The sequence below is a fragment of the Balaenoptera musculus genome, chromosome 15, assembly GCF_009873245.2.
Source record: "Balaenoptera musculus isolate JJ_BM4_2016_0621 chromosome 15, mBalMus1.pri.v3, whole genome shotgun sequence".
Taxonomy (NCBI): Eukaryota; Metazoa; Chordata; class Mammalia; order Artiodactyla; family Balaenopteridae; genus Balaenoptera; species Balaenoptera musculus.
In genome coordinates this window covers 52,290,692-52,412,587 of record NC_045799.1, presented here as the reverse complement: position 1 = coordinate 52,412,587, position 121,896 = coordinate 52,290,692, and the positions used below count along the sequence as shown (strand labels likewise).

The 121,896-nt window shown below is 48.1% G+C and overlaps 3 protein-coding genes across 7 annotated transcripts; 2 read left to right on the top strand and 1 right to left on the bottom strand.

The window, feature by feature from the left end:
* Positions 1 to 643: 643 nt before the first annotated feature.
* Positions 644 to 55,764, top strand: TRAP1 (TNF receptor associated protein 1). Its single transcript, XM_036827197.1, has 18 exons — positions 644 to 765; positions 30,268 to 30,432; positions 31,330 to 31,412; positions 32,603 to 32,743; positions 37,301 to 37,372; positions 38,870 to 39,030; positions 39,844 to 39,953; positions 40,517 to 40,590; positions 41,391 to 41,546; positions 42,699 to 42,819; positions 43,267 to 43,336; positions 46,650 to 46,797; positions 49,351 to 49,536; positions 50,001 to 50,139; positions 50,540 to 50,625; positions 51,953 to 52,098; positions 55,189 to 55,261; positions 55,466 to 55,764. The coding sequence occupies exons 1-18, from the start codon at positions 690 to 692 to the stop codon at positions 55,565 to 55,567; spliced, it is 2,109 nt and encodes a 702-aa protein (XP_036683092.1). The 5' UTR covers positions 644 to 689; the 3' UTR covers positions 55,568 to 55,764.
* Positions 55,725 to 83,334, bottom strand: DNASE1 (deoxyribonuclease 1). Of its 5 annotated transcripts, XM_036827199.1 has the most exons (12): positions 83,228 to 83,332; positions 68,253 to 68,693; positions 65,897 to 66,049; positions 59,060 to 59,282; positions 58,454 to 58,601; positions 57,995 to 58,083; positions 57,727 to 57,810; positions 57,313 to 57,428; positions 57,002 to 57,114; positions 56,761 to 56,915; positions 56,294 to 56,390; positions 55,725 to 56,073 (listed from the first exon to the last, which is right to left on the bottom strand). In XM_036827199.1, the coding sequence occupies exons 5-12, from the start codon at positions 58,598 to 58,600 to the stop codon at positions 56,020 to 56,022; spliced, it is 855 nt and encodes a 284-aa protein (XP_036683094.1). In that variant the 5' UTR covers position 58,601; positions 59,060 to 59,282; positions 65,897 to 66,049; positions 68,253 to 68,693; positions 83,228 to 83,332; the 3' UTR covers positions 55,725 to 56,019. The 5 variants fall into 5 exon arrangements, with proteins under 5 accessions (XP_036683094.1, XP_036683095.1, XP_036683093.1 ...); XM_036827200.1 differs by lacking the exon at positions 59,060 to 59,282 and having other exon boundaries at positions 83,228 to 83,333; XM_036827198.1 differs by having other exon boundaries at positions 58,454 to 59,282.
* Positions 83,006 to 105,643, top strand: SLX4 (SLX4 structure-specific endonuclease subunit). Its single transcript, XM_036826761.1, has 16 exons — positions 83,006 to 83,126; positions 83,340 to 83,495; positions 85,733 to 86,218; positions 87,662 to 87,883; positions 89,725 to 89,914; positions 91,701 to 91,913; positions 93,971 to 94,179; positions 94,287 to 94,609; positions 95,131 to 95,371; positions 95,777 to 95,865; positions 96,780 to 96,926; positions 97,616 to 97,785; positions 98,739 to 101,002; positions 103,008 to 103,110; positions 103,668 to 104,084; positions 104,543 to 105,643. The coding sequence occupies exons 1-16, from the start codon at positions 83,006 to 83,008 to the stop codon at positions 104,937 to 104,939; spliced, it is 5,748 nt and encodes a 1,915-aa protein (XP_036682656.1). The 3' UTR covers positions 104,940 to 105,643.
* The last annotated feature ends 16,253 nt before the right edge of the window (positions 105,644 to 121,896 follow it).

Sequence of the window (121,896 nt, the reverse complement as noted above, 5' to 3'; positions counted from 1 at the left end):
AGCCTCACTTCAGGCGGTGCCGGAGAATCTGCATTTTACGTGGTTTGGAACTCTCTGTGAGAAAGGAAGTTGATAGTCCGAATCTCCAACCAGACTCTTACCTCCAGGAGGGCGAGAGAATTGGAATGATGAATAAGCCCAGTCTTGCTGGTGGGCGTTGGCTCCCAAGTTTTGGTGTAGACAAGTCAAGCCTGAAATTCTCCCTTTTATTCTTTTCAGCTATTTGGCTTGTCTTGGTTTGGAGAGACTGACTTCCAGCGGTCTGGACCGTTGGCCCGAGACTTATATAAAGACCCCGGAGATGTTAACTGCTTCTGCCCCGGCGCCGCCTTTTCACACGCTTCTAGGTGGATGTTAACATCTGCCCCATTTCTGGGATGCACAAACCGAGGCCCAGCTGGCGGCGGACGAGTGCCCCGGCGGCCCGGCGCGCACGGCCGTCGCCCTTGACAACGTGACACAAGGTCACGGAGGTCCCGCCCCCAGGTCCGACTGCCCCGGCGCGGCCGGACCGCGGCCGGACCGCGCCCGAGCCTGAGCCACAGAGGGCCCCGCCCACCCGCCGGAGCAGGCAGCGGGTCGGGCAGCCGGGCGCGCGCCGTGACGTCACCACGCTGCGCCCGAAGAAGGCCCCGCCCCGGCCTCGCCCCCGGCACTGTTGGCTTCTCTGGGCGCCCAGGAGGACACACATGGCTCGCGAGCTGCGGACGCTGCTGCTATGGGGCTGCCGCCTGCGGGCCCCGGCGCTGGCGGTCGCCCGGGGAGGTGAGGGCGGTCGGGCAGGACGGGTGGAAGGCGAGCGGGGACGGGAACGCGCGGAGCCCTCGGGGTCCCGAGCCCCTTTTCTCCGTGGGAGGCGCGGTGACGGCTCTTGCTCGGCGTGGGAGATTTTGTGAGGTTTACGCGTCCAAGGCGCCGCGAGCGGCGAACGCTGAGCTCTCGGTGCGTCCTGGTGTCACCTGGCTCGGCCCCGCGCCGGGCTGCCGGGTTTCCCCGGAGGTGACGGGGTTGAGCCCGGGCTCGCGTGACTGCAGCAGAGGCTTCTCTCCAACGAGCTCCTCGGGCCGGGTTGAGGCGGAGGGGTCACGGGCTCCTCGTTCCTGGAGCCGAAGGCACTTTCGGGGAGTTGGAATCGAAGGGCGCGTGTGCGCTGGGAAGGGGCTTCACCAGGGTGATTACTTCAGTCCCTTAGTTGTGTTTTTATTCTTCCCCTCCCCCAAGTTGATTTATACGCGAATAACGCATAAGCCACTTGGTCACTCGTTCATTCGACACACACCTGAGTGCCCACTCGGCCCGGCGCGCGGCAGCAAACCAGAGAACCGGCACGCTGGGCTCTCGTGCAGCCCGTGGACCCTGGGTTGTTGCCCGCCGTATCCCCAGGGCCTGGAATTGGTAGGTAGGTGCTCAAATCAATGTTGAAAAAAAAAGAATGACCGCAGTCTCTGCTCTCACTCCCCACTCGGAAGTAACCACGGGTGAACGTCTTGGCGTTGCTTCCAGGCTCTGTACGCTTAGTTACACACACATAAATGCACACGTCTATTTTTACGTAAAAAGGCCTAAACCGTATATACATTGTGCTACAGATTTTTTTTTTAAGCTCCAGAATGGCTTACATATGTTTTTCTGTCAGTATGCACGGGTTTACGGCTTTACAATGGACACATAGTATTCTGTGTTAGGACGTATCATCATTTACTTAACATTGCCCTATTAGCGGACGTAATAAAGATTATTTCCAGATTTTTTTTTTTTTTGGTTTTTTTTTGGGGGGGGGGGGTCATTACAGTGCTGTGTAGAATGGGCGAGTATTTAATCTTTGTGTCCATGTGTGGCATTTCTTTAGAATTACAGAATTAGAGTTTTAGAATTGATGGTTCAGAGCCTGTGCGTATTTGAAATGTTAGCTGATATTGCCCAATTGCTGTACAAAAAGGCTTTATCAGCTTATATTCTCATTAGCAGGGAATGAGACCACCTATGTCAAGGCATCTTCTCCAACACTGGGATTAGATCTTTTCCAAACCCATGTTTTATAACCTATATATGTCTTGTTTAACTTATATTTGCATGGATACCAGTGAGAATGTTTTCATTTGTTTAATGGCCATTTGTATATCTTGTGTGAATTTCCTCTTCATGTCTTTTACGGCTTTTTCTGTTACCTGAGTTTTAAATTTTGGTGTAGTCTCTTTTTAAACAATGATTTTTAAAAATATCATGCATTAGCAGATAAGACAACTGTAGGTTTTATTACTGTTTCTTTTTTTTTTTTTTTTTAATTATTTATTTATTTATTTGTTTATTTATGGCTGTGTTGGGTCTTCGTTTCTGTGCGAGGGCTTTCTCTAGTTGTGGCAAGCGGGGGCCACTCTTCATCGCGGTGCGCGGGCCTCTTACTATCGCGGCCTCTCTTGTTGCGGAGCACAGGCTCCAGATGCGCAGGCTCAGTAATTGTGGCTCACGGGCCTAGTTGCTCCGCGGCATGTGGGATCTTCCCAGACCAGGGCCCGAACCCGTGTCCCCTGCACTGGCAGGCAGATTCTCAACCACTGCGCCACCAGGGAAGCCCTTATTACTGTTTCTTGTATTCAACATCTTCCTTCCTTTTGGGATTTATTTCCTGTTTTAGCAGAGTATATATATACCCTTGTGTTTGTTTTGCAGAAAAAGTCAATGGGTTGTAAATTTTCTAAGCCCCACTGTGTCATACTTGTAAAGTAGTTTGGCTGGGTGTTGCATTCCAGGTCAAAATAATTTTCCTTCAGAGTGATATTGCTATGTTGTCTTACAGCAACTTCGTTAAAGGTGAGCAGTCATATCAGTTTGATTCTTGTGCTTTTTTGTAGCCAACTTGTTTTTTTCCCTGCTCTCTGCAGGTTAAGATTCTTTTCCCATGTTCTGAGATGTTCTGACCATGTGTGTTTGTAATTCATTCTTTGCACCATTCTTATTTTCACGGTTGGCGTTGCAAGAACGAGAGCATGAGGCAGCCACAGTAGGACTGGTTGGTGCTTAAGTTAACATCTTATGACTTTTCTGTTCTCTATAAGCTGGAGCCTTTGCTGGAATTTTCTGCCTTGGGGAGTTGTAAGGGGTGGGCAGTCTGCTCCAAGCACCAGAAAGGTCACAAGAGTGAGCTTTCTCTGTTGTAGGGCTAAATCATTGCAGGTTTGTGTCATTCTCCAAAACGAGCCCCACCTGAACCCTGTCAACTGCAAACGCCCATTTAGTACTTATTATTTTGCTTCCTCCCTCTGCTCTCACTGTGGGGCCCATACTATTTAATTTCTGCCCTTCCACCTCTTGTGCTGCAACCTTCACAAGAATTCAGGCAAATTTCTGGTGTTCCCGGGCTGTTTTTGGGATGGAAGGAGTAGCACTTGCTGGTCAGATTTCACTCTCTCAGTAAAGCAGCTGTGGGTGTTGCTAATTTAACATGAGGACAAAGGTTTCAATGGTTAACTGCTTAGACCCTGAATGGCAGTGCCGTCTATGTAAACCATGGTCCTGGGGCTTAGGGCTAGCACCAGAGAAGCATATGGACAGAGGAGGGATGTGTGGCCAGCTGTCCAGGAGGCAGTGGGACACTTGGTTAGGATGAGGGGCCTGAGTTATCTGTGCTGTCTGCAAAAGATCAACCCAAATGTAATAGGTTAGTAAAGACCTTATTAGTTACTGACTGAGTAATTGATCAGAACTAAGACAAAAGAAAGATCCCCAGGTGTTTTGCTCCCCTCTGGCAAGCAGCTTCAAGTGTGGAAGATGGGCGATGAGTAAACACTGAAGGAAAATGACAGTTCTCGCTCCCAGATGTCAAATACCAGGTTGTAACAGGACAAAGGAGACTATTACAGAGGCCAGTGGTGGTGTTTGCTTGTCTGTCTCAAACCAAAGTACTGACTCACGATCAATGAAAATGTATCCACTTCACTCTCAAGTGAGATACTTTAAGTTCAGAGCCAGAGGGTTTTCTTGGTTTGGGTTCTTGGTGCCTTCATTGCAGCAGCTAGAATTTTTCTTAAATACCATTCTGCTCAGCCTTGATACAGAACACTAGCCTTTTTTACTAGGAAGCTGCTGTTTGCTTCGTCTACACGGAGACTCACCTATAGTTCTGTAGCATTTAGTAAAGGTAGATTCCAGGATATTTCTGGAATGGCTGGTTATTTCTGCTGAAGCCACTAGGAATTACAGACGATGAAAGTTGTAGCTTGGAGAACCAGTGTCTACTTGGGGGCATTATTTCCATCTGCTTTTTGATGCCCAAAGTATAAGTAAGTTGAATACAGGTGTAGCTGAGTCATGGCTGTAACTAATTTTGAAAGAATGGCTGTTATTTAGCAGCTGTATAATCAAGAAATGTGATTAGAATATTAGAAATTTATTTTGAGATAGGCAAAATGAATGCCATATTTTAAAAGAACAATCTATATAGCAATACCGTTAAGAACAAAATAGAAGGGTACAAGTCTTCCTAAAGGACCGGGGCAGTGAGGGAACCGATGTGTGCTGTGAAGGAGGAGTGAGCAAAGCACTGAAGTTCATACATACCAATATTCCAGCATTTGCAGGAAATGGAGTGCCTAGAGGGATTTTCCCTGAAACTTACTTGCAAAGTAGTAAAACACTTCATTTCAACCATTATGATTAGAAGTCTTTCTAAAAGACTTAATCATCAGGTGAAACATGACAGAACCTTTCTTTGATGTTTTTCAGGGTCATTATGAATGTTAACTTATGGTCTTCTGTTGTAATACACAGGCCTCTGCAGGACCACCAGGATGTGACAGCTCCTTTGTCTATAAAATGTCCCAAACTGAAACTGCATCCTGAGTATTTCTGTGTTTTTAGCCTCTGTTACTCTCATTTTAACTTACCAGGCCTCTGACGCCAGGTTCCCTCCTCCTTTCTGTTTTTAGTTGAGGGTTGGGAAACTGGATCATAAAACTTGTTAGCAACTTTTTTTTAAAGAAGAGGAGAATTCTGGATGGGGAAAGAATATTCTTGTTTAACTGAAGCTTGGCATGTGGATTTTGTGTCCTGTATTTTGACTCTTCAGAGATGCCCCTCCCTTTTGGTTTTGCTGTGTTTCTCTGTATTTAGGGAGTTGATGTTTCTTGATAGAGTGTCAGTATTGCTTAGTAGAGAACGATTAAAACAGGCTGTGAAGGGACTTCCCAGGTGGCACACTGATTAAGAATCCACCTGCCAATGCAGGGCACACGGGTTCGAGCCGTGGTCTGGGAAGATCCCACATGCTGCGGAGCAACTAAGCCCGTGTGCCACAACTACTGAGCCTGTGCTCTAGAGCCTGCGAACCACAACTACTGAGCCCGCGAGCCGCAACTACTGAAGCCCACGTGCCTAGAGCCCTTGCTCTGCAACAAGAGAAGCCACTGCAATGAGAAGCCCATGTACCTCAACGAAGAGTAGCCCCCGCTCGGCACAACTAGAGAAAGCCCTTGTGCAGCAACAAAGACCAAGCACAGCGAAAAAAAAAAAAAAAAAAAAACAAAACAGGCTGTGAAACACAGTAAGGTTTAAGAAATAGTGAAAATGTTCAGGAATTCCAGAGGAACGCACGTAGAAAATTTTGAGGGAATACAGATCTTTTTTTTTTTATTTTAATATTTATTTATTTGGCTGAGCCTGGTCGTCTTTGCAGCATGTAGGATCTTTAGTTGTGGCATGCGAACTCTTAGTTGCGGCATGCGGGATCTAGTTCCCTGACCAGGGATCAAACCCAGGCCCCCTGCACTTGGAGTGCAGAGTCTTAGCCGCTGGACCACCAGAGAAGTCCCCAAATCTTTATTTGATGTATAAATAGAAAGTGAAGAACTTTCTGTCTAGAATATTGATATACTTAAATCTTACCTCAAATGATTACAGAACTTAAGAAACAAAATGTTTGGAGAAATTTCAGATGCGAATAGCTAACCTGTGGTATCTGGTGAAATTTGAGAGATAATGAAACCATCCGAGTTGACTTATACTGAAAAGCAGAGAATTTCATGCTTACAAGCATGAAACTATGGTAAAATAGTTGGAGGTGTTCTGGAAAAAAAGCTACAGGCTACATTCCAAAGAACTACAGTTTTTCCAGTATTGTATTTTCCCTTTTGGGGAAAGGCTTAATTCTCCTTTTCATTTATCTGAAAGTACCTTTACAGAATTTTAAACTTTATAAGTAAACATTAAAAATTTTACTTTTTATAGAACGTGAAGCTTTAACTTAGAAATGTTTAGGTTGATATTAGATGAGTGAATTTCAAGCATTTTTTTGTCATGTACTCCCGATAAGAAATGCATTCACATTGTGACCTGCTATACAAGTATGCGTATACTGTACAAATACGTGTACATACTTAGCTGAAAGAGTTTTGTAAATACTTACATGTATTATGCTATGTGTTGGTTGTTTTTTTTAGTATTTATTTATTTATTTAGTTGCACCAGGTCTTAGTTGTGGCAGGCGGGCTCCTTAGTTGCGGCTCACGGGCTCCTTAGTTGTGACATGTGAACTCTTAGTTGCAGTATGCATGTGGGATCTAGTTCCCTGACCAGGGATTGAACCGTGGCCCTCTGCATTGGGAGCACGGAGTCTTAACCACTGCGCCACCAGGGAAGTCACATGCTATGTGCATTCTTTTACTTTCCGTTTCATTAAAAAAAAAAAAAAAATTCTGACTTAGCTCACTGAATTGCTTTCATAACCAACAGTCTTGACCTGCATTCTGAGAAACACTGTGTCCTGTGGCTGTACGTTCTGAGAAAATGACCATGTGTTTATCAAGGGCCTGCTCCAACTCTAGGGTGATCGTGGGAAAAATAAAGACATGAGACGGTCAAGGCCACTGGAGCATCTGCTCCATAGTGTGGCAGCAGCAGTTCCTTAAACGAACATCTGCAGTGCCTGCTGTGGGATGAGACGGACAGGAGTCCTGGCCCTCTGTGGCTCTGACATGGAGTGGAGTCGATGCAGACAAGTACGTGCTGTATGGATGTTGTGTGAAGAAACCAAAGCAGAAAGAGGATCGCAGTAGAAGTGGGGCAGTCAGGGGAGGCCTCACGTGAAGGGTGGCGTTTAAGCAAAGCCTGGAAAGAGGTGAAGGTGTCCAAGGCAGGACATTTCAAGCAGAGGGAGTGGTAGGTGCCAGGGTCCTGAGGCAGGAACGGGCTGGCGTATTGGAAGGACAGCAAGGAGGCGGGGGCCGCGCTGGGGGCGCTCTTGAGTGGAGTCAGGTTAGAGTCGCGCTGCTTTCCTCTACGTGTGACTTCACGGGGAGATGTGGGCAGCTGGTGATAAGATGGGGAGTTAGAGTTAAAGCTAACTTCATAGGAGTTTCCTGAGAAAAATTATTTCTACATTTTTATTAGTGAGAGGGTAGTGGTGTTTTCCCGAACAGACTGGTACAGTGAAAAAATCTTCCACACTGTCTCAGCTCACTGCCCAGTGGCTCCGGAAAAAGCCTCTGCAGCGACGGGTGTCCACACCATCCTTCCCTTGGGAATGAAGAAGGGCTGCCCCGGTCATGGGCTGTGTGCAGTCTGCCCCTCACACTTTGCACGTGCTGTTATCTAGACGCCCAGAGCCCTGGAGCCACAGTGTGGTGCCCCTTCCTTCACTTAACCCTCTCCTGAGGGACCTTTAGGTCGTTTGCAGGCTTTGTTTTTTTTAAAATCACAGGCAGTGCCACCAACAGTTTTTTACACCTTCACCAGTGCTAGCATAACTATTTTATAAATGTTTGTCAGTCTGACAGTGAAAATGCTATCTTGTTTTAAAATGCAGTTCTCTAGCTATGAATGTGGTAATGCATCTTCTTCTATGATTCAAAGCCATTGATGTTTCTCTTTTTTGTGAATTGCCGTTTTCCTCTTGCACTGTTGGTCTTTTTCTTGTAGATCTGTGAGTGATCTTGCTGTATTGAGGAAACTAGCCCTCTGCCACATGTTTCAGACTTTTTTTTCTCCAGTGTGTTTGCCCATTGACTTTAATTTTTTTAAGTGTGGTTATTGCTCATTGTTTTTATTTTTTTTTAATAAATTTATTTTATTTTATTTTTGGCTGCATTGGGTCTTCGTTGCTGCGCGCGGGCTTTCTCTAGTTGGAGTAAGCGGGGGCTACTCTTCGTTGTGGTGTGTAGGCTTCTCATTGCGGTGGCTTCTCTTGGTGCGGAGCACGGGCTCTAGGCGTGCAGACTTCAGTAGCTGTGGCTCGCGGGCTGTAGAGTGCAGGCTCAGTAGTGGCGCACGGGCTTAGTTGCTCCGTGGCATGTGGGATCTTCCCGGACCAGGGATCAAACCCATGTTCCCTGCATTGGCAGGTGGATTCTTAACCACTGCGCCACCAGAGAAGTCCTGTTGTTTTTATTTTTATTTTTTTACCTTTTGTTTTGGTGTTTTTTGGCTGTGCCCTGTGACATGCGGGATCTTAGTTCCCTGACCAGGGATCGAACCTGTGCCCCCTGCAGTGGAGGCGTGGAGTCTTAACCACTGGACCACCAGGGAAGTCCCTCATTGTCTTTATTTATTCATTAAATTTTTTTAATTTTAATTTTTTATTCAGATATAATTGGCATATAACATTATCATAGTTTTAGCTGTACAACATAATGATTCAATATTTGTATAGCAAAATGATCACAATAAGTTTAGTTAACATCCATCACATCACATAGTTACAATTTTTTTGTTTGTTTAGGGGTCTACTTTATTGACTTTAATTTTTATGTGGTCCATAAATTTATGGTTCTTGGGCTACGTGTCTTGTTTGGGCAGAGTTCCCTTACTTTTAAGTCATTAAGGAAAAAGATCTCAAGTGATCAATATCATTAGACGTTAGGTAGGGAAATGCACATCAAAACCATGATGAGATAGCACTTCACACCCACCGGGGTGGCTATAATAAAAAAACATAGGCAATAACAAACATCGATGACAATGTGGAGAAATTGGAACCTTCACCCACTGCTGGCAGGAGTATAAAATGGTGCAGCACTTTGGAAAACAGTCTGGCAGTTCCTCAAATGGTACAGACTTTGGTATAGACAAATGGCATAGACTTACCATGTGACCCAGCAGTTCCACTCCTAGGTTTACGCCCAAGAGAATTTAAAACACAGAAACTTGTACAACAGTGTTTATAGCAGCATTATTCGTAATATTAACCAAAAAGCAGAAACAACCCAATTGTCCATCAACTGATAAGTGGATAAACATCATGTGGCCTATCCATATAATTGATATTATTCAGCCATAACAAGGAATGAGGTATGCTATGTGCTACAATGTGGATGAACCTTGAAAACATTACGTTAAGTGAAAGAAGCCATAGACAAAAGACCATGTGTAGTATGTCCAGAATAGGCAAATGTCCAGAATAGGCAAAGCTATAGAGACAGAAAGTGGTTACCAGGAGCTGGGGGCAGGGAGAATGGGGAGTGACTACTGATGGGTATGGAGTTTCTTTCTGGAGTGTTAAAAATATTCTCGGGCTTCCCTGGTGGCGCAGTGGTTGAGAATCTGCCTGCCCATGCAGGGGACACGGGTTCAAGCCCTGGTCTGGGAAGATCCCACATGCCGCAGAGCAACTGGGCCCGTGAGCCACAATTGCTGAGCCTGCGCGTCTGGAGCCTGTGCTCTGCAACAAGAGAGGCCGCGACAGTGAGAGGCCCGTGCACCGCGATGAAGAGTGGCCCCCACTCGCCGCAACTAGAGAAAGCCCTCGCACAGAAACGAAGACCCAACACAGCCATAAATAAATAAATAAATAAATAGATAGATAGATAGATAGATAGATAGAAGAGTAACTGGTCTTGACCCCTCCCTTTAAAAAAAAAATTCTCAATTAGATAATGAGGTTGGTTTTGTAAATATACTAAAAGCCATTGAATGGTACATTTTAACTGGGTGAATTATATCTCAAAGCTGTTTTTAAAATATCTCTTATAATTTCTTTTAGTACTTTTAAGCTTTTTTTGTTTTTTTTGTACTTTTAGCTTTTATTTTCATTTTTAGTCCATCTGGAATTTGTTTTGATTAAATGAGGGAAGAAATTAATTTTAATACTGTAGCTTTAAATTAATGTGCTTTAGTATTTTATAATAGTATTTCCTCATGTTTTTCAAAAATGTCTTGGCTATGTATGCACTTTTATTTTTCCATATGAATTTTAGAATTAGCTTGAATAGTGAAAAAAAAAATCCTGTTTGAATTTTCACTGGGATCATGTTAAAAATATAGACTAATTTAGAGAATTGGCACCTTTAAATATTTACTCTTACTATTCAAGGACATTTCCCCAGGCTTTTTATATCCCTTTGTAAATGTGTTTTATATGCCTAGTAAATTTTTTTAAATGTTTTTTGTAATTGGGTAATTTTTATTGTTATTTATTTATTTATTTTTAATTTGTTTATTCATTTATTTAATTTTTGGCTGCATTGGGTCTTCGCGGCTGCACGCGGGTTTTCTCTAGTTGCTGAGAGCGGGGGCTACTCTTTGTTGTGGTGCGCGGGCTTCTCATTGCGGTGGCTTCTCTTGTTGTGGAGCATGGGCTCTAGGCACTTGGGCTTCAGTAGTTGTGGCATGCGGGCTCAGTAATTGTGGCACGTGGGCTCAGTAGTTGTGGCACATGGGCTTCAGTAGTTGTGGCTCATGGGCTCTAGAGCGCAGGCTCAGTAGTTGTGGCGCACGGGCTTAGTTGCTCCGTGGCATGTGGGATCTTCCCGGACCAGGGCTCGAACCCGTGTCCCCTGCATTAGCAGGCAGATTCTTAGCCACTGTGCCACCAGGGAAGCCCTGGGTAATTTTTAGAAATAGTTTTGTAAATAAGTTATTGATACACATAGCACAATTCAAAAGATACAGAGATATGTGCAGTGAAAAGCACATCTCTTCAACTGCTACCCTCAACAACCAGTTCCCCTTCTGGGGGCAGCCCCCTTAGCCAGTTTCTTGGGTGTCCTCACAGAGATACGCTTGGCTTATGAGAATAAGCGCACACATATGTATGTGTATTTAAACACCACGATAACATACGCATACCACTGTTCTGGACCAGGTTTTTTCTTAATGTATCCTAGAGATAATTCAGCATCAGGACACTTTACACCCACAATTACCTCATTTTTCTGTTTCAGAGTATTCCATTACATATATATGTAATTTATTTACTAACCCTTTACTGATGGCCCTCAGCCTGGTCACTGGCCCCTGACTCCTGGGGGGACCCCTACACTGGAACCTCATCTGGTGTGTCTTTTATAGGCCTTCTCATGAACCTGACACTGACATTTGGTGGGAAGGAGCTAGCCCTTTTGTGACAGCCACATTTTTTTTAGAGTTTACTGTTTTGAGTAATTAAATATTTATTTGGTTAAAAAGGTATACATTGAGAAGTCTTGCTCTCAGCTTCGTCCCCCTCTCCACCGTTCCCCTCCCCGCCTTCATAGGTCATCACAATTATTAATTGTTTGTATATCCTGCCACTGTTTATATGCATACAGTATGTATAGATACACATCTTTCTTCTGCTGGGATATACACTTCTCTGTATTCTGTTATTCAATTAATAGATATTGGAGAGCTTTCTGTATCAGTACATAGAGACTTTTCTCATTCTTTTTTTCTTTTTTTTTTTTTTTTTTAAGTAGCCACATCATAGTAGTGGTCCCATGTCAGGAGGCACCATAGTTTATTTACTAGCCCTCTGTTGATGGACATTTAGGTGGTTTCCAAGCATTTGCTATAATGTATGGCCTTTCATCTCTGTCTTTATATTCAGGTTCAGCTGTATCCATAGAGTAAAGTCCCAAAATGGAATTGCCAGATTAGAAGGTATATGCATTTGTAATCCTGACCGATATGGCCAAATCACCTTACACTGGACTTAGGCCATTTTCTGCTGCCCTGAGTGCTTTCCCCACAGGGTTACCAGAAATACTGTATGAAAGTTGCTTCTGAAAGTAATACAGTGCAGCTCTGCTGACATCCCTCTCTTCATCTGAGCTGGTGAAGATTAACCGTGGTTTGAATTGGAGCAAAATGCCGAAGTGGGGGCTTTTGCTCAGGGAGTATTGACTGAGTTGTGCTAGGCCTGCCAGGCCCTGCCTGAGTCCCTTTTCCTGCAGCTGCCTTCACTTCAGACCTGCAGGCTGGGCTATATCTCAGGCTTATACGACCTTAGGTGGGCTTCAAGGAGACCCAGCCCCCCGGCTATGTTACGTCCCACAGACCACACTGCGGGGAGCTCCTCTGCTTAGTCAGGCCTGGTTCCCAGAGCCTCTGTGTACATCTCTCTGTTTGCAAGTTCAAGGTGACCCAGAGGGGTTGAAGCTGGCGGCTAGCCCCGCACCTCCCCCCGTCCCCCACCAAAGCTTGCCTCCCTCCCTCACTCCTTCTTTCCTTCTTTCCTTTCTCCCTTCCTCCCTCCCTCCTTCCTTCCTTGCTTCATTCTTCTTCTTTTAGTGAAATACATCCCATCCAGAAAGGAATGCATATAATACATATGTGCAGTTTCTAAAAGAAGCATAAAATGAATACCCATTGCCCAGTTTAAGAAATAGAAATGACCAGTCCCTCGAAGGCACTGTGTGCCCCTCCATGATGGGTCCCCTTCTGTCTCTCCGAGAGGTGACTACTGACTTGAATTTTCTGGTTTTTATTCCTTTGCTTTTCTTTTTATTGCTGCATGTGTGTGTATATGTATATACACATGTATGTATATGTATACACACAGTTTATTGAAATCATACTGTGTATATTCTGCTGTGACTTCGCTTTCTTGGGTCAACATTGTTTTCTTAGCTTTATCCATGGTAATGTTCATTAGTTGTCCCTGCTTATTCCATTGTGTTAATACGCCTTCATTTCTTTATGATGATTCCTGACATAGCCCTAAATATATGTACTGTTGGGTCGTTTGGTATGCTCCAACTTACTAAGTAATGCAAAATTATTTCCCAAGAAGAATTGTATTTCTCTATACGTACCCCACCAGCAGACAACGAAAGTCCCCTTAACTCCACACTCACATCCAGTGCTTGGTGTTCTCAGACTTTTTAATGTTTGCAAGTCTAGTGAGTGTTAAATGGTATCTTGTGTGTCTTTGATTATAAGATACACATCAGAGAGTACCTAAGCGACATGTTCAGTTAAGTGAAGCAGTATTATCTTAAGATTTACCCATGTCATTCATTGTTCTATAATATTCCATTGTGGGAATGTGCTGCAGCTTATTCCTCCATCCCAGGCACAGGCATCTGAGCTATTTCTAGTGCAGGGCTTTTATAGATGCGCTGGGCATCTCTTTGGGCAGGCATCTTGCCCACGGGGGCATGGATGCATTTTTATAGGGTATGTAACTGGTGTGGAGTTGCTGGGTTTAGGGTATGTGTTTTTATTCCAGAATTGACTTTTTCAGAGTGGGTCTGGATTTACATTCCACCAACTCTGTGAGAGTTGCCGCTGTGCTGTATCCTCACTGACACTTGGGATTTTTTTTTTTTTTTTTTTTTAAAGTGTTTTTTTTTTTTTTTTTTTTTTTTAATGGCTGTGTTGGGTCTTCGTTTCTGTGCGAGGGCTTTCTCCAGTTGTGGCAAGCGGGGGCCACTCTTCATTGCGGTGCGCGGGCCTCTCACTATCGCGGCCTCTCTTGTTGCGGAGCACAGGCTCCAGACGCACAGGCTCAGTAATTGTGGCTCACGGGCCCAGTTGCTCCGTGGCATGTGGGATCTTCCCAGACCAGGGCTCGAACCTGTGTCCCCTGCATTGGCAGGCAGATTCTCAACCACTGCGCCACCAGGGAAGCCCGACACTTGGGATTTTCAGACGTTTTTAAATGTTTGTCAGTTTGATGGTTACAAAATGATGTTTCAGTTGTGATTTTAATTGATTGCTGATAAAGTTTTTTCCATGGTTTATTGGCCATGTTTCTTTTTCTGTGAAATGCTATTTATGTTTTCTTTGCCCCAGTTTTTTCTTCTTGATTCATTGACCTTATTATGTATTCTTTTCTTTTTAAAATTTATTTATTTATTTATTTGTTTATTTAATTTTTGGCTGCGTTGGGTCTTCGTTGCTGCACGCGGGCTTCTCTAGTTCTGGTGAGCAGGGATTACTCTTCATTGTGGTGTGCGGGCTTCCCATTGTGGTTGCTTCTCTTGTTGCAGAGCACGGGCTCTAGGCGCACCGGCTCAGTAGTTGTGGCATGTGGGCTCAGTAGTTGTGGCTCACGGGCTCTAGAGCGCAGGCTCAGTAGTTGTGGCGCACGGGCTTAGTTGCTCCGCGGCATGTGGGATCTTCCCAGACTAGGGCTTGAACCTGTGTCCCCTGCATTGGCAGGCGGATTCTTAACCATTGCGCCACCAGGAAAGTCCCTTATTATGTACTTTTGTATGTATTTTTTATGGGTGCTAATCTTTCATCAGTTAATCCTTTGTCAATTAATTACTGCAAATCTGTTCTCCTAGTTTGTGGCTCACCATTTCACTCTCGGCTTGGTGTCTGTTTGGGGGGAGGGGTGAAGTGTTTTGTTTGTTTGTTTTGATGAACAGAAGTTCTTAATTTTAATTTCATCACATACCAGTCTTTTCCTTTGTGAATTACCTCAGGGTTCTGCAAACTTAAGACCCATGGGTCAAACCAGACTTACTGCCTTTTTTTTTTTTTTTGGCCGCACCACGCGGCTTGTGGGATCTTTAGTTCCCCAACCAGGAATTGAACCCGGGCCATTGGCAGTGAGAGCGCAGAGTCCTAACCACTGGACCGCCAGGGAATTCCCTCACTGCCTGTTTTTGTAAATAAAGTTTTATGGGAACATAGATATGCCCATTCTTTCATGTATTGTCTGTGATCACTTTCCTGCTGCAACAGCAGAGTTGAGCACCATGGCTCAAAAAACTGAAAATATTTACTGTCTGGCCGTTTACCCCAAGGTCATAAAGATCATCTACTTTTTCTATGAGAGTTGTTCCCTGACTCATTTCTACCAAATGAGAGTGGGAGCCTCTTCTTCGAAGCTTTCTCTCTTTGTTGGTGAACTTTCTCATGGGTTTCATTTTTCAGATTAGAAGAGAGTTGCAGACTGGCAGCCACAGACTAATTCCGGCTATAAAAAAATTTTGATTGGTCCAAACATATTTAAAAGTAATTGCAGGACTTCCCTGGCAGCGCAGTGGTTAAGAATCTGCATGCCAATGCAGGGAAAACGGGTTCGAGCCCTGGTCCGGGAAGATCCCACATGCCGCGGAGCAACTAAGCCCACGAGCCGCAACTACTGAGCCCACATGCCACAACTACTGAGCCCATGCCCCTAGAGCCCGTGCTCCGCAACAAGAGAAGCCAGCACAATGAGAAGCCCGCGCACCACAATGAAGAGTAGCCCCCGCTTGCCGCAACTAGAGAAAGCCTGCACACAGCAATGAAGACCCAATGCAGCCAAAAATAAACAAATAAATAAATTAAAAAAGAAAAAAGGGGGGACTTCCCTGGTGGTGCAGTGGTTAAGAATCTGCCTGCCAATGCAGGGGACATGGGTTTGAACCCTGGTCTGAGAAGATCCCACATGCTGCGGAGCAACTAAGCCCGTGCGCCACAACCACTGAGCCTACGTGCCACAACTACTGAAGCGTACGCGCTTAGAGACCATGCTCTGCAACAAGAGAAGCCACTGCAATGAGAAGCCTGTACACTGCAACAAAGAGTAGACCCCGCTCGCCACAACTAGAGAAAGCCATGCGCAGCAACGAAGACCCAATGCAGCAAAAAAAAAAAAAAAAGAGTAATTGCAAGCATTTGAAGTCAGATTTGACATAAATATTTGAGTTTCTTATTTCTTTTGAAAAATTAAAAGTTCTGAGAATCTTGGCCTGCATTCCACAGTGGTGACAATCTCTTAGAATATTGTAGCATCTGCTTCTTCCTCCTGCAGGTGGGCTGGCCCTCTACAGGTTGCTGTAGTACCCATGCTGTCAACTACTCCTTCATTCCAAGCCTGTTCGTACCATTTCTTTTGCTGCTGTTATTTTTTTGTACTGTATAGTTAATTATATTGATTGACTGTCTACAGGCCTACTTTACTTTATAGTGCTTTGCTTCATTGCACTTTGCAGATATTGCTTTTCTTTACAAATTGAAGGTTTGTGGCCACCCTGCCTTGAGCAAGCATATCAGCACCATTTTACCAGCAGCATCTGGTCACTTCCTGTCTCTGTGTCTCCCAGTATTTCAAACCTTTTCATTATTATTATATTTGTTATGGTGATCTTTGATCAGTGATCTTTGATGTTGCTCTTGTAATTGTTTTGGGGCACCATAAACCACACCCATATAAGGTGGCAGACTTATTTGATCAGTGTTGTGTGTTCCACCGACTGGCCATTCCCCCATCCCTCTCCCTCTTGGGCCTCCCTATTCCCTGAGACATAACAATATTGAAATTAGCCCAATTAATAAACCTGCAGTGACCTCTAAATGTTCAAGTGAAATGAAGAGTCGCATGTCTCTCACTTTAAATCAAAAGCTAGAAATGATTAAGCTTAGTGAGGAAAGCATGTCCAGAGCCGAGACAGGCCGAAAGCTAGGCCACTTGTGCCAGTTGGCCAAGTTGTGAATGCAAAGGAGAAGTTCTTGCGGGAAGTCAAAAGTGCTCTTCCAGTGAACACATGAGTGAAGAGGAAGCAAAACAGCCTGATTGCTGATATGGAGACAGTTTTAGTGGTCTGGATAGAAGATCTAACCAGCCACAACATTCCTGTAAGCCAAAGCCTAATCCAGAGGAAGACCCTACCTTTCTTCAGTTCTATGAAGGCTGAGAAGTGGGGAAGGAACAGAGGAAAAGTTTGAAGCTAGCAGAAGTTGATTCATGAGGTTGAAGGAAAGAAGCTGTCTCCATGACATCCAAGTGCAAGGTGAAGCAGCAGGTTACCCAGAAGATCTAGCCAAGATCGTTCATGAAGGTGGCCATACTAAACAACAGATTTTCAGTGTAAATGAAACAGCCTTCTATTGGAAGATGCCATCTGGGACTTTGATAGCTAGAGAGGAGAAGTCAATGCCTGGCTTCAAAATGTCAAAGGACAGGATGATTCTCTTGTTAGGGGCTAATGTAGCTGGTGACTTTAAAATGAAGCCAGTGCTCATTTACCATCCTAGGGCCCTTAAGAATTATGCTAAATCTGCTCTGCCTGTGCTATATAAATGGAACAACAAAGCCTGGATGGTAACACATCTGTTTACAGCATGGGTTTTTTTAATATATAAGTTTATTTTTTATTTATTTATTTTTGGGTGCGTTGGGTCTTTGTTGCTGCACGTGGGCTTTCTCTAGTTGCGGCGAGCAGGGGCTACTCTTCGTTGCAGCATGTGGGCTTCTCATTGCGGTGGCTTCTCGTTGCGGAGCATGGGCTCTAGGTGCATGGGCTTCAGTAGTTGTGGCACGCAGGCTCAGTAGTTGTGGCTCACAGGCTCTAGAGCTCAGGCTCAGTAGTTGTGGCACACGGGCTTAGTTGTTCCACGGCACGTGGGATCTTCCCAGACCAGGGATCAAACCCGTGTCCCCTGCATTGGCAGGCGGATTTTTAACCACTGCACCACCAGGGAAGTCCCAAGCATGGTTTACTGAATATTTTAAGCCTGCTGTTGAAACCTGCTTGGGGGAAAAAAAAGATTAAAAATATTACTGTTCATTGATAATGCACCTGGTCACCCAAGAGCTCTGATGGAGACCTACAGTGAGATTAATGTTTTTATGCCTGCTAACACACCATCCATTTGCAGCCCATGGATCAAGGAATAATTTTGACTTTCAAGTCTTTTAATTTAAGAAGTACATTTTGTAAGGCTGTAGCTGCCATAGATAGTGATTCCTCTGATGGATATGGGCAAAGTAAATTGAAAACCTTCTGGAAAGGATTCACCATTCTAGATGCCATTAAGAACATTGATGATTCATGGGAAGAGGTCAAAGTATCAACATTAACAGAAGTTTGGAGAAAGTTGATTCCAACCCTCATCAATGACTTTGAAGGGTTCAGGACTTCAGTGGAGAAAGTAATTGCAGATGTGGTAGAAATAGCAAGAAAACCAGAATTAGAATTGGAGCCTGAAGTTGTGACTGAATTGCCGAAATCTCATGATAAAACTTTTAACGGGGCTTTCCCCGTGGCGCAGTGGTTGCGAATCGCCTGCCAATGCAGGAGACACGGGTTCGAGCCCTGGTTCAGGAAGATCCCACATGCCGTGGAGCAACTAAGCCCGTGCGCCACAACTACTGAGCCTGCACTCTAGAGCCCACGAGCCACAACTACTGAGTCCGCGTGCCACAACTACTGAAGCCCACGTGCCTAGAGCCCATGCTCTGCAACAAGAGAAGCCACCGCAATGAGAAGCCCGTGCACCGCAACAAAGAGTAGCCCCCGCTCGCCGCAGCTAGAGAAAGCCCGTGCGCAGCAATGAAGACCCAACGCAGCCAAAAATAAATAAATTAAATAAATACATTTATTAAAAAAAAAAACAACTTTTAACGAATGAGGCGTTGCTTCTTATGGATGAGCAAAGAAAGTGGTGTTTTCAGATGGAATCTACCCTGGTGCAGATTGCTGAAATACAACAAAGAATTTAGAATATTACATAAACTCGGTTGATAAAGCAGTGGCTGGGTTTGAGAGAATTGACTCTTGTTTTGAAAGTTCTGCTGTGGGTAAAATGCTATCAAATAGCATTGCATGCTACAGAGAAACCTTTGTGAAAGGAAGAGATTGATGTTGCAGACTTCATCATTGTCTTATTTTAAGAAATTGCTGCAGGTACTCCAACTTTCAGAAACCACCACCTTTATCAGTCAGCAGCCACCAACATCAGGGCAAGACGCTCCACCAGCAAAGAGATTATGACTTGCTGAAGTCTCAGATAATGGTTAGCATTTTTTAGCAATAAAGTATTTTTGAATTAAGGTGTATACATTGTTTTTTTAGACATAATGCTGTTGCACACTTAATACACTATAGTATCGTGTAAACATAACTTTTATATGCACTGGGAAACCAAAAAATTTGTGTGACTTTATTATTGTGGTACTCGCTTTATTGTAGTGGTCTGGAACTGAACCTGCAAAATCTCCAAGGTCTGCCTAGTGCTAAACTAGCCTTACATCCTTCAGATAAACCTGCTTGGTTGTGATGTAGTATCATTTTTATATATTAATGGATTTTACTTGCTAATATTTTATTAAGGACCTCCATGTCTGTGTCCGTGATTGATATTGGTGTAGTATTTTTATTGTGTGTGCGTGATGTCTTTGTCAGCTTTTGATGTTAGGGTTGTGCTGTCATCATAAAACTTGAATGGAAATAATTCCTTCTTTTTCTATTTTCTGAAACTGTGTAAGATTGATGTTACTTCTTCCTCATGTGATTGATAGAATTCAGTAGAAATTCTGGGCCTGGAATTTTATTACAAAAATACTTTTGCAAATAAATTCAATTTCTTTATTACATATAAAGCAATCCAAACTTTCTGTTTCATCCGTCACTTTGGATAATTTTTTTCAAGGAATTTGTCCATTTCATATAAGTTGTCAAATTTCTTGGCATAAATTTGTTCATAATGTTTCCCTATTATTTATTTATTTTTGGCTGCGTTCGCTCTTCGTTGTGGCGCACAGCCTTTCTCTAGTTGCGGTGAGTGGGGGCCACTCTTCGTTGCAGTGCATGGGCTTCTCATTGCAGTGGCCTCTTGTTTCAGAGCACGGGCTGTAGGCGCGCGGGCTTCAGTAGTTGTGGCTCGTCGGCTCAGCAGTTGTGGCTCGCGGGCTCTAGAGTGCAGGCTCAGTAGTTGTGGCACACGGGCTTAGTTGCTCCTCAGCATGTGGGATCTTCCCGGGCCAGGGATTGAACCCATGTCCCCTGCATTGGCAGGCGGATTCTTAACCACTGTGCCACCAGGGAAGTCCTCTCTGGTAATACTTTTTATTTTGCAGTGTGCTTTGTCTGATCTAATCTTGTCCTGCCAGCCTTTTTATGTGGCATATCTTTTTCCATTCATTTACTTTCAGTGTATCTGTGCTTTTATATTTAAATTGATTGTTTTGTAGACAGCATATAATTAGGTCTTGCTTTATCAATTCTGACAGTCTTTGCCTTTATAATCAAAGTGTTTAGTCCATTGACCTAAAATGTAATTATTGATATAGTCAGATTTATCTCTACCGTTATGTTACTTGTCCCCTCTCATTTTTCCCTGTCTTCTAGCTTTCTTGTATTCTTTTGGATCAAGTAAACATTTTTTAGAATGCCATTTTAGTTTACTAATGCTTTTTTAGCTATACCTCTTTGCATCATTTTTTATTGGTTACTCTGGAGAGTGTAATGTTCATCCTTAACTTTTCATAGTCTGTTTAGAATTAGTATTGTAATATACCATGTAAACTGTAAAAGCCTTGCAACTATATAGGTGCATTTACTCCCTCCACCCCATCCTTTATGTTACATTTGTCATATGTATCGCCTGTACATATGTTGTAAACCCCACAAGATAATGTTTTAATTAATGGTTTAAATTGCTGTATATATTTTAAGGAAATTAAAGAAAAATTCTTTTGTGTTTACCTAGGTTATCATTTCTGATGCTCTGCATTCCTTTTTGAAGATCCAAGTTTCCATTTCATATCATTTACTCTCAGCCTGAAGAACTGTAGCATTTCTTTTAGTGCAGGTCTGCTGTTTAATACTTAAGATGTTGTGCCATTGTCTTTCAGCCTCCATTATTTCTAATGAAAAGTTAGCTGTCATTCAAGTTATTGTTCCCGCATGTAATGTGTTGTTTTTCTCTGGTTGCTTCCAAGATTTTCTCTTTTTATTTGGTTTTCAGCAGTTTGATTATGATGTGCCTAGGTGTTTTTCTTTGATATTATCTTGCTAGTGGTTCATCGAACTTTTGACTCTGTAAATATGTCTTTGACCAACTTTGGGGGAATTTTCCAGTTATTATTTCTTCAAATGTTTTTTCTGCCCTATTCTCTTTCTCCGCTCCTTCTGGAACTCCAATTACATGTATGTTAAACTTACTTCTGTTGTCCCACATATATCTGAGACCCTGTTCATTTGTTTTTAATCTGTTTCACATTGAATAATTTCTATCAATTTATTTTGAAGTCCATAGACTCCTCTGTTGTCTCCATTTGGTTTTTAAGCCTTCTAGTTAATTTGTTAGTTTCAGACATGGTTTTTTTTTTTTTAACATCTTTATTGGAGTATAATTGCTTTACAGTGGTGTGTTAGTTTCTGCTGTATAACTAAGTGAATCAGCTATATGTGTACATATACCCCAATATCTCCTCCCTCTTGCGTCTCCCTCCCACCCTCCCTATCCCACCCCTCTAGGTGGACACAAAGCACCAAGCTGATCTCCCGGTGCTATGTGGCTGCTTCCCACTAGCTATCTGTTTTACATTTGGTAGTGTATATATGTCCATGCCATTCTCTCACTTTGTCACAGCTTACCCTACCCCCTCCCCGTGTCCTCAAGTCCATTCTCTATGTCTGCGTCTTTATTCCTGTCCTGCCCATAGGTTCTTTGGAACCATTTTTTTTCTTTTTTTTTTAGATTCCATATATATGTGTTAGCATACAATATTTGTTTTTCTCTTTCTGACTTACTTCACTCTGTATGACAGTCTCTAGGTCCATCCACCTCACTACAAATAACTCAGTTTCATTTCTTTTTATGGCTGAGTAATATTCCATTGTATATATGTGCCACATCTTCTTTATCCATTCATCTGTCGATGGACACTTAGGTTGCTTCCATGTCTTGGCTATTGTAAATAGAGCTGCAATGAACATTGTGGTACATGACTCTTTTTGAATTACGGTTTTCTGAGGGTATATGCCCAGTACAGACATGATATTTTCTGTATCTAGGATTTCCACTTGGTTCTTCTATTATAGTTTATGTCTCTGAGATTTCTCATCTTTTATTTTGAGCATATTTTACTTTATGTCATATAGTATTGTTATAATGGCTGTTTGAAGACCCTTGTCTTCTGATACCAACATCTGGATCTTCTTGGCACCAGTCTCCATTGACTGACACTTCTCTTTAGCAGGGGTTGCATTTTCCTGATTCTCTGTATATTGAGTAACTTTTTATTGCATCCTGGACATTGTGGATGTTGCCTTGTGGAATCTCTGGATTCTGTTATATTCCTCTGAAGAGTAGTCATTGTTTTAAAGGTGGGTATTGACCTGGTTGGCCCCCAGCTGCAAACACTTTCTCTTAGGCAGCAGTTTGACTTTTTTCCTTAACTGGGCTGCTTGCAGTTTGCCCCACATATGCATGGTTCAGGAGGTCAGCCAGAGACTTAGAAGAATTTATTCCCCAAATTGGGGGCTCCCTATCTCTGACTCACCTTTCTGGGATTTCCTCCCTTCACTTTTCATTTTCTGTGGTTTTCCAAATCTCTCCTCTGGTTCTTCAGGCCAGAAAAGTGCACATTGTGTGTGTTTTCTCTTAGAGTTTTAGCCACCCCTCATTGAACCCACCCTCATTCTGTGCTGTTCCCTCTTCCAGATATCTTCTCTCCAGAATCTGCCTGCTTTTGTTGATTCTCCAGAGCCTTCAGGTAGTCTTTTTGTTGTTGTTCCTGTGTTCATGGTTGTTATCAGGTTTGGTTGGTAGGATGCACCTCAGCCATACAGCAAGTGGCACTCTGTGTAATAAAGACAAGAAGTGAAATCGCTGTTATCCATATCACACTTGAGAAAATGGGAGATTGTCCATTTGGAATATGTAATTCCAGAGAAACAATCAGCATATTTCTAATTGCTTAAAATAATGTGTCTGTAGCTAAGGTACATAACTTAGGATGCCATTATGAAGCAAAACCATAGTAAGAACTATGGCTAATATATAAGAAAGTTTTTTTTTTTTTCTTAAGAAAACAAAGCAAAAGAACCTACCCATTGTGTTCTGACTCATGTGCCTTCCTTAGCAGGCCCCTGTTGGCAGTTGCATTTTTAATTTATGCTTACTAGTTAAAATGGCCTTGTGGATCACTACTGCCATCTGTTGGCTGATTGAATGGGCTTCTGATTGAGTATAGCGATGTTTATGCTGATAAAAAGTTTCATGATTGTAAAAAAAAAAAAAAAAACTTCTGCATCAGATGCTTTGGCATACAGAGAAATATGTTTGTTCTTGCCTTCAGAGAGTTTTATGCTAAGAAATATAAGCTTGTTCCTGCCGTACTTTGGTGAGATGTTATATATTAAGAAAAATTAATAGTAGAAGAAATCCCACAAGCTGGCTTGTAACAGCAGTTTTAATTTAGTAGCATGGAAAACAAGTGCTCTGAATTCATAGTAGGGAGAGATTATTGTGTACTGTGGTGGGGGGTGGGAAGGCCTCGTGGAAGAGAGGGCCTTACGCTGGATCCTGAAGCAGTTCAGGTGGAAAGAAGTTGCAGGTAGAGGAAGCAGCATGAGCACTGGCAGATGTGTGTGTTGTCAAATTCAAACTATCAGTGCTTCCCATTCTGTGACCCCAAACCACCAAACAGATTAATACTAAGACATCGTAGCTTGACACTGAGGTTTGTGGTTTTTCCTTTAGGGTGTAGGGGGAACATGAGGACAGATACTGTGCAGATAGTGTGTTTGTATCTGGTTCAGGCAGACTTACTGCACTATTGGTTTATTCTTAAAATCACTGTAGAAAGTTCAGTTAACCTGAAATCAAATCTGCTCCTGATAGTGCTGTTGATTAATATAATCTTGGAATATAATGGAAAGTCTTAAAATTGTGGTTGAAAATATGGATTGCTTATTTTTTCCCTTTTCCCAACTCTGAGGACTTATATTATTTCCATCATAAACAACATATTAAATCCTTTCAAAAGTATTGTGAGTATTAAGTGGGGAAAAAAACAAAAGGAATAGGAAAAATAAGACATAGGAAAATTGTGTTTAATCTTGGAGCAAGGAAGTCCTTTACAAACAGAAGACTAATTTCCTTAATATAGAAAGAGTTCTTACAAATCAATAAGAAAAAAATTCAGTAGAAAATGATCAGAGGATATCAACAGTCCATTAACATAAAAGGAAATAGAAAATATTTTAAAATGTGGCTAGATGCTCCATCTTGCTTATAATAAGAGAAATATAAATGAAAACTACAGTAAAATTTTTACCTGACTGATAAGCTAAGATCCAAAAGTTTTATAACATTACCATCTTGGCAAGAGTGTGGGGTGATTCACACTCTCATAATATTGCTGGTGGGAATGTAAACTGATAAGTTTCTGGAGGGTGAGTTGGCAGCGTTGACCACAGTTTAAATTGGACATAAACTTTGACCTGATGATTCCACTTCTCGATGTGTACTCAAATGTATACTTGTGCATAAATGAAATGACACATGTATAGGAATATTCCTTAGAGTCCTATTTTTTTTTTGAAATACTTTTTACTTTACAGAGATGTTATAAAAATAGTACTCAGTCTTCCCTTCCTCTTTCCTTAATTTCCCCTAATATTACTATCTTTGTGGCCATGGTATAATTATTGAAAACTGAAATAACAGTGACACAGTACTACTCGGTAATATGCTGGTCTTACCTGACTTTAGCTGGGTTTCCCATCCATGTCCTTTGCTGGCCCAGGATCCTCCATCCTGTACTTGTGTCTCTTCAGTTTGTGTTTGTCTTTCAGGACCTTGACACTTTCGTGTATATATATATTTGGGTTTGTCTGGTGTTTTCTTATGATTAGATCGAGATGTGGTTTTGGCGAGAACACAACAGAAAACAGGCTGTGCCCTCTCACCCCACCAGGAGTTACAGGATGTGGACACATCTCATTCCTGATGATGGTGACTGCAGTCGCTTAGTTAAAGGTTATCTGCCACTTACTTCACTGTAAAGTACTGTTTCTCTCTTTGAAACCAAGAGGGGGGATTCTTCGTTCACCAGCTGACAGTCCCCCACTGTCATTATGTTGTTGCTCAGTTTGTCCTAGATTTTGCCACCGGGAGTGCCTTCCGCTCAGAGCCTGTGCCCTCTCGGTGCGTCCTGTCATCTGTGAGTCCTTCACTTTCTAGCACCACAGGTATTCTGGGCTCATCTGGTGTGTTCTCCAGTGGCCTCGATTCCTTTTATTGGAGAATGGTATTTACAAACCAAAGATCTGGGTGCCAGGGAGGGTGACCACACACCCCAGTTTGCCCAGGATGAAGGCGTTTCCTGGGATGTGGGACTTTGGAGTGGCAGGTCCAAGACGGGTGCTCTCCCTGGTGCCAGGTGTGCTCACTGCTGCTTGGGTGTCCCCGGACAGAGCCAGGAAGTATGCGTGTGTGTGCACTGTCACACACGTGTACGCACCTCGGTGTTTATTTCTACACTGACACTGATGCCTCCATTTGCAGCACAGCAGGGTTCACCCTGGCCTCCCCCTGCCCTTTCCTGACTCCTTTCTCCTGACTTGAGTCACAATGTACTCACTTGCTTGATCTTAGTATATACACAGAGCAGTTTGAGAATTGCTACCACTTCTGCTACAGTAACAGTATGCTGTCCTTTTTGAGCCCAGCTTTACAATATACAGTTGACCCTTGAACAGTACAGTCTGAACTGTGAGGGTCCACTTATTTGCAGATTTTTTTCACTAAGTAGGTACTGCAGTACTGCACAATTTGCAGTTGGTTGGAATCCACGGATGTGGATGTGCTTGTGTTGGAGGGCCAACTGCAGAGTTATACTTGGATTTTCAACTTCACAGGGGGCGGGGCGGAGGGTTCTGTGCCCCAACACCCCCGTTGTTCAAGGGTCACCTGTGCAAAGTACTGTTTTCTTTTTTTTTTTTTTTTCCCCAAATGCTGTTTTCTGAAGTCACTTAGGTTCTTTCAGGGCAGTTATGTTATTCATAATATAGTTGTGCACATTTGTTACTGTTTGTATTTAGTTTTATGTTCTCCACACACCCTGGTTGCTCTTAACTATTTACTTTTTGGGTATGTGAAACATTACCATGGTTCTAAGAGTCAGAGGGAAAAGGGATACTCAGAAATGCACGTTCTCCTCAGCTCTGCTACACCATTCCCAACCTTCTTTCTCCATTCTGTTCCCACACATCTGTTATGGGTTGAATCATGTGTCCCCCAAAAGATGCTGAAATTCTAACCCCCAGGACCTGTGAATGCAATCTTATTTGTAAATAGGGTCTTTGCAGAAGATCAAGTTAAGATGAGATCGTTAGGGTGGGCCCTAATCCAATATGACTGTGTCCTTATACAAAGGGGAAATCTGGACGCAGAGGCAGACACGAGCAGAGGGAAGACGATGTGAAGACACAGGGAGAAGGTGGTCATTTCTAAGCCAAAGAATGCCTGAGGCTCCCAAAGCTGGGAGAGAGGAATAGAACAGATTCTCCTTCACAGCCTCAGAAGGAACCAGCCCTGCCAACACTTTGATTTTACACTTCTAGCCTCCAAAACTGTGAGATGATAAGTTTCTGTTGTTAAAGCTACCCAGCCTGTGGTGCTTTGCCACAGCAGTCCCAGGAAATTAACAGCCCTTGTAACCAGTTTCTTATGGCTTAAATTGTGTGCCCCCAAAAGATACGTTCAAGCCCTCACCTGTGAATGTGACCTTATTTGGAAGTAGGGTCTTTGCAGGTATAATAAGATGAGGTCATATTGGATTAGAGTGAGCCCCAAATCCGGTATAACTGATGACCTTAAGAAGAGGGAAATTTGGACACAGAGGAGACACACATGGGGAAGAGAGAACCATGTGATGACAGAGGCAGAGACTGGAGTGAGGCAGCCCCAAGCCCAGGGCTGCTGGCAACACCAGAAGCCGGGAGAGAGGCGTGGACAGACTGTCCCTCAGAGCCTTCAGAAGGAATCAGCCCTGCCAACACCTCGGTTTTCCACTTCTGGCCCCCAGAACCGTGAGAGATTAAGTTTCTGTGTTGTAAACCACCTTGTATGTGGTACTTTGTTACGGCAGCCTTAGCAAACGAATATACAATCTCATTAGTTTCTCATTTATCCTTCCTGTTTCTTTTGCACAAAAGAGTATCTCCTTTCTTCCATGAAGGGTAAGCATGCAATCAATAGATAACTCTTTATCACTTTGGAGCATTATTTTTAACAGCACAGACTGGGAACAGTTTAAACATCCATCAGTTGAGCGCTAGTTAAATACTTATCCATTACAGTCGAATGTTATTTGTTCACTAGAAAGAATAAGCAGCTTTATATGTACTAAAACAGAGTGATCTCTGAGATGTGTGTTTTTGGTTTTTTTTTTTAATATTTATTATTTATTTGGCCGTGCCGGGTCTTAGTTGTGGCATGCAGTTTCTATTTTAGTTGCGGTATGAGGGATATAGTTCCCAGACCAGGGATCGAACCCAGGCCCCCTGCACTGGGAGTGTGGAGTCTTAACCGCTGGACTGCCAGGGAAGTCCCTAAGATGTGTTGTTGATTAAAATATTTATACACAGAAGACTGGAAATAAAAAAGTGTGCCAGCCATAATCCAGTAGCCCCTTCCCCCCATGTGAGAGCAGGTTTAGAACAGTTAGTTCAAGAAGTCTGAAAATGAGAGGAGCCCTTAGCCTCTGAATTGTTCTATTTTGTGTGATTTCTGGTTTCCTTTGGGGTAGGGATGGTTTACAGCTAACCATGAGGAAACGCAACCTGTTCTTTCCTGATGGCACTGAAAGGCAGATGGCGAGGAAAGGACCATGAGCAGAAGGGCAGGACAGGAAGTGGGGATAGGGGTCAGTTCAACAAATGTATGCAAGTGGAGCGGGTCAGGAGCCCTTCCTCCAGGGCATGGGACGTCAGCAGGCCTGCTGGACTGGGGAGGAAGGAGGTGAGGTTCCGAAGGTTTGGGGTGTTGCTTAGTGGAGGGCCTGGAAGACCAGCCTGAAGCATTTGGAATTGATGAGGTTGCGTTCAGGAATAAGTCCTCAGAAATCATAAATAACAAGATGGAATTGGTGTCAGAAGAATAACATGTTGACATTTAAGGGATGGGTTGCAGGGAACAGTGCTGCAGGCAGGAAGACCTGCTCAAAGGCCTTGGACCGGGAGAGCTGGGGGAGGTCTGGAGGGAGAAGGATAAGTGCTCCGTGCATATCACTGTTGGAAGAAGACTCAGTATGATCCCCTCCTCCCCACTGTGTCCTTTCCTGAGGTCACGTGATAGGGAGTGGTTGCCGATGCAACATGGTAAGAGGAGTATTAGATGTAAGAATTTCTAAAATGCTTTCAGCATCTTTGGGCTTATGTGGAGGCGTGGTCAGGAACACCACCAATCCGTGCTTACCGGGCTTTCTGCCCCTCTTCTTCTGGGGGACCTCCCCCATCACTCCGAATTCTGGTGGCCCGAACACTTTCACGTCCAGAGTAGTGCTCAATGGAGAACTAGAATCCAGAATCCGTCCCGAGGCCCAACCCGGGTCTTGCATCCGTCAAACATCTCTCCTTTATCCCAGTCTCACTGATTTCATCCTGAAGTTCTACCGTACTTTGAAGCAGAGGGTTCGCAGCTTTTGTGGGGAACCTGTTTATGTCTCCAAATGTGGCCAGGAGTGCTGTCCCTGGGAGGGGAGGCAGCGTGGGGTTGCCCACAGTACACTGGCATTGCTCGCCCTGCATCAGGGCACCAGCTGGGATCACAGCGACCCCAGCACCCCTGCCTGGCCTGGTGCAGACTGTTTGTTAAACCCTCTAACCAAATACCATTTAATTCCAGAAGAAATACTCCAGTTGTGGGTTTTTTGTTTTTGTTTTTGTTTTTAAGCTGTATGGATAAGGTGAACAATACAGTTAGGCCAGAGAATTAAATATCAATATTTAGATTGTTTGGAAATTGAATATTTTCTGAAATGGGGTAGTTTTAAAGGTATTCTGCATAGAGGTAAAGGCTAACATCGTGTTATTTATAAATCCAAGAATAAGCTTAAAGAAAAGGCAGATTTTTATACCTTGTAGGAATGTGGAAGTCAATATGTTGATTTTTAAACCTACAAGTTATTTCTGGACATTCTAAATCATTCCTTTCTGACTGTCACACGTATGTAGTTACATAACAGGCAGCTGCAGTTTGTTATGGCCTAGACTTTCACATGGAGTGTCTTGTATGTCTGACCTGTATCCTTGAAAACGTCGGGCCTTAAGTACCTACTGAACAATGCCAGTCCCCGGCGAGCGTCTTCAGGGACTGCTGGTGAGGACTGGCTCCATCCTGCCGGTTAGAGTGGAGGTATCTGCACGTGTTTCTTTTTTATTTTTTAATATTTATTTAAATTTATTTGGTTGCGCCGGGTTTTAGTTGTGGAAGGCGGCCTCCTTAGTTGTAGCATGTGAACTCTTAGTTGCAGCATTCATGTGGGATCTAGTTCCCTGAGCAGGGATCGAACCCTGGGCCCCCTGCATTGGGAGTGCAGAGTCTTAACCACTGCGCCACCAGGGACGTCCCTCTGCATGTGTTTCTGTAGCGTCTGTCAACCATACCAGGCTGGGGACAGCAGTGTCAAATGGAAGGGTTTTCCTTCTTCCCTTGCAGTGGTTTCTTGGTCCACTGTGCTGAACAGGAAGTTACAGAAAAGCAACTCAAGAGACATTGTGAATCCCCTTCCTGATTGCAAAGTAGAGGAGATCATTCCCTGGTTTGCAGTTTTTAAATACACTAATTTTAAAAACTCTGACAGTTTTGGACAAAAAAGGAAAGGAAAAGAATCAGTGAAGATTCTTTAGAAGATGATGAGACTGTTTGAGAACACCAACATTTTAAGATTTGTCTCCCTCTTAGGGGTATTTTTTCTCCCTTTTTCCATGTTAGTTACACCGTAAGAAGACCGGCCAGCCTGTCGTTATTTCCGGCTCCGGGAGGGGCTGTGAGCACTGAGGCATGTGTGGGTTTGGTGGGTTTGTGCACGATCTCACTGGGGGACGTAAGTGGGAAGTGGTGTCAAAAGGCCCCTGCCCATTCCCGTGGTTCTGCCCCAAGTTCTCGTATGTTCTTGGTATTTGCCACGTGTGAGGATATGTTACCAGAACTACCTGCCAAAATACCAGCTAGCTGCACAGCGTTTGTCACTTCTGATTTCTCCTGGGTGACACTGGGTCTTTCGAGCAACAGCCTGCCTTAAAGAATTCCACGTTAGCATCTGCCAGACGTGAACAAATTAGGATATTCTGTTTCTGAAGTCTTATTAACTCTCATTCTTTCTCACATTTGTCTTTTCAGGAAAACCAGTTCTGTGTCCTTGGAGGCCCCCAGCCCAGTTCTGGAGTCCCAGGCAAAGCCTGGCTTCAAGCTCCCACGTTGGACGGCCGTTCAGCTCCCAGGCTGCTGAGGACCGGAAGGAGGAGCCCCTGCACTCCATCATCAGCAGCTCGGAGACCGTGCAGGGTACTGTGTGTAGCTGCGTTTGGGTCCAGGAAGTCTTTGTTGGCTCGTTGCTGGCTCATGAGGGGAAGCTTTTGAGGCAGAAGCAATGATTGATAGAGCCACCCACTCGCTTCAGACGAAGGAAGGTCTTGGTTGGAGGGAGGGTTCCCCAGGGTTCCCCAAAACAACGCCTCCTGCGTTTCCGGCTTCTCAGGAACTTCTGATTTCCATCCTGGCGTATCTTGCCCCCTCTGGTGGTCACCCGTGAGTTCGCATGGGGCCCCTTTAAAGTGGTGATTCATGGCACATCTGCTAATAATCATGGAAGCAGGACGTAAACTCAGTGTTGGCCCCGCCGGTGACGGACTGCACTCTGGGTTGTCCTTCATTCCTGGCAAGTGTGGAAGGCAATCTCCAGAGCCAGTCCTGCAGTGGGTCCATTTCTGGCTTTCAAATGAGACGACAACAGAATATTTGATGTTTGGGTTAAGAGGAGAAGTGAGGTTTTCTTGTTATTTTGCTCCCTAAATGATCAATTTGGAAACCACTGTATTCAGGAATAGAATCCAGGGTCTTGTTGTTAGAGCCAGCTCGCCTCACGACTGGGTCAAGTGCCAGCCTCCACAGCCCCTGGAGGTAGCCCGACCTGAGGCCTGCGGGCTGCGGGGAGGGAGGCAGGTGAGGGCTTGTGCCCTTACGCCCCTTTCTGCGGGTAGAGGGAACCACTGGTTTGTTCCGCTCCCAAGACCTCCTGCCTGAGCCCCAGACACTTGGTTTCTTTCTTTCTTTTTTGTTCGCTGTTTTGAAACATGTTTAAATCTCCTTACCTTAAAGATTTTTTTGAATGTTTTACATAGCATATTCTTCCACGAAAAAAGACATTAAACTTTATTGGTTGTGTCTGCAATTCATTACTAGGTTCTGTTTCCAAACATGAGTTCCAGGCTGAGACAAAGAAGCTTCTGGACATCGTTGCCCGTTCCTTGTACTCAGGAAAAGAGGTGCGGTACCTGCTAATCACTCCCGGCGCTAGCAAGGTTTCTTTTGGCGAGACTGTTTCTGTGCTCTTCTAGGGAGGTGCCAGCTAGTACATTAGCTGTGAAAATGCATTACATTTGGACAGGTCCTGATCTTGGCTACCAGTGAGAGTATTTTTACCAAAATCTGTTGGGTTTTATGGATAACTATATGCAGGTGATTCTTTGAGCCGGATTGAACCTGGGAATTAATGAATTTTGCTGATAATTTAGAAGTCCCTCAGGTGTTGCCGTGGGGTCCTGCTGACGTCCATCTCTGTGGTGTTGTCGATGTGTGCTGAGGCCCTGGGTTCACGCCCCTCATCACCTGGCATCGCCACCTGTGGCCTGTGGGGGTGTCGGGGCTGGAGGAGGAAGACCCCGGCCCAGTGTGGAGTAGAGCAGGGAGGAGCTGCCAAGGACCTTTTTGAGGAGATGAAGCTCAAAATGATGAAGCTCAGGGGTGACAGGCCATGGTGAACCATCGTTTCCATGCTCATTTTTGCTAAAATGCAAAGAATTTGAGAAGGGTAAAGCACAGCTTTCCAAAATGAAAGGACTTTCCAGGGAATATTTCCAGGTCTCGTCCTGTTAAATTCTATATTCAAGTGTCCCCGTGACATCCAGCTTCTGTTCTCTTGGGGTCAGTCACACCTCCTTCCCTCTCCCCATGCGCTGCGTCTGACTGTAAGTGGAAGGTCTGTCGCAGGTAAAAGGCTTTAGGGACACGGGTTGGTAGTTGGGTCTGTGGCCCTTTTTTCTCCTGAACATGGTAGGTCTGGTTTGTGATTAGATTAAATGAAGTCAGTGAATCCTTCGTGGAGTAGAAAAAATATGTTTTGAGGATATTTTGACATCCCTGGGCAAGAGTTGAGAAAGAAGTTGTCTTACAGGGTCCTTGTTTGGAATTAACTTAACAGATCGACACCTAACTCCAGGTTTGATGTTGAGGAAGGAGCAGTAGAGTCAGAGTCGACATAAAGTTGGGTCACGGCAATGTGATCTAACTTCAATCATTCTGTGAGCTGCCCTGGAGAAACTGCCTTTGAGGAAAGCAGGACGTCTTTCTGGTTAAACAGTTCTGTGGCATTTCTCCGCCAGCCTGTACCAGTTGCTGCAGATGCTGCTAACCAAATAGGTCCTGCAGCGTCGGCATCTTCTTTCCATTTCCGTAGGTGTTCATACGGGAGCTGATCTCCAATGCTAGCGACGCCTTGGAAAAGCTGCGTCATAAGCTGGTGTCTGAAGGCCAGACGCTGCCAGAAATGGAGATTCACTTGCAGACTGACGCTGAGAAAGGCACCATCACGATCCAGGTACTTCATCCAAGTGTCCCGACGCGGGGCACGCCACCCTGCCTCCCGTGCTGGTGACCGCCGGGGCCTCTCCACCCACTGGGCTGGGTGACCGGCTGCCTTTTCGTCATGGCTCTAGGCTCCTAGTGACCTGCTGACCACCTTTACTGTTAATTTACTATAAAAACACTCATTCAATATAGAAAATTTAGAAAATACAGATAAGCAGAAGAGGAGACGCTTTATTTATTTATTGTTAAATTTTATTGAAGTATAGTTGATTTACAATGTGTTAATTTCTGCTGTACAATGAAGTGACTGTTATACATATATATTCTTTTTCATATTCTTTTCCATTCTGGTTTATCACAGGGTATTAAATACAGTTCCTGTGCTATACAGCAGGACCTTGTTGTTTATCCATCCTATATATAATAGTTTGCATCTGCTAATCCCAAACTCCCACTCCATCCCTCCCCCTAACCCGCCCCGCAACCACAGGTCTGTTCCCTATGGCCGTGATTCTGTTTCTGTTTTGTAGATAGGTTCATTTGTGTTGTATTTTACATTCCACATGTAAGTGATATCGTATAGTATTTGTCTTTCTCTTTCTGATTTAACTTCACTTAGTATGATAATCTCTAGGTCCATCCATGTTGCTACAGATGGCTTTATTTCATTATTTTTTTATGGCCGAGTAATATTCCATTGTATACTATATATATATATATACATACATATATATATATATATATACATACACCACATTTTTATCCATTCATCTGTCAATGGACATTTAGGTTGTCTCCATGTCTTGGCTATTGTAAATAGTGCTGCTGTGAACATAGGGGCGCATGTATCTTTTCGAATTATAGTTTTGTCTGGGTAAGTGCCCAGGAGTGGGTTTGATGGATCACATGGCAACTCTAGTTTTCTGAGGGACCCCCATACTGTTTTTCATAGTGGCTGCACCAGTTTACATTCCCACCAACAGTGTAAGAGGGTTCCCTTTTCGAAGAGGAGAAAATTTAAAATCACCCCATCATTCAAAGATAAATACTGTTGACATTTTAGTATGTGTCTATTTAGGGTTTTGATCTATGCATTTGTCTACATATCTAAACAGATTTTTAAAAATTTTTTTGGCCACGCCACAAGGCCTGTGGGATCTTAGTTCCCTGACCAGGGATCGAACCCGCGCCCTTGGCAGTGAGAGCACAGAGTCCTAACCGCTGGACTGCCGGGGAATTCCCTAAACAGATTTTTAAATGATATATTATTTTTTAATATACAGGTGACCCTGAATAACACTGGGGAGGTGGGGACAGGCCCTCCCCACAGTCAGAAATCCACATATAACTTCTAGTCTGCCCTCTGTATACCCAGTTCCTCCACATTTGCAGGTCTCCCTACGCAGTTCCTCTGTACCCACTGTTCCACATCCACGGATTCAACCGACTGTGGGTCGTGTGGTACTGTAGGTAGTACTTGCTATTGGAAAAAAATCTGTGAATATGTGGACCCGCACAGTTCAAATCCGTGTTATTCAAGGGTCAGCTGTAACTCTTCACATTTTTTAAAAAATTTATTTATTTTATTTATTTATTTTTGGCTGTGTTGGATCTTCGTCGCTGCACGCAGGCTTTCTCTAGTTGTGGCGAGTGGGGACTACTCTTCGTTGCGGTGCGCGGGCTTCTCATTGCGGAGCACAGGCTCTAGGTGCGCAGGCTTCAGTAGTTGCAGCACGCAGGCTCAGTAGTTGTGGCATGTGGGCTCAGTAGTTGTGCCTCGTGGGCTCTAGAGCGCAGGCTCAGTAGCTGTGGCACACGGGCTTCGTTGCTCTGCGGCATGTGGGATCTTCCCAGACCAGGGCTCGAACCTGTGTCCCCTGCGTTGGCAGGCGGATTCTCAACCACTGCGCCACCAGGGAAGCCCCGCATTTTTAACTATACTTATACTCTTGTGATGCATATTTCCCCATGTTACTGAATATTCTATGGTACTATATTTTAATCACAGCCTGGTATTTGGATTAACAGTCTTACTTTAGATGCAGCAATAGTTTTGGCGGCTGTTGTAACCTTTGAGCAGTTTAAAGTCAAAGAGTTAGAAAGGCAGAAGTGGGGTTCATCAGGCAGTGGGCCTGAGGGCCACCACGTTCCTGAGACAGCTGCTCTAGGACCTGCTGGCTGGGATTATGGGGCGGCGGGGGGGTTGTGGGGCGTGCATCCTACGGGGTGGAGGGCCTGCCTCCGTGGACTCTGCCTCTTCCCAGCAGGCCTGGTTTTGCTTCTCAGAATTGCTGCTGGTGTCTGGTGCTCTCTTGTTCACTCCTTTGCTCTGCTCTGTGCATGTGTGTGCCTTGCTTGCTGCTGGTTTTTTTTTTGTTTTTTTTTTTTTTTAATAAATTTATTTATTTTATTTATTTGTATTTGGCTGCGTTGGGCTTCGTTGCTGCGTGCAGGCTTTCTCTAGTTGCGGCGAGCGGGGGCTACTCTTCTTTGTGGTGCACGGGCTTCTCATTGCGGTGGCTTCTCTTGTTGCGGAGCACGGGCTCTAGGCGGGGCGGGCTTCAGTAGTTGTGGCGCGTGGGCTTCAGTAGTTGTGGCTCGTGGGCTTTAGAGCGCAGGCTCAGTAGTTTTGGCGCATGGGCTTAGTTGCTCCGTGGCATGTGGGATCTTCCCGGACCAGGGCTCGAACCCGTGTCCCCTGCATTGGCAGGTGGATTCTTTTTTTTACCATTTTATTTTATTTTATTTTATTTTTTAATTTTATTTATTTATTTATTTATTTATTTATTTTTGGCTGTGTTGGGTCTTCGTTTCTGTGCGAGGGCTTTCTCTAGTTGCGGCAAGTGGGGGCCACTCTTCATCGCGGTGCGCAGGCCTCTCACTATCGCGGCCTCTCTTGTTGCGGAGCACAGGCTCCAGACGCGCAGGCTCAGTAATTGTGGCTCACAGGCCCAGTTGCTCTGCGGCATGTGGGATCTTCCCAGACCAGGGCTCGAACCCGTGTCCCCTGCATGGGCAGGCAGATTCTCAACCACTGCGCCACCAGGGAAGCCCGGCAGGTGGATTCTTAACCACTACGCCACCAGGGAAGTCCCGCTGCTGTTGTTTTGAGAAGCTTTATTGAGATATGATTTTTACATATAATCAAGTTCCCCAAGTTCAAGTGTACAGTGAGTTTGGACCAACATACACGGTCATGGGACCACCCACACCACTGATGTCATCACCCCAGTATTCCCTGCCCTTCCCAGCCCTTGTCAACCACTGATCTGCTTTCTGTCACTATGGTTTTCTATTTTCTAGAATTTCATATAAACAGAATTACACAAGAGGTAGTCTTTTGAGTCTGACTTCTTTCACTTGTCACAGTGCTTTTGAGATTCTTCTACGCTGTTGCATGTATCAGTAGTTTGTTCCTTTCTGTCACTGAGAAGTGCTCTGCTGTGTGGAGGCATCACAGTTTTATGTGTCCATTCACGAGTTGGTGAGCACTTGGGGATGTTAGGAATAAAGCCACTGTGAACATTTAAGTCTTCGAGTGGGCATATATTTTCATTTCTCTTGGGTAAATACCTAGGAATAGGATTGCTGGGTTGTAAGCAAAGTGTCTGTTTAACTTTATGAGAAACTGCCAAATGTTCCCACAGCAGGTGTCCCATTCTGCGTAACTCCTGGCAGCATTTGGGATGCCAGTGGCTGCACATCCTTGTCAACACTTGTCACTGTCAGTCTTTTTAATTTTAGCCATTCTGGTGAGTGAGCAGTGTATTTCATTGTGGTTTTAATTTTCATTTCCCTAATGATTAATGGTGTTGAGTATCTTTTCATGTGTTTGCCATTCGTATATCTTCCTTGTGAAATGTCTTTCAGATTCTTGCTCATTCTTAATCAGGTTGTTTGTCTTTTTATTGCATTGTAAGAGTTCTTTGTATATTCTAGGTACGAGTCCTGTATCAGATATACTTTTGCAAATATTTTCCCCTAGTCTGTGGCTTGCCTTTTTATTTTCTTAGTAGTGGCTTTTGAAAAGCAGAAGTTTTTAATGAAATCCAGTTTATCACTTTTTCCTTTTATGCTTCATGCTTTTAGTGACCTGTCGAAAAAGTCTGCCTATTCCAAAGTGATAAAGATTTTCTCCTATCTTTTCTTCTAGAAGTTTTACAGCCTTGGCTCTTACACTTAGATCTGTGATCATTTTGTGTCTATGTAAGGGAAGGTCTAAGAGTTGTTTTTTGCCTGTGGCTGTCCCATTGTTTCTGCACCATTTGTTTTCCTTTCCCCAGTGATTTGTCTTGGAACCTTTGTCAAAAATCACCTGACACTGTCTGTGCAGCATTTCCTGGACTCTGGTTTGTCCCTTTAATCTATGTGTCTATCCTCTAGTGAGGTTTTCTCCAGTGAGGCCTGGCTGACGTGGCTGGAATTCACCTTTTCTGGTGACAGTGTTCTTACTTTGCTGGGCCCGCCTGGCAAGTGTAACTGATGTACTTGTGCCTGGGTGTCCCCACACGTCCATCCTGGCTCCCTGGTGCATTCGCTTGGGTGCTTAGCTTGTCTCTCTCCTCAGGACACTGGCATCGGGATGACACAGGAGGAGCTGGTGTCCAACCTGGGAACCATTGCCAGGTCGGGGTCAAAGGTAAGCCCCCCGCTGCCCTTTCCTCAGGTGCTGCAGCTGTTCCCCCTCTCAGGTTCGAGGGTCTCCCCTCGAAGGGCAGTTCTGACCAGAGAGGGTAGGTCCCAGATGCTCTGGACACCAGCTTCAGAGGAATGTCCTCAGGCACAAGCTTGTTGGCATTGGGGACCCTTTATCACAGGATTTCACTGTGTCGTCACGGGGACCTCAGAGGCACTTTCTGTTATTTGCTGGATGGAGTCAGTACTTTGCCCATAGCTAGAAACTGGCCAACCCTAGGTTCAAAGCCCGTCAGTCCACGTCTGATACGCCAGCCATTCTGCCTCCTGACGCTTTTATCCAAGTGCTTTCTTAGCATTTATTTGAGCTGCATAGGCTTGAGGAGGGAGTGATGCAGAGACGGCATGGTCCATGATAGTCTGCGGGGCCCATGGGTTGCAGGCTGACTGTTCTCCAGAACTGCTGCCTGGAGACAAGCGACCTCCACGCTTGTCTGCTCCAGGGTGGTCGGGTGCTGGTGCAGCTTGAAGCCGACAAGGGGGATGGTCAAGGTGTCCTCCTCCAGCACCAGCCCCGTACAGAGGCTGTGTCCCTCGGCTGCCTTTGTGCCTCTCCTGGGTGAACAAATGCTCTTTGTTTTTTTGTGGGCCTAAGTGGTGCCTAAAATGGCACTTCATGCCAAGTGCTTGAAAACAGTCTAATTGTTAGTCCAGAGTGATTCACAGAAATTTCTACTTTAAAAAATGACTTTACCATAACTGTTTCCCCTACTACATTTTTGGTTGTATTTCTGTGAAGGGAATCTGTGCTGTCATCACATACAGTAGCTACTAGCATGTGGCTGTTTGAATTAAAATTTTTTTTTTAATATTTTAATTTTATTGGAATATAGTTGATTTAGAATGTTGTGTTTAGTTTCAGGTGTACAGCAAAGTGATTCAGTTATACATATACCTATAATCATTCTTTTTTAGATTCTTTTCTCATAGGTTATCACAGAATATTGAGTAGAGGAATTTAAATTAATTAGAATTAAATACAATTTAAAATGTATTAGTTCTTTCGTCACACTAGCTACACAGTTCAAGTGCTCAGTAGCCAAATGTGGTCAGCAGCTCCCACATTGGACCACACAGAACATTTCCATCACCACAGAACGTCTGTGGAACAGTGTTCATAGCAACAAGTATATGCATTTTACTTAATTTTTAATATTAGGAACTTTGATTACATGAGTTACAGTAATTAAGTGCTCTGTGATACCATACAAAAGCATGTGTTTGGTGTGTAGTTTGCCCACAAATCTAGGAGTCTCCTCCCCTGAACGTCAGGGGCCACTCCGGGCTGGGCCCTCTGTGGGGAAAGAGGGTGGAACGTACGGGGCTGTCTCGAGGGTGAACCACAGCCTGAGACTGCGCTGGAGGAATGGATGCGCTGCTGCAGGCAGACGGCAGGTCTCCGGGGCAGGGCCGCCCCCCTCTGACCGGTCTCACTCCACAGGCCTTTCTGGATGCGCTCCAGAGCCAGGCGGAGGCCAGCAGCAAGATCATTGGCCAGTTTGGAGTGGGTTTCTACTCGGCCTTCATGGTGGCTGACAGAGTCGAGGTGTATTCTCGCTCGGTGGACGCAGGCAGCCCTGGGTACCAGTGGCTTTCAGACGGGTAAGTGAGCGGGTCCCACATCACACACGGAGTGTCCCCGGGCCCTGGGGCCATCGTGGCAAGTGTCGCCTGCCACGCAGAGTGGGACTCAGCTGGAGCTCGCAGCCTGGTCTGGGAAGCCAGGCTCCTTGGAAAGCACCAGGGTGCCGCCCTGGGCTTTTCATGGGAGGCCTGAGCCCCACACTCGGGGAGCCATTACTCTTTTTTGCCGGGTGGGTCCCTGCTCTGTGCTCCGGGGCGGGTGCCTTTGTTCTGAGGCGCGTCCGTGACTCCTCTTGGGGGTCAGGGTTTGGCTCCCTGGCTGCCCCACCTCACGCCGTCTCCACCGTGTGCTGGGCCTGTGATGTCCAGGGACATCTCGACTGTTCGTGGAGGATGGCACCCACCAGAGCCAAGGTTAAGTGTTTATCTCACAAGCCCCCAGACTTCATTTCTGAATCCTGCTTTCCCGCAGGAAAAGTGAAAGTGGGGCCCACAGTCACCAGGGCCGAGGGATCGACAAGGTGCCCCTTGTGTGCTTCTGCTCTTGGGAGGAGGCGCCTGGCCAGGGGTCCGGAGCGCTTGGAGTTAGCACAGGACGGGGGTCTCTTCCCGGAGTCTGGCGCTCACCTGGCCGCTTCAGGGGAGTGTGAGACCGAGAGGTCGTGTTCAGGAGTGGGGAGCCCCGCGCCCCAACCCCAGCGGCCACTGTCCCTGGTGGAGGTGTGATGGCCTGGGGGACACTCCAGCTTCCTTTCTATGCAAGTCCTGCCTGCCACGTGGGACTTGTCAGCACTGACAGGCAGAACTCGCCTTCCTTCTCCCGCGTCTTAGCTCTGGGGTGTTTGAAGTCGCTGAAGCCTCAGGAGTTAGAACCGGGACCAAAATCATCATCCACCTCAGGGCAGACAGCAGAGAGTTCACCAGCGAGGCTCGGGTTCAAGGTGAGCGGGAGCCTGGGCCTCTGGGGACGTGCGCGCGGGTCAGTGCGGTACCTCCTGCCACTGCGTTGTAGGACATTTTGGGGCGGGGGTCGCAGGCGCAGGGCTGGCCGTGGGTTGGGGCAGGGTCAGGTTTGCCCTCCTCCTTTCGAGCAGCACTGCCTCCACTGCGCTTGCTGGTGGCGCAGGGTCCTGTGCTCGTCCTGCCTGTGCTGTAAGATGTCGCCAGCCCGCCCACCCAGCCTGAGTCCCGACTCCCGGACAACCAGAGCGGGTGCAGCTGCGAGGTGCTCCTCTCTGTCCAGGTCTCACTGGATGCTACTGAAGGTGCCCAGCGCTCTCAAGGGGTCACGTTAGCCCGTGAAACCCTGTTTATGCCGCCAAGAAGGCATCGTGTCTCATGGTGGCCTGGGCCTCGAGATCCGGTTTGGGAGTGAGTTCTGCTCCCTGTGTGCGGGCAGGGCAGGGACGAGGCCTCCCAGAGCTGTGTGACCCCTGCAGCACCTTCCAGAGCTTTCATCTACAGAAGCTTCCCGTGTTCATTGCTTTTTTTCTGTCTCTTCCAGACGTGGTGACAAAGTACAGCAAATTTGTCAGCTTCCCCTTGTACCTGAACGGAAGGCGCATTAATACCCTGCAGGTGAGGCCTGGCTGCCTGCAGGCTCAGGTGGCTGTGGAGATGAGCCGCTCCACGTCAGGCTGGCGGGGCAGAGGTGGGACTGGGCGTTGCTGTCAGAGCCCCGGGACTGGGTGTTCTGGGGGAGGCGAGATCTGTGGGTGCAGGCAGGTCCATGTGCACCAGGGGTGTCACCCTTCACAGCACACGCTTCGTGCTCCTGAGTGTATTCAGTCATGCTGCCGTCACCATGGTCGGTTCCAGAACGTTTCACCCCCAGAAAGAGACCCCACGCCCATCAGCAGTCACTCCCACTCCCCGCCCTGGCCCCTGGCAACCAGTCCATTTTCTGGATTGGCTTATTCTGGGCGTTTCATAAAAATGGAGTCGGCCACTGTGTGGCCTTTTGTGTCCAGCTTCTTACTGTGTTTTCAGGGCTTATGCTGGTTGTAGGGTGTATCAGTGCTCTGTTCCTTTTCACGGCTCAGTAACTGTCCAGCGCGTGGCTCAACCGTGTTTCTCAAGCCGCTCACCTGTTGGTGGCTAGTGTCACAACGTCGTGCAGGCTCGTCCAGACCCTGCCTCCTGCTTTGCTCTTCCTGACACTGTGCTGGGGACAGGGCGCTTGTTCCCAGAGCCTTTTGTGTGTCTCTGTCCAGCGCTGGAGAGGGTGGGGCTGGAGACAGAGGGCCCGGGAGGCCGACCCTCAGTCATGCTGAGGGCTCCTTTGCCAGCACCCGGGCCCCGCGAGCTCCACCAGGTCAGCTCCACGTGTTGTTGGGAGGATGCGTCTGAAACAACGTCCCTGTTCATTCCATTTCCAGGCCATCTGGATGATGGACCCCAAGGATGTGGGCGAGGGTCAGCACGAGGAATTCTACCGCTACATCGCTCAGGCCCATGACAAGCCCCGCTACACCCTGCACTACAAGACGGACGCACCGCTCAACATCCGCAGCCTCTTCTACGTGCCGGAAACGGTGAGCCGGGCGCAGGCCTGCCGTGCGGGCTGCCAGGGGCCTGTCCGCTGCTCCCTGGGTTTACACACCAGCAGCACTTCCCCTGAATGGTGACAGCTCAGCACAGACATCACAAAAATTGCCTTAGCAGCATCAGGATGAAAGAAAATCCTGTACGTCTAGACAGGTGAACAGAAGTTGAAGTGAGGGGTGCTGAACAGAGATGTTTGGTCCGGCAGGCCTGGGCTTTGTGGACGGGTGCGGGCGTCCTGTCTCCATGCAGTGCGCTCTCCCTACTTCCGCATGGCTCAGGGCAGCACCGTGAAGGCCCCACCAGATCCTGCAGTGGGGAAACCTGCTTGGGTTGAACCCAGCTTTCCTGGCTTTAACTGACTAGAGCCTGTTACCCATCTTGGAAAGAGCTGTTCTACCCTCCTGCTGCGTGTGCTCTGCAGACCAGCAGCCCCAGCCTCCCCTGGGCCCATTAGGAGTGCAGAGCCTTGGGCCCCCGCCCAGGACCCCCCAAGTCAGTTCCCACCTTAACAAGATCCCAACATGATGTGTGTGCAAACGGTAGCTTGGGAGGCGCTGGTTTAGAGCAGGGTTGGCAGACAGCGGCCGCTTTGGGCTTTGCAGCCTCGCACCACCAAGGACTCTGCCCCTGTGGCGGAGGCTCACGGGCCACACTGAGATGGGCGCGTGTGGCTGGGTTCCGAAAAGTGTAGATGTGGGAATTTGGATTTCATGTATTTTTCACATATCATGAAATGTCCTTTTTTGCCTTTTTCCTCAACCATTTAAAAATGGAAAAGCCATTCTAAGCTATACAAACAGGTGATTTGGCCTGTGGGCTCTAGTTTGCTGACCCCTGACCCCTAGCAGGCTTGGCTCTGTTCGCAGGGACATGTAAGTCATTGTTTTTATGGGGAGGGCGGCAGCTGCCCAGAGAGGGCCCCCCACCCCACCAGGAGCCATGGTGGGAGGGGCCTCCCCGGGCCCCTCTGGGCTTTTGAACAGACAGACACAGGCAGGACACCGCACATCTGCCTCAAATCTCCCAGCCCAGGTAGGCTTAGGAAGGGGTTCCCCGTGACCTTGCAGGCTCTGCCTCCTGGCAGGGCTGCCACGGATTTCTGCTCTTGCCACCTGACGCTGCCCTTTCCTTGCCTCCAGAAACCAACCATGTTTGACATGAGCCGGGAGCTGGGCTCCAGTGTCTCGCTGTACAGCCGCAAGGTCCTCATCCAGACCAAGGCCACCAACATCCTGCCCACGTGGCTGCGCTTCATTCGAGGTTTGGTGCCAGTGTCTGTGCCCAGCCGTGTGGGCTGAGGCCCAGGAGCAGCTGCCTGCTCCAGATGCCAACACCATCGGAAAGGGCTCATCTTTGATGAGTGCGGGGTCAGGGCGGGTCACCACAGCTGCTGGCTGGTGAGCCGAGTCCTCACAGCGTGGCGCCTCCCAGGGAGCTTCCTGTCTCCAAACACTATTCTTGGTTGATTTATCCATGATATGTTATGATTTTGAACAGAAAACCCAGGAGGTAGTTTTGAAAAAGGGTCCAACTGATGCTGAAATCATAGAAACTGTCCCGGCAAAGGCTCGCCGGCCTTGCTTGCTTTCCTTCCGACCCCATGGTTGTGACCTGGGCTCTGCCTGAATTCTAGGAAGACAAGGGACTGGGGAGGAGGCGCCCCCGAGCGTCCTCCCTTCTTACCCACACTCGGCCTGTGTCTCGCAGGTGTGGTGGACAGCGAGGACGTCCCCCTGAACCTCAGCCGGGAGCTCCTCCAGGAGAGCGCGCTGATCAGGTGAGGAGCCGCAGGACACAGTGGGCACCTCACCGGGTTCGCCTTTGCCACGAAGGCCCAGGTGGGCTTGAAGCTGCCGAGAGCAGAGGGTGGACCTGAAGGTGCCCAAGGGAGCTGTGGGCCTGGAGAATATGAACAGGTCACGTGTGCTTTGCTCCCTGTTTTACTTCACGCTTTTATAAGAGGGGTTTGGAGACTGACATTGAGGAGAATTGCGGCCAGTTCCAGGAGATGTTCCCTCCCTTGGCCAATCCCTGTCACTCAGTCCCGGGGCAGCCGCGGCAGGGGAAGTTCCATGCAGGGCTGTCTCTGAGTGGACGAGGCAAAGGACGGCCCCAGAGCCAGGAGAACGTCTGACCTCGGTCCAGGAAGGTCACTAATGGTGTGAAGGAGACAAGGGCTGGGTACCGAACTCTCTTTTGGAGACATTGCTCTTGGAATCCTCGTGAGCTGGGGTGGCCGAATTTCTGCTCCCCCATCCTGATCATAGCAGCAGCTGCTATTTACTGAGCATTTATTCTCACCCAGACTGTACCGAGCCCTTCCTGTGCAGCCTGTGTCATCCTTGCAGGTGGGAGCCACTAGGTCTCCATGTCATAGTTGTGGAAACTGAGTTACAGGGAGGTCACACCTGCCAGTGAGTGAACCTGTATTTGAACCCATGTTTTCTGACCTCAGGCGTGTGCTCTGCCCCCCAGCAGCTGGGACTGGGCTGACCCCAGACGCTGGCAGGATGCGAGGCTGCAGGCGGGGGTGTGTCCGGCCACTTGGTCACTGCTGGTGGTTTTCCAGGGCTAGGTTGTCAGTCTGAGCACTCATCTTGACCAGCAGAGTCAGACTTAAATGAAATTTTTTAAAGAAACTTAAAGAAAAAGTAGAAACTTGATGCAAAGTACATTTTTCCCCTGAACGCTGGGAGAGTAAGTTGTCCACTCTATGCCCATCGTCCCCAGGTATCTCAGGGTGTGTTTCCAGAGAACGAGGAGAGTCTCCTCCCAGCCAGCACAGCCGTCAGTTGGAGTTGACGTGGTGCAGCTGCCACGTCTCATCCTCAGACCAATCCACGTGGCACACTTGTGCCCGTCACGTCCTCTAGAGTAGGAGGGTCCAGTCCAGAGTCACACAAGCCTTTAGTTGTCATGTTTCTCCAGTCTCCTGGAGGTTGGCCGAATTCCACAGTCTTTCCCCGACTTTCAAGACCTGGATGCTTCTGAAGATTTCATGCCAGTGATTCTGTAGAATGGCCCTCTGCACAGATTGTGTGATGCTCCCTCATGCTTAGGTGCGGGAGTTGCACAGAGTGATGCATCCTGTCAGGTGGGGCACGACTTTGAGTTGTCCCTTTACTGGTGATGTTCATGTTGACACTTGATTAAGGGGGTGTCTGCCAGCCTGCTCATGTGAAGTTACTCTTTTTCCCTCTGTAATTAGTAATGATGTTATGTAATGGGGTGGTATTTGACAGCTATGTGTTCATTTCTTACAATATGCATGTGCTTTTCTTAATATCTGTATAACTGATTTGCATGACTTGATTTCCTGTTTTATTCAAGGGCTATAATCTGTTACTGTCACTGTTTATTTTGATGCCCAAACTGTCCCTGATTCAGCAGGAACCTACTCAGGCTGACTCCTTTGCCCTTTGACCTATTCCCATTGTGCTTTGAGCGCTTCTGTATTGAGTTTACCCAATACCAACCAGCACTGCCGTGGTCTTGGCCTTTGCTTCCCTTGACAGTGAGGAATCTGCCTCTGATTTTCCCTAACGCGTTTACCTCTGACCAGTCCCCTCCATGTTACCCATCTGCCATCGCTGCTGCCCCCCTGCCCCGCCAGCTCCCTGCTCCTTCATCTGCTTGGGCCCTGATGCCACACGGTGGGCTAAGGGGGTGTCTGCCAGCCGTTCTGCCAACTGCTCGCTGTCCCCAGTCTGGATGTCCTCTTCTGAGGTCCTTGGGCTCTGACACTCCACACCGGGCTCCTCCAACCCTCACCCTGCATGGACACCCTCTTCGTTTCATCCTAGCTGCTGTGGCTGCCCCACCACAGATGCAGGTGCTGCCCTTTGGCTGAAGGACTGAGTTATTCAGGATGGAAGTGGAAGAGGATAAGCTTAAATGAACGTTAAACATTATTGTTCCCCTACCCTGGATTATTAAGGAAACAAATGGTAATTTCACCTTTTTAAAGGAAAGGCAGAATATTAAGGAAATAAAAAAAAATACTCCCTAATACCACTAATAGTGTTGCTCACGATTTTATGCCATTATGTAGTGCTCTTGTAAACACCCTGATACACAAGATCCCAATTTTGTAAAATTGTAGTGCACATATAGTATATCCAGTATAAACCCAAGTTAAAGTGTATGCATTGTTTATACAGCATTGATCCTAATTATGAAAAATATAATGCACAGCAAGTAGTATGTATAGTCTTTGCATACTTATATATGTACCCTGTAATTTATCCATATTGGGATTTTTCTGGTTTTTCTTTCAACCCAGGCACTTTCTCATGTTATTAAGGATCATATCATTAGAGGATGTTGATCTTTAATGGCCGTGTATCTTTCCATCATTCATTTCAACCTGTTCCCTGCTGTTGAACACTGAGCTTGTTCATAATTGTTTTCTTTTTTCTTTTCTGTAATTAAACTTGCTTCAGAGCTTATTTATTTATTTATATATTTTTGGCTGTGCGCGGGCTTTTTCTAGTTGTGGCGAGTGGGGGCTACTCTTAGTTGCGGTGCGTGGGCTTCTCATTGCGGTGGCTTCTCTTGTTTCAGAGCCCGGGCTCTGGGCACGGGGGCTTCAGTAGTTGTGGCATGTGGGCTCAGTAGTTGTGGCTTGCGGGCTCTAGAGCGTAGGCTCGGTAGTTGTGGCGCACGGGCTTAGTTGCTCCACGGCATGTGGGATCTTCCCGGACCAGGGCTCGGACCTGTGTCCCCTGCATTGGCAGGCGGATCCTTAACCACTGCGCCACCAGCAAAGTCCCATAATTGTTTTCTATTTTATGTGCTACAGTGAAATTTCTGGTCCATAAATCTTGGTGACTCATGAAGGTGTAATCTCAGAACCATAGTTTGTCACTCTCCACAAGGTTGGGGGGTGTGTGTGTGTCAGCTAGCATCCCTGACTCTAGGGGGCGCGTGTCTCCTTAACTGGTGTTGGCCAAGGGTAACTTTCTGGTATGTTGTCTTCACTTCTCTGATTATTAGTGGGATTGAACATTTTTTCATATCCTTCCGGCTGTTTGTATTTCATGAAAGTTGCTCTTTTGTGATATTTGTGATAAATGCTTTTCTGTTCATAGGAAACTCCAGGGCGTTCTACAGCAGAGGCTAATAAAATTCTTCATTGACCAGAGTAAAAAAGATGCTGAGAAATATGCCAAGTTTTTTGAAGATTACAGCTTGTTCATGAGGGAGGGCATCGTGACCACGGCTGAGCAGGAGGTCAAGGTAGAGTCTGGGTTTCTGGGCCTTTCTCTGGGCTGCCTTGGGCTGTGGAGGAAGCTGCTGGAGATCAGAAACCTGAGCTTCCCAGGACGTGATAATGGCATAGCCAGGCACCCCAGTCACCGCTCCCAGGGGTCAGGAAGTGCAGCTTTTGGCCTCTGGACTCCGTGGGTGGTCCCAGCAGGCCCGGCATGCAGTTGAGCACATGCCCAGCTCCTCCAGTGCCCTCAGTGGAGGGGAGCGGGCATTTAGTGTCTCTTCCCCCAAGGGCCTGGGGGGCTTGGGGAGGTCACAGAAGTCAGGACAGGAGAGGTGCCTGGTTCACGGGGTGGGGAGGGCAGGTGAGGTGTGTGTAGTCAGGGCAGTTCATCATGTGATCGGTAGAAATCCATCAACACTGTGCCACTGGGGCCAGGAGTCAGTTAATTGTGCAATTACTTAAAAATGATGAGATTGTTCCATAAACATTTATTGGCCATTTTTTTTTTTAAAGTATTAACCTTTTTTTTTTTTTTTTTTAATTTTATTTATTTATTTATTTATTCATGGCTCTGCTGGGTCTCCGTTTCCGTGCGAGGGCTTCCTCCAGTCGCGGCAAGCGGGGGCCACTCTTCATCGCGGTGCGCGGGCCTCTCACCATCGCGGCCTCTCTTGTTGCGGAGCACAGGCTCCAGACGCACAGGCTCAGCAACTGTGGCTCACGGGCCCAGCCGCTCCGCGGCATGTGGGATCTTCCCAGACCAGGGCTCGAACCTGTGTCCCCTGCATTAGCAGGCAGACTCTCAACCACTGCGCCACCAGGGAAGCCCTATTGGCCATTTTTAAGTTGTGATACAGTTCCCATACAATAAAATTCACTCTCTTAAAGGGAACAGTTCATTTAGTATCTTCACAGGTTGTATGTCCACCACCACCTGGTTCTGGAACATTTCCATCATCCCCAAAGACACCTGTCCCCATTAGTCACTCCTAGCGCCAGGGTTTCGTCTTTTGCTCCAGAACAGCAGCAGGGAAGGAGGGTGACCAACTGTCTGGGGTCCCAGGGTTCGTTCTGCAGGCCGTGAGGGAGGGTGGGATGGGGGCTGGGCGCTGCGGCTACCAGCCTGCTCCCCCCAGGCCCTCATCACCCCGGGCCCTCCTAACCCCGGTTGTTGGCATGAGGACTCCAGCGGCTCCAAGTGCTGCCTGCTCAGACTCTCCACTCATTCCTCTCTGTGTTTGTAGGTAGCGGAACACAGGTGGTGCCAGAGGCTTTTCTAAGTGCTTTATAAACACTGACTGACTCAGGGTTTTGTTTTTTTTTTTAATTAATTAATTAATTAATTAAATTTTTGGCTGAGTTGGGTCTTCATTGCTGCACGCGGGCTTTTCTCTAGTTGTGGCAAGCGGGAGCTACTCTTCGTTGTGGTGCACGGCCTTCTCGTTGTGGTGGCTTCTCTTGTTGCAGAGCACGGGCTCTAGGCACATGGGCTTCAGTAGTTGTGGCGCGCAGGCTCGAGAGAGCAGGCTCAGTAGTTGTGGTGCACGGGCTTAGTTGCTCCGCGGCATGTGGGATCTTCCCAGACCAGGGCTCGAACCCGTGTCCCCTGCATTGGCAGGCGGATTCTTAACCACTGCGCCACCAGGGAAGCCCATGACTCAGTTTGTTAATGAGGATCAGTAACATGCACAAGAGCATGAGCTTAGCCTATGAACCTAGAGCCTGGCTCGCTGGGTGGGCTCCCAGATCCGTGGTTTTGCCTGTTCATCCCCCTTTCATCCCCACCACATCACTCTCTCATCTGGACCTCCCCTCTGGGCACCGTGGGTTGTTGGAGATGAGTCGGTGGCATAGACGAGGCAGTTTACTGTCAGGTCACGTCCAGGCTGGTGCGTCAGGGAGCTGGGCCCCAGCCTGTTGCTGCTTCTGTCCTTACAGGCGACTCCCTCATGGAGTCAAGATGCCACCAGCAGTCACACACACATCTCAGCCGACAGAACCAGATGGACAAGCCCCGCCTTTCAGGGCCTGTTCTCCAAGTCACACACCCCACTTTGGCTTGTACCCCCTGGGCCAGGACTCGTCCCCTGGCTGTGAGGAGGGCTGGGAAGTGTGGACTTAGCACCTGTGTCCGCTGCTTGGCGAGAGACAGGGTCTGTGACTCAAGACAGAGGGAGGATGCTGGGTCCAGAGTGGGCTCTGCCATGGACAGGGCCTAGCCACTCCTGGGACCATTTGTGCAGCTCACCTGGACAGGCCTTCTCAGCAAGGCCCTGGGCCACCTGTGGTGGAACGTGCTCTCCGAGGTCCCCTGAACTTCTGACATGGGCCCCAATGGACAGCACTGGAGTCCCCCAGAGCTCCCCAGGGCCCGAGCCAGCCCAGGGCGCCGTCCCTGGGCCAGGCTCCCAAAGGAGCCCTCTTTGGCTGTAGGACACGGTCACCAGGAGGGTGTGAGGCCAGCCAGAGCCTTTCCTCCCTTAGCTGAAGGCTCCCAAAGTCTGTGCCCCGCTGTCAGGAGGCTTCCAGAGCCAGGACCTGGAATGAGCAGTGACCTGGCCTCTGTCCGTCTACAGGAGGATATCGCAAAGCTGCTGCGGTACGAGTCGTCAGCACTGCCTGCTGGGCAGCTGACCAGCCTCCCAGACTACGCCAGCCGCATGCAGGCCGGCACCCGCAGCATCTACTACCTGTGCGCCCCCAACCGGCATCTGGCAGAGCACTCGCCCTACTATGAGGCCATGAAGTGGAAAAACACAGAGGTGGGTGAGCCGAGGGGCAGGCTTGGCCCCGACCGGGCCTCCCTGCACTTGTCCTTCCCTTGGGGCCAGGTCAGAGGGCGAGGGGGTCTGAGCGCTGAAGGAGGGTCCCCATGCTCACTGAGAAATGGCTGAATGTGCCCACGATTCGGGAGAGCCGAGCAGTGAGAGGTCAGCATCCAGGGTCACAGAGCCGGGCCCAAGCCTGCCTTCTAGTTTGGGTCTTTCTAGGAGGTGACACAGGGATTTCTCTATAAATAGCATCACTGCTTCTAAGATATAGCCAGAGCATCCCTGAGAGCCATCTGTAAACCACTGCGTCCACAAGGCCCAGGAACCCCAGCACCCCCTGCATGGCCCTCAGATGCTGGGCCCAGCCCGCAGCCCCAGCCCCTGGTCCGTGTCCCTCTCCTGTCACGGGCAGAGGGTTCCCCGGGCCTGATGGAAGCCATTTTGGGTCCTCACAGGTTCTCTTCTGCTACGAGCAGTTTGATGAGCTGACCTTGCTCCACCTTCGTGAGTTTGACAAGAAGAAGCTGATGTCTGTGGAAACGGACATCGTTGTCGACCACTACAAGGAGGAGAAGTTTGAGGACAGCTCCCCAGGTTGGCTTGCTTCCCTTCTCTCTGGGCACAGGTGTGGATGGTGGCCTGGGGTGCAGGTGAGGCCAGGCAGGCCCGGGGAGCTGGCACTGTTTGCTACATGGCCTCTTCCGTTCTGCAACAGTGGGTCTATATGGGGTTTTCTTTTCAGCTTGCCTTCCTAAGATTGATAAAGCTTAAGAGAATCAGACATTTTAAAGCCCTAACAAAATTATATGGGCCTCAGGCAATCAAAAGTATCCTTTCTGGGGTCCAAATTTATCTGCTTAATTTTAGATGAAGAGTGTTTTGGTAGCTTCTGTCGTGCCAGTGGCTGGCGGGGTGGAGGGAGCCTGCCGATGGGAGCCTGTGGGGAGGGAGTTGTGGAGACGGCCTCCGAGCTCACCCTCCTGCTCTCCTGTAGCTGGCGACCGTCTGTCAGAGAAGGAGACAGAGGACCTGATGGCCTGGATGAGAAACGCACTAGGGTCCCGTGTCACCAATGTGAAGGTGAGGCCTCCCAAAGACGGGCCACCACCCAGCCACCATGGATGGCCCTTGGTGACTGCACAGCTGGCCAGCCTGCCGGCTCTAGTTGCTGCCGCTCCTGCATGTGTGTGCTCGTGAGCACGTAGCCACATGTGCCCGAGGAGTTGCTGAGGCGGGGCGGGCAAGCTTGGCTTTGCCTCCACTTTGTAGAGCAGTTGGAACCAAGAAAGTGGAAGGTGAGCAGCTGAGGGCCTGGTGGGCAGGCAGAAGCAGAGAAGAGATGTCCCCACTTGGCCTCCCCAGGGCCATCCTCGTCCAGGCCTAGAGGAGCTGCAGTGGCTGAGGACACAAGGGCGTACGGTCCAGCTTGGGTTCTCAGTGGGGGTTCTGGGTAGGCTTTAGTGAGCTAGGAACTCACTGATCCAGCTCTGAGCTGCAGGAGAAAAAACACAGTCACCAGGGAACAGGTGTCACTGGTTGAGGGACATGTTCAGGAGTGGCCCCAAAGGGACAGGCAGGTGTGCAGGGTAGGGAAGGCCGAGAGCAGAGGAGGGCAGACCTGGGGGCTCCACGGGAGGTAGCAGTGGGTCTCTGAGGGAGGCGAGGGCTTCCTGGCAGGGAGCGAGGCGTGTGGCTGGGGTTTCTTTGTGTAACACACATATCGTGTCCGTGCTTTACAGCGGTGACTCATTTAAGGTGGCCTAGGAGGTAGGTAGAATTCTCGTCCGTATCCTATGAAGGAAACAGGCAGAGCGCTTCCGCAGGTCAGGAAGTCGTGGAGCTGGATCCTTACTGTGCTGCTGGGAAGGGGGCGGCCATGGGCCCAGCAGGCCCAGGAGAGTCTCTGGCGTAAGTCAGGGGGCCTGAAGCCTGTGGGGCTTGGTGAGAAAAGGTGTATTTGATGAAATAAAGGCCAGAGGGAGCCACAGGGAGGGGGTGGGTGAGAGCACCGTCTGCAGGAAAGATGGACACAAGATTGAGGAAGAGAGGCTGGGCCAGTGGAAATGGGGTGGCCAGTCCTGGCGGGTCTTAAGACAGTCGCTGTAGGACTTGGCAGTGGACCCTGTGAAGCAGAGAAGTGCAGATAACACCAGGCAAGATGGACCTTGGTTGGTAACTGATGGGTTAGAAATTGGTAGCTTTGGGGTGTAGAAAAGGAGGGAGTTCCCAAGCAGGGTACGATTCAGGCTCCCTCTCTCGTTAGCAGGTGATTGGGAGGGAGGGAGGAGCACTGCTGGTTGAGGGTACGTCGCTGGAGACCTGCGTTCTCCTGTCTTGTCATTTGGGGAAGCTTTATACCTGGTCAAGACCCTGCCAGGGCCCCCGTCACCCCCGGCCTTGCCTGCAGGTGACTCTTCGGCTGGACACCCACCCTGCTATGATCACGGTGCTGGAGATGGGGGCCGCCCGGCACTTCCTGCGCATGCAGCAGCTGGCCAAGACCCAGGAGGAGCGTGCTCAGCTGCTGCAGCCCACGCTGGAGATCAACCCCAGGTGAGGCTGCCGGCTCCAGGCCTCTTGGGCCCAGGGCCCTCGATGCCCAGGGCATGGGCATGCTCATTTCTGACCCGCCAGGTAATCTTTTAAAATTGTATGTGAGTGGGTGTTCTTTTATTTATAACACATAGAAAGTGCATAAAGCTTTTGGACAGTTTGATAAATGTTTATAAACACCCGTGTAATTGAACTGTATTAAACTATACCCACGTGACGTTTAAAAAAACTGAAACTTGCCGGCGCCCAGATGGTCCTATTTTCCTCCCACTTGAATTCTGTCCCGCTCTCCAGGGAGAACCATAGTCCTGACTTCTGCGTCAGTCACTTCTTTGCTGTGCTTTATGGTTTTTCGGCTACTTGTGCATCATTACACACAAGCTCAGTTCTGCCTGTTTCTGAACTTCACGTGAATGGACCCCTGTGCAAGGGTTCCCTTTGAAGCCTTACTTTCTTCCCTCGGCGTGTGATCAGATGCATTCATCTGTGGGGGTGACTACAGTTTGTTCTTGTTCACAGCTGAATCACAGGGTATGAGTCTACTCAGCACAACTATTTATTCTATTTTGATAGACATTTGGGTAGTTTCCATTTGGAGGCTGTTGGGAACACATTGCTCTGAACATTCTTGTCCCCCGTCTGGTGCTGCGCATGTGTTTCTCCAGGATGTGTGCCCAGGCGTGAGAGCACCTTATCCTCAGCTGGGCTGAGTAAGGCCCACTGCTTCCAGAGGGCAGAGCATGGGAACCCAGGTCCCTGCAAGTTAGAAGGCTACTGTTCTTTTTTCCGTTGGGCTTTTAAAAAAAAATTGATTGGTAGTTCTTTATATATACTTTATCAGTTGCAAATATCTTTTCTCACTCTGTCTTTTCACCTGTCTAAAGGTGTCTTTTGAAGAGAAGTTCTTAATTTTTTTTTTTTTTTTTGAGAAGTTCTTAATTTGAATGTGATCAAATGTATATACACTTGTTAGAGATTTCTTAAGACCCCAAAAAGCATCTATTCCAGACATGAGTTTCTTCTCCTGCATGTCCTTCTAAAAGCTTTATAGTTCTGGCCTTTCATGTTGGTTGAGCCCATCTCTAACTGGCCTGTCTGGGATTGGGGGCTAAGGGGGGTTCTAGTTTCATCTTATTCCATGCGAACACCGTGTTGCCCACACCGTTAACTGTGCTGCCTTCTCAGATGAGTATCTCTTGGAAACTTATGTTTTCTTTAGAGTTCTTGCACATTTTTTATAGTTATTTGATGTGTCTTTTTTATTGGATATTTTGAAATTTCATTTTCTAACTGTTGTATATGGAGACAGTTTCTTTTTTGGAAATTGACTTTGTATACAGCAGTAATTTTTTACATGAATTTACATAAACAAGTTACCAAAAACGCTAGAAAAGTCCATAGTCTCACCCCCACCACAGTCACTGTACCCTATTTGGTATATTTTCTTTTGGACTTTCGTCTTATCGTGGGTTTTGGTTTTTTTATATAGTACATGTCTAATTTTATTATTCATCACCTATAAATATTTTTCCATGTTGCTTTAGAACCATTAATTTACTTAAAACTACTGGCGAGTAGGGGGAAGTGCCTTTTCCAGTTTCTGAGCCAAATTACTAGCCACGCAATTACTGGGTGAAAGATATGAATTGGCTCATGGCTGGCCACAAAGAGCGTCGGATGCCTCTCAAAGGAGCTGTCCTGGTTGGCAGGTTGGCATAATGGGTGCAGGCCTGTGTAATGGGCTCACAGTTCCCAGCTGTGAGTCCCCAACAGAGATGGACGCTGACTGGACACCCCCTTGCCTTACCTAGTTCTGACACAAAAGCAGTTTTGTAAGATAGCTGTGCAGAGTGCTCGTTTCTGTTGCCAAAAGACTCTTATTTTACAAATTTGCTTTAAAATTTGTTAATATGTTCATATGGTTGAGAATTCTAAAGAACTAAGGGAGTTCACGGTGAAACGCGCCCCCCCCCCCCAATCCCCAGTTTCCTCACGTGTCTTCAGAGACGCTGTGCGGGGGCCTCCTCTGGTACACTTGCTGTGCAGTGTGCTCACCTTGCTTTGTAAAGTGTTTGCTACTCTGAACAGCGCTGTGAGGGGAGGGAATCATCTCGTCTCAGACGGGGACCAAAGACACTCCTGCTGTCCTCTGAACCTTTCCCCAGTGCCTTCAGTTTTATCAAACTTATCAATTTTTGACATTCTCTTAAAATTATACCTTATAATTTTGATGTATGTTTCCCATTGTATTTTTTCCTGTGCAGAAAATATTTCAGTTTTTTTGTAGTCAGAGTTATTCTTTTCTTTCTGACTTCTGGGTTTGTATTTTGTTTAAAAAGGCTTTCCCCTTCCGAGATTATAAAATACTTCTTCCCTGTTTTCTTCTAGTATTATACTTTTTTGCTTTTGATTTTTACATTTAATCTTTGATCCCGCTGGAAATTATTTTGGTCCAAGGAATCACGTAGGAATCCAACTTGTTTCCTGGGTGCGGCCCAGTTATCCTGTCTTTATGAGGTACTAACGAAATTCCTATATGAATTGGGCCATTTATACATTGTCCACTTTGTTGCACTGAGCTGTTACTTTTCATTTTCCAGAACTGTTTAATTACTGGAGCTTTATGTTTTAACTGGGACTTCCTCCTCTAACTGTTCTTCCATGTTTACTTTTCTTTATAAATTTTATACTAGATGTTTTAGATATGAGTCTTTTAATGTAAAGGAATCCTATTAAACGTGGATTAATTTAAGGAAAGTTTCACTTCTATTTATGGTCCACTTATCCAAGAACTAACATATGTCTTCTCATATATTAAACTCATCTTTCTTTACCTTAGTAGTGGTTCATTTATATCAATTTAATATCAAAACTTTTGCTGGGTTTTCTGGGTATATAATCTATAATTGATCATTTTAAAATTTTTTATGTGCTTTATTTTTTATACTGGACCTTTCTATTACCCTTTTTTGCATGTCCTGATAACCCCAACATTTCAGAAAAGTCACTGGAACACAAAAAGTTAGAGGCTGTCAGGCTGTGTGCACCCCCAGCCCTGAGCTAATAACTTCTGGTGGTTTCTGTGTTCAGGCACACACTCATCAAGAAGCTCAGTCAGCTGAGAGATAGCGAGCCTGACCTGGCCCAGCTGCTGGTGGATCAGGTGAGTCTGCTGGAGAAATGCGAAGAGTAAACTGAGGCATGGGGCTGTCAGCTTCAGGAGGCTGCCTATTCCTTTGAGGTTTCCTCTAAAACTCTGTTTTAAACAGAACAGTGCTCTTCCTTACTTCTCTCTTTGAGGTCCCTGGGTTGGGACCAGGCCTCGCTCACCCACCCACTAACAACGAGGTGCTGCCTTGCCTTTCAGATCTACGAGAATGCCATGATCACAGCGGGGCTCGTCGACGACCCCCGACCCATGGTCAGCCGCCTGAACCACCTGCTCATCAAGGCCCTGGACCGACACTGACAGCTGTGAAAGCCCCAGGTCCTCCTGCAGCGTTAGGGCTGCAGGAGAGGGGACAGATGGAACCGTGGGACAAGGCAGTCTGAGACCAGTCATGGTGGGGGGGCAGGGAATGGGGACGATGACACAGGAAGGACTGGATGCTGCTGATGAGAACACCTGCTTTTGAGATGAGATTTACTTAAAAGGTATTTCTTAGACTTTTTGTCCAGACTGAGAAGGTGGGGTGCTCTGGTGACACAACCTCCAAGCTTACAATGGAAGTGGGTACAGTGAGGAAAAGTCTACCTTCCGTCCCCTTCCTCTAATTCCAGCTGCCACGGTGGTGGGGAGGGGCAGGGGCACTCAGGACCAGGCACTGGTTTCCTAAACTCCATCCCCAGCCTTTGGCTGTGTCGTCTCAGTTCTTGGCAACAGGCTGCAGAGCGGAGGTCGCCGGCCAGGCCTCACTCACGTCAGGCTCTCTTCAGTGTCACCTCCACCGGGTAATGGTCGCTGATGGCTAGGGCCTGTGGGGAGACAGCCATGAGCACAGGGACGCCCAGATATCTAGTACTCTGCACTCATGCTCCTGAGGCCAGTCGGGATTTGGGCCTGGGAAAAGGAGACCAAGAGGCGCCCAGGGCCACAGACAAGTGGCTCTTTCAAGTCAATGAAAAAAGCAGTGGGTCCAGGCCTATGTTCCTGTGTCCCACGCCCCTATTAGAGCTACGTGACCAGGACACTTACGGTCTGGTCACTCAGTCCGTATGCAGCTTGGAAGTCAAAGGGAGCGGCTGAGTTGGGAACCACAGCACCTTGGAGCAGAGGTCCTGCAACCACGATCCTGCAGCATCAGACACAAGAGAAGGTCCCCTTCAGCCCACTGTCTAGCTCTGTGCACTTACTTACACCTCGGATCCCAGCATGTACCCCCAGCTCCTCACTCACTGTCACCCCAACACACTGAGCTGAGCAACCTAGGCCCCAAACTGCACACCACTGACCAACCCACATACCTGCCAGTGTAGTGTTATCCCTAAATGTGCTTCACCCCCAAACTAAAAAATGCCGCTCCTTTCATTCCATTTCCTAAGTGGACTGAGTGAAGCTCAAGAGGGTGTGTGTCACAGGGCTTGGGAACCATTTCTGAAGCTGGTCATGGAGGCTCCCTCATCCCTGCCTGCGGGCTCAGTGTGGGCCTGGGCCCTGCTCACCTGTCATAGGCACAGTGCGTGGATGTAACGGTGGTGTCGGCAGTGTCAGGAATCAGCCACTGGAAGTGGGGGCTCTTGTGCAGGCGGATGGATGACCATTGCGAGGGGGTCACGTAGCTGCAGCCAGCGTTGAAATCACCCATCAACATGATGTTCTACCAGGAGACACACACTGGTTAGCCCAGGGCAGAATGGGGGCCCCAGAGCCCAATGCTGGGGATGGGGGTGGTGGTTGCCTCACCTCCAAGTCCCACTTCTGCCAGACATCCAGGTAGACATCATAGAGAGAGTCGATCTCAGCCACCGCATCCGATGGGGCCGCGTGCAGGGGAACAATGGCAAACTCCTTGATCTCTGTGGAAACAGTCACACTGAGCCGGTGTGGGCTGGGCTCAGCCATGAGTCAGGCTGGGGTGGAGGACACCTGAGCCAGTCCTTGAGGGTGGACATTTTCCTAAGTAACTCCAATGTAAGACCAAAGCACAAAGGGTGTAGGCTGCAGCACGAGACAGCTTTCCAGGTGTCTTGGGAAGGGCTGGGCGGGGCACTCACGTGTGAAGGGGGAGGAGAACTTGACCACAGCTGGCTCTCGGCTGAAGCTGTCATTCCCACAGGGCTCACAGCCATCATCGTACTGGTAGCTGTCCAGCACGGAAACCTGGTCGGGTCTGCAGAAGGCCGGGCCAGAGGGCAGTTAGCCTTGGGCCAGGGCACCACCTTGTCTTGGTAAAGTCACTTTCTGCCATGTCCAGGTGGGCAGGGGGCCCGGCCTTAGCACCGCACAGACCCACTGGCCTGGAGCTCCTGCCATGTTCCCTTGCCTCTGCACAGGCTGTGAGGCCAGCTCAGGGCCCTGCTCTGTGGCCCCAGTTCTCGCCCCCACACCCGGAGGGGAGGGGCTCACAGGCTCTCTAGAGCACACCCCAGCCTCCAGTCGGCACCCTCTGAGGAGGGGACCCAATCTACCTGAACAGGAACAGGTAGCGCTCCTTATAGCTGTTGCGTCCCAGCGGCTCACTGACCACATAGTGATAGGTGTTTGGGTCATCCCTGGATTGAAGAAACAAATGTCCCGGTCGGTGGGAGTCGGGGATGGGGGGGGGGAGTCCCTGGGGACCCTCCTGCCACCTATACATCTATAGCAGGGCTCCTGCCCACATCCCTATCTCTGGGGCCTTGCTGAAGTGGCATACCCTCTCCCATCCACGCCTCCTGGGACCCCACTGTCACCCACTGGTTGAGTTTGTCCAGCAGCCTCCCTACGGCCATCAGGTGGTTGTCTCTGACCTCCTGGACGAGGGCGATATCATAGCGACTCAGGATCTGGGGACAAGGCCACAGTACTGCTAAGCAGGGCAGGCTGGGTGGAGACTGAGGCATCCGAGCCTGCCTGCTGTGAGTCACAGGGCCAACCTGCTCCTCCCAGACACCTTCCTGTCACGGCTTGGCCTGGGACTTGCCTGGGACGTGCCAGACGTCCCACCACCTCCAGCCGTGCACGGCACAGCAGTGACAAGGACCTGTCCCCTTGACAGGTGGGCTGAGACCAGAGGCTTTCAATCCCCTCCCCCGATCACCACCACTGCCGATCACCCTCAGGACTGACCACTGGCCCAGGGTTCCCATGGCCTGTTAGAGGGCCCTCCCCTTACCCCACCCTGAGTCCCCTGGGGACAGGCCAGCCTGGATTTACCTGCACAATGTAGTTGGAGAGGGTAGCATTGGACATCTTGGTCTCCCCAAAAGTCCGGATGTTGAAGGCTGCTATTCTCAGGGACAGGGCCTGCTGCAGCAAGGCAGCCAGGGCGAACAGCACCCCCATCAGCCTGGCACCCCTCATTCTGAAGCAGGAGAAATGTTCACATGTGGGCCTGAGGGTGGCAGACTCAGCACCCTGGCCTCCCTGAGTCCAGCTGGGCAGAGCTGGTAGAGCCCGAGGCTGAGTAAACCCTGTCTTTGTGGGCTATGCCGAGCAGGCCAGGGTGAGCCTCTGAGCCCTCTCACCAGCGTGCAGAGCCAGACACCAAGCGCCAAGTAACAGGCACTGGATCTTCTCACTCCTCACCTGCCAGCAGATGAGCCCCTGTGAGGGTCGCCAGCCTAGGAAGCCCCTGCCGCTGTGGGGGGGGCACCAGCTCACCGCCCTCCCCGCTCCAGCCGCCCTCCCCTCCGGGATTGGTCAGGGCTCTTCCCAGGGTGGCCACGGTCACCAAGAGGGACTCCACGGGGCTTCTGGGCCTGGTACCCACCTTCCACAGGCCACCGGTCACACAGCCCTTGGGGCACCAGGCACACTCACCTGAAACTTGACTTTCACAAAGACAACAGGAATTCTGCCAAGAATCAAGAATTGATACTCTTCGGTACCAATTTTCTCCTTTCGCCGCTTTAACAAAAAATCCACAAAGTGTTAAGAAACACAACTGTGAGCTGCTGCAGCTCCAAATCCTCACAACAGGAAATGTTCGTCCCACCTGGGGTTTTAAAGGTTTAGGCAGCTGTGACCTTTCCCAGGGTATCACCTGGAGGACAAAGAACAATAGCGCTGCCTGTGTGGCTTTCCCAGCAGGTGGGTAGCTGGCATGTGTTTATTTCAAGAGGTACAGGTCCTTGCTGCTGTAAAGAGCACCTGATACTTGCACTTGGTTTTAAAAAGTCAAAAAAAAAAAAAAAAGCCAAAGGCTCTGTGTCCTTTGCCCAAGTTGCTCTCCCAGGGGTGGGGAGCAGATGCACTGGCTACTCCTGGCTGCAGGACTTGAGGTGACCTTGGAGCCAGCAGCCAAAGCCAGACATTCCATGTTGCAAATGGAGCCCATGGTGGCTGCTCTCCCAGGACCCCATCTCTCACCAACTCCAACCCCTGCTTCCTAATCCTTCAGTTGTGAGGGCGCAAGCACCCTGGCCAGAAGTCGGGGCTCTCAACAGGGCGCACATGAGATGCAGCATCGGGGGCTGCAGGGCTGTGGGCACCGGGCACCAAGGAGGGACAGGGGCCGCAGAGTCCACCTCACTTGCCAGCAAGGCAGCAGGAAGCCTTCTTGTGGAGAGCCTGTGCATTTCACGCGCAGGTGACAGGAGTGGCCGGGTCATAAGGACACTGTCAGGCAGCAGCTGAGGGTCTGTGCCAGGCCTTGGGTCCAGTCATTTCATTTGGAATCCTTGGCTTTCCCATTTGTATTCATTACCTGTGGCTGCTGTAACAAGTCCGCACAAACTTGGTGGCTTAAAATTACAGAAACTTATTCTCTAATAATCTTAGAGCCCAGAGTCCAAAATCCATTTCACTGAGCTGAAACAAGGTGTGGCAGGGCTGCACACACTCTGGAGGAACTGGGGGAGACCCTTCCTGCCTCTTCAGCTTCTGGAGGCTCCTGGTGTTCCTTGGCTTACGGCCGCATCACTTAAGTCTCTGCCTCCATCATTACATTGCCTTCTCTTCTGTGTCGATTCTCCCCCCTCAAAGATACAGGTTATTGAGTTTAGGGTCCTCCCAGATAATCCAGGACTGTCTCCCCATCTTGAGATCCTTTTTTGCCGTGTGAAATTCATAGTTTGCAGGGATTAAGACATGGATATATTTTGGGGGGTATTATTCAGCCCATCACCCCATCCATGGGGGCTCTGCCCCATTTGGGGGTTGGGGGTTGTGGTCTCCAAGGACAGCCCTGCAACTGGGAAGGCTGGGTCCCTCTCTGGAAAGGAAGGGTCTTGCAGTATTAAGGGGAGTGTAGGGCTACGGGGGACTGGGGGTCAGGGAGCAGGAGGGGCCTGAGGGGAGCAGTCAGCAGGAGCCAAGGTCAAAATCAAAGTGCCATGGATGTGGTCAGCTGGTCATGAAGTAGGACACAGAGGGATTAAAAGCAACTCAGAAAGTAAACCAACTTCAACAAGACCAGAACCCCCTGAAGTAATGAGAACATGCTGACGGACAGCTCCAGCAGTCAGTAGGAATGCCAGTCAGCTCGTGTGTACTCTGATAAGGCATCTACAACGTGGGGCCACGTGGCCTGGCCCTCAAGCTGCCAGAAGCCCCACTGCAGCCTTTTGCAAAGGTTTGATTGCTGACTCTCCTGTTTAAAATCCCCGAGGCTTCAAGTGTGTCAAAATCCAGACCCCAACCACCAGGCAAGACCATCAATGTATTCAGTGTAGGTGCCTTGACACTTTTCTTCCATAGGTACCTTTCCTGGACACACAGTTGCCAGACCTTTTGAGGGGAGCATGAGAGCAAACCAGTAGGCGGCAAAGCCATGGCTCACACAGAAGACACCCAGACCCCCCAGTTTTCAGCATGTGGGACACAGGCACCTGTCTGTTGGCACCCCTGTCCCCCTCTCAACCAAATGCTGCCCCTTCTCTGGGAGGTGCCCTCCCTCCCCAACCTGTCAGAAGAAAGGTCCCAACGGTGGCCTCACTTGCATGAAGTGCCAAGCTCTGCTGCCATATTGGTTGCTCTAAGTCGGGCCCACAAGAGAGGCAGGCAGCACAGCTGGGAAGAGCCTGGCCCAGGAGTCAGGGATTTGGGGCCTAGACCAGGCTCACCCACCGCACCTTCAACCACTTTGAACCTCAATGTCTTCATCTATAAAATGGGGATAAAACTGTCACTGCTTTCCTCTTAGGTTTGTCTTAAGGATCAACAGACATAACATTATTCTACAGAAGAATCATTTCACATCTTAAAAATTCATCTTATCCCTAAGACCAGTAACCTTCTCAGCTGTTATATTTCCATCACCCTTTTAACTTTCCCTCATGGACGTCTTCTCCATTTGTATCAGTCAGCTGTTGCTGTGTAACAAGCGACCCCAGAATTCAATACGTATGGCAGTATGCATTTTTTTTCTCATGCTCACAGGTCTGTAGGTTAGCTGGGAGGGCTCTGCTCCCTGGGCCTCCCTCTGTGGGGGGAGGCACTAAGCTGAAGGGGCTTCAGCTAGCCAGGGTATGCTCTTCTAACATGGTGGAAGGTGGAAACTTCCAGAGAGGTGAACAGAAATACATGATGCCTCCAGAAGCCTAGGCTCAAAATTTGCATGTTGCTACTTCTGCCCACATTCTTTTGGTCTTAGCAGGTGACAGGGCCAAACCCAACACCAATGGCAGAGTCAGGGGTACACTCCTCCTGCGCCCAGCTCCACAGCAGAGACAGAATGGGTGCCAGGGAAGGGAGGAAGCCCAGTGCTGCTGGCATTTTTCAATGTCACATCAGCAGACCGCTTTCTCTGATCAGGGTGAGCTATTTTTACATCAACCCTGAGAGTCTGCCACCCTCTTTAGTTAAACTAAACCTGTTCAGATACAGGAAGGGGAAATGACGCATCACACTGAAGTAATTAAGTTGGAGTCAGGTCTTGAGTTCTGAGGCGTTTTAAATCAAAGGATAGGGCTTCCCTGGTGGCGCAGTGGTTAAGAATCCGCCTGCCAATGCAGGGGACACGGGTTTGAGCCCTGGTTCAGGAAGATTCCACATGCCGCAGAGCAACTAAGCCCGTGCGCCACAACTACTGAGCCTGTGCTCTAGAGCCTGTGAGCCACAACTACTGAAGCCCGCCCGCCTAGAGCCCATGCTCCGCAACAAGAGAAGCCACCACAATGAGAAGTCCGCACACCGCAACAGAGTAGCCCCTGCTAGCTGCATCTAGAGAAAGCCCGTGCACAGCAACAAAGACCCAACTCAGCCATAAATAAATAAATTTATAAAAAGTAAATAAATAAAATCAAAGGATAAAGAAAAAAATCCTCTAAGCACCGAAGCTGGGAACACAATAGCTTCAAAGGGACATTTGCCATGTGCAGGCTGTTGGGCTGTGAGGGCAACAGTGAGTGCCACAAGACCCAGTGAGCCATCCCAAAGAATTGGTGGGGGGTGGGGGGTGACTTGCACACCAACATGTGGCCCAGGAGAGAGGACGTCCACAGACCCAGAGGGAAGAGGGAAGGGCACAGAGCTGCAGTTTCTAAACAATGCACTGAAGAACCCCCAGCCCACAGTGAACTTGCAGGCACAGCAGGATGCCTTTTACTTTTGAGGAAAACGGTGATACTAATAAACACCTCTGAACACTTCATGGTTTCAACATCATATCTTGCTACACTCCTTTCCGCTATTTCATGTCTGCAAAGCTAGGTTTCTGGCAGTTACTGAAAAAGCAATTACTGTGTAAGAATCAATGTGGAAAAAGCAACAAGGGTGGCAGTGTCCAATCTGATTCCAAGATTCAAGAAGAGCCGACAGGCACACGTTCCACCCATAATTACAGTTACTTAAAAATTAAGTGAAAAAAATTTTAAGTTTACATTATTTTCCAAATATCTACTGTAAGTTGCTAGGATGTCAATACTTAACTTGTTTGGACTTATGTATCTAAAAATGGAACTATTAGGTACTTCTTTTGGCCTATGAGTCCCTTAAAATAATTACTGAACCTTAACTAGAGGTGCTCTGAACTGCGAGTTTGGGAACCTCTAGATCTGACATACACAGTGGGTATGCCCCCTCCCACTATGGCCCTGCCTCCACCCAGATGCTCAGATACCTGAGGCTCATTTGGGTCCCTGCTTTCCCTCAGCCCCACCCCAAATGCATCCTGAGTCTACAGTCCCCTCTGGTTCTGCAGCTGTGATACCTGTCCTTCGCTGAACACAAGCAAATCCACCCATTGGTCTCCCTGCTCCCAGAAACTCTCCCCACAATCCAAGTATCCACACAGCACGCAGCACATCTTGCAAATGTGCAATCAGATCACCTTTTTCTCCTGCTTAAAATCTGTCATCGGGGGACTTCCCTGGTGGTCCAGTGGCTAAGACTCCATGCTCCCAATGCAAGGGGCCTGGGTTCAATCCCTGGTCAGGGAGCTAGATCCCACATGCCGCAACTAAAGACCCCACATGCCGCAACGAAGTTCCTGTGTGCCGCAGCTAAGACCCAATGCAGCCAAACAAATAAATAAATAATTTTTTTAAAAAATCTGTCATCGGTTTCTCATTGTCCTTATGAGGAAAGCCGGGGCCTACCAGGACTTGTGCGATGCCAGCTCAGGGCGCCGCTTTGCACGCAGAGCTACCCACCCTGTCATTCCAGTTCAGCTCACCATCACCTCTTCAGGGAGGTTGCCCTCTTCCCAACCCAACCCTGCCACCAGCGTGGTCCCAATGTCATCTTTTCCATGACCCTTATCACTTGTTTTCCTTGTTTTAGTGTTTGCTCTTACTTGCTTACACCAGTTGAAGGCGGCCTCTGGACTAGAAGACAATCTGCACAGGAGCAGGGACCTTGTCTATCTCATCCATGCAACTGACCAGGCCTAAAACAATGCCTGGAAGGTAGAAGGCTCTGTGCTCACCTGTTCCTCACCTCCTGCCCCGCCACCTCCCATGTGAGAGAACATCCCTTCCTCATGGACCCTCCAGAGAGAACCCAGCATGGCTTCCTCTCCTGAAGCACAGGAGACACCGCAGGGCGTCCAAGTGGCTTCTGGGCACTTGTCCTGAGCTGACCAGAAGCTCCCAGGAGCCAGTGGCTGTTGTGTCCTCCCTCACCCAGATTTGACCTGGATTCCTCCTCTCCCCTCAAAAGGGGTGTTTGCTGACCCCAAGACAGAGCATTTTAGAGGACAAAGGGGCTTCCATCTTTTACTTGAGATAAAAGGCCAATGTCTTTGCTGTGACATTGCTTTAATCCATGTTAGACCGCCTGTGCAGGTCAGCAGTCATCTCTCAGCTCAGCCACTGGCCTTGGCCCATGACCCCACCTTAGCTCACCATCCCTCTTGAATTTATTTCTGTTCATTATAAGGAAATCATTAACCCAGGATGGAAAATTTCTCAGAACATGCGTGTGAACTGCTACAATCCACAAGTTTCAAGGTCAAGCTCAGCACAGCCCCGACCCTGCTCCCTCACCCCCAGCTACGCCAGTGCCCATCATGTCAGTGGAACAGGGAGCACTCGGGTTCCATGGTCCACAAGCCTGAGTAGCAATGTGCACACCCCTTGCAAATCACAGACAAGCCTTCCTTGGTTCCCCGTCCCACCAAAGGCATTTTCTAAGGTGTATGTTGGAGAGATTATTATACCTTTAGCCTGAGCCCATGAGCACAAACAAGCTCATGTCCCTTTTGCCTAAGACCCTTAAAGATTTCACTAGAGTCATGGAGGTCCAATGACTAGACTCCCAATGTGCTGGTAATGTTTCCAACAAGGCTGCAATGGAGAGCGATCCCCAAATTCCCAAGCCCCCTCAGTCTCTCCCAAGCACAAAGAGTCTCCTCAGCAGGCCCCCCCGCCACTGCCCAACGGGTCTACGGAAGGGCTCAGAGGGCCCAGGACAAGGAAGCTCACAGGATAGTGCGAGCTGGTCACGGTGGGGTTTGCAGAGATATTTTCTATTGATCTATCTTGCAGTTCACTAGTCCTTTCTTCAGCTGTCTCTCGTCTACTTTTAAATCCACCTACTGAATTTTAAATTTCAGTTATTGCACTTTGAATTTTCATTTAATCTTTTATGAATTCTAATTCTCTGTGAAACTCTCCATCTTACCTATTTCAATATGTTAGTTATTTTAAAGTCCATGTCTGCTAACTCCAATATCTTACTTCCTGTGGGTCTGTCACTCTTCCCCCCCACTCCCCCCATCCTGTTTCTCAGTGTGCCTAGTAACTTGACAGAGTGTCAGGCACTGTGTGTGACAGAATGGTTGAGGATCAGGATGGTGTCTCCCTCCAGGGTGGGCAGCAGAGGGGAAGGCCACCTCAAGCCACTCCAGGGCTCAGCTAACGCTAAACTCATTCCACAGTCCTTGTAAAGTCCAATCTACCAGTGGTCCCCAAAGGTCCAAGCTGAGAGCCTGGTATTTCTTAGGGCCATTCCTCCTTGGCAGGCTCTGAACTCTTCCCTAGCATCATGAAACTGCCAAAAAGCCAGCTCTGCTTTTTTAGCCACTTTCTGCTTCTCTGGCCTCCTTCCTCTCAGGGATCTTGGCCCTCAGGTCCCACTGCCTCAGCAGGCCCAAACCCCCAGCTCAGTCTCCCCAGTCCCGCAAGATTACGCGGAGCTCCTCTGGCTTCTCTGCCTCTGAGCAGCTGCCCCTGCCCAGCCCCAAAGGGAGAAGCCAGTGCAGGAAATAGGACTCACCTCTTCAAGCTCCCCTCTGAGCTGCGGGTGCCAGGGTAGTGCTCCAGTCCTACAAGCAGATGCCTTCTGAATTATGGCCAGTTCCTTGAGTCCTCATCAGGCATTGGTCTGCCATAAGCCACTCCATTGCCAGAAGCAGTCTGTTTTCATTACCTGGAATGAGTCACTGAAGTAGAGAGCTGGAGAGGATATGGTTGATAACTAGGCAAGCTGGTCCAACTAGCAGGCCGCGTGGACATCTCTGAGCTATAAATGTCCTGTGCAGAGGTATGCCACCCAATAAGAGGCGGCCAGAAGGGAAACAGACCATCCCTTCCTGCCCGACCAAGAGTCTCTGGGACTGAAGATCTCCATATCCTGTCTGAAACCCACAGCATTTGTTCTCATCAGCCCACTCCTAAAAGTGAAGATGGCGTAGTGTCAGGACATAGCAATTCTACATTCCATAAACTTGTTCTACAGCTCCTCAGAGAATGGAGCATCTGTCCTCAGCTCAGGTTTACTACCTCACTCCTAGAGAAGAAGACTTGGGGCCTGCAGACTGCCAGCTCCAGGCCTGTTTCCTTTCTGGGGACTCTGCACCCTTAGCCAGATGGGCAATGCTGGTTTCTGAGAACTGTAAGTACCTGCTGTGCTTCCTGCCCAGGACCAGCCACGGGGCTTATCTATAGACACTATAGTTTATTTCACATTGACAGTTTCAACAATGTTTCCCAAAGGGGATCCTGCCTCAGGACCTTTGCACTGTTCTACCTGAGCACTCTGCCTCCAGATGGCTACATGGTTTGTCCCTCCCTTGACTTGAGCCTCTGCCCAGATGTCACCCTACCATAGCATCCTACTTAGTAGCAGGTTTTGTCCCACTGTTCTATCTCCTTTACCCTGCTTATTTTTTCTTGCCCACCAATCACATCTAACATACAATGTATGCTCAGTCTCATCCCACTGGACATAAGTCCCACAAGAGCTGGGGCTTATGTAGCAGCACCTAAACAAGGCCTGACAGGTGCTCACCAACTACTTGCTGAATGAAAAGATGAATGTCAGGCAGGGACTTTGACAGAACAATGTCTTTAGATGCTCCAACCTCTTCAGCTGCTCTGGTTGTGCCCATTTAAGTGTGAGCATCTCACACAAGAGGAGCCCGACTTGGTCCTCCCTGATGACTAAGTAAAGGAACAGGCTTCTGCCACTGGCCCAGGCTCCTCAGCCTCCACATCCCAAATCCTCGTGGGATGGAGACACGTAACCAAGAGTGATAAGGGAGCACCAAAGTTACAGCTCCTAACAGGAGGGGAGCAGAGGGGAAGGAGGCTTCCCGTGGGGTAAATGGCCGTCAGAACGATACTCAGGTAAAGCGCAGCCAGATAGCAGAGAGCTCAGAACAACTCCGTCCTGTCCTGGAAGTCCCAGGCAAAGGCTGAGGATTGACCCTAGAGAGGAGGTGGTGCGGGCCCATCTCCATGGAGAGGAGGAGGCTGCCCACGCCTGAGCCGGAGCCCAGCAGGACTCTCACGAGGATCTATGGCCCCAGGGGCCGATGCCCGTGTATGGTACAGCCCCACGATGCAGTAGCCACCACAGCTCTCACCACAGACCCTTAGACCTGAGTCCCAAGTGCAGTGTGTCTTTCCAACTCTGCCTACTCCTTCCTGGATGAGCAGCTAGGTAAGGCTGGTACCATGTCTTCCCTACCTCCCCTGGTCACCATGCCTACTAATCATCAGCCTCTGCTCACCCTCCATTCTCTAAGCACCTCCGGACCTCAGAGTATAGGACATTGAGCAATGTGGCCCCACCAGTGAGGAGAAGACCACGGTCCCTGAGCTCCCCTGGGTACTTCTCCCTGCCCCTACTACCACGGGAAGCTGTGAGCTGTAATGTTCCTATAACTCAGCTTCTCTTGGGGGTGGGGACACGTGCAGTGAGAGCCTGTGGGGGGCTCAGTCATGTGAGGAGAAAGGCTCCCACTGAACCATTCTCCCCCCGCGCCTCAGCTTCCCCCTACCCAGCCTCCAGGGCAGTCACCTCATCGGGCCTGCTGTGAGGGAAGGGTGCTGCACTTGTCCTGCCCAGGCCCCCCACCAGTGTGAGGGCTCCCCAAAGGGCCTGCCAAATGTGGGCAGACATAGGGCCCTGCCCCCACTTCTCTACCCAAAGGTCCAGACACTGCCCCAGTGAGGAGGCCTGAGGCATGTAGATTCCTGGCTACTAGAAGAGAATGTGCCCCCAGGAGAACAGGAAAGGCAGCCGCAGAGACCTCTGCCTCCTCAGGAATCGTAGGGCTCAGGGCTCTGGGGAATGGCACTGGATCTCACCCCACTTCTATACCAGCTTAGAAAACATGTCCACTTACCTGTGAGGCTGGCTTTCCAGACTCTCTTCCCCAGGGCCTGCATAAAAGCATAGCCGCCAGTCAAGGGACAGGGCCTCAGGCAGGAGCAGCGATGACCTCAGGATGCCAGGAATGAGCCCAGTCCAGCGCACTCCCACCTGGTCCTCTGGCCAAGGCCAGAGGGGCCTGAGGCGGGTCCTTGTCGGTCTGGCTCTCCATCATCCAAAGACTGCTGAAGTCGTAGCAGGCCATAGAGGAGGCCTACGCAAATGCATTGGTGATCGGCTGTTTCCTCACTTGGGCTCCTGTGAGGAGGCACTGATCTTCGCAGGTGCCTCAGCCCACAAATGACACAGTGCGGAAAGCAGGTAAAATGCAAATTTGCTGGGGAGCCAACACCAGACTGCCACCATGTCACTCCCTCACAGCCTGTGCCATCTTGCTGCTCCCATTCACATGTGACTGGTTTAAAAAGAAGAAAAAAGGGAGCGTTAATAATGTCAGTCAACTTAGCTACAGGGTACCAACTTGTCCTGAAATTTCATCAGGCTGTTGCATTTGTTTGTGTGTTTATTCACTCATTCAAGATGGAGTAACAGGGGCCCTAAACAACAAGAAAGCTGGACAAGAGATGATGTGATGGTTTTCAGTCACTGGATAAGTACAGGACAGTGATCCCAGGGAGAAGGGACACCAACACACTGAGCCCTATGATTTTTGTGTGTTTGTGGTGGGGCGGGGAGGGGGGGTGGTGTTGCACCATGTGGCTTGTGGGATCTTAGTTCCCCAACCAGCATTGAACCCGGGCCCACAGCAATGAAAGCACCGAGTCCTAACCACTGGACCGCCAGGGAACTCTGGGCCCTATGACTGACCAGCCATAGCTGAGGCAGTTTCTAGGCTACAGTGCAGGGAAAGGAAACTCAGACCTGGCTGTCTCCTGAGTGGACGAGACACTGAGGAGGTCAGGGAGGTCCAGGTGGCTAGAATGTGTACAGCAAAATGTTGGGGAGCAGGGGGCCGTACAGAAAGCAGAGCTCCAGGATCCAAAGAGGATTCCCTCGTGTCTTCAGCTAAGGACAAGTCTGTACCTGTGTAAGAAAAACTATGTGAGGAGGCTGGGGCAAGAACCCCTGGAAAGGAGCAGACAGAACAATCCCCAGAGCTCATACAGGAAGGGAATAAACTGTGTTCCCACAAGCCACCATGGAAAGACTTCCTCATTCACAGGGTATTGGGTAGAATCCTCAGAAGGGCATCACCCTTAGTAATGAAGCTAAATTAGCTGTAGACCAAAGGCAGCTCTGGACCACCCTAACGCAGCTCGGGAGCAATCCTCTAAAGGATCAACTGATGCCAAGGAACTTAACTGGGTGCCAGACCAAGATTAATACTATTTGAAGGAATACAACAAAACCCAGCAACCAACAACATAAATTTACAATGTCTAGTAGCCAATAAGGAAATTGCCAGGTCTATTGATCAGGGTACAGCCAGGGGACAGATACCACATGGCATTTTAAACAAGGGAAATTTAGTATAAAGAATTATTAACTATTTATAGGGAATTAACTACAAGGAACCAAAAGGGAACTCTATAGAATACCCTAGGGTGAAGGGAGGTATACAAGAGAATGACTCAGAGCTGCGAGATCACAGCTCACTGGATGGTGAAGTTTACTGGGCTGTCCCAGGCCAAGGCTGGGGGCTGAAAGCCACCTGAGAGGGTGCCAACAGAATTAGCTGGGAAGCTGTCTGCAGAGAGTGCTGGGAAGCCACCAGGGTGGAGGTGCTGATGAACTCACTAGAGAGCTGCCAAGAGTCCAGCTGGGGTACCCATGGAACTTGCCTGGGTTCCACGCAAGTGCCTACCCCCTTCCAAATATATAAAGAGCCTCATCGCTGGCACCCAGGCAAGTGCTGCTGAATTTGCAGCTAGGAAGCCGCCTGAGAAGGTGCCACAGAAATTCACTGGGGGTGAGCCAATGTCACAAAACAGGAATGAGCAAAGCACAAAGAACCAGGATGACAGGCCCTTTCTCCTCCAGCGCCCTCCACTGACAAAGGTTAGTATCAGGCTAGCTGGCAAGGGAGGAATGTTCCAGTATCACAAGCCGGCGATGAAGGGTGGATTGACAACTGCTATACCTGGCATATGAAAAAGAAGAAAATATGACTTATGACCATAAGAAAAAGCAATCAATAGCAACTGACCTAGAAGTGACAGATATAAAGGAATTATCAGACAAGGACAATAAAACAGATATTATAAACACGTTTCATAAATTCAGGAAAGTAGGGGGAAACATGAGCATAATGAGAGAAATGGAAGCTATAAAAAAACCTAAATGGAACTTCTAGAGATGGTATAAATATCTGAAATACAAAAACACACAGTATGAGATGAACATCAGATCAACACTGAAAAAGATCACACAACTCAGGACTTCCATGGTGGTGCAGTGGTTAAGAATCCACCTACCAATGCAGGGAACACGGGTTCGAGCCCGGGTCCGGGAAGATGCCACATGCCACAGAGCAACTAAGCCCATGCATCACAACTACTGAGGCCCATGTGCCTAGAGCCCATGCTCCGCAACAAAAGAAGCCACTGCCATGAGAAGCCCGCGCACCACAACGAAGAGCAGCCCCTGCTCGCTGCAACTACAGAAAGCCTGCACACAGCAACGACCTAACGCAGCCAAAAATAAATAAATAAATTTATTTTTTAAAAAAGAGGGGCATTACATAATAATAAATGGGCCAACTATTCAAGAAGACATAATAATCCTTAATGTGTATGTACCTAATAACAGAGCTTCAAAATACATGAAGGAAAAACTGATAGAACTGCAAAAAGAGACAGATGAATCCACTATTATAGCTGCAGACTTCAACACCCCTATGACAGAAATGGACACATCCAAAAGGCAGAAAAGGACATAGCTGAACTCAACAAAACCGTCAATCAACTGGATATAATAGATATCTATAGACTACTTCATGCAGAAGAATATTCATTCTTCTCAAGTTCACATGGAATATTCACCAAGATAGACAACATTCTGGGACGTAAGACATATATTAACACATTTAAAAGAACAGACATCATACAATGTATGCTCTCAGTCCACAACAGAATTAAATCAGAAATCAGTAACAGAAAAGGAGCTGGAAAATCCCCACACACTTGGAGATTACATAACACATTCCCAAATAACACATAGATCAAAGGAGAAATTAAGAAATGTTTTGAACTAAATGAAAACAAAAATACAACTTATCAAAATTTGTGAGATGCAGTGAAAACAGTGCTTAGAAGGAAATTAATGGCATTGAATCCATGTATTAGAAAAGAAAAAATATCTGAACTCAATAATCTAAGCATCCACTTCAGGAAACTAAAAAAAGAAGAGCAGGGCTTCCTTGGTGGCGCAGTGGTTGAGAATCTGCCTGCCAATGCAGGGGACACGGGTTCGAGCCCTGGTCTGGGAAGATCCCACATGCCGCAGAGCAACTGGGCCCGTGAGCCACAACTACTGAGCCTGCGTGTCTGGAGCCTGTGCTCTGCCACAAGAGAGGCCGTGACAGTGAGAGGCCCGCGCATTGCGATGAAGAGTGGCCCCCACTCGCCGCAACTAGAGAAAGCCCTCACACAGAAATGAAGACCCAACACACCCAAAAATAAATAAATAAATTTATTTAAAAAAAAAAAGAAGAGCATATTAGTTCCAAAGTAAGCAGAAGAAAAGAAATACTGAAAATTAGAGGAGAAATCAATGAAGTCGAAAACAAGAAATAGAGAAAATCAAGAAACCAAACGATAGTTCTTTGAAAAGATCATCAGTAAACCACTAGCTGAACTAAGAAAAAAAAGAGAGAGGACACATATTACTAATATCCAAAATGAAAAGGGGACATGACTGCAGATCCCATGGGCATTAAAAAGATAATAAAGGAATACTATGAACAACTCTATGCCCACAAATGTAATAACTTAGAGCAGGGGTCCCCAACCCCCGGGCCATGGACCGGTACTGGTCTGCGGCCTGTTAGGAACCGGGCTGAAAGCAGGAGGTGAGCGGTGGGGGGGCAGGTGGGCAGGCAGGCGGGTGGGCTAGCGAGCAAGCGAAGCTTCATCTGCCGCTCCGCATCACTCCCCATCGCTTGCATTACCACCTGAACCAACCCTCCCTCCCCACCTTGTCCGTGGAAAAACTGTCTTCCACGAAACTGGTCCCTGGTGCCAAAAAGGTTGGGGACCGCTGACTTAACAGGAAATGAACCAAACCTTGAAAGCACAATCTGCCAAAACTCACACAAACAGAAAGAGACAATCTGAGTAGGCCTAGATCTACCAAAGAAATGAACAAATAACCTTCCAAAACAGAAAGCATCAGGCCCAGATGGGTTCACTGGTAAATTCTACCAAATATTTAACAAGAAATTATACCAATTTTCCACAGTCTCTTTCAGAAGGTAGAAGCAGAGAGAATACTTGCTAACTTATTCTGTGACATCAGCATCACTCTAATACCAAAACACATTACAAGAAAAGAAAGTACAAATTAATCTGTCTCATGAACATAGATACAAAAACGTTCAACAAAATATAAACAATTAAAATCCAAGGACTTCCCTGGTGGCGCAGTGGTTAAAAATCCACCTGCCGATGCAGGGTACACGTGTTCGATCCCTGGTCCAGGAAGATCCCACATGCCGCGGAGCAACTAAGCCCGTGCACCACAACTACTGAGCCTGCGCTCTAGAGCCTGCGTGCCACAACTACTGAAGCCCGTGCACCTAGAGCCTGTGCTCCGCAACAAGAGAAGCCACCTCAATGAGAAGCCTGCACACCGCAACAAAGAATAGCCCCTGCTTGCTGCAACTAGAGAAAAGCCCACGCGCAGCAACAAAGACCCAACACAGCCAAAAATAAATTTTAAAAAATAAAATAAAATAAAATCCAAACACTGCATAAAAAGAATTACACATCATGACCAAGTGGAATTTACTCCAGGTATGAAAGGCTCGCTCAACATTCAATAATCAATTAAGATAAATTCTCACACTGACAGGCCAAAGAAGAAAAATCACATGATCATAACAACACACATTAAAAAAAGCATTTCACAAAATTCAATAGTTTTAAAAAAAAACCATAAAAACTCAGCAAACTGAGAATAGAGAGGAACTTCCTTAATGTGATAAAGATTATGCACAAAAAAACCTACAGGTTGGGACTTCCCTGGTGGTCCAGGGGCTAAGACTCCGTGCTCCCAATGCAGGGGGCCCGGATTCGATCCCTGGTCAGGGAACTAGATTCCACATGCCAGAACTAAGAGTTTGCATGCCGCAACTAAAGATCCCGCATGCCGCAATGAAGACCCGGCGCAGCCAAATAAATGAATAAATATTAAAAAAACAAAAACAAAAAACCTACAGGTAAGGAGTGACATCAGCAAAATGGATGACTAGGAAGCTCTAAGCCCTTGTTCCCACAGAGACAACAAAAAACAATCCAAAACTGGCTGAACTAACTTTACAGGAGATCTGGAGAACAGTCAAACGTCTATAGCAACCAAATGAATGTGCAGTCAGTGCCCACCCGCCTTGGCATGGCAGTGTCTTGGTCTAGAGGAGGCAGCAGACCAGTTCCCAGTTCCCTCCCGGGTAGAGCTGACCTTATTTGCAATGTTCTAACCAGTCTTGGGACTGTCTGAAGGACTGATCTCTGTCCACCTAACTTGAATCTCAGGCAAAGAAAATCAACAGGCACTAATCATGAAGGCTACAAGGATTTCAGACTCTGAGATGCCTTAAGCAAGAGCTTATGAGTGAAGACATACAATAGATAACCTATGGCCACAAACAGAAGCTGGAGATGAGACTCTTGGGAAGTTAAGACATTCAAAAACAGCTGTGTATAAAGAGGAAATGAAAAAAGCCACACACAGACGCAGGCAAAACAAATCCTCAGAGACGACCTTAAGCTTTCACCTGGGCTGATCCCTACGCTCAAAGCAAGTCCAGTCAATCAGTGAAGGACTGCCCAGGCACAACAGAGCCAGCCTGCAAGGACAGGGAAAGGTGGCTGTTTTTTTCAAATACCTAACTTTCAACAAAAACAATAAAAGGCAAACAAAGAAATAGGATAACATGGTTCATCCAAAGAACAATATAAACTGGCAAAAACTATCCCGGAGGAAGCATAACATGAGATTTACCAGATAAAGACTTTCTAACAGCTATCTTAAATATGCTCAAAGAGCTAAAGGAAAACACAAAGAGGGAAAGCAAATCTGGAAAATGATATTATGAACAAAATGAGAATATCTACAAAGAGAGAAATTATAACAAAGAACCAAACAAAATTCTGGAGCTGAAAAATATAATAAATGAATGAGAAAATTCATAGAGAGGTTCAACAGCAGATTTGAGCAGGCTGACAAAAGAATCAGAGAACTTGAAGACACATGAAATTATTGACTCTGAGGATCAGAAAGAAAAAAGAATGAAGGAAAGTGAACAGATGGACTTCCCTAGTGGTGCAGTGGTTAAGAATCCACCTGCCAATGCAGGGGACACGGGTTCTATCTCTGGTCCGGGAAGATCCCACATGCCACGGAGCAACTAAGCCCGTGTGCCACAACTACCGAGCCTGCGCTCTAGAGCCTGTGAACCACAACTACTGAAGCCCGAGCACCCTAGAGTCTGTGCACCACAACTACTGAGTCCACGCTTGCAACTACTGAAGCCCCACGCACTCTAGGGCCCGCATGACGCAACTACTGAAGCCCGTGCGCCTAGAGCCCGTGCTCTGCAACGAGAAGCCACCACAATGAGAAGCCCGTGCACTGCAACAAAGACTGTCCCTCGCTCGCCACAACTAGAGAAAGCCCGTGAGCAGCAACGAAAACCCAACGCAGCCAAAAATAAATAAATAAGTTCATAAAAAAAAAAAAGAAAGATATCAAAGCAATAGACTAACTTTACACCTTAAGGAAATAAGAAAAGCAAACTAAACCCAAAGCTAGCTGGAGGAAGGAAATAATAGAGTACAGTGGTAACAGAGAAAAACAAAACAACAGAGACCAGTTGCACTTCTATACACTAAAAATGAACAATCCTAAAATGAAATTAAGAAAACAATCCCATTTACAATAGCATCAAAAAGATTTAAAATATTTGGGAATATGGGGACCTCCCTGGTGGCACAGTGGTTAAGAATCTGCCTGCCGATGCAGGAGATACGGGTTCGGTCCCTGGTCCAGCAAGATCCCACATGCCACGGAGCAACTAAGCCCATGCACCACAACTACTGAGCCCGTGCTCTAGAGCCCACGAGCCACAACTACTAAGCCCGCGCGCCACAACTACTGAAGCCCACGCACCTAGAGCCTGTGTTCCGCAATGAGAAGCCACCACAATGAGAAGCCCACGCACTGCAACGAAGAGTAGCCCCCACTCGCCACAACTAGAGAAAGTCCACAGGCAGTAACGAAGACCCAACGCAGCCAAAAACAAGTAAATAAATAAAATAAATAAATTAAAAGAAAATACTTGGGAATAAACTTAATCAAGGAGGTGAAAGACTTATAAACTAAAAAATACAAATCATTGCTGAAAGGAATTTAAAAAAGACATAAATACATGGAAAGACATCTCATGTTCACGGATTGGAAGACTTAATTTTTTTTTTTAATAAATTTATTTATTTATTTTGGCTGTGTTGGGTCTTCGTTGCTGTGCGCAGGCCTTCTCTAGTTGCGGCGAGCAGGGGCTACTCTTCGTAGCAGTGCGCGGGCTTCTCATTGTGGTGGCTTCTCTTGTTGTGGAGCACAGGCTGTAGGTGCATGGGCTCAGTAGTTGTGGCTTGTGGGCTCTAGAGCACAGGCTCAGTAGTTGTGGCACATGGGCTTAGTTGCTCCATGGCATGTGGGATCTTCCCGGACCTGGGCTCGAACCCATGTCCCCTGCATTGGCAGGCGGATTCTTAACCACTGCACCACCAGAGAAGTCCTTAATATTGTTAATGTTAGTACTACCTGAAATTATCTGCCTATTTAAGCAATCCCTATCAAAACCTCAATGACTTTTTTTTTTCACAGAAATAGAAAAACCTGTCTTAAAATTCATATGGAATCTCAAGGGACCCCCAAATATCCAAAACTACCTTGAAAAAGTAGAACAAAGTTGGAGGTGTGTCTCAAACTTCCTGATTTTGAAACTTAGTACAAAGCTACAGTAATCAAAACAGTGTGATACTAGCATAACGACAGATTTATAAACCAATATAATAAAGAGCCCAAAAATAAACACTTGCATAAGGTCAAGTGATTTTCAACAACAGTGCCAAGACTATTCAACAGGGAAAGAACAGTCTTTTCAACAAATGGTACTGGGAAAACTGGATGTCCACATGCAAAAGAACAAACTTAGCCCCTTGCCTCATTTTATAACAAAAAATAACTCAAAATGGACAAAGACCTAAATGTAAGAGCTAAAACTATAAAACTCTTAGAAGCAAACATAGGGTAAAACTGCACAACATTGGATTTGGCAGTGATTTCTTGGATATTACACCAAAATCACCAACAAAAGAAAATATAGGTAAACTGGACTTCATTAAAATTAAAAACCTTTGTGCATCAAAGGACACTATCAGGAAAGTGAAAAGACAACCATGAAGTGGGAGAAAATATCTGGAAATCATTTATCTTATTACAGTCTGGTATTCAGAATATATAGAGAACTCCTACAACTAAACAACAAAAACCAAACAACCAAATTTAAAAATGGGCAAAGAAAAAAAAAAATGGGCAAAGGACTTGAAGACATTACTCCAAAGAAGATACACAAATGGCCAATAAGCACATGAAAAATGCTCATTATCATTAATTAGTAGGGAAATGCAAATCAAAACCGTGATGAACTATCACTATCCACCCATTAGAATGGCTATCATTTTTAAAAAATTACAAGTTTTTATGAGTATATGGAGAAATTGGAATCCTTGTGCACTGCTGATAGGGATGTAAAATGGTGCAGCCACAGCGGAAAACAGTATTGAGATTCCTCAAAAAATTAAACATAGAATTACCATGATCTAGCAACTTCACTTCTAGGTCCCCAAAATGGAATGACGAAAAAGTTCTGGAGGTGGCTAGTGTGTGGATAGTGGCGATGGTTGTACAACAGTGTGAAAGCATTTAATGCCACTGAGTTGTATACTTAAAAATAGTTAAAATTGTAAATTTTATGTTACATATATTTTATCACGATGAAACACCATTCAGCTAACAGCATACTTAACAGTGAGAAATTAGATGCTTTCTTGCTAAGATCAGGAAGAAGGTAAGAATGCCTTATTTTTACCACTCCCATTACTGGAAGTCCTAGGTAATACGACAAGAAAAGGAGATAACAGTTATACAGATTGAGAGGGAAGAAATAAAATAGTCTTTGTACATATATGACATGATTCTCTATGTAGAAAATCCCAATGAATCAATAAAAAAAACCCTCCTAGAACTAATAAATGACTATGTCAAAGTTGGACAATACAAGATTAATATACAAGGGGCTTCCCTGGTGGCACAGTGGTTAAGAATCCACCTGCCAATTCAGGGGACACAGGTTCAAGCCCTGATCCGGGAAGATCCCACATGCCGCGGAGCAACTACTGAGCCTGCACTCTGGAGCCCATGTGCCACAACTATCGAGCCTGCATTCTAGAGCCCACGAGCCACAACTACTGAAGCCTGTGCGCCTAGAGCCTGTGCTCTGCAACAAGAGAAGCCACCACAATGAGATGCCCGTGCACCGCAACAGAGTAGCCCCCACTCGCCACAACTAGAGAAAGCCCGCATGCAGCAACGAAGACCCAATGCAGCCAAAAAATAAATAAATAAATAAATTTATTTTAAAAAAAAAGATTAATATACAAGGGTCAGTTGCTTTCTTATCTACCAGCAACAGGACTTCTGGTTTCTAGTTCCGCATGTGAGGAGCCTGGAAGTCACCACTCTGTCCTGAACACCTTTTTTTCAACTCTTCTGAGCAAATACCTAAGAAGAGAATTACTGGGTCATATGGTAATTCTATGTTTACCCTGTTAAGGAACCACCAAACTGGTTTCCACAGCAGTTGCACCATTTTGCACCTCTAGGAATGTATGAGGGTTCCAATTTCTCCACATCCTCACCAACACTTGTTTTCTGTTTTGGGGGTTTTGGCTTTTTTTTTAATGGCTGCCCTAATGGGTGAGAGATGGTATCTCACGGTGGTTTTGATTTGTATTTCTCTATGACTAATGATGTTAAGCATCTTTTTATGTGCTTGTTAGCCATTTATATATCTTCTTTGGAGAAATGTCTATTCAAGTCCTTTGCCCATTTTCTTTTTTTTTTTTTTAAAGATTATTATTTTTTAAAATTTTATTTATTTTTTGGCTGTGTTGGGTCTTCACTGCTGCACATGGGCTTTCTCTAGTTGCGGTGAGCGGGGGCTACTCTTCGTTGTGGTGGGTGGGCTTCTCATTGCGGTGGCTTCTCTTGTTGCAGAGCACAGGCTCTAGGCGCGCGGGCTTCAGCAGTTGTGGCGCATGGGCTCAGTAGTTGTGGCGCACGGGCTCTACGGCTCACGGGCTCTAGAGCACAGTCTCAGTGGTTGTGGTGCATGGGCTTAGTTGCTCTGCGGCATGTGGGATCTTCCCGGGCCAGGGATCGAACCCGTGTTCCCTGCATTGGCAGGCAGATTCTTAACCACTGCACCACCAGGGAAGTCCCTCTGTCCATTTTCTAATTGGGTTGTTCCTTTTTGTTGTTGAGTGGTAAGAGCTCTTTGTATATTGTGGATACCAGACCCTTATAAGATATATGATTTTAAAATGTTTCCTCCCATTCTGTGGGTTTTCTTTCCCCTCTCTTGATAGTCCTCTTTGATGCACAAAAGCTTTAAATTTTGATGAAGTCCAGTTTATCTACTGAATTCTTTTGTTGCTTGCTTGTGCTCTTGGTGCTCTATCTAGAAACCACTGTCAAATCCAGGGTCATGAAGATTTACTGGTTTTCTTCTATGAGTTTTATGGTTTTACTCTTACATTTAGGTCTTTGATCCATTTTGAGTTAACTTTTCTATATGGTATGAGGTAAGGATCCAACTTCATTCTTTTGCATGTGTATATTCTGTTGTCCCAGCATCATTTTTTCAAGAGATTACTGTTTCCCCATCGAATGGTCTCGGCATTCTTGTCAAAAATCAATTGCCCATGAATGTATGGGTTTATTTCTGGGCACTTAATTCTATTCCACTGACTTGAATGTCTATTCTTATGCCAGTAGCACAGTCTTGATTACTGTAGCTCTGTAAGTAAGTTCTGAAATCAGAAGTGTGCATCCTCCAACTTTGTTCTTTTTCAAGATTGGCTATTTAGGACCCCCTGCAATTCCATATGAACTTCAAGTTTTTCCATTTCTGCAAAAAAGGCTATTGGGATTTTGGCAGGTATTACACTGATCTGTAGATTGCTTGGGGGGAGTATTGCTATCTTAACAATATTAAGTGGAAGATGACTTAATTTTAACATCAAAATTATGAGTGGCATTATCAACTTTATTAAGGAGAATGCTGTTCTGCAGTTGAGGTCAGTATGTCTGCATGCAATCTCCCCTCAAACTCATCTAGCAAAATTAACAGAAGTATATATCACACAAATGGCAGCAGTAGTAGACAGAAATGCAGCATAACCTAGAATGACTTTTGTACACTTTGACATGTGAAACAGTCATTTCCCCTCTGGATTTCAACAATTTTGGCAGTGTAGGAAACAGGATTATACAACAGTAAATAAAAGCTTATATGACCAAAGAACTGAGAATATAGACAACCCTTCCCTTGTTCAATCTGCCCTCTCCCCAACCCCTGCCAAGATAAATGAGAGGCAGCTGGGCAGGTTTTGGTTTTGTGATTTATAACCAAACCACAGACCTGGGAAAAGGGCCTTTCACTTCTTCCACAGAACTGTTTAAAACATTAACTCTGTGGAAGATGCCAGAAGTTTCCAAAAAGGAAATATTCCAGGAGAGTAATGAAGTAATAATCATAGCATATTCAACCTTTGCCTGTTTCCCCTGGACCCCAAATCTACTCCTATGGGCTTCTATGGGCTTGGAAAACAGAGCCTCTACTTGGAATAACACTCTTTACATTGTGTCTAAATTTTTCCACACACTTCTGCATCTATTCTCTTTCTGAAAAACCATGTAAAGTTTATCAAACATAAGGACAATTCTGACCTTTTAATATATTAAATGTTCCTTCATGTCGCTGGCTTTAGTGTTTTGGCAGGGAAGTTCTGCCACAAATGCTGGCGGGGAGCAAACATGCAGTATTCCCACTGAAATAACATGGACTCGATAACATTGTTTTTGGATACTGTCCCTCAGCTTAGTCACACTGGGTGACTCCTGTAATTCCAGTGGAAGAGTGTGAACCTCAGAGCTTCTGCTGGAGCTAAGTAATAACTGGGTCCAGGTCAAGGGGGCTCCCATGGTTCACCTTGGGTCAAAGAGAAAGCTGCCCCAGAACTTTGTTCCTTGAAGGGAGGAATCATGTCTAACTCTAAATTCCAATCACCCCTCACTCAGCTTTTGGCATCTCTTTTATATTTAGCCTATAGGATTTGCTCAGTAGGTATTGGCTAAATGTAGTGACCATCAGTCTCTAACTTAGAGACCATCAGAATCATCTGTGAAACTTTCAAAAGACACAGGCTGGGAACCCTACCCAAGATTTATTTAGCAGGTCTAAGGGTGGTGTCCAAGTATGCCAGTTTAAAATATTCCACAGGTAAATCAGTTGAGAAGCTAAGGTTTAAGGAACACTCCCCTCTCTAAACTACACTTCAATAATTCATTTTGCTTAAAATGGCCAGATTGAGCAGGTGACAGAGGGGAGAAAGGGAACAGAGTTTTCTTCCCCAGCCTTCTAAGAGATTTAAATCCTAAATTGGAGAAAAATACGCATCACCTTCACAACTGTCCTTCACATCATCCCAGCCATGTCCCCATGCATTAATCAATTTTTTTCCCTGTACTGTATGATGTTTTGACATCTTAAAAATCTCACTGGTGGGGAAGAGACTAACCTTCCCAGGACTAGCTAATTCCCAAAGATAGTAATCAATTTACTTGGGAGCAGCCTCTCATATGCACACTCATCAATTCCTTTATCTCCCACAGATGAAGTCAATATTGCCCCTGCCCTGAATCATCCCAGGCCAGGTACCAGGCAACTAGGGACCATCCCTATAGCCCAAAGCCCACCATAATTACTCAAACTAGCTAGTCCTAAACTGTTTACCCTGCCCTGTCTTGCCTTTTTCAGTGAATAAGACTCCAACCTAGGCTTTCCCCTCATTCCTGCTTCTGTCTCCTGACCAAAACCTTCCCTGTGTGGCATGGCATGCCCTCTTCTCTCTGGAAATGTAATACATTTTTCTTTCAATGGCACTGGCTTCTCCGTGTTCTCACCCAGTCACCTCTTATAAATTAATATCCCACTGGGACAGATCAGACACTCCACCCCTACCACTCTTGTGCTGTCTACTTAGCTAATCCAGTTGGAAACCATATTACAAACTAACTTAGGTTTCCAAAACCAGAGAGCAAGTAACACCTCCTAGCACCTTCATACACAGAAAGTTCTTCAAAGTCCTATTAGCATTTGAAACTCAACACTCAGAACTAAATGCTGTATGACCCAGCAATCACTCTTAGGTATATACCCAAGAGAACAAAAACACAAACACTCATACACGAATGTTCACATGACCATTAGCTGTAATAGCCAAAACGTGGAAACAGTCCAAATGTCCATCAACTGATAAATGGATAAATAAAATGTCGTATATCCATAAAGGGGAATATTACCGCATCATTAAAAGAACTGAAGAACTGATTCATGCTACATGGATGACCCTTAAAAACATTACATTAAGTAAAAGCCAGACAGAAGGTGACATATTGTACGATACCATTTATATAAAATATATAGAATAGGCAAATCCATAGAAACAGAAAGTAGATTGGTGGTTGCCAGAGGGAGTAAGGGGTAATGAGGAGTAACTGCTCAGGGGTACAGAGATTTCTATTTGGGGTTATAAAATGTTCTGGAATTAGATTGTGATGATGGTTGCAAAACCCTGTGAATATACTAATAACCAACACTTTAAGAGAGTGAATTTTAAAATATGTAAATTATATCTTAAGGAAAAAAAGCTAAATGTATTAGCTCCCTTCCAAAACTACTCTTTCTCCTATGTTCATTATTTCAGTAACTAGGACCACGTTCTACTCAGATGCTCAGGCCAGAAACCTATAATTTTTTTTTTTTTCCAAAAACCTACAAATGTTAACTAATTAGGTCACGGCAATTCAAACGTCTTAATATCTCTCCCTTCCCCCACTCCAACTCCTAATTCAGGCCGCGCTCATTTCTCGCCTTCATTACAGCAGCTTCCTAATGGGTCTCCTGGCCTCCGGGCTTGCCTCTCCAGATCAATTTTTACATTGCAACTAGAACCTCCTTTAAAAACAAAATCTTTACCGGCTCCCAATAACCCCAGGTTGAAGTTAGAACCTTTAATAGATTTATAGTCTCTCAGACTTCAGCCCGCGGTGAACCTCTCCAGCTTCACGTTCCCCTCACGCCCGGACAGCCTGCACCTGGCAGCCTGGAGAGGGTGGGTATCACCTCGGCCCCGGCCCGCAATGGGCGACCCGCCCTCCAGGCCTCAACCTGCTCGCAAGCGTCTCAGGAAGATCTTCCCTCACCCCCCACCCCCCGCCCCCAGCTCTGGCGCCTCCGTTTACCCGTCGGCTCCTCAGGCAGGTACGCTCTGAGGGGCCGCCAATGAATCCGCATACATTTCCTGTGTGAACCGTGGTGCACCCAAATTTCAACTTAAAACTGCGGCGGAGCCCTAAACTCACCCCAAGTCTTCCTCAACACTTAATAGACTTTGCCGGACGCCGCCTAGAAACGCAGCCACATGGCCCTCGGGCGCCACGCTCCGCCTAGTCCCGCCCTGCGCGTTGTGGGCAGGTTCTCTGCTGCTCGCCCCGGCCCCGGAGGAGGATGGGAAGCGAGCCTTGTGGATCGCTCTGCGCCTGCGCAGACGCAATTCGCCGCCGGGGCGCCAACCGGCGCATGCGCAGGCGCGTTGGTCTCCGTTGAGAAGGTGCTGCGGCGGTGCGGGAGGTAGGAGGAGCCGGGTTTTGGGGCCGGGAGTCTGCACCCGGGAGAGGAGATCCAGCCACCTCGGGCCTTTCTCGCTCCTCTGAGGGCGAAGAGGCTTTCTCGCCCGCCGCCAGCCGCGGTTAGAGGCAGGACCCGGGCTTGGGTGGAGGAGTCCAGGGCTGTCTGAACGGAAGAGGGGTGGGGGGATCCGGATACCCACGGGGCACAGCCCGGGGGTCCGACTAGCGATCGGAATTCGCCGTCTGTCTTTATAGCCGCCAGAGTCCTTGGCAGCCCTTCCCCAGGTGACAACCCGTGTGTCACCGGGTTGGGCGAGGCGGGGGGTCAGCCCCGCACCTGCCCATTCTTTCTTTCAGCGTCTGCGGTGAGCCCGGCCGCGGTAGGTACAAAGCTGAGTAGGCACAGTCCCCAGCCCTCTGGAAACTTGCCGTCTCGTAGGATCCATTACTTCCTTCAGCAGATACTGATTGAGCACGTATAGGAGATGCACCGTTTTAAACTAGTATCGGCAGAGATGTGGCGACTCCGGGCAGTGTGGAGGGTGGAGTTTGCTCTAGCGCCCACATCCAACAGTTTGCTTGGCCTAACGTCCCAGGCTCTCGGACACGGATTCTCCCTGCAACCTTCTCTCCCACCACTTTCCTCTTCGCTCCCTATTGTACCAAACTCTTTGCAGTTAATTAATTCAACAGATAACTATCGAGCACTTGTTACAAGTCATGCACCTTGTCAGCCAAAGAGAATACAAAATAGAGATGAGTGTGTGCCAACCTGAAGTTTTGAGCTTAGTAGGGGACAGATAACAAGTAAATGAATAAAAATGTAAGAGCTGATGCCCTGGAACCACACTGCCTGGATTTGATCCCAGCCCTGCCACTTGAAAAGCTGTGTCAACTTGAGTCAGTTCCTCATTCTTGTGCCTGGTTCCTTGCTGTAAAGAAAGGGTGTCAATAGATTGTACCCAGTAGAGTTGTTGTAAGTATTAAACAAGTTTGACTTGTAAAGCACTTGGGACCACTGCCTGCATTCAGTAAGCATTCAATAAATCTATTACATGTGATTATAACTTGTGATAAGTGCCACTGTGAAAACAGCGTGTAATGATAGAAAATAATGCGAGTGGAGAGGGTTCGCTTAGATAAAGACGGAGAGCAAGCTTCTCTAAGGAGATGTAAGATGAGAATGAGCCGGCTATGCAAAGTAGATTTTAGGTATGTGTGTCTGCCCAGCTTTGGAAAACTAGGTGATTAATTGGGTTACTTGGACAGTGGAGATTTCATTATGGTATTTGAAATGAACTTTCTACCACTGGGTTATTCAGTTTTGATTTCTGAACTCCACTAAACTGTGCCAATATAAATAATCATGCCCGTAAGGCCCAACCTTTGCATATGAGCAGCATTCTAGTCACCTGAGTTAGGAGAGTTGCCGGGGTGAGAGAATGGAGAAAAGTGACCTATTTCTGATTTGGAAAAATTGGTTGTATCAGTGAAAGAGAGCCTGCTATGTTCCTATCTTTTGTTTCTTCGTGAGCGTTCAAGTGCATATTCTCTCTTTCTCTCTCTCATTACATTGCTTGCTGATAGAGCCTCTGAGAGCTGGAGGCCTTGGACCAGCACAGGCCTAAGAGATAGGTTTTCTGGATTCCGGGGCCATCTTGTTTCTGTGGTGACTGCTCTTCATGGGATTTATTCCCTAGGCTTCAATAAAACTCTACTCTTCCAAGATGCACACATTTTTCTGCCTGTGGAAGAACATGCTTTGACAGGTTTTTAGATCCCTCTCCCCTGTTGTGTTGTGGTAGCCTGTAGGACAGTTAGTTTGTGCTAACCAGACTATAGCTGATTATTTGACAGGGGTATTGTTCCTCTGGAGACTTTTCTCATACCCCACATGCTCTTGTACCTTCCTGGAAGAAATGGCATAAAATGACAATATCTGTCTAATTACACTTAGATGCTTTTGGTTTTCCACGAGTGAAAAATTAAATGAATCAAATGTACTTTATCACCGTGGAGATCTTGGAGAATCACCTGAGCACCAAGGTCACATGTACTCTCAGAGGCATCTACTGGACAACAGAAGCTCTCAGCTGTGAACTTTAATAAAGGTAAGCTTTAAACGTGCTGTTTAACACAGGTTCAATTTGAAGAAAGACATTTTAAATCATTATGGCAGGGGGAGCAGTACTTCCTGCTCAGTTGTGCAAACCCTCCAGGTACCTCAGTGAGAAGTAGAGAGGAACCATAATGAAGCTGCGAGTGCGAACGAGGCCTGGCTAGGCTCACACTCGGGTTCACTTTCTCATCTGTCCACATGCCCCCAGATTGACCCTCACTCCTCCGAAGACCAGCCTGAAAGCCTTCAAACCCGTCAGATGATGGATGAGTCAGACGATGACTTTAAGGAACTCTGTGCCAGCTTTTTCCAAAGGGTGAAAAAGAATGGCCCCAAGGAAGTGTTGGGGGAAAGGAAGACACAAAAGGCCTCAGACAGCACCCAGATAAGAAGCAAACTGAAAAGGACCAAACCAACTGCTTCCAAGAGCAAAACCCTTCAAGGCCCCACTGAGAGGAAAACTCGCTCTGGCAGCCAGGTCCTGCGGATTCAAAAGCAAGGGGCACCCAAGTGGCCAGAGAGTGAACCAGCTCCCCCTGAAAATGGGGAGGGAGGCGTGCATGCTTCTGCTGTGCTCCAAGACAGTGCATGGAGCACCCAGACAGGTAACCAGCTGAAACAGCTGCCAAAGCTTTTCCAGAGAGGAAACCAGAGGTGATTTGTACTGTTTTAAACCAGGGGTCGGAAAACTTTCTGAAAAGGGCCAGCTAGTAAATTTTTTTGGCTTTGCAGGTTGTACAGTCTCTGTCGCAAACTACTCAACTCCCTATGACGGTATGTAATAGAGTGGGCTGTGTTCCAGCAAAACTTCACTTAACAAAAACAGGCAGCCAGCCCGAGGACCGTAGTTTGCCAACTCCTGTTTTAAACAATAGTCATAAAAAATATAACCCGTGTTAATTTTCTACATGATATATTTGGGACCCTCTTCTCTTTCAGTTTCCTATTAATGTTTACATCACACAGTTGACATGAGTTACATGAACATGAAAATAATGCTGCTTCTCTCACTTTCTTGAGTTCATTCCAAAGTGGTTAAGTTGCAGTGGGCCAGCCAATTTGGTTAGGCTGCTGAAAGGTAGAACGAGGGTGCCGTGTGGGTTTGAGTCCCAGGAGAATATTCTGGTCCTTCCTTTCTCCTCCAAACACCTTTTATTGTTTTCTTTTTCTTCTTCTTCTTTTTTTTTTTTTTGGTTTGTTCGTTTAAAGCAGCTTTCTTATCCTGCTGCCCTTGGTGTACTAAACCATATGCTTAGCATACATTCTTCATGCAGAACTGAAAACCAGCCTTGCATATATAATACAGCACAAGATCTTTGGGCTCCTGAGTTCTGTTTCTAAATTTTTCTCACCTTCACTTCCTGATCTTAAATAATATGTGGTCAGCATGACCTCCCAGTGCAGTGGTGGTAAAGAGACTGTTGTAAGGCTTCGTTAATGTTGCTGAAATGTTACTGGTCCTTCATGCGCCCTTTGAGAGTCTAGTGAAAGCTATGCTTGATTTCCCCCAGAACACTGCACCCCCGAACACACCTGCAAAATTGACATATAACTTCAGGGGCTTCGTGGGTCCCCCGCCCGGAGGTCATCTACAGACACCAAGTTAAAGGAGAACTTCTGACCTAGAAAGATATAAGTGTTTGTCATTAATATTTCTTTAATAACAGCTTTATAGGGATACAATTCACATTCTATAAAATTTACCCTTTTAAAGTGTATGGCTCAGTGATTTTAGTATATTCACAGAGTTGTGCAACCGTCCCCCCTACTTAATTTTAGAACATGTTCACCACCTCAGAAATAAACCCCATGTTCAATAGCAGTCACTCCCCATGCCCCCTCCTGTCATAGATATTTATGACAGGGGTATTTATATTACCACAAACAGTGAGGTTACCAAAAAACAATCAGTACTATTCACACTTAAGAGTTAAACCTAAACTAGTCAGTAAAGGACCCCTTTGAAACTTGAGGTGTTTGAAACTTTGGAAGAGTCTTTGGTTCCTCCGGCTAGAACTGATGCATGTGAATGTTTTCCTCCTTGCCAGAGGCTGCTCCTGACAGCCGCTCCCAGCCCCCTCCTTCCTGTCTGACTGCAATGGTGCCCAGTCCCTCCAAACCCCGGGCGGCAGAGCTGGTGCTACAGCGAATGCAGCAGTTCAAAAGAGCAGACCCCGAGCGTTTGAAACACGGTTCAGAAGGGTGCTCCCTAGAGGCTGCACTTGAAGAAAACGTCCCAAAGGGCCCTCAAGAGATGATGGCGGAGAACGGTATGATGGGAGTCCTCTGTCTTCCCAACAGGGATGACTTTCGGGGAAGGGAGTCAGGAAGGAGCCCGTGTTCATTGCGTCTCTGCTGGGGGTGGCGCTCTACCTTTGCCACTCTGTCTGGCCAGAGAACAGAGGGTCCCTTGGGTCATTTCTCACTTAGCTTCCTTGACAAGGTACCGCTTCCTCTTTTTTTTATTTTGACCTTTTATTACAAAAATTTTCCCATTCATAAAAGTCAGAAAAATATATTACAGTGAAGTCCCTATGCCCTCAACCTATATTTAACAATTGTCAACATTTTGCCATACATTTTTTTATGTCTCTATAAATATACGTTTCTTCTGTACCATATGAAAGCAAGTTATATACATCATGACGCTTCACTCCTAGATTCTCCTATGTAATCACAATACCATAAACACAAGTGATTCCATAACACTGCCTGGTATCAGTTCACATTCAGATTTCCCTGGTTGTCCCAAGGATAGCCTCTGTAGCTGGACTCCTTCTCTTTCTGAATGAGGATTTGTCACACACATGTGGCTGTGGCTCAGCAGTCTCTCTGGTCTAGACCCGAGACCAGTCCCCTTGTCTTGTCCTTGTTTTTTCACGATACTAACTTCTTGAAAAGTCCAGGACAATTGTCTTTTAAAATTCCCCCCTTTCTGGATTTGCTTGTTTCCTCCTGCTGTCATTTAACCTTTTCCTGCAGGGAAGTGCCGTGCACTGCATGTTACACCACCTCTTGAGGCTTGTAATGTCAGGTGGTACTACACTTTATCCCCTAAACAATAGGAATTTTCATCCCTGGTGAAAATATACAAAAGGAAAAGAAATAGGAAGAAACTGTATTGACAGACTTACGGCTAGTAAATACATAGTCTCCTGGTACTGTACCTGCAGATTTCACCTCAGGATTACTGAGGATTCTCAGGCTACCCCAAAGGTCCATGCAGGTGACATAGCGATGTGACATCTGCTGTGGCGTCAGTCCTTGGTCCACGTGGCACCAAGGGGTGCAGAGGAGTCACTCAGCCAGTGCGTAAGCCCAGCACCTGCCCTACGTGCGACTCAGTTGTTTCCATAAATCGTCACATTATACTCAGTAATACTCAGGAGAGATAAACCATTTCTTTGTTTAAAAAAAACATTGGACCAAAATGAAGTATGATGCTTTTCTGGCTTTGTTCTCAGGGCATATCCCTCACGAGTGCCGAGGGTTTGCTCCAGCAACGTCAGATGTGACAGAGGGCCACAGCAGTGGGCATGACCACCTTGAGAGCCATCTCAAGATTAGAGTCACTCCATCCTCTGGTCTGATGCTGAGAAAAACCGAGAATGGCATTTCACTCTGACCTGGTTCTTCTAGGATGGGCAAGAAAAAGTCAGAGTAGTAGGAAAGGTTGAGCTTTGAAGAGAAAACTTAGATTTTTTTGGAATAGAAGCCTTATAAACCTGGAATGCCCAGGGTTGCCGACTTTAGCAGAGATGGGAAATGAAAGGCAAGTTCTTTAGTACCTTGATGCTCAAGAGAATGGTCCTGGACCAGCAGCATCAGCCTCGCCTTGGAGTTGTCAGAAATGCAGAATCTCAGGCTCCACCTGGGCCCCCAGAGTGCCAGCCTCCGGACCTGCATTTCAACCAGCTTTCTGGGGGTCCCTGTAACTGTTAAAGTTTAAGGAGTACCCTTCTCAGGGCCCCACTCGGGGTCCAGTCTCCCTGGATGGGGCCACACATGAGCCAAGTGGTGCCAGGTCTGGATTCCTCACGATACACCCAGTGTCCGTGCTCCTCGACATCTGAGGATAAGCTGGTCCTCATGGGTGCTTGTGCCTCCACAGGGTCTGGGCCCAGGCTCCCTGCCACAGAGAGCGACACTGCAGTGGCCTTGGCCCTCCAGCACGAGTTTGGGCCAGAACGGGCATCCGCACACAACGACAGCCTGGAGGAGAAGGGGTTGTTCTTTTGCCAGATCTGTCAAAAGAACCTCTCAGCTATGACCGTGACACGGAGGGAGCAGCACGTGAACCGGTAGGAGCAGCTCGGCCGTCACCTGTCTGCGGTCACCTCTCCCGTGGGTGTGACCAGCTCCAGGGCTCCTGTGGCCGTGGTGGGAATCTTGAGATAGTACCTCAGTATCGGTGTCAATCTATCCTTGCTTTTCTTTTTAAACAGCTTTATTGAGATATAATTCGTATACCATACAATTCACCCATTTAAAGTGAACAATACAATCGTGTTTACTTAATATACTGACAGAGTTGTGCAGCCATTACCACAATTTTTTTTCCCTATAAATTTATTTATTTATTTATTGTTGGCTGCGTTGGGTCGTCGTTGCTGTGCACGGGCTTTCTCCAGCTGCAGTGAGCAGAGGCAACTCTTAGTTGTGGTGCGCAGACTTCTCATTGCGGTGGCTTCTCTTGTTGCAGAGCACGAGCTCTGGGCATGCAGGCTTCAGTAGTTGTGGCACATGGGCTCAGTAGTTGTGGCTCACGGGCTGTAGCGCGCAGGCTCAGTAGTTGCGGCACACGGGCTTAGTTGCTCCGCGGCATGTGGGATCTTCCCAGACCAGGGCTCGAACCCGTGTCCCCTGCATTGGCAGGCGGATTCTTTTTTTTTTAATAGTAATCTTTTTATTTATTTATTTTTATATTTATTTTTGGCTGTGTTGGGTCTTCGTTTCTGTGCGAGGGCTACCTCTAGTTGCGGCAAGCGGGGGCCCCTCTTCATCGCGGTGCACGGGCCTCTTCACTATCACGGCCTCTCTTGTTGCGGAGCACAGGCTCCAGACGCACAGGCTCAGTAGTTGTGGTTCACGGGCCTAGTTGCTCCGCGGCATGTGGGATCTTCCCAGACCAGGGCTCGAACCCGTGTCCCCTGCATTAGCAGGCAGATTCTCAACCACTGAGCCACCAGGGAAGCCCCGGCAGGCGAATTCTTAACCACTGCGCCACCAGGGAAGTCCCCACAGTCAATTTGATAACATCTTGTCACCCCTAAAATAAACCCCAGACCCATTAAGCAGGCACCCCCATTTCCCTCTTTTCTTCAGCCCCTGGCAACCATTGATCTGCCTTATGTCTGTGGATTTGCCCGTTCAGGACATAAGTGGACTCACACAATATATGGCCTTTTGTGTCTGGCTTCCTTCACTCAGCAGTGTTGGCAAGGGTCATCCATGCTGTAGCTGTGTCAGTGCTTTTCTCCTTTTTAAGGTTAGATAATGTTCCACTGTATGGATGGACCACATCTCGTTTATCCATTCATCCATTGGTGGACATTTGTCTCCACCTTTTGGGTTTTATGAATAGAGCTGCTGTGAACATGCTTTCCATGTATTTGCTTAAGTATCTGGTTTTTTCATTTTTTTTTTAATGTATTTATTTATTTTGGCTGTGTGGGCTCTTCGTTGTGGCACGCGGGCTGCTCCAGTTGCGGCACGCGGGCTTAGTTGTGGCATGTGGGATCTTAGTTCCCCAGCCAGGGATGGAACCCAGGCCCCCTGCATTGGGACCACCAGGGAAGTCCCTTGAGTATCTGCTTTCAGCTCTTTGGGGCATATACTTAGGAGTAGAATCACTGTGCCATATGGTTACTCCCATGACTCTGTGTTTAGTGTATCCTTGCTTTCTTCAGACACCTTTGCTAACAGAAACCTGAATTCAATGTCTGGAGGCTGACTGTAGGCTGTGTGGAGGGATCAGCTCAGGGGGAACAGGCTTTGTCCCACAGCATGTCCACGCTGACATGAATCCCTATCTACGATCATATTACCAGGGAGGGTGGTTCTTCTACCTTTGCTGTCTTCCTCCAGGTGCTTGGATGAGGCTGAAAAGGCACTGAGACCTTCCGTGCCTCAGATCCCTGAATGCCCAATTTGCGGCAAGCCATTTCTCACCCCAAAGAGCAGAATCAGTCACTTGAAACAGTGTGCGGTGAAGATGGAGATTGGCCCGCAGCTCCTGCTCCAGGCCGTGCGGCTGCAGACAGCTCAGCCCGAGGGGGCCTCTGGCACACTGGCATCGAGGTGAGTCAGATGAAAAGGAAAAAAAATCAAAGTAGTCTGATTTGCTTAAAAAAAAAAAAAGAAAAAAGGCCTTTTGTAGTGTTGGAGGACAACAGAGCCCTCTCTGATTCTGGAGATGAAATATTTCGGGAGGAAATTGGGCATAGTCTCCACAGGGACTGAGGAGGGAACAGATCTCTATCATCGGAGGCTTTGAAATGGACCAGATGGATTGGACTGGTTTCCACGAGGGCCTTCCTGAGATTTACCCATCCCCACCATCCTGAGCAGCTAAGAATTCAATAATTCTCTTCACCTCATCCATTTCGTGTGGGGTACAGCATGGCTTCCAGCTCAGTGTAGTCTGATTTTCATACTATTAATGTAAGATTACTCAGCATAGCTCAACAAGTTGATGAGACAGAACCATAGGCCTATTTTTTTGCATGAATTAAATGCTTAAGTGTTTGAATGGGAGGCCTTGCTGATACCCAGAAACAAGTGCTTGGCATGCAAACCACAAACAAGTGGCAGAGGGTTGCTTCCCTCCACATCGTCTCTGCCGCTGTGGTTGCCTGGGTAGGTCCCAGTGTTACAGGGAACAGAGTAGCGCGGGCCCTGGATTTCTGTAGGTTCGGGACTTCTTTCCCTCGGCAGCTCTTGAGGGCAAAGGGAAGGCCGAGGGCAGTGGCTCTGTTTGTTCCAGCCATTGCCTTGCACGCAGGTGATGGGCCTCTGAAGGGGGCCAGTGCTGAGACTGGGTGGTCGATTCTTAGCTGCAAGCCTGTCCGTATTTTAGCACATCAACACTAGCATCACAGATTCAGAAGCCTTAAGTCCTTAGAATAGATGTCATCTAAGCCATTGCTTGCCTTTTGGCAGGACTAGACTGAAGCTACCTACTCAGATAAAATATATCTGCTTTTTAAATACCTCCAAGAAGTGAGACAAGATGTGTGTGGGTCCTTCTGGAAGGTTGTTAGAGTAGAAAACCACAGCAAATGAAGAGCCTTGCCTGCCATATGGCCAAACCCAGGGCGTTTTGACTCCGGGGTAGTCAGAGCTCCCCAGCCAGGGCACACATGCTGGTGAGAGCACCCCACTTGCTCCTGCACCCCTCGCGTGCTTTCACCTCAGCCCAGGCCCTGCCTGCTGGGCTGAGGTGCAGTCTGCAGCAGCTGCCAGCAGGGCCTGGAGGTTAGGGTGGCTCCTTCCCCTCTTGGAGGCTGTGGTTATCGTGCAGGGTTCCCAGGAGGTTGGAACTGAATTAGGGCTCGCTGAGATCTCTGAGGTGATACCTGAGATTCTGGAGCCATCCCTGGCCCGGTGGAGAGCACGAGCTTTTACCCAAACCAGAGGTGCTTCCCGCACACTGCCCTGAGGTGCAGGGAAGGTGGTCCTGGGTCTGCACTCTCCATCTGTCTCACCTTTACCTCCCACCTCTCGCCCAGACCACTGGAATTCACCAGGCAGTGTAGGTTCTCTCCAGTCAGAAAATCCTTTAAATAAATATCCTCCAACCCAAATGACATGCTGCACGTTGACCTCTGAGTCAGCTGACCACATTGGTGGCCTAACCTGGGAGGCCTTTCAGGCCTTGGGCAGAGGTGCCGCCCTAAGGCCCCCGCAGGAGGGAAGGGATCTTTTCACGGCCAGTGTGGCCGGGTCCGCCTCAGGGCATCTGAGGTATGGATGGGCAGAAGTGGGTGGAATCCGGGGAGCTGACTCCACCGGAAGGGTCTGGCCACGTCTGGGGTATGCGGGTGCTGCTGTCGGCTTTGTGTGTCTGCCAAGAACCCTGCTGGGCAGCATCACCCGGAAGGACCCAGACCCTCCCGTGTCTGGACTGTGCTGCACTCATGGCCCAGGATCAGGCGAGCTCACGTGAGGCACAGAGTGAGCGCAGTGACTGAGTACAGAAGCCGTTGATGCTTCTGTCTGCACATTTATCCCTTTTCTCTCGCCCCCCCTACCGAGGAGAAAGGGTGAGCCCTCTCAGGTCCAGTGGGGACCACCTCATAACAGGAAGCGCTCGCACCTCCAGCCTCACTAACCTTTCGGTGTGGCTGCCTTTTAAGCCTCAGGGATCACGCTGGAGGTCTGAAGCGGAAGGGAGCCACTGCCAAGAAGGAGCCGCAGAAGAGGCGGAAGGTCGCCAAGCCTGAGGCGCCGTCCGAGGACCTGCTGGTGGCCATGGCTCTGTCCCGGTCCGAGATGGAGCAGGAGGCTGTGCCGGCGGCACTCAGGCTGGGAAACGCTTTTTCTGGGAGGACGAGACCGGGAGCAGGTACGTGTGGTCAAGGGTGGTGCCGGGGGAGCCTCGCCGCACGGCAGCCGCTAAAGGAGCAGCTGGGGGCCTCTGGGGGAGGATGACTCCGTGTTGCTTCTGTTTAGCTCTAGAGAAGAAAAGCCGCAAGAAGAAAGCCCCTGTTACGCCCCCGCAGTTGTTAGTCCAGGACGCGGAGACCACAGGGAGACAGATGGAGGATCGCGTGGCCCAGCTCTTGGCAGAGGAGCTGGAGCTGTCTGGCACGCCACCGCTTCCTGCGAGCAGAATTTTTAAGGAAGAGCTGGAAAAGGGCAGGCGGGGTCTTCGACCACCTGGAGGAAAGCAGAACTTTCTGTGGGAGGGCAGCGCCCTGACCGGGGCCTGGGCTCTGGAATCCTTCTACACGGCCAGCCTGGTCCCTCCCCTGGTGCCCCAGCGGCCCACCGAGGTGCGCTCCCTTCCGAGCTGGCACGGGTGGGCTCAGGAGAGAGGGCGGCGGCAGAAAGTTGGAGGAAGATGGGAGGGGGGAGAAGCCAAGGAGCATCGTGTGTGGTCTAGTGTGTTTTCTTTGCAGCAACCAGATGGTTCCCCTGGTAGGAACAGGGAGACCACTGGTTCCCAAGTGTGTTATGTTCCTGGAGAGTTTAAAATGCAGAGTCCCAGGGCCTTCTCCCGGACCGGGTATGACCTGCTTGTGATGGAGGGCAGGAACCAGACTGGCCTATGCAGGTGTCTGGAATTGGTACTCACCCGCTTGAAGCAATTCAGACGATACTAGCAGGGCGGAGGCCCTGGAAACCCTTCTGCAGATGTGGAGGCCACAGGCATGGCCTCTGCTGTGACAGACGAGCTTGCTGACAGGTGGCAATGGTGACAAGCTTCCCAGGGTCGCGCTGGGCTGGGGCTCACACCCTTGGGGAGCCTGCTGCGGCAGCCACACGCTCACTCTGGCTCTCCCACTTCTTTCAGGGCCTCACACAGGAGCCCACGCTGCCACTGGAGCTGCCTGAGAAGCCAGAGCCTGGCGTGCAAACATCCCTTGCCGTCCATGGCACCCGCCCTGTGGGCCACAGCCCCCTGAGCCCAGCGCCCTCCGCCAGCCAGAGGGAGCATCAGGCCCTGCAGGACCTCCTGGACCTGGCAGGAGAGGGGCTGAGCGCCAGCCCGTGGCCCTGCAGCGGGGGCCCGGCCGGCTCAGGAGGGGCCACAGGTGAGACACTGGCCGTCAGGGCCTCTCCTCCCTGGGACCAGGGCCGTGACAGCTGCTCAGATCCGATGTTGCCAGGCTTATCCCCATGTGACAGGGAGAATGTAGTCTCACTAGGTGCTTTCATTTTTCCTCAAAGGTGAATGGGATTTAGGTGAGTCTGTCACAGTCTTCCTTCAACTTTGACCAAGGACAGAGCCTTTTGCCAGAACGAGTGGTCATGAGGGCTGATTTCGGCTTTTTCTCTCCCGAGTCCCTCTCTGTCGGGAGGGGGTGGTGGTGAAGGTGGTCTGTGGGCAGTTCGCTTTCCATGAAGACGTCCTCGGGTCAGCCCAGGTGATGCTCTTTCCCTGGTGGTTGATGTTGCCAGGAGGTGCTGTTCTTTTAACCTGCAAATCCTCCTCTCAGGAATGGACTTGTTGCCCAGCAGCCTTCCACTGACTGGGTTTGTCCTGCCAGCCAAGGAGAAGTGCCTGGAGAGGAGCGGCCAGGCTTCGGTAAGAATGTCTGGCCCTGTCCCGGCTCCATCCATGGTCTTGGCCGAAGGGCTTGTTGTGTGTTCAGTGCTGCCAGCTCACTGCCAGCCTCCAGGCCCCTGCTCGAGTCCACTGATCCCCTTGACGGCCTTTGAACTGAGCGGGGCTTTGCCATGAGGCTGTTGTCCCTTTTGTCGCTGAACCCTGGGTCACCTCAGTAGCCCGGCCCTGGGAGCCTGCTCTGTCCTGGGGCCTGGGGAGCACCCCTGCTCGGTGAGGGTGCCTCACTTCAGCCGACGGCTCTGAGCATCCATCTCTCAAAGTTCCATTCACTCATTCAGGACTTGCTGTGCCCTCATGTGTGAGTCCTGGAGGCCTCCAGCTAATAGTTCGTGTTCTGTGTTGGTGACAAATTGGGTTAGAAGCTGGGTTTTCCTTAGAGTGGGTGTCATCCCGTGAGTGCATTGGTATCAGCCAAGCACTTCTCACCAAGGTCTCCCTGGAGATGTGGCACATGTCAGAGAGGGACACGGAGCTCCTCAGCCGGCCCCGTACCTGCTTGGGCTCAGGTGCCATCTGTCACGGCAGGCTGGGCTGGTAGCTTCCTGTGGGGCCGCACACCTCCTGGCCCACGGAGCCCTCAGCAGGTGCTGATGCTGCCGCCACATGCCGGTGAGGCTATCAAGCACACCTCTCCATGGGCTGGGGCTCCCATTTAGGCCAGGGAATTGGGTGTGATGGAGATTTTTAGAAAGGACTGGGTTTTGCTGTTCCGTGTCCCTGAGGGCCTAAAGGTAACTTAAAGGTGGAGCCCAACATTGGACCTTGTGGGGAGCAGCACGAGGCCCTGACTGGCCACCTGCACCCCGTCAGTTGGGCCTGCATGGTTAGGCGGGCGACAGGTGGCAGTGGCCGCTCTCCCCGTCTCATTTCAGCTCGCCCTCGGTTTGCTGGTGGCCGACTTCGGTGCCATGGTCAACAACCCACACCTCAGCGACATCCAGTTTCAGATGGACGGCGGGGAGGTGCTTTATGCCCACAAGTTTGTGCTCTATGCCCGATGCCCACTTCTCATGCAGCACGTAAGTGTGCGGCCAAGCTGCCTCCCCACCCCCTTCCCTCCCCCCTCCTCTCCCTCCTCCCCTCTTCTTCCCTCTGTGCCCTGCCTCTCCCTCTGCCTTCCTGCCCCCTTTCCTCCCCCAACCCCGGCTCTCCTCCCACTGCCCTGGAACGTTCTTCCTCTGTTGCCATCAAGGTTATGCTTCCATGGAGAAGACAGGTTTGAGGTCAGGAAGCTCTATGAGGAGATGAGCTTTGGGAAACATCAGACTTCTTGTTCTGTTGAATAAAAATCCTTTTTTCCCCAGAATTGTTTCCTTTTCCTCTATTTGCATAATTGTAAAGTCTTATAAACAACCTTGTTAAGGTCGAGCTACTGCGACATTTCTGTGCCGTTGTGCATTTGACTTGAACATCGCATTGCAGGAATCCCAGAAACTGCTGTCAGTCTCGTCAGAAAGTTCTAGTGCCTTTGATATGCCTGTCAAGAGGGGACTGACTGGGTTCTTGAGCATCTGTCACTGACTTGATTTTGGAAACAGACAAGTTTTGTGGCCTAACCTGCAGAATTCCTGGCCAACTAAATGGAGTGACACTGGCTAATACCTGTCCTAGGACAAGCTCAGAGGCTCCCAGAACCTCCCTGAGGTCTGTTTTGCCCCAAGTCACAACTGTCCGATTGGTAACTCTTCTGCACGCGTTTCTCCCTCAGGTAAACAGTGAAGGCTTCTTTGCAATAGAAGATGGTGACATGAGGACCCAGCGCGTTCTGCTGAGTGACGTCAGCGCTGAGGCCGCCCGGATGTTCCTGCGTTATCTCTATGCTGCGGACACTGCCCTTACTCCCCAGCTGGCCCCTGACCTGAGCTCTCTGGCCCACAGGTCCGGATTGTTCTTCCCATTTACTTCACAGCTTTTGACATTAACTGACAAGGATTATCTGGTTGATGGCCCGTGGGAAGGTCAGGGCTGAGTCCTTCCTGTACCTTTTAATCCCAAGTTTATACCTGGTGGTGACCTTGAACAGGGTGTATTGACTGGAAGTCTGGCCAGAATGAACACTTGCTGGAGAGCCAAGTGCTGGCTGAGGAGGGCCCCCCGTGGCTTTCGATCCCTGGGCGTGATGAGAGGGTGGTCCCAACCTCAGCCCCCAAACACTGCCGCTCCTTGGTGGTTCTGCCACCAAAGCTGAACAACAGCCGTCCTTTCCCAAGTTCCAGAAAATGGAAGTGAGTAGGATGCTTGATCTAACTCCCATGAATTTGCACCTACCTGGTTTGTCCACACCAGTATCTCAGGAGAGGTGGCAGGTAGCTCAACAAAAAATAGGTGTTTTACTTCCTGATAAGGCTCGAGGGCCTGTGGGATGAAACCTTGCTCATCTCAGGTGCATTCTTGGGAAGGATGGGCTCAGCCTCTGGGGTTTCAAAGGTACCGATTAGACCACAGAGCCGTCAAGCAGGTGGCAGGCTGGTGTGGCCCTAGGCCTGGCTGACCTGTGACAGGTTTGGGTGTCCCGGTTTGCATCAGTCACAGCGCTTTGGGTGCTCTCCCGGTCACAGCACCACCCATCCCTGCCATCTCCCCTCAGCCTGCACTTGGGCCTGCACAGCAGGGTTAGTGGCCCTCCTTGAAGGCTCTGTTTCCAGAACTGAGCAGCCTGGGGCATAGCTGGGCATGAGCACGGGAACCGTCTCCGTAGAGGAGCAGGGGAAAGGCCAGGGTGAGTCACGGCCATCCTCCCCGTGAGGGCTCCTGCCCCGAGCCTTCTGCACCTGGACACCCAGCTGCCGCCTCTGCGCAGGGTGGGGTAACGCATGGCTTTCCCATTGCAGGTTTGGCGTGACTGAGCTTGTTCACCTGTGCGAACAGGTGCCCGTCCTGATGGATGCCGAGGGTGGACAGCAGAAGGAGCAGGAAGACGAGGATTGTGAAAGCAGAGTGGAGACTTTCCAAGAACTCCTGCGGTCAGTGTGGCGGGGGGAGGAGGAGGAAGCAGAGGCTCTGCCGAAATCCGAGGGCCGAGAAGAAGACAGAGAAAAGGTGAATGAGGCAGAGATGGAAGAAATTTATGAATTTGCAGCTACTCAGCGAAAGCTGCTCCAGGGGGAGAAAGCTCCAGCGATGGAGGAAGAAACTGACCAGCTCAGGGAGGACGGTCCAGTTTCTGGGGGAGTCCTCACAAGCGTTCGCAATAAAGAACAGTCAGAAAATGCAGAGCAGATGGAATCATCTGGGCAAGGAAGAGATGAGGCCCCAGACAAATGGAAAAACATGAGACAGTCCACGCTCCTGCCCCCCGGGGACCAGGGTTTGGACAGGGAGGAGAAAGCAGAGTCCCCAAAGGAAGCACTGGCTCTTCCCTACTCTTCCAGCCCTGCCCGGGGTCGGGCAGAGAAGCAGGAAAACACCTTTTTGTGCTCAGTTGATGTTGATGATGATGAACAGTCCTTTTCATCGCCTCAAGCCGGATACCCTGAACCCTCCCAGATGACAAGTGATCGCAAGGAAGGAAACTGCACCGTATGGGAAAGGGAGATAGAGAGTTCCCATCCCCCTGCTCACCAGCAGGCACCTCCCTCACACTCACCCTTCTTCCCATCACATCCCCATCAAGGCAGGAGTCCCTGCCGGCCACATCTTCGTTCTCGTCACACCAGTGACCTATCCCTGCCAACACCCCAGTTGCAGGGCACGGCTTCCAGGGTGGCCTCCCAGAACTCATCACCAAAGCCAAAGAGGGCCAGAAGCCTTCCCATGTCACGTAAGGATCCAGGCCAGAAAGACAAGGAATGTAGTTCCGTGTTGGAACACAGAGGTAAAGGGGTCCTGATCTCCCCCGAAAAGTCTCCTCCCATGGATCTAACCCAGTCAGAACCTGGCTGCTTGAGTGCCAGGTCTCAGAACTCTCCATCCAGCGTGAACAGAGAAGATGAGGTGATCCTTTTATTGGATTCAGATGAAGAGCTGGAGCTGGAACAATTCAAAATAAAGTCAGTTTTGAATGGTCCCTTGGAAGAAAGGAAAGTTCTTGAAGTTAGCACCAAGTCCTCTGAGCTGTTTTCCATCATTGACCTCGATGCGGAGCAGGAACATTCCCAAAGCCCACCAGGAAGAGAGCCCACGCTACAGCAGGAGGTGGAGGGACCGCTGGGGAACCGGGGCTCTGTCGGGGGCAGAGGGACCCCCCAGCTGTTCTGCGACCCCAAGATCAGTGGCGACGAGGACAGCACGACAGATACCTCGTGGCTGGTGCCCGCCACCCCACTGGCTAGCAGAAGCCGTGACTGTTCATCGCAGACCCAAATCACAGGCCTCAGGTCCAGGCCTTCAGCAGACCCACTGGCTCAGCCCAAGCCCAGGGCCCTGTTACAGAACAGGGACGAACCGGAAGCCATGAGTAAGTTTTCGGTCATCGTGCCTCAGACATCCTCACTCCTGGGCCACGTCGCTCCCGGAAGCCCTGACAGCAGAAGGCAGGTCTGCAGAAGCCCGTCCAGTCCCCACCCCAGATGCCACCAGTACTTTTCTCCTCTGGCTCCCCGTCCCAGCTCAGGAGGCCTCGCTGATCTCACTGGGCAGTTCCAGAGGCACCCGCCGCCTGCGCCGAGCCCAGGGGTTCAGGCCACTGCGAGTGAAGTGGTGGAGGTTGAGGACAGTGAGGAGGAGCAGGAGGTGGCCTCCCGGAAGGCGAGCAACATCCTCCTGCCGGGTAGTGACCCCCCGATGCCAGCCGACGATTGGTGTTGGCATGTGGAGCCCCTCTCACCAATTCCGATCGACCACCTGAACCTCGAGTGGACCGGCCCCCTGAGCACCAGTAGCCCTGGCAGTAGGGTGGAGGGGGCCCCGGACAGCGGTGACTGCCGCTCCCCAGCACTGCTGGGCACCACCCCCATCCGAGGAAGCTGCACTGGCCAGAGGAAGGCTCAAGAGAAATCCCCTGGGGCCAGCTCCCCTGGGAGCAGCAGGCTGAGCTTTCTGAACTCAGCTCTGTGGGACGATTGGGATGGAGAACAGAAGTCCCCAGAGGCTCTTCCTCTGCCCCAGACACCGAGCGCGGATGGAGCCCAGAAATTGCAAGAGTTACAGACGCCAAGTGAGTAGTGGGAGGGTGTTGTCTTTTACACTGTTTTACACTAAGGGGTGTGGAAGGTCGTAACGACAGTGCGGGGCAGTGATGCTAAAGGGCCTGCTGACTCGCGGCCAGCCCTCCCCTTGCCTGCCTGACCCCACTCCACGGTTGGGGAGGATCGGCCTGCTGTCAAACATACACTCCTTAGCCAGTAAGTCAGGGCTTCCTAAACCTGCCTGGATCCTGTGGCTCGCCTGGGTACTTGTTCAAGATCCCTGTCTGTGGCTCCACTCCAGAATAGTGGACCAGCACCTCCGAGAGGCTGTGACAGGCACCTCACGTGCACCTTAAGAGCAGACATGTGTGGTTCCTCAAGTAGTCAAACACAGAATTGCCATTACCACCAGGCAATTCCACTCCTACATATACATTCAACGGATTTGAGATCAGGACTCCTGTACACAAATGTTCACAGCAGCAATATTCACAACAGCCAAAAGGTGGAAACAACCCAAATGTCCATCAGCTGATAAGTGGATAAATAAATGTGGTCCATCCATCCAGTGGAATATTATTCAGCCATATGAAGGAATAAAGCACTGACACAGATACAGCAGAATGAACCTTGAAAACATGCTGCTCAGTGAAAGAAGCCAGACACAAAAGGCCACCATGTATTATATGATTCCTTTTATATGAAACGTTCAGATGGACAAAGCCATAGAGACAGAAAGTAGATGAGTGATCGCCAGGGGCTGCGGGGGAGGAGAACAGGGAGTGACGGGCATGGAACTTTCTTTGGGGGATGAAATGTTTTAGAACTAGAAAGATGTGGTGGTTGCACAACACTGAATGTGCCAAGTGCTACTGTTCACTTTAAAATTTTGTTATGTGAATTTCATCTCAAAAGACCAGATGGGGTGAGTGTGGGAGGTCTGCTGTGAGCCTTATCGGCCCCACTGGTGGAGGGACCCCACTTCCCAGCTTATTTCAGTCACAGGGGAAAATCAAGGCCCCCGGTGTTGGTGTTGGCCCCTTGAGGTGCTGCTGCCCCACCGCTACCCCCTCCAGCTGGACTGATCCAGGGAGAGTCTGGGAAGGGACCAGGCGACACTGAGCCGTGACTGGTGACAGGGAAGCAGAGCCTATGGGCAGAGCATCTGCCTGTGTCCTGCCATTTCATGTCCCCCTAAAGTCTTAGACCAGCTGGGCATCACTAACCAGTGCTTTCAGCCTTGAGTGGGCGTCAGAATTGCCTGCAGAGCTTCTTAAAACACACGTGGCCGGGCTCTACCCCAGAGCTGCTGCTTCAGGAGGTCTGGTGTGTGACCAAGAATTTGCATTTCTAACAGGTTCCCAGGTGGTGTGTGAGAACCGCTGCAGGAGACCTGAGAACAGGGGACCTTAGTCAGAATCTGAGGGGAGATTCATGAGGGTGACAAACTCTCTGAAATGATATAAAGAATTTTGTGCATTTTTCACAAGACAGATCCTGTTGTTTTCATTGGCATCTCAAAGGACTCCATGTTCATAAAAAGGATAAGAACCAAAGTCCAGATGTACTTAAGTTGTCCCTAAGTTGTCTTTAAAATACTGATTTTTTTTAAAATAACAGCATTATTGAGATGTTATTCACATATCATAAAATTCACCCTTTCAAATGTACTATTCAATGGCTTTTTAGTACAGTATTCTACAACTGTCTAATTCCAGGATGTTTTCATCACCCCAAAATAAATCCCACACCCATTAGCAGTCGCCCCACTGCCCCTTCACCCCAGCGCCTGGCAACCGCCTACCTGCTTTCGAGCCCTTCACAGCATCAGCACCGCGTACGCCCGTGGCCCTCACCGTGTGCTGTGTGATGCTTTCCTATGGGAAGACAGGACTCCAGAGTCAAACAGTGAAGGGTGGACATCACTGCTGTCCTGGAGCGAGGGCAGCATTTCTCTAAGTGACACTATCAGGGTCAGAAGAGGCAAATCCAGGGCCCTCGTGCTGAAACGTGTGTTTCTTTTGTTCTACCCAGAAGGTGCTAATCGGAAGAAGAACTTGCCCCCCGAAGTGCCCATAACCCCAATGCCAAGGTATTCCATCATGGAGACCCCGGTGCTGAAGAAAGAACTGGACAGGTTGGTGTTGTTCTGGAAAGCTTGCTCTGAGCAGACCCTCCCTCCTGTGCCTGTGTCCAGGCTTATTAGTGAAGCGGGGAGCAGAACGGCACCCTGGGCTCTGGTGGCAGGAGCCTCTGGTTGGTGGGGGGGCGTGCGTGACTCCCAGCTCTCCACATACTGTTCCCCAAGTGACTTAGGGCCAAGAAATGACACTCCTCCAGGTCACCCATCAGGTGGCAGGTCTCCATGTGCCGTGTGGATGGGAATGGGACCCTTGCCTTAACAGTCTGAGGAGGGACACCTGATTTTTTAAAAGAACATCAAAACTCACATTCCAATGAATTCTGCTGTTCACCTTGGACACTGGGGAGGTCACTGCTACCACCACCACTCAGAACTCAGGGGGAATAGCCCTTCTGGAATATTCCTGAGTCAGCTCAGTGGGTATGCAGGATAGATATTGACCTCTGAATGCTCATAAGTCAGGCATTTAAGATTCAGTTACATAAAGCCACTAGTTTAATTAGTTGATAACTGTTTGCTCTTTGCTGACGTTCACCTGTTTTCCCATTCAGGTTTGGGGTCCGCCCTCTGCCCAAACGCCAAATGGTCCTGAAACTGAAGGAGATATTCCAGTACACTCACCAGACACTGGAGTCAGACTCCGAGGAAGAGAGCCAGTCCTCACAGATGCCCTTGGAGGCTCCTTGCAGCCAGACTTACACCACCAAGACCTCTAAGGCTTCAAGGGCAGCTGGCCGCACCCAGCTGGAGGCCACTTCTGGTCCCGTTCCCCAAAGGTCCAAGGGACCTGCTAAGAACAAGGGCCCCCAACATCAAAAGATGCAGCCTGGTGGAAGCATCCCTGCCCTGAGCATGTCACCAGCCAAGGAGGGGCCTCCAGGCCCTGATGGTGACACCCAGCTACCGGCCTCCCAGGAATCCATGGCCACCTCTGTAGACAGCAGTGACAGCTCCTGCAGCTCACAAAGGTAACCAGATGGAAGGACAGGGCCAGTGGCTTTATAGGTCCTCTGACAAGTGAGTTTTGAGAATTGGCATAAGCGAGGCCTGATGGCCAACATTCAGAAATCCCAGCTGCCTTCTGGGTTTGAACGACCGGAGACCCAGGTGGGGTTAAAGGTCAGCCCCCTGTGGGCCTCCTGGGCAGACCTCTGGGGCTTCCACATCCTCGCTCACAAGCAGGGCCAGCCTAGCACGGCTGCCCTCGGCATTAGATTCTGGCTGAGGGTGCGATCCTGCTCAGGCCGGCGGCTAGAGTGCCAGGGACACAGCAGCCTGGGGCTTCCTACTGCCCTGGGGGTCGTCCACATGCCAGGCTCCGCAGGGGACACAGAAACACACTCCTTCCCTCAAAGAAGCTCCTGGTCTCGGGGTAGAGGCTGGAAAGAAAGGGTGTTGCTAGATGTTACTGTCTGGTTCTTTTCAGTTCTTCCTGTGAGTTTGGAGCGGCCTTGGAGTCTGCAGGAGAAGATGAGGAGGATGAGGAGAGTGTCAGTGCTTCGCAGGCGGCCATCCAGGGAGCGGCCACAGAGGAGGCCGTGAGGCATTACATCTGCTCCAAGCCAGCCCTCTACCGCAAGGTCCTGCTGTACCAGCCCTTGGAGCTGGCAGAGCTACAGGCCGAGCTGAAGCAGCAAGGCATCCACGTGGCCACGGGGAAGCTGCTGGACTTCCTGGACACCCAGTGCATCACCTTCACCACAGCTGCCGCCCGCAAGGAGAAGCTTGAGAGGAAGAGACGGCAGCCCGTGGGCAAGAAGACGGGGGTCAGAACCCGCAGGCCTGTCCCCCGCCCCCAACCCCTGGCCATCAGCAGCCTGTGAGGGTCTGCGGCCCCCGTCAGCCAGCCAGGCCCCCACAGTGTTTCTGAGCTTTCTGACCACACCGCTCCCCCTGTGAATAACGGCAGCACCAACCCAGATCGGCTTCCTCTTGACCTCGTATCCTAGAGTGGCCTTCGGAGTGTGTCGTCCGCTGGATGTAGGGGCCCTGGCCCCTCCCTCCATCGGTGCCCACAGTTTGTCTCCCTTTAACCCCCTTGGGCCCCATGTGTTTCAGGAGGGGGTGGGCCACTGCCAGCTGGCCAGGGCAAGGCCTGATTCAGCCGCGTCTTCCACTCTCTTTGCCCACCAGTCACAGGTGTCCGTGTCCTGAGGTGGATGTCTGGGTCCAGGCTGCCCCTGCCCATGTCTTCCTTCTCAGCACTTGGGCTGTAATCCCAGCCTCCACCAGCAGACCAGCTGTCCACAGGCCCTGCACTGCCAGGCCCCAGGTGCTCTGCTGGCCCAGCTGTCCTGCCCAGACACTTGTCATTGTCACCAGCAGTCTCTGAATTGGACAGTACAGAAGGCCCAGTACAGCTCTGAAGCCCCCAAAATAAGCACGTTCTTTGTTAACCGGTTCCACCAGTATGTGTTGCAGCCGCCTGTGGAGTGCAGGTGAGGGCTGGAAAAGAAGAAAAGTTTGGGTCTCTGCGTCCTTGTGAACGTCTTGTCTGTTTTAAATACAGTGCAGTTCGTTTTATATGATGTGCAATAAAAACAAAAAGGCTTTATAGAAACCTTCTGGATGCTGTACTCTAGAAAATAACGAGGGAAACGGGCCGTGGGGAGGGGACCCACCGTGCCCCTGCTGCCCCCACACCCGTGTCTGCCGAAGGCCTGTGCCTGTTCTTCATCTCAAGGGGGAGCCCAGGCCTGCTGCTGCTCATTCCTCTGGTTCGTAGGTACTCATTCATCCACACATTTGCGCCCCTCCCCCAAACCCCGCAGGCCTACAGTTAAGAGCCCTCAGCAGGCGCTGAGCTCCCACCCTCGATGATCCAGGAGAGGCCGAGGCCCAGCAGCATTGCCCGGGGTTTGTTACATGCAGGCTTGGGCCGCCCATACCCACTGGGTCAGAATCTGCGTTTTAACAGGATGAGTTTATGAAGCCTGCTCTGGCCTGTGTGCTGGGCCCTGTGGAGAAAGGGGAACAGGCCGGCACTTCCGGTCATCTAATGGAGGAGACAGACTGGCCTGTCCTCTGTGCCAGCTGCGAGGGTCAGTGCTCAGATGGCCCAAAGGGACAGCTTCCTGGAAAAGGGGGTTTGTGAACTGGGCCTCAGCGGCGTGCAGCATTCAGGGAGGCGAAATGGGGCTTCTTGAACACATACTGTGTTTCCTGATTTGTGACCAGGCGGAGGGGACCCAGCCTTCCCCGTGTCTGCTGCCCAAGGGCAGACGGCTAGAGGGAAGCCTCGGCTCAGATCACACCGCTTTGATCAGACTGAAGATGGAGCCTGGCCTATTCTAGAAGCTACCATGCGTTTCTTGTATGAAGGGCTTGACGCCCCCTCCCGAGTATGGGCTGTGTCAGGGAAATGAAGTGGAGTTAGGAAGGAGGGAGCCGACCCAGGGTCCTTACCCTGCTCACTGGCTCGCGGGGGAGACCATGCAGCTTCGGGTGCACTCCCTGGGGGGAGGCCTGGGAGCCTCACTCCTCGGACAGTGTCCTAACTCCGAGAACGCTACCAACTCCAGGTGGAAAAGGAGGTTTTGGGGGAGGGGTTAAAGTTGATAAAAAGCCACCAGCAGGTAAAGGCAGGGAAGGTGGGCCTGGGGACTGAAGACCTTGGCCCGTCGGGTCTGTGCAGCGCGTCCCCGGAGGCCAGCAGGGGTCAGCAGTGGGCCTGGCCATGGATCGGCCAGTGCAAAAGCAAGGAAAGAGGGTTAAACCAGCCACAAAGAAAAGAAACCACCACAGCCGGAGAATCGGCGGCACCCAGGAAAGCATGACCTTTCCAGAGGATTTAAACCTGACTCAGGAGCTAGAGAATTAGGTCCAGCTAACTGGTTGAAAAGGAGCCGATGATGAGCTGCCCTCTCCCAGCACCCACAGGGAGCCTGGAGGAGCCAGCGGCCATGGCCTTGTTCTGGGCAGCAGGCACAGGCGTTCCCGTGCAGAAGCTCTGCCAGTCGCCACGGGTCCTCAGCATAGGAAGAACATGAGCTGAGCTCCAGGGCAGCGGAACGTTCACCCATCAGCGAAAACGATGAGACACCCACGCTTCACTGTGATGTGACCTCCTGGGCTGGTCCTGCTTCCTGTGGCCTGGCCTCGGCCTGGACATGTTCACTCAAGGCAATCAAAGGACAGCCACAGCCCAGCTTGAGCAGGGCCCCAGCAAGGGGGCCTTGCAGCCTGCACAACCCCAGAAAGGCCCGTGCAGGCAGGAAGCCTCAGGTTTTTGCTGAGCTGGGAAGGGCCTGCCCAGCTGACCACAACTCTGGGTGGATAGAAAGCCCCAGAGTGAGAACGACCACGGGAGACCTCACCCCAAACGTACAAAACCCCCCAGGAGAGTCAGGAGAAGGCCCCGAACTTCTTAGAGGAGCTGGCAGAGGGAGCCTGGGGCCCAGCCCTACCCAGCCATGGGACATCCCTTCTAGGTGGGGAGGAAAGGTGGGGGGCAGTGCTGACTCAGGGGTGCCCCGAGATTCCCCACAGAGGATGCTGTTTCCTTTTGTGCTCAGGATCCATCGACCCTGAGCCGTGGAGGGAGGAGCAGAGGGGCCTCCTGGCCTCTGTCGTGTGACAGATACCCACCCAGCCCCTGTGGTTTCCAACATCCTGTGGGCGGCCTGCTCTCAAACGCCTTCGCTGCACCTCTGGCCAGGGCTGCAGCCGCCAGTCTGCACTCTGCCTGCCTGAAGCCTCAGCAGGCTTCTCCAGGGTAGCCACCGTGTGTCCCCCCAGCACCTGGCGAGCGCTGATGGAAGGGACAGAGGGAGTGAGGGGGGAATGGGAGGATGGCATTCTATGAAGCACTTCTGATCTGCCGCCTTGGTACCCTCCCCTCCATCATCCACGCGGCTCTTGAGGACAGGCTAATACAAGCACACGCCCCCTCCCAACTCCCCTCACACACAAGCTGCTACATGCACTTGAACCTACTACTCTCCTGCTCTATAACCATTGCTGGCTCCCACCTGCTCGCTGAGAAAATCTGAGGCCCCATCACTTTGCTCCCACCTCGTCATCTGCTTCTCTGTGGTTTCACATGACGTGGTTTGCTCCCTGTCACCAGAGGCTGTCCTGTATTTTTCCTCTACTGTAACTTTTCTCATGTTCACTCTGGGCTGTGTCCTTCCCCATCAATGCAGCGCATGTGCTGAGGTCCACCTCCAGGGGCCTGAGTGAACTGCCACATTCTGCTGTTTCAGGTGCAGCTGACCTGCCTTGGGGGCCCTTGACTCAGGAAGACACTGTGGGGTACAGCCGGGGCAAAGGTGCCTGTTGGGTGCTAGAGAGAAGGAAAGCAAGGGCGGTTAGAAGAAGGGGTGAGGAGGGCCACACACCGTATCAGAGCATGCCGGCCTAGAGTGGCAGGATGCAGTTCCAGCCCCAGCGAGGTCAGCTGCCTGCTGTGTGGCTTTGAGGAAGTCACTGAATGCCCCCAAGCTTGCCTGGTTTCCCTACCAACCCCCAAAAAGCAAAGGTCTGCTGATGGTGAGTCTGTTTTCCTTTGTGGCCTTGCTTGGACCACTTTCCCTTGAGCATCAGGTCTGCAGGGGCACTCAGTCCTTGAAACAAGACCCTGGCGTCACCCCTGCCTCTGACTTACAGGGTGGTGACAAAGCCAGAGAGCTGGCCCGAGGCAGCTGCAGCTCACTGATTTGTCTGTAAGGTTGTTGGCTTTTGAGATCAGACAGGAAGGAGGGTTGAGGTGGAGCCCGGCACAGGAAGAGGTGAGGAGCCCCGGCTGCCGTGACAGCCGGTGGGCTCGGGGGAGTGCGGGAGCTGGCAGGCCGCGGCCCTGCTGCCCTGCACGGTCAGCACCTCCTGATCCCTCCAGACAGGGCTTCACTCCTGCCCTGGACAGATCCTGACGGCTCGGGGACCAGGTGACCAGCCACAGGGATTCCCAGGACATCCTCACACCCACCCAGCTGCCTCTGTCCACTGGAGCAGGGCTGAGCCCAGGAGCGCTGGGATGGACCCCCCCGGCCCCCCAGCGTTGGTGGCATCCCTGGGGCAATGAGGCCCGGGAGGTAAGTCGAGTCCAGACTGCCTCAGTGCAGGATGGGGGAGGAAGAGGAGACAGCTGGCAGAAAGGACCATGACTTTGAAGGCCTGAGCCACTCTGTGGAGTGGTGGCTGGGGCAACTCCAGGAAGGTGTCCCCATGGGTGCCAGGAGCTGCTGGGAAGGACTAGATAACGGTGTGAAATAAGCAAACAGATGCCTAAGGACAGCCCACAATGGGCCAAGGCGACAAAGCCCAGCACCCCAGGTACCAATGATGGGACAGGAGGAGCAGGAAGTAGCTGGAAAGTGCTGCAGGCAGGCAGAGGTGATGTTGAGCAGTGCAGCCCAGTGGTTAAACTTGGAATCAGCAGACCTGGGCACCATTCTAGCATCCCCCTTCCTCCCTTAAGATGGAGGGGACAATACCAGACCTGCCCAGGGTCCTGAGGACCAAGGGAGGTGGTGCAGGTGGGGTGGGGGTCTATCACCCAGTGCCTGCTCCATAAATGTCGCCCTAATGTTGGGTGAGCAGTCCCCAGGGGCCTCTCCCAGCTGCGCCCTCGGATGGAGGTGAGGTTCATCATTCTGAGACGGACGGTAATCACAGAGGCTTTCTCAGAAGAGGTGCCATAGAGCTGGTCCAGGGTGGCAATTGGTCATAGGGCCCTTCCCTGCGGCCAGGCTCCTGGGTCCCAGGGTTTTTCCCCGTCCCCTCAAAGGACACACATGCTTTCCCTGAGCCCTAGGGCTCACCCTTGGCCATTACAGGGAAACCTGCAGCTGGCTCCCAGGTGGGGGTGCAGGCTGGGCACCTCCTCCTCTGTCCCAGGGGTGCCAGGATCCCCAGGGTTGAGCCTGTCCCGGTCCCCAAGAGGGTTCCAGGGCAGTGAAGTTAGGAGAGCCGTGTCTCGCGGTGAAGGCACTGCTTCCTCCCTCCTCTGGGAAAGGCTGTTTGGTCTCAGGTGGTCAGCGGTCATGGTGGGGGGCGCAACCTAAGAGGGCTGAGAACTGAAGTCTCGGGCCCTGGGGGACAGGGGCAGGGGCAGGAGTCAGGAGACAGGAACATCCAAGAAGCTGTGGCCTGGGACACGGGCAGCCCAGGAGGGAGGGCAGCACTGCAGGCCCCACAGTCACCAAGTGCAGGTGGGCAGAGTGGAGGCCGGCTGCTCTCACACAGGCCTGGCAGACGGGACTGGGGCCCCTGGAAGGAAAGCGTAGGACAAGCCAGGCCTTGTTGGCAGAGACAATGAGGAAATCGGGGCCAGGGCCTCAGGGATGAGACAGAAGCCCAGCTGTGGAGCCTGATGGACAGGGTCTGAGTGATTCCAGCACAAGGGCGCGCAGGCCCTTAGCTGTGTCCTGCCCCATGGATGAAGCACTGGAGGATGCATGGGAGCGGGGAAGCCCTACTCCAGGGAGGTGGCCGTGGACCCCCGGCCCTGCGTCTGGCCTTGCCCTGCCCGCTACAGCACAGACCCTCTGCAGACTGGCCGCCCTCTGGCCCTAAAAGCCCCCAAGGCGATCCAAGGCCCACCCTCCCTCAGTCTTCTTCCCTTTAAGCTGGGCTCTCAGGCCTCCTGCTGCTCACCAGAGACTGTCTACACTGGGCAGGGTCTACCTGGCTGTCCCTGGTGGCATGTGTGGCCACCGGATGTCACCCTGCTCAGAAGCCTGTGGTAGGTTCCACCCTGTGAGGGTGGCATCAGGGGCTGCAAGCAGGGCTGTCCACACAGGTGGCCAGGTAGCCACCCTCAGCCGCTGCTGGCTCTGGGAGGTCATGGGAATGGTGTGGCTCCTGGGCCAACTGCTGGGGTCTCCTCTTCTGTTCTTGTTGGGACAAGGTGTCCAAAGGTGAAGGCCAGGTTGGGGGGGCTCTTATCTGAGTGGGGCCTGCGTAGGGGTGCCAGATAACAGAACACCCTGTTAATACTGAATCTCAGATAAACAATGAGGTTTTTTTTTTTTTAAGTATAAGTATGTCCCAAGTAGTACATAAGATATACTAAAAGAATTATTTGTTGTTTGTCTGAAATTCAAATTTCACTGGGCGTCCTGTATCTTAATTTGCTAAATCTGGCAACCCTAGGCGAGCTCAGTGGGGCAAGAAAGATGGGTGTCTGATCAGGAGGGAACGTTGGCCCCACTGCTGAGTGGCTGATGGGACCCAGAGGCAAGGAGCTCACCCTCCCACCTTCCCAGGCACACGCAGGCCGGCCTCTTCCTCCCGCTCACTCTCGCCTTCTGCTGTCCCTTCTTTGTCACTTTCCTAGCCTCTCTCTGGCCCAGTGGTTCTCAACTCTGGCTGCTCATTAGAATCACCTGGGTAGCTTTAAAATGCATCCATGTGGGGGCTCTACCCCAGACCAGTGAAATCTCTGTGCAGTTGGGCTAAGCATTGGCTTTTTTAAAATAGTGCTCCATAGAATGACCATAAAATCCAGCAATTCCACTTCTGGGTATACACCCAAAAGAGTTGAAAGCAGGGCCCTGAACTGCTATTTGTACTCCCACGTTCACAGCAGCATTATTCACAAGAGCCAAAAGGTGGAAACAACCTAAGTACAATATCTATTGACGAATGGATGAATAAACAAAATGTGGTCCATCCATAAACTGGAATATGATTTAGCCTTAAAAAGGAATGAAATTATAATACCTGTTACAACTTGGATGAGCCTGGAAAACATTATGCTCAAAGAGGCCAGATGCAAAGGGACAAATACTGTGTGATCCCACTTACATGAGGTATCTAGAGATGTCAGATTCATATAAACAGAAAGTGGAATGGTGGTTACCAGGGGCTGGGGAGTCAGTGCTTAATGAGTACAGAGTTTCCATTTGGGAGGATGAAAAAGTTCTAGAGGTGGATGGTGGTGATGGTTGCACAACACTATAAATGTACTTAATGTCACTGAATTGAATGCTTAAAAAATAGTTAAAATAGTAAATTTTATGTTATGTATACTTTACCACAATAAAAATTTTAAATTAAAAAAATATATAGTGCTCCAGAAAATGTCCTGCCAGAGCTGAGAGGCACTGAGCCTGGCCCTTCTTCAACATGGTCCTGCATGCTCCAGGCCACCACCCCACCCCCACCGAGGCATAGTCTGTTACCTGGTGGGTGTACCTGGACATCCAATGCAGGAGGCTGTGTCCAGCCCTGGGCCACACCCTGACATCGCCCTGAGAGCAGGACAGAGGCCTGAGTGTCCCAGCTCATGCACTAAGAGGCTGCAGTAACAGTGCTTCATTTTGGTTTACATACATTTGAACGTTTAGATAGCTGCTAGCATAACGTTCTCTAAATTGAGGTATAACTTAGTAAAGAGAGCTCAATGGATTTTTATATATGTGTACGCCTGTGTGTACACCATCCAGATTAGTAGATAGAAGTTTCCAGCACCCTAGAAGGCTCCCTCATGCCCTGTCCAGTCAGAACCGCCTCCAAGTGTAACCACTACTTTGACTTCTATCTTTTCAGATTGGTTTGGCCTGACTTTAAACTCCCTACAAATGGAATCACAAGAGTGTGTCTCTTTTGTCAGACTTCTTTCACTCACAATGTCTGCGAGAGTCAGCCATAGTGTTGAGGATATCAGTAGCTTATTCTGTTTCTTTATGATGTAGGATTTGATTGTATGAACATTCCAAAAAAAATCTCAATCTTTTGTTGATGGACATTGGTTGTTTCCACTCTTCTGGACTTTATGAATAAAGCTGACATAAATATTCTGATCTGGGTTTTGGTGGACATAAACACTCGTTTCTGTTGGGTATATACCCAGGAGGGAAATTACTGGGTCACAGAAATATGCATATTTAGTCTTATCATTACCAAACATTTTTCCAGAGTGATCTTAATTTTCATTTTCTGATTACTAATGATATTCTCTGCAGTGACATTCTTTCAATTTTTGGCTCAGTTTATCATCAGGTGTCTGTTTCTTACTGATTGATTAATGTGTTGGGGATGTTGTCTCCTAGTCCATGGTTTGGTTTTTCACCTTTTAATGCTGTCTTCTAATGAACAGATATTCCTAATTTTAATGAATCTCAATATATTGTTCTTTTCTTTCATGGTTAGTGCTTTTTGTGTTCTGTTTAATCTTTACCTAGACCAAGTTCAAAAAGATATTTTGATCCTGTATTTTTCCTAAGGCTTGACTGTGTTAGCATTCACATTTAGATCTATGATCAGCTTGAATTAATGTTTTGTGTACGGTGTGAGGTAGAGGTCAAGGTTCACTTTTCCCATATGAATATCCCATTAGCCAGCACAATTTAATGCCCACTGAATTGCAGTGGAGGCCTTGTTATAAATCAGGTGCCCATATATGTGTGGGTCTGTTTCTGGACCCTCTATTCTAGTGCACTGGTCTATTTGTCTGCCCTTGTACCAATACCTATAGCTCTATACTAAGTCTTGATGTTGTGTAGTGTAAGTCCTCAGGCTTTGTTCTTCTTCTTCAAGATTATTTTGTCTATTTCAGGGTCTTTTGTTTATGTTTTAGAATCAGCTTACCAATTTCCACCCTCCCCACCCCCCTCCAAAAAGCCTGCTGGGATTTTGATTGGGATGTCAATCTATAGATCATCTTAATAATACTGAGTCTTTCAATCCATGAATATGGCAAATCCCTACTTTAGGTCTTCTTTAATTTCTCTTAGTATTGTTTTATAGTTTTGAGTGTGGAGGTCATGCAAATTTTTTTGCTAGATTTATTCTTTTTTTAATATTTATTTATTTATTTGGCTATGCTGGGTCTTAGTTGCAGCACGCAGGATCTTTGTTGCAGCATGTGGAATCTTTAGTTGCGGCATGTGAACTCTTAGTTGCAGCATGTGGGATCTAGTTCCCTGACCAGGGATTAAAACCAGGCCCCCTGCATTGGGAGCGTGGAGTCTTAGCCACTGGACTACCAGGGAAGTCGCTAGATTTATTCTTATATATTTGATTTTTTAAATGGTATTTAAAATTTTTACTTTTTACTTGAGTGTTGCTAGTAAGTAGAAATATAACTGATCTTTTTGTGTATTGACCTTGTGTCCAGAAACCTTGTTAAGTTCAGGTATTAGTTCTAATAGTTCTATTGTAGATTCTTTTGGATTTTCAAAGTATACAGTCATGTCAACTGTGAATAGTGACAGTTTTATTCTTTCCTTTTCCAATCTTGATGTCTTTTATTTCTTTCATTTGCCCTATTGCACTAACACCTACTTTAAAAAAAAAAATCATCAACTAGAAGAGGTCACCCCTGGGGAGTGGAAGTGAGGTATATACTTTACTTACTTTTGTATTATTTAAATGATTTTAATGTTTTACTTTTATAATTCTATAAGCAATCTATTTAAATGAGGGGAAGCAATACACATTAGTTAGCAAAATCTAAGCAATCAAAATTTACAAAATAAGAAACAATTCCTTAATCCCACTGTCAAATATTTCCAGCTAATCTCTAGCCAGACAAAAACAGTATCCTATTTTCTTTTTAAAACATAAAGGTATCCTATCATAATTCTCCTCTGCACATTGATTTTTTTTCCCACATAAAAATACATTGTAGGGCTTCCCTGGTGGCGCAGTGGTTAAGAATCTGCCTGCCAATGCAGGGGACGTGGGTTCGAGCCCTGGTCCGGGAAGATCCCACATGCCACGGAGCAACTAAGCCCGTGTGCCACAACTACTGAGCCTGCGCTCTAGAGCCCGTGAGCCACAACTACTGAGCCTGCATGCTGAAACTACTGAGCCCACGTGCCACAACTACTGAAGCCTGCATGCCTAGAGCCCGGGCTCTGCAACAAGAGAAGCCACCGCAATGAGACGCCTGTGCACTGCAACAAAGAGTAGCCCCTGCTCACCACAACTAGAGAAAGCCCGCTCGCAGAAACGAAGACCCAATGCAGCCAAAAATAAATAAAATTAATTAATTAAAAAAAAATTTTTTTAAATACATTGTAAACCATACAGGAAGCTCAACAAACTCCAAGTAAGATTAATTCAAAAAGACCCACACCTAGACACATTATAATCAAACCTTCAAAAAACAAAGACAATCTTGAAATCAGCAAGAGAGAAGAAAATCATCACACACAAGGGATCCTCAATAAGATTATCAACAGACTTCTCATCAGAAACTTTGGAGGCCAGAAAAGAGTAGGCTGACATATTCAAATAGCTCAAAGGAAAAAACCTATCAACGAAGAGTCTTATATCCAACAAAACTGCCCTTCAAAATTAAGGGAGGGGCTTCCCTGGTAGCGCAGTGGTTGAGAATCCGCCTGCCAGTGCAGGGGACACGGGTTCGATCCCTGGTCCAGGAAGATCCCACATGCCGCGGGGCAGCTAGGCCCGTGAGCCACAACTACTGAGCCTGCGCTCTAGAGCCCACGAGCCACAACTACTGAGCCCATGTGCCACAACTACTGAAGCCCGTGCGCCTAGAGCCCATGCTCCTCAACAAGAGAAGCCACCACAATGAGAAACCTGCGAACCGCAAAGAAGAGTAGCCCCCACTCGCTGCAACGAGAAAAGCCCACGCACAGCAACGAAGACCCAACGCAGCCAGAAACAATAAATAGATAAAATAAAATAATAAAATAAATAAATTTATTAAAAAAAATTAAGGGAGAAATTAAGACATTCCCAGATAAACAAAAGCTGAGGGAGTTCATGACCATGACCTTCCCTGCAAGAAATGCTCAGGGGAGTCCTGAGCACTAGACAGTAGTAACTCAAAGTCATATGGAGAAATAAAGATCTCAACAAAAGTCAACACATGGGCAATTATAAACGCTAGTAACAATGGTTTATAACTGCACTTTTGTTTTCTACATGATTTAAGATACTAATGTATTTAGAGAAAAAAACCAATTATTAGTGTACAAGCTAATATTACTATATCTTTGGTTTGTAACTCCAAATTTTGTTTTCTACATAATGTAAGAGACTAAAGAATTTTTTAAAACTATTAGTTTATGTTTGGGGGGCACACAATGTATAAAGGTGTAATACTGTGACATCAACAACCAAAAGGGGTGGGGACAGAGCTGTAAAGGAGCAGTTTTTGTTTGTTATTGAAGTTAAGCTGGTATAAATTTAAATTAGAGTATTATAACTTTAGCATATTAAATGTAACCCATGGTAACCACAAAGAAAATAACTAAAATATATACACAAAAGGAAATGAAAAAGGAATTTTAACATTTCAATACAAAAAATCAACTAAATACAAAAGAAGACGGTAATGCAAGATATGAGGGGGGAAAGTAATAATGCAGAATAAAAACAAATAGCACAATGACAGAAGTAAGTCCCTTCTTATCAGCAATTACTTTAAACGTAAATGGGTTAAACTCTCTAATCAAAAGACAGAGATTGGCAGAATGGAGAAAACCATGTGATCCAACTACATGATGTCTAACTTTATGAGAGACTAACTTTAGATCCAAAGACACAAATAGGTTGACAATGAAAGGACAAAAAAAGATATTCCATGGGGAGTTCCCTGGTGGCCTAGTGGTTAGGATTCCGGGCTTTCACTGCTGTGGCTCAGGTTCAATCCTTAGTTGGGGAACTGAGATCCCACAAGCCATGCAGCATGGCCCCACCCAAAAAAACTAAAAAATACATTCCATGACAATAGTAACCAAAAGAGAGTAGGGGAAGCTATACTGATATCAGACAAAAAAGGCTTTAAAATCAAAAAAGGTTACAAGAGACAAAGAAGGACATTTTATATTAATAAAAGATTCAAAACAGCAAGAAGATATAACAATTATAAACATTATATACCTAATGAAAGACCATTAAAACATATGAAGCAAAAACTGACAGGACTGAAGGGAGAAATAGTTCCAAAATAATAGTTGGATACTTTAATAACCCACTCACAATAATGCATAGAACAACCAGACAGAAGACAAATAACAAAATAGAAGTCTTAACACAATTAGATCTAACAGATACACACAGAATACTCTACCCAACAAGAGAATATTCTTTTCAACTGCACATGGGATTTTAACAGAACTGACCATATGTTAGACTACAAATTAAGTCTTTAGAGACTTTGAAAGATAGATATTATACAAAGTATCTTCTCTAACCACAGTGGGATGAAGTTAGAAATAAATAACAGAAGGAAAACTGGAAAATTCATGAAATTGCAGAAATTACACAATACACTATTTTTTTTTTATTTATTTTATTTTTATTTATTTTTGGCTGTGTTGGGTCCTTGCTGCGGAGCGCCGGCTCCCTCCTGTTCCGGCAAGCAGGGGTCACTCTTCGCTGAAGTGCATGGGCCTCTCACCATGGTGGCCTCTCCTGTCACAGAGCACAGGCTCCAGGCACTCGGGCTTCAGTAATTACGGTGCACGGGCTCAGCAGCTGTGGCTCACAGGCCCCAGAGCACAGGCTCAGCAGCTGTGGCGCACAGGCCCAGTTGCTCCGTGGCACGTGGGATCCTCCCGGACCAGGGCCCGAACCCATGTCCCCCGCATTGGCAGGCGGACTCCCAACCACTGCGCCACCAGGGAAGCCCAAACAACACACTTTTAAATCACTAATGTATTAAGGAAGAATTCACAAGGAAAATTTAAAAATACTCAGAGATGAATAAAAATGAAAACACAACATGCCAAACTTATGGGACACAGTGAAAGTGGTGCTAAGGGAGGAAACTGATAGCTATAAGTACTTATATTAAAAAATGGGAAAGATCTCAAATCTACAACCTAACTTTACAACTTAAGAAACTAGAAAAAAAAGAACAAACTAAACCCAAACCTAGCATAAGGAAGGAAATAATAAAAATAAAACAGAGAATAGAAAAACGATAGAGAAAAATCAATGACACCAAAAGTTGGTTCTTCAAAAAGGTTAATAAAATTGATGAATCTTTTGCTAGATGGACTAAGGAAAAAGACGACTCAAATTACTAAAACTAGAAAAGGGGGACTTCTCTGGCAGTCCGGTGGTTAAGACTCTGTGCTTCCAATGCAGGGGGCGTGGGTTCGATCCCTGGTCAAGGACCTAAGATTCCACATGCCATGTGGTGCAGGCAAAATATATATATATATATTCACTAGTGAATTCTACCAAACATTTAAAGAAGTAATACCAATCCTTTTCAAAATTTTCTGAAAAGCTGAAAAGGAGAGAACATTTCCCAACCCATTCTATGAGGCCAGCATTACACTGATACCAGAGCCAAACAAAGACACTATAAGAAAAATATAGATATCCCTTATGAACACTGATGCAAAAATCTTCAACAAAAACCAAATGGAATTTATTCACGGAATACAAGGATGGTTCAACATAGGAAAATCAACCAATGTAATATGCCACATAAACAAAAGGAAGGAAAAAACCCACATGAACATCTCAACTGACACAGAAAAAGCATTTGACAAAATTGAACACCCTTTCACTATACGAACGCTCAGTAAGCTAGGAATAGAAGGAATCTATCTCCACATAATAAAAACCCACAGCAAACATCATACTCAATGATGAAAGACTGATAGTGATTCTTCTAACATTGGGAACAAGGTAAGGATGCCTGTTTTCACCACTTCTATTCAACACAGTACTGGAAGTTCTAGCCAGAGCAATTAGGTAAGAAAAAGAAACTGAAGAGGAAAAAATGAAATTTTTATCCAAAGAAGATTGGTAAAATTATTATGGCCAAGTTATACAGTGGAAAATTATGTGGCCATAAAAGGCCACACAGAAAAGTCATCCAAATTGGAAAGGAAGAAGTAAAATCATCTGTTTGCAGATACGATTTTTTATGCAGAAAATCCTAAAGATTCCACAAAACAATTGTTAGAACTAATAAGTGAATTCATCAAAGTAGCAGGATACAAAGTCAACACACAAAATTCACCTTCATTTCTATACATGAACAATGAACAACCTGAAAAGGACATCACAAAAACGATTCCATTCACAATAGCATCAAAAAGAATAAAATGCTTAGGAATTAACTTAACCAAGGAGGTAGAAGACCTGTACAATGAAAACTACAAAACACTGCTGAATTAAAGAAGACATAAGTTAATGGAAACACATCCCATGTTCATGAATTTGAAGACTTAATATTGTTAAAATGTCAATACTACTGAAAGCTAGCTACAGATTCAGTGCAATCCCTATCAAAGTCTCAATGACATTTTTTTTTTGCAGAAATATAAAAACCCAACTTAAAATTCACATGGAATTTCAAGGCACCCCAAATAGCCAAAACAATCTTGAAAAAGAACAAAACTAAATAAGAATCTGCTGTATTAAAAAAAAAAAAAGAACAAAACTAGAGGACCCACACTTCTTAATTTCAAAATTTACCACAAAGTGGCAGTAATCAAAGGAGTATGGTATTAGCATAAAGACAGACATGTAGACCAATGGAATAGAACAGAGAGCCCAGAAATAAACCCTCATGTATATGGTCAAATGATTTTTGACAAGGGTGCCATGACCATTCAATCAGAAAATGACAGTCTTTTCAACAAATGGTGCTATGAAAACTGGATATCCACATACAAAAGAATAAAGTTGGATCCTTACCTAATACCATATACAAAAATTAACTCACAATGGATAAATGTAAGACCTAAACCAATAAAACTCTTAGAAGAAAACAGAGGACAAAGCTTCACAACATTGGATTTGGCAATTACTTCTTGGCTATGACACCAAAAGCACAGGTAACAAAAGAAAAATTAGACAAATTGGACTTCATGAAAATTAAACAATTTTGTACATCAAAAGACACTATCCACAGAGTACAAAAACAACCCACAGGATGGGAGAAAATATTTGCAAATCATGTATCTGATAAGGATTTAATATCCAGAATATATAGAGAACTCCTAAAACTCAACAATAACAAAAAACCCAAACAACCTGATTGAAAAATGGGCAAAGGATTTGAATAGATATTTCTCCAAAGAAGACATATAAATGGTCAATAAGCACACGAAAAGATGCTCAACATTACTAATCATTGAGGAAACACACGTCAAGACTACAATGAAATACCACCTCACACCCATTAGAATGGCTGCTATCAAAAAACCAGAAAAAAAGAAGTACTGGTGAGAATGTGGAGAAATTGGAACCCTGTGCATTGTTGGTGGGAAAGTAGATGCTAAAGCTGCTTTGGAAAACAGTGTGGCAGCTCCTCAAAAAATTAAAAATAGAGTTACCATATGATCCAGCCATTCCACTTCTGGGTATAAACCCTAAAGAATTGCAAGCAGGGTCTTAAAGAGTTCACCCTTGTACACCCATGTTTGTAGCAGCATTATTTACCAAAGCTAAAACATAAAAGCAGCCCAAGTACTCACTGACAGGTGAATGGATAAGCAAAATGTGGTACCTACACACAATGGAATATTATTCAACCATAAAAGGGAACAAAATTCTGATACATGTTGCAATATGGATGAACCTGGAAAACATTATGCTCAATGAAAGAGGCCAGATGCAAAAAGACCAATACTGTATGATTCTACTTATATGAGGTACTTAGAGTCATCAAAATCATAAAGACAGAAAGTACAGTGGTGGTTGCCCGGGGCTAGGGAGGAGGGGAGCATAGGGAGTTGTTGTTTAATGGGTATAGAGTTTCAGTTTTACAAGATAAAGAGAGTTAAGGGGATGATGGTGGTGATGGTTGCACAACAGTGTGAATACGCTTAATACCACTGACCTGTACACTTAAAAATGGTTAAGATAGTAATTATGTTATATGAATTTTACCACAATTTTTAAAACGTGGAAAAAAAAATTGAAATTCTAGAAAAGGTAAAACTAATCTATAGTGAAAAAAGCAGATGGATGGCTCAGGGCCAGAGGGGTGTGGTTGGGGTAGACAGCAAAGGGGCATGAGGGATCACTTTTTGGGAGAAAGAAATGCTCAGTGACTTGATTGTGGTAGATGTTACACAGGTGTATACATTTGTCAGAACTCATATAACTCTATTTGAAATGCATGCATTTTATTTTATATAAATTATACTTCAGGACTTCCCTGGTGGCACAGTGGTTAAGACTCCATGCTCCGGGGCTTCCCTGGTGGCGCAGTGGTTGAGAATCTGCCTGCTAATGCAGAGGACACGGGTTCGAGCCCTGGTCTGGGAGGATCCCACATGCCGCGGAGTAGCTGGGCCCGTGAGCCACAACTGCTGAGCCTGCGCGTCTGGAGCCTGTGCCCCGCAACGGGAGGGGCCGCGATAGTGAAAGGCCCGCGCACCGCGATGAAGAGCGGTCCCCGCACCGCGATGAAGAGTGGCCCCCGCTTGCCGCAACTGGAGAAAGCCCTCGCACGAACCGAAGACCCAACACAGCCAAAAATAAATAAATAAATAAATAAAGTAGCTACCCTCGCACGAACCGAAGACCCAACACAGCCAAAAATAAATAAATAAATAAATAAAGTAGCTATAAAAAAAAAAAAAAAAAAAATAAAAATTTATTTAAAAAAAAAAAAAAAAAAAAAAAAAAGACTCCATGCTCCCAATGCAGGGAGCCCGGGTTCGATCCCTAGTCAGGGAACTAGATCCCACGTGCATGCCGCAACTAAAAGTTCGCATGCCACAACTAAGGAACCTGCCAGCCGCAACTAAGACCTGGTGCAACCAAATAAATGATAAAATAAATAATTTTTAAAAAATATATATATATGATTCTCATTTAAGAAAAAATTATACCTCAAAAAAGTGATTAAAACCTTTATAACAGGGCTTCCCCGGTGGCACA

What these genes read in the sequence shown, in the direction of transcription:
- TRAP1 (XM_036827197.1), top strand. Translation starts at nt 690, where the DNA reads ATGGCTCGCGAGCTGCGGACGCTGCTGCTATGGGGCTGCCGCCTGCGG. An exon ending in CCTTGTACTCAGGAAAAGAG is followed by an intron (nt 31,413 to 32,602) that starts GTGCGGTACCTG and finishes CCATTTCCGTAG; the next exon opens with GTGTTCATACGGGAGCTGAT. An exon ending in CGGCTGAGCAGGAGGTCAAG is followed by an intron (nt 46,798 to 49,350) that starts GTAGAGTCTGGG and finishes GTCCGTCTACAG; the next exon opens with GAGGATATCGCAAAGCTGCT.
- SLX4 (XM_036826761.1), top strand. Translation starts at nt 83,006, where the DNA reads ATGGGCGACCCGCCCTCCAGGCCTCAACCTGCTCGCAAGCGTCTCAGG. An exon ending in GTGCTGCGGCGGTGCGGGAG is followed by an intron (nt 83,496 to 85,732) that starts GTAGGAGGAGCC and finishes AGTGAGAAGTAG; the next exon opens with AGAGGAACCATAATGAAGCT. An exon ending in CTGAGCTCTCTGGCCCACAG is followed by an intron (nt 97,786 to 98,738) that starts GTCCGGATTGTT and finishes TTCCCATTGCAG; the next exon opens with GTTTGGCGTGACTGAGCTTG.
- DNASE1 (XM_036827200.1), bottom strand. Translation starts at nt 58,600, where the DNA reads ATGAGGGGTGCCAGGCTGATGGGGGTGCTGTTCGCCCTGGCTGCCTTG. An exon ending in CGCTACCTGTTCCTGTTCAG is followed by an intron (nt 57,429 to 57,726) that starts GTAGATTGGGTC and finishes GGCCTTCTGCAG; the next exon opens with ACCCGACCAGGTTTCCGTGC. An exon ending in GGCAGAAGTGGGACTTGGAG is followed by an intron (nt 56,916 to 57,001) that starts GTGAGGCAACCA and finishes GTCTCCTGGTAG; the next exon opens with AACATCATGTTGATGGGTGA.